Genomic DNA, 135,000 nt, shown 5'->3' on the forward strand with positions numbered 1-135,000 from the left:
TGTATGTTTTCACTAGCAATGCCAGGTATTAGCATCTCATATATATACACTTTTTTTTTTTTTTTTTTTTTCTGGGAAAACTTCAGGTGACTCTTACAAAGATCAAGCAGGTTTTCTTTTTATTCTTTCCACTGTGTAAAACATCCAGCACTGCATTGTAGGTGTTGGCCTGGTGATAGGAGGGGGGTTTCTAAATCCACTTGTATTAAAGGCAACCTTTTCAGCATCTTGTAGGATAGTGTTCGTCCGCACTCGTGATGAAATCAATCTGAACAGCTTTGCTGCTGTAGAGGCCTCCGGTCCACTGATGAAAGGCCGTGCAGCCGTCTGCAGCAGCCCCACTGTTCTCTATGTGCCTTACTTCTTGTAAAGACTTGAATTGCTTTAAGGGAATAAAAAAAAAGCCCAACATGTATTAGTTCAGAGTCATTGCGAGCAGCTTTGATACTGAAGTTGATGTTCTGTATTGACTGGAAAACATTGATGTCATTCTCTATAAATAGAATGGAAAAAAAGGAGTCTTCAGTATTACTGCCATGTATGTTCTAGATTAAGATAGCATCGTATGGCCAGACGCAGCCCCTCCTGCCCCCAGCACTGCTTTATTTTGCTCAAAAAAAAAGGTTCAGTCTACATGTTTGTGGAGTAGTTGGTATGCTTGGGAGAGTGTGTGGGTATTTTGAGAGATGTGAGTTGTGTTTTCTGAGGAAACTGTAAATATGGGTACAATTTTAATAAAGCATGTACAATAAACCAAATGTCGGCTTCTTGATGGTTCACGGTGGAAAGTAAATGTTTGGGAGTAGGGACAAAATGTGGTAATATTCATGGATCTCAATGTCTCCTATTACAGTTAAGAGCCATATTTCCTACTATGTCCCAACTTTCTAATTCTGCATCAATCTTCCTCCAAGGACTGAACTCCAGAACGTCTGAAGGTGTGCTGTGATATCTAGTATCATGACTTTAGCAGCAAAATAGTTCTGTTCCACAAACCATTACTGGATGGCAGGTTGCATTATCCTAATAAGAGACCACTGACTTGGGGAACATCATTCCCATGAAGGGCATACATGGTCTGCATCATTAATTAGGTGTTATATGTAAAAGTAACCTAAAATGAATAGCAGGACCCACTGCTAAGTAATTTATTCCCCTGGTACTGACATATGCACCAAGCTGTCCATATGAGGATACACCCAGGTGTTGTGGATAGGTAAGCATGAGCACTCACTGTCCTGCAATGCACAGGGTTATTACACCTTTCTAGCACAGCATTATATAGCAGCTGTTTTGTGAAGTCTGATTAAACCATTTAATCTATGCTTCCCATTTGCATTGGATGCCCATTTTCACCAGTTGTCTTTTACATTTTTTCTGGCCAGCAAATTTTTTTCCCCCCTTTTCCAATTGTTATATCAATGCCCCTTTCGTTGAGCAGACTATTACCAAACAAATGCTTGTTCTTGAATATTTATATTAGCACTCTTTGTCACTTATTACTTGCTAACCTGTGTAAATAACTGGTGAATGTGCATTGAACTAGTCGATCGGGGTTCGATAGTGGCCTGCCCAATTATAAGTGGGCCATTATACTTGACTCTCTTTTCTAACAACCTTAATGTTCATCCATATATTCTACTCCTCGTCCAGTGAATTTATAACATTATTCATTCTCTACTTCACCTTTGAGAAGTTTGTGTTATGGCTAATTGTTTTATTTCCCCCATAAGTGACAAATTGTGGTGGTCACACAATGGAAACTCTCCTTTATGCATCCATGTGCTGCACCCGATACCTCTGACAAATCCATGCTCTGCTGTTGCAAATCGTTCCATAAGAGGTCCTGCAATAAACAGTCCATGACATAAGTTGGAAGAACCAGATAAGCACAAATAGTTTTGGCTATGAAAAATTAAAGTTTCCACCAATATGTTTAATAATTGCAATAGATGCCACTGTCACTTGTCGTACACACAAACTCAGTCCTGTGGACGAGTCTCATCTGTAAAATGAAAAAGCTACTGCAGGCAACTTCTTTCCTCCAAGACACTAGCAAGATGTTGAAAAGGAAAAAAAAAAAAAGTGCTCATCTGAACTAGGAACTTATAGATTCCTTTACATGCTTTCCAAAAATAACTGAATTAAGTCTAAGCAGCGTTCTATTCAGCAGATTAAAAAATTGTTCATTTTGCTTCCTGAATTTCTATACTGAGAATCGTTTAATCTGTCTTTTTTGCAACAAGTGTGAAAAATTGATATGTATTTAATTTGCCATCCAAAATTAAACATTTCTTTGTCGCTCCATTGGGAGACCCAGACAATTGACAATTGGGTGTATAGCTTCTGCCTCCGGAGGCCACACAAAGTATTACACTTTAAAAAGTGTAACCCCTCCCCTCTGCCTATACACCCTCCCGTGGACCACGGGCTCCTCAGTTTTTATGCTTTGTGTGGAAGGAGGCACACATCCACTCATGCATTCTCAGACTTAGTTATGTCGGTTGGAAGAAAAGAGGACCCCCACGGGGCCCCCGTAATGTTCCCTTCTCACCCCACTGTCGGCGGTGTTGTTAAGGTTGAGGTACCCATTGCGGGTACGGAGGCTGGAGCCACATGCCGTCTCCTTCACCCTCCCTTATGTGGCTCTGGGAGAAGTGGGATCCTGAGCGGTCATCCATTTGCTGGGACCGTGCTCCATCCGCAGCCCCTGGTGGAACCTGCCGGACCGGAGCCTCTTCAACCCCAGGGACCGGGCCCTGCTACTTAAAGGTACTCTGTGTCCCCATCGGGGATCGTACAGAGAGCGCACCTTCTTCCCGGAAGCCGCGGTAGTTGTAAAACTGAGGAGGCCGGTGGACTTCCGCGCCGACCGTGCCTGCTTGTCGGGCGCGGCCTCAAATTTAGTCCCCGGCTTCACCGCGGCCTAGTCGCGAAAATCCCGCCCCCGGGCCTGCCTGTCAGGGGTAAGGGCGGGATTACCGACATGACGTCGGATGTGAGGGCTGGAGCATCCTGCATGTCTTCCTCCCCCCTCACTGACCACTGTAGGGACCCCAGATTCCCGCTCTTTGCTGGCGCCGCCCTCGGCCCCACTCCTCCCCTGAGAGCTCCGGCGGCCATTTTCTGGCATTCTGCCGGTGGATGCTTCTCAGTGAACGCAGCTCAGCAGCTCCGGGGGATCCAAGACAGGGAATCTGGAGGACACACTCCGCTCGTTAGCGGTCGGTAAGCCACACCGGTCACCCGGTGCTGGCCCCCCTAGGGTGCCGGAATAGATACATATATATATATATATATATATATATATATATATATATATATATATATATATATATATATATATATATGTAATAGATATATATATCTGTTCGGTCAGTCCGTATACCCTTTCCCCATATACTCTCAGTGGTCACTCTCCTAGGAGACAACAGCATGTCGTCCACAAGGAGCAAAGCTACTAAGGCACAGGTTTTTTTCGCTGCCTGTACCTCTTGTGGGGCTATGTTGCCTGCGGGATCCACGTACCCCCACTGTGAGCAATGCTCTACTCCTGCCACGCTTGCTCAGCCGGAGCCTCGGGCACTGGTGGGCCCTTCGGCTCAGGTAGACCCCCCTGAGCAGGCTGCAGGGACAGAGTCACCGGTGTTGGCCTCTTTCGCTGAGAAACTCCCTGTCTCTTTCTCAATCCATTGCACAGTCTATGGACAAATGGTCTTCTAAGCTCCTTGAGGCATTGCAGTCCAGACCGGACCTTTCACAGGCCCCGGCCCCTGTTAGCTTGTCTCCTCCAGGCCCCTCTCGGTCCGCGCCGCAGCGCGCTCCCAGGTTGGACCCTAGGTCTCAGGCGGAGGACTCCTGCCTGGACCGCAGCCCCTGACCGGCTAAGCGGTCTCGCTGGGACTCTTCCCCGACTTCCTCACACTGCTCGGGATCCCAGCTTGAGGACTCTAAGGGTATGTGCGCACGTTGCTTTTTACCTGCTTTTTTGCTGCTTTTTCTTCTGCGCTGTTTAATGCCAAAATGGATGTGTTCTTCTATTCAAGCAAAGTCTATGGGAATTTGGGTTTCTTGTTCACACTATGTTGTTCAAAATGCTGCCTTTTTGAGGCAGAACTTTGGTCAAAAACTCAGCTTTTCAAAGAAGCAACATGTCAATTGTTTTTGCCATTTGGGTTTTGCACTGCAAAGCTGAGTTTTTGACCAAAGTTCGGCCACAAAAAGGCAGCATTTTGAACAACATAGTGTGAACAAGAAACCCAAATTCCCATAGACTTTGCTTGAATAGAAGAACACATCCATTTTGGCATTAAACAGCGCAGAAGAAAAAGCAGCAAAAAAGCAGGTAAAAAGCAACGTGCGCACATACCCTCAGGAAGACGAGGCGGACGTGGGAGCTCAGGGCTCTGACCCTGACTTCGCCCTTAACCTTGATACACCTGAGGGGGACGCCTTAGTAAATGATCTTATCTCGTCAACTTCAGGGATGCTGTCCAGAAGCCCAGAGCGGTCCCGGACAAGCGCTTTGCTAAACGGTATACTGACACGCGTTATCCCTTTCCATCTGAAGTCGTTAAGGGTTGGGCTCACTCTCCCAAGGTGGATCCTCCAGTCTCCAGATTGGCTGCTAGGTCCGTTGTGTCTGTTGCAGATGGCTCATCCCTGAAGGATGCCACTGACAGACAGATAGAGCTCTTGGTGAAGTCCATCTATGAGGCCACGGGCGCGTCTTTCGCCCCGGCCTTTGCAGCCGTGTGGGCTCTCCAAGCAATCTCTGCTTGTCTGGCTGAGATTAATGCTGTCACACGGAATTCTGCTCCGCATGTTTCGTCTTTGACCTCTCAGGCATCAGCTTTTTCGTCCTACGCCATGAACGCCGTCCTGGACTCCACTAGCCGTACGGCTGTAGCATCTGCTAACTCCGTGGCAGTCCGCAGGGCCATGTGGCTGCGCGAATGGAAAGCTGACTCGGCTTCCAAAAGGTTCTTAACTGGTTTGCCTTTTTCTGGCGACCGTTTATTTGGCGAACGATTGGATGAGATTATTAAGGAATCCAAGGGAAAGCAATCCTCTTTACCCCAGTCCAAACCTAAGAAACCTCAGCAACGAAAAATACAATCGAGGTTTCGGTCCTTTCGTCCCTCCGCCAAGCCCCAATCCTGTTCGTCCAACAGGCCGGAGAAAGGCCAGAGGAGCTCCTATGCGTGGCGGTCCAAGTCACGCCCCCAAAAGGCCGCAGGAGGCACTGCCTCCAAGACGGCCTCCTCATGACTCTCGGCCTCCTCTCCCCTAGCCGCATCCTCGGTCGGTGGCAGGCTCTCCCGCTTTGGCGACGCCTGGTGGCCACATGTTCAAGACCGATGGGTGAGAGACATTCTGTCTCATGGTTACAGGATAGAGTTCAGCTCTCGTCCTGCGGCTCGTTTCTTCAGAACCTCCCCACCCCCCGCACAGGCCGACGCACTTTTTCAGGCAGTGGACGCTCTAAAGACAGAAGGAGTTGTGATCCCCGTTCCCCTTCAGGAACGTGGTCGCGGCTTTTACTCCAACTTGTTCGTGGTGCCAAAAAAGGACGGATCATTCCGTCCCGTTCTGGACCTCAAGCTACTCAACAGACATGTGAGAACCAAACGGTTTCGGATGGAATCTCTCCGCTCGGTCATCGCCTCGATGTCACAAGGAGACTTTCTAGCATCGATCGACATCAAGGATGCTTATCTCCATGTGCCGATCGCACCCGAACATCAACGTTTCTTGCGTATCGCCATCGGGGACGAACACCTTCAGTTCGTGGCATTGCCTTTCGGCCTGGCGACAGCCCCACGGGTTTTCACCAAAGTCATGGCATCCGTCGTGGCAGTCCTGCACTCTCAGGGCCACTCGGTGATCCCCTACTTAGACGATCTCCTAGTCAGGGCCCCTTCTCGGGTGGCGTGTCAACAAAGCCTTACCGTCGCTCTGGCGACTCTCCAGCAGTTCGGGTGGATCATCAACTTCCCGAAATCCAAGTTGACACCGACCCAATCACTGACTTACCTCGGGATGGAGTTTCATACACAGCCAGCGGTAGTCAAGCTACCGCGGGACAAACAGCTTTCTCTGCAGGCAGGGGTGCAATCACTTCTTCGGAGTCAGTCACACCCCTTAAGGCGCCTCATGCACTTCCTGGGGAAGATGGTGGCAGCTATGGAGGCAGTGCCGTTTGCGCAATTTCATCTACGGCCACTCCAATGGGACATTCTCCGCAAATGGGACAAGAGTGCGGCTTCCCTCGACAAGAACGTCTCTCTTTCTCTTGCAACCAAAACATCACTTCAGTGGTGGCTCCTACCCACATCTCTGTCGCGGGGAAAATCCTTCCTACCCCCAACCTGGGCTGTGGTCACCACGGACGCGAGCCTGTCTGGTTGGGGAGCGTTTTTTCTCCACCACAGGGCTCAAGGAACCTGGACTCCGATAGAATCGTCCCTTCAGATCAATATCCTGGAGATAAGGGCAGTATATCTAGCCCTATTGGCTTTCCATCGGTGGCTGGAGGGCAGGTAGATCCGTATCCAGTCGGACAACGCCACTGCCGTCGCCTACATCAACCACCAAGGCGGCACTCGCAGTCGTCAAGCCTTCCAGGAAGTCCGGCGGATTCTGCAGTGGGTGGAAGACACAGGCTCCACCATCTCCGCAGTTCACATCCCGGGCGTAGAAAACTGGGAAGCAGATTTTCTCAGTCGTCAGGGCATGGACGCAGGGGAATGGTCTCTGCACCCAGACATGTTTCGAGAGATCTGTCGCCGCTGGGGAACGCCGGACGTCGATCTCATGGCGTCACGGCACAACAACAAGGTCCCGGCCTTCATGGCACGGTCTCAGGATCACAGAGCTCTGGCGGCGGACGCGTTAGTCCAGGATTGGTCGCAGTTTCGACTGCCTTATGTGTTTCCCCCTCTGGCGATGCTGCCCAGAGTACTACGCAAGATCAGGTCCGACTGCCGTCGCGCCATTCTCGTCGCTCCATACTGGCCGAGGCGGTCGTGGTATCCGGATCTGTGGCATCTCACGGTGGGTCAACCGTGGGCACTTCCAGACCGCCCAGACTTGCTGTCACAAGGCCCGTTTTTCCATCTGAATTCTGTGGCCCTCAACCTGACTGTGTGGCCATTGAGTCCTGGATCCTAGCGTCTTCAGGGTTATCTCAGGATGTCATTGCCACCATGAGACAAGCCAGGAAGCCAACGTCCGCCAAGATCTATTACAGGTCTTGGCAAATCTTCCTATCCTGGTGCACTGATAACGGTTTTCCTCCATGGCCGTTTGCCTTACCCACATTTCTTTCATTCCTACAATCTGGAATGGACAAGGGTTTGTCCCTCAGCTCTCTCAAGGGCCAATTATCGGCGCTCTCCGTGTTTTTTCAAAAGCGTCTAGCCAGGCTTCCGCAGGTCCGCACGTTCCTGCAGGGGGTTTGCCACATGGTTCCACCTTACAAACGTCCGTTGGAACCCTGTGATCTTAACAGAGTTCTGACGGCTCTTCAAAAGCCGCCTTTTGAGCCGCTGCGGGATGTCTCTCTCTCCCGTCTTTCTCAGAAGGTGGCCTTCCTGGTGGCAGTCACGTCACTTCGGAGAGTGTCTGAGCTTGCAGCGCTGTCATGCAAAGCTCCCTTCCTGGTTTTCCACCAGGATAAGGTGGTTCTGCGTCCTGTCCCGGAATTTCTCCCTAAGGTGGTATCCCCTTTTCATCTAAATCAGGATATCTCCTTGCCTTCCTTTTGCCCTAATTCAGTTCACCAGTGTGGAAAGGATTTGCACTCTTTGGATCTAGTGAGAGCACTCCGGTTCTACATGTCTCGCACGGCGCCCCTGCGCCGTTCAGATGCGCTCTTTGTCCTTGTCGCTGGCCAGCGTAAGGGCTCTCAGGCCTCCAAGTCAACCTTGGCTTGGTGGATCAAGGAACCGATTCTCGAGGCCTACCGTTCTTCGGGGCTTCCGCTCCCTTCAGGGCTGAAAGCCCACTCTACCAGAGCCGTAGGTGCGTCCTGGGCATTGCGGCACCGGGCTACGGCTCAGCAGGTGTGTCAGGCAGCTACGTGGTCTAGTCTGCACACTTTCACGAAACACTATCAAGTGCATACCTATGCTTCAGCAGACGCCAGTCTAGGTAGGCGAGTCCTTCAGGCGGCAGTTGCCCACCTGTAAGAGGGGGCCGTTTTCGGCTCTTTTTATTGAGGTATTCTTTTACCCATCCAGGGACTGCTCTTGGACGTCCCAATTGTCTGGGTCTCCCAATGGAGCGACAAAGAAGAAGGGAATTTTGTTTACTTACCGTAAATTCCTTTTCTTCTAGCTCCTATTGGGAGACCCAGCACCCGCCCCTGTGCCCTTTGGGCTAGTTGTTCTTTTGTGTACACATGTTGTTCATGTTGAATTGTTCTTTTGGTTCATGGTCTTCAGTTCTCCGACCATCCTTCGTATTGAATTTACCCTAGACCAATTTATAAGTTTTCTCCTTCCTGCTTTTGCACCAAAACTGAGGAGCCCGTTGTCCACGGGAGGGTGTATAGGCAGAGGGGAGGGGTTACACTTTTTAAAGTGTAATACTTTGTGTGGCCTCCGGAGGCAGAAGCTATACACCCAATTGTCTGGGTCTCCCAATAGGAGCTAGAAGAAAAGGAATTTACGGTAAGTAAACAAAATTCCCTTCTTCCCTACACTTGCTTGCATAACATGACTTGCAATAGTCCCTATGTTCTCCAATGCAGCAGCATTCACATGTGTAAAGCCAGAATTCCCTGTATAATGTTATTTACTAAAAATCAATGTTTATTAAAAAAAAGTTACTGTTAAAGTTACTGCCACACTCGCAAATGTGAACGGTGGTGCGCGTGTGTGATGCTGCTTTTAATCCCCTTCCATAGGAAATCATTGGGACAAATGGTGCGAGAAACTCGCAAAATAAGCAGCATGCTGCGATTTTTTTTCTCGGTCCGATTTGGACTGAGAAAAAAATCGCAGATGAGAGCTGATCATTGACTAACATGTGTCCGATTTCAATGCGAGTTTTTCTCGCATTGCTCTACTGCGAGAAACTCGCAAGTGAGAAGCAGCCCTTAGGCTATGTGTACACAGTGCATTTTTGTTCATAAAACTGCATGACTTTGCTTCCCCAGCAAAGTATGAGTTTTCATTTTTGCTGTCTGCACACAGCGGGGTTTTTTTTTAAGCTGCATTTTTGTGGTGCCCACAAAACGCAGCATGTCAATTTTTGCGTTTTCCACCCATTGAGTTCAATGAAATGTTGAAAAACGCAAATTGCAAATATAGCTGCGTTTTAGTGCGTTTCTATGACTAAAAATGCAGCTATAAACGCAAGGGGTGGGTAGTAAAGTGACAAGTACAGGAAGAGGATTCCTTCTGTTTGTAAACACAGAAGCGTAAATCCTCCTGGTACCGCCACTTCCACCTCCTGTGCGGTGCCATGTCCGGACGGGAGGTGGAAGCAGCTGCAAAACCAAAAGTAAAAGTAGAAAAAAAAAAAAAAAAAAAAATTACTCACCTGTCTGCAGACTCCTGGTGCCATGTCCGCTCCCAGCTCCTCTTCCCGATACTACTACCCCCGCACAGGCGGTGATTACCTGATGCAGCACCTGATGCATCAGCTGATCGTAAGTCTCGCGGTGACGCAGGCTTTTTACTGCCCGGCTGGCTAAACTATCAGCTGATGCCATCAGGTTCTTTCAATAAAGATGGAATCACTCTTTTGTGTTGTGTTTTATTTCTGCCGGTAATCAGTGAAGCGGTCTCCTGATGGCATCAGCTGATAGTTTAGCAGGCCGGGCGGTAAAAAGCCGGCGTCACCGCGAGACCTACGATCAGGTGCCGCATCAGATGATCACCGCCAGGTCCTGCAGCTATCGGACGTGTTCCGGGATTCTGCACACAGCCGGAACGGGGGTAGTGGTATTGGGAAGAGAAGCTGGGAGCGGACATGGCATCGGGAGTCTGCAGACAGGTGAGTATGAGATTTTTTTTTTTTTTTTTTTCTACTGTTCACTTTTGATTTCGCAGCTGCTTCCACCTCCCGTCCGGACATGGCGCCACATGGGAGGTGGAAGCAGCGGTGGCGGTACTGGGAGGATTCACGCTTCTGTGTTTACAAACAGAAGGAATCCTCTTCCTGTACATGTCACTTTACTACCCACCCCTTGCGTTTTATATTTGCAATTTGCATTTTTCATTGTGTTTTTTAACATCTTATTGAACTCAATGGGTGGAAAACGCAGTGAAAAACACAAAAATAGTTGACATGCTGCGTTTTTGTGGGCACCACAAAAACGCAGCTAAAAAAAACCCCACTGTGTGCAGACAGCAAAAATGAAAACTCAGACTTTGCTGGGGAAGCAAAGTCATGCAGTTTTCTGAACAAAAACGCACCCAAAAAACACACTGTGCGCACATAGCCTAAGGCTATGTGCGCACTAGAAAAGTGATTTTTCTCAAGAAAATTTCTTGAGAAACTTCTGGGAGTTGAAAATTACCGCACCTGCGGTAAAAAAAACGCACCAAAACCGTGGGAAAAACGCATGCATTTTTGCTGCGGTTTTTCCGCAGGTTGGTCCCTGCGTTTTTTTTATGCTGAACTGCAATAAATAATATAGATAATAGATAGACAGACAGATAATGGATAGAGGGAAAGATGAATAGATAGATAGATGAGAAAGACCTATATAATATCCCACCTCCCTGCATATTCTAAGCTGGCACTCTTTAGTAACTTTCATGTGGCACTAAAGGGTGCCTAGCCTTGTATTTAGCCAAAAAATAAATAATTAAAAAAAAAAAAAGACGAGGTCCCATCTTTTGTAGCCAGCTAGGGTAAAGCAGATGGCTGCAGCCTGCAGACCACAGCTGGCAGCTTCACCTTGGCTTGTAATCCAAAACAGAGGGCACCCCACGCTGTTATTTTACATTAAATCATTTAAAACAAAAAACGTGGGGTCTCCCCATATTGGATCACCAGCCAAGGTAAAGCGGACAGCTGGGGTCTGATATTCTCAGACTAGGGAGGTCCACTGTTAGTGGACACTCCCCAGCCTAAAAATACAAGCCGCAGCCGCCCCAGAAGTGGTGCATCCATTAGACGTGCCAATCCTGGCGCGTCGCCCCAACTCATCCCGTTGCCCTGGTGCGGTGGCAAACGGGGTAATATATGGGGTTGATGCCAGATGTGTAATGTCACCTGGCATCAAGCCCTGGGGTTAGTGATGTCACGCGTCTATCAGATACCGAACATCACCAACCCAGTCAGTAAGAAATAAAAAATAGACAACAAAAAAAGTTTTATTTGAAAAAACACTCCCCACATTCCTTCTTTCACCAATTTATTGACAAGAACAATCAAATCCGGGTCCGGCGTAATCCAATAAGGGGGGGTCCCACGACGATCCATACCATAGTCACTGTCCCAGTAAGTGAAGAACAGAAGGTTCCCCATTGGCTGGGAGAGTAATGCAGTGACCTGAGCTAACATCAATAGGTCAGCCCACGTCACTGCAGGGGCTGACGAGCGCTGCTGTCAGGAGGATAGATGAGATCATTACCTGCTGTGATGATCTCCTGCAGTCCTGCCATCAGCGCTGTCACTGCCTTCTATGCCGCGTTGTCAGCAGTATCGCGAGAGCCCGTGACGTCACCGCTAGTGACAGTCTCGGGCCGCGGGCATAGACGGCAGTGACAGCGGTGACGTCAGGAGATCGTCACAGCAGGTAATGATCTCATCTTGACAGCAGCGCTCGGCATCCCCGCGGTTGCTTCGCACTGCTGTGTGTCAGTGTCTGCCAGCGATGCAGGGTGACACTGACACTGCAGGGCAGGCAGCGGCGGGGCCGGAGCGGGACACAGACTGCATGGGCACCCGAAGGAGGTCACACTGAAGTGCTTCTGTGCGGCGTCCAGGGAGTGTGACGTGTGTGTACTCTGCTCCGCCTCCTCTTCTGGCATAATGACATCACTCCCTGCAAAACCGCAGGCAGCGATGAGCATTACCGCAGGTAAATCGCGGCTATACCGGGGGTATACCGCACATCATTTGCTACCTGAGGTATACCCCCGGAATTTCGCGATTACATTACAGTGAATGGAGTGAAATACCGCAGGTACCTGCGGAAAAGAAGTGACATGCACATTTTCTCAAGAAATTTTCTCAAGAAAATCTTCACAAAGAATTTTCTTGAGAAAAAAACGCAGTGTGCGCACAGCTATTTTTTTTTCCCATAGGTTTTGCTGGGAAATGTCTGCAGGAAGATCACAAGCATTTCTCAAGAAATTTCTGCAGTAAATCCGAGGGTAAAACGGCCTAGTGCGCACATAGCCTAAGTCATACAGATGTGAATGCTGCTGAGTTGGAGGGCCCCCCCTCAAAAGGTTTACAGCAGAATTCTAACATGGGGAAGGAAAAGGGGGGGGGGTCAGAGCTTTGGTGTGTGGGACAGCGACAATAGTGGCAGTGGGAATGGACTGGAGTACAATTTCTGGCAGGCTATGCAGGAATAAGATCCAGGAAATTAAAGCTAGTGGTTTTGTATGCGAGTCTATAATGACCTGGGCTTTCATTTCCACGTATACATACATTATGGCTCAGTTGTACAAGACATGAACGCAGAGGCTGTCACTACTCACAGCACATAATTGGCAGCGTGTACACTACACTGGTGGAGGCACTGCGGACACTTCTGCTTGGCTTCAAACCACAGGCCTTTTTTGCAGAAATGTGCTTGAAAACTCAAGTTTTAGTTACAAGGGAAGAGGTCACTGTCCAAAGCTTGCTGACGATATTTAAAGCTGCTGCAATCTTTTTTTTCTCTACGAAAGTAATCATGTCACATGTAAATCTTTCTGCAGAATGAGTGGCAAATAGGCAGGTGCAGCTGTCACTGGAAAACCACAGCCAATCTAGGTCACCAGTGTCAAGCTCATTAAACACCACTCCCAAGAATTATGCAGATGAAGGGTTCAGCAGGCCAGGGCATCACCAATTTTGAATGTCAACGTCTGGCCTGCCCCATGTTTTTTAATGGACTGACAACGTTCCTGATTGTCTGAATTTTGTTCCTGCACGAGTAGTGTTGGGAACATATACATTAGACCCTGAAAATGTGGCTATAACGCTGGTTTCACATTAGCGGTATTCTGCCGGACACTGCATAAGTGCAGTACAGTTCAATACAGTTCACTGGCAAGCTCCTGTCACACGCGGTCATGTGACCGGAGCTTGGCACGATGCCTGTGAACTGTATTGAACTGTACTGCACTCGTGCCGGATGCGGCAGAATACCGCTAATGTGAAACCAGCGTAAGAAGGGTCTTCATACTGTCATGCTAGAATACTGCAGCTTCTCCTGAGCATGTCCAAGGTGTAAGAGGGCAATGAAAAGAACTTGTCAGACTAGGTGCAGAGGCCAGAAAATGTTCATAACCTTGCTGCAGTCCTTCCCCAGCAAAACCGATGGTTAAAAAAAAAATTGCTGTGCGCACACTGCGTTTTTTTTCACCAACAGGTTTTGCTGTGGAATTTCCGCTGCGGAAAAGAAGTAGCATGTCACTTCTTTTCCGCAGGTCCCTGCGTTTTGGAGGGCTGGCAGACCTAGAGTCAGCGGGTGATTGGTCAGCGGATGATTGATCCTCGGTATCTGGCCAGATGCTGCTCCCCTTATAAAGTTTATGGATAACACAATCTGGCGCAACGGGGTAGGAGCAAGCGCCCCATACTCACCGATCACCAGTCGGCTGTCACCCTGCTCCCGCAGAAGCTATTTCATCTTCCAGAGCCAGCTGTTCATTAGTCTCATAATATTCACGCCTCCCCTGCTCACTGTTGGCTGTGATTGTTGCAGTCAGACAGCTGTCATTCAGTGTGGGTGTGTGTCTGACTGCAACCAAATCACAGATGCCAGTGAGCAGGTCTATAGCATACAGTAAAATAATTTAAATAAAAAAAAAAAAAACAACAACAGGTGTGCGGTCCCCTAATTTTGATAACCAGCCAGGATAAAGCCTCACAGCTGGGGGCTGGATTTAACAGGATGGGGATCCCCACAATATGGGGAGCCCCCTCTCCCCCCCTAGACTAAAAATATCAGCCAGCAGCCGTCCGCATCCATTAGATGTGACAGTCCTGGGACTTTCCCCAGCTCATCTCGAATTACCCTGGTGCGGTGGCAATCGGGATAATAAGGACTTAGTGGCAGCTATGAGCTGCTGCCTTTAAGTCCTTGTTTAGTGATGCAAGGTGTCTATGAAACACCCCCTCATCACTAAACTAAGTAAAAGTAAATAAACACCCCAAAAACCCTTTATGTGAAATAAAAGACAAGCCCCCTCTTTCACCACTTTAACCCCACCAATAACAGCCCTCCAGGTCTGGGGTAATCCACACGAGGTCCCACGACGCTTCCAGCTCTGCTTCACCTGACACTCACAGCGAGCACCATAGACCATGACTGCTCACTGTGAGGGCCAGGCCGCAAGTGAAGTGAGACGCACGGGATCAGTGGTGACTTCACTCATATGCTTTGTGGTGACAGGTGGAGGACTCAGCACATTGATTTGTAGTCTTTAGTTTGTGAACCCAGCCCCACCCACACCTACTGCCAGTCCACATTATACGCATATATAGCCTGGGTCTCAGCTTCCCATACACAGTAAGTTTTTTTTAACTGCATGAGAGGAGACACACAAGCTAGGGACCCCAACGTAGAGAAATACTTTGGCGTAGTGTTGGGGCTCTGTTGCATTGATCAATTCAATGCTAAATTTCTCTTTATTCATGGCAGTAATGCAGATTCCATTTTCATTCTTACATATAGATATTGGATTTTTCATGTCAGTATTCACACAGCAGTTTCTGCTTTTCATATATTCCCCTTACATAGTCACTGGTGTGCATACCTTCTCTCCATATAGTGTAGAATTTTTTTTAGGTTTTGCACCCAGTTTAGACTCAGAATGGTGTTCCAGACATTATTTCTTAATTGATTTGCACATCAGCTGACTGAAGTCACCGCTGATCTTATACTCCCGTTCTCCAGCGAGGCTGCCTCCGGACGCTGGGCTCTTGCTTCCAGGCCAGCTCATGCATATGCAGTTATGCACTGCACAGCCGACAGCCGCACGGGACACAGCATTGTAGGAGAATTCAGCACCACGGATAGGAGCGGGGACAGGGAAGTATCTCCCTGTGCCATCTTCTTCCTGCAGAAAATTCACGGTAAAACTGCGGCAACCCGCATGCTTACCGCAGGTGCAGTAATCTTTCAGAGGGTGTGGAATTTTAAGAAATTTCCATTTTCTAGTGCGCACCAGGGCTGTGGAGTCGGTAAACCAAACCTTCGACTCAGACTCCTCAATTTCTCTTGCACTGACTCCTACTATATTGCTTATAGTTAGGTGAAAAACTTATTGTAATACAGGAACATGTGTATGTGAACATCAGACATTTAATTTTTTATTTTATTTCAAGATATGGATAGAACATAAAATATATTTATTGGAATACAACTGTAATAAATTGTAAATATGTAATACACTATGTAATATACAGTAGATTACATATATCGTGTATAGTAAATATTGTATTACATATTTACAATTTTAGTTGTGTTTTAAAGTTGTATTCCAATAAATATATTTTATGTTCTAAATATCTTGATTATTGTATCATAAAAATGATTAAATGTCTAATGTTCACATTGTACTACAATACATTTTTCACTTAAATATAAGCATTATACTAAATATTTAGTAAAATATTCAGCGCATTCTGCATTGCACTACTGTCCCCAAATTATATATTGTCGGAGTCGGTGCATTTTATACCGACTCCACCAAAATGAGCTCCGACTCCACAGCCCTGGTGCGCACAGCCTTAAAATGAGAAAAATCTGCCATACAGTTTTTGAATTAGGCCTTTGAATATTCTCTCCTAGAATCATTTACAGCTTTTGAATTGTACAGTATTGCCAGATTCTGTACTATTGCCAAAACATACCCTAGGGTAAATGTTCTAGATGACATTTTGGGGGTCTAAAGTGGAAGCTATTCTTCCAGAGACTGACACCATTCCAGCATGCCAGTGGTGAGGAGTCTTAAAGCCGCAGTGTTCCTCTGAGAAATATGCAAATGGTCTCTACTGTGAGGAAGAGAAGTCTCCTCACTGGCATGCTGGAATGGTGTCAGTTTCCGTAAGGAGAATAGCCTCTCCTTTAGACCCTGTCTTAGCTTCTCATACAGCCAGATCTCACACTTTGCACTGACCAGGAGTAATCACCCTAGAACACTGTCAGCAAATTGGGATTCTGATCTGGCATAAATCCTAAGTCATATGACAAGGCTCATTAAAAGGGTCACTTATGACTTTTAGGATTGCTACTCCAATAGATGGCACTAGAGGTAATCTACTTCCTCACTAAAGGGTCAATATTTTATTTTTTTTTTTTGGTGGGGGGGGGATGCATCCCAGATTGTCAAGTACGCAAGTGACAATTTGAGATTACTGCACCCCAATTTTTTTGGTGCACATTTTTGCCACAAACTATCAACTAATGGGGGTGTAAGCTTGGTCACATTCTAAATACAGTCTAAATTTACACTCACATTTCGTTCTAGATCAAAAAACGTTCTCGTGTTAGTAACCTTACTGCTGCGTGCTGAATACAATTTGTCCTATAGTGTTCGTAATATTAACCGTATTCATGGTTTAGAAACTGATCTTGGTTTGACATTTATCCACATGTCGAGATAAGTAAAAAAACATGAAGAAATGAAAGCTGAAACAGTGCAGGGGAAAAAAAAAAAACAAAAAAAAAAAAAAAAACACACAAAATAAAAAAAATGGGGAAGTTGACACTGCATCACATGTTCTTTGATTTTAGTCTTGTGCTAGCTGCTGTAGATACAGGGTATGGGTCAGACGTCTTATGTTAGGTCATCTAATCTCAACTGCAGTTGTAGGACACCACGTGCTGCAGAATACATTGTCATACATGCGGGCAGGTGGTGATATTGCATAATTAGGGAGCAACTATGGAGTTTTAGCCACTTTAATGGAAAAAAAAAAAAAATATAGCAAGCCAATAGCAGAAAAATATATTTTTATTTATCAAAAAAAAAAAGCCACAATGTCACACATTTAATTGCATATCAAACCCATCTATGCTTTAGTTGTCTCCACACAGTTGGAGCAGAAATGCATTTCTGCCTTATAAAGCAAAAGTATAAAATGTGATTAAAAAAAAACAAAAAAAAAAACTCTGCACTAACTAGATTTATTGAATGAAAATGAATATGTAAAAGCTCCAGAAAGCATAAGAAATGGTTGACTTTGCTATAGCCTAGAGTTTTCAGGCTGCAAGCATCTGAGCAACGTAAAGGTCCACATTTGACCACAAGTCATTACTAGAGCCAACATGGTGTTGTCATTTCTTATTTGTTGGGGGCCGGCGCTCTGAGACATTCTCCAGTGCACAACTCCTATTCCCGACGCGGACTAAGGCCCTGTGCCCACGGGACAACGTACCCGTGCATTTTGCCGTGGAAAACCCGCAGATTTACCTGGATTTTCCAGATAAATCCACAGGTTGGCACAAGTACAGACACTCCCCATGTTATCCTATGGGATTTGGAGAGTGCTGTATCAATGTTGCGGTATGTGCGGCTGCGGAATATGCTGCAGCCGCACGTAGCTGCATGTCAATTCATGGGGAAATATCTGCAGATGTCTCGTCTTTCCAGTATGGAGCTAGAGGGCAGGACGTCCGCACAAAAAAAAAAACAAAAAAAACCCACACAACTTGAAGCTGTGTAGTGGCTCTAACCACTACCAAAAAAAATAAAAAAAAAATTTGTAAAATGTGATTTGGTTTTGCAGGGCAGACATTAACTTTCTAAAAAATAAACTAAAAGTTGTAAAATCATTTTTTTTTATTTAGTTAAAAAAGCAAGAAGGAATCTCCCAGTCAAGAAGCACATGTGCAGTCTGCATGTAAAATATGCCCTAGGATTAGACCATTTTTTATTACTGAAAAGAATATCAAGCAATATATACTGCACATGAAATAAGTCACTTAGAAAACATTGTCATGGTACACGATTGTCATTATATGAACACAATTTACATTAATCTATGCTGACGGCGGCTTCAGCCTCCCAATGTATTGCTAGAATCTTTGAGTCTATATAAAAGTTTGGTTTATTCAGCATTTTATTCCCATACCCATAGCACCTGGATTTCTACGTGTAATGGGAGTTCGTTACAGATCATTGAGGTCACCCTATAAAGCATAAAATGACTATTCCTTCTCGTTCTGTACAGTAGGATATCTCCAAATGGTGAGAGCACTAATATGGCTTCTTTAAAAGAGGTTTCCAAGCGCTTGTTAGAAACAGAAGGCATCCTGTGACTTGCATGTGCACCAAGAATGCAAATTACAGAAACCATTTGTGCCTTCTCACGTATAAAACTTCTCACCTTACAAATCAATTAACACCACACTTAAAACATAGCCTGCCCAAAGCATGCCAATCAAGCCTCCACAAGTCTGAAGCACCCCTAGCTAAAATACTGCTGGATTTTTTTTTTTTTCACTTGGACGTAGTCTGTAAAGTCCATTTCTCCAGATTTATGGTCTGTCGCTGACCTTACACCAGCTGTTACATGTTTTCTTTGTAGTGGAAACCAGTAGGACCCCGAGAATGCTTAGCAGCTGAGTGCTTTGTGGCAGCACCTGTTCTTGAAGACCCTGAACGGTGCCTGCGACGGCTTGTCTCTTCAATTCCAGAATTTGATGGACGTCTGCGTCCAGATTCTTCAGCGATTGGTGGCTGTAAAACGTAGAACCAAAATTAAAACATAAGCGGAGTTTGACTTCTGCTGCTCAGACAACTATTTCTAGGTTCTTCTAGATCTTGACACTCCCCTGAAACTTAACATTTACATTATCAAGTCTATGATCTGAACATCTGATGGATACACCCACAATAAGAATCTGTCACTTACATCAATTCTGAAGTCTTCCAGTCTCTTGAACTTGCTCAGATGGTCCTGCAATGTAGGGTTCACAGACATATTCTTGATTTGAGCATATTTAAGGAAAGCCCAAAATTTCTCCAATCCGTACAGCTGACCTGTTTAAAAGGTGGACAACATTGTTATTTACTAAAGTAAAAAGGTACCGTATATGCCGGCGTATAAGACGACTGGGCGTATAAGACGACCCCCAACTTCTGCCCTAAAAATATAGAATTTGGGATATACTCACTGTATAAGACTACCCCCGTTCAGTATGCTTCAGTATGCTAAGAGCAGGGGGCCGCACTGTGTGAGGAGGTGTTTTTTTTACTGTCCAGTATAACCAATAGGATTAGTGCAGGGGCCAGCATGTAAGCTCTTCATTAATGTCCCTGCATGGATGCGAGGGGAATCTGGCGTTACTGCACTAATCCTATTGGTTATACTGGACAGTGAAAAAAAAACAAAACACCTCCTCACACAGTGCGGCCCCCTGCTATATATACGCTATATATCCGCTGTATATATACCAGTATATATGCTGTATGATATACCAGTACGGGGCCGGGCTGTGTATCGCGTTTCCATAACGACGAGGCAGGAACTTCCCTGCTAGAGCGCTGACGTCAAGGCAGAGCTGCTTGCCTCTGATTGGCCAGCGCTCTGCCATTCAGCAGCGGTGACAGGAAGTTCCTCCCTCGTCGCTATGGAGGCAGAATCCAAGCGTGGAACGGAGTGGAGCGGCGCACTACAGCACCCAGGTATATATCCGGCGTATAAGACGACCCCCCACTGTAGCCATTATTTTAAGGGGGTAAAAAGTCGTCTTATACGCCAGTATATACGGTACTTAACAAGTGTCAGAATAAAAAGGATGCTTAGCCATGAGCCATGAGCCATGAGCCCAGAATACAGTTCATCAATTAAGATATCTGAAGATAGATCAATATGTCAAGAGATCTACCTACAATAGGTCTGTGAAAACATTTTTAGATTACCAGTTTTATAGTCTTTCAGTGTCTCATCTTGAAAATCTTGGAATATATCCGGCCTAAATTTCTTTTCCAGGCCGTAGCTGTAAAATCTGAACAGGCATTCTAGTCCGTACCTGTATGGAGGAGAACATTTAGGATATTCATATTAAGAGCATAAAACCTTTTTATAAAAGGTTTAGCATTTTCCTGCAGCTTTTCAGCTTTAGGTCAGCAGGGAAATAAGGAGATCAGTCATTTGTTGAGACCTTTGCATACACAAACCCAGAAACCACTGGTCACAGCCCTGTATGTGCAATGAAGAAGCAGAATTCCTGAATACCCTAAAACAGCATACCAACTACATAAAAGGGTCTGCATTTTACAGTTTAATTTCCCACTGAAGTGAATAGGGGCTCAGATGCAACACCCAAGAAAGCCCATGGGAAGGGGCATATGGAGGCAATTTGAAGGGATTGTCCAGTGAACGGAAAAAAAAACCCCAAAAAAACCCCAATTAATTCAGGCCTAGGTGTAATGGTTTCATTATGGAAATACCACCATTTACAAACCAGCACAGAATCACAGTGCCAAGGTTTTAAGTAGTGGTCGTGTAAAGGGTCCAGCATGGCACTGCTCACCTGTAGTTTTCTCTGGCTTCATCCACAGCAAGCTGTCTAAATTCATCATACATTTTTTTGTTGAAATGATCTCTTAGAAAGAAAGACCAAAAGCGGAATAGTGTGTTCATCTCCGGGGACTGACCAACGCCCAGTCTTTTTCTTTCTGATAAACAAAAGTGGATATGTTTTCATACCTGGTTAAGGATGTGACAATTTGGGTAGGAATGCTACAAAATAAGGCCTTTCGCCCGCAGGGCGAGGCTCAATAAAAACTATTCCCAGCAAAGTCTTATGAGAATTGTGACTTGCTGTGCCCATATTGCATATTTCTTCTTTTTCCTTGCTTTTTTGTTGCTGAAAAAAAGCAACATGTCAATTGTTTCTGTCCCACTCCCATCTCAATAGAAAAGCAAGCAAAAACAAAAGCACTGGGCACAAAGCCCAAGTCTCAGCCTGAGTGATCTCTAGAAAATTTGCAGTCTTTACAAAGGTCTAACCTTTCAATTTTCAACATTGGGCAACTAAAGCTTATTTTTTTATGTTTACATTGAAACAATATCGCTACATTTAAAGATTGTGCATCTCAAATATTGGTTTGCTACTCTTATGTATGTAGCACCGCTTCTATACCAATACCTCACTATTTTCATTTTCTATAAGGCTATGTTCACACGCGGCATCTCTTGTCAGTGCATCTTTAGTGCATCTAAAATGCGCCAAAAACGCAATGTTTTTGACGTGTTTTTCCCAATGTGTTTAAGTCAACTCTATTGACTGGAGGGCTCAAATACGCGGTAAAACCGCAAATAGAATGGACATGCTGCATCTTGGGGGGGGGGGGGGAACACAGCCAAGATGCAGCCAACAAAAGGAGCCCAGTGTGGACAGCAAAAATCAAAATCTCAGGCTTTGCAGGGAGAAGGAAATGCATGCAGTTTGGTGCATCTTTGGGACTTCAAAAATGCACCAAAAGATGCACTGTGTGAACTTAGCCTAAGGCTACATGGGCATGCTGCGTTTTTGGCTGCAGTGGTCAGAACTTTGATATTTGACTTCCCAGCAAAGGCTATGAGAAGTCAGATTTGCTGTGAGCACAATGCAGTTTGTCAGCGTTGTCAAAAGTTGACAAAAACGCAGCAAAAACGCATGTTGTGAAAATTGCACTGAAAACGCACCAAAAACGCATCTACAATTACAAGCATTTTTTGTGACATTTCCAGGCTTTCTCTGACGAGGTGCAGTTTTGGCTACAGATGGGAACACAAAGATGCAGCATGCGCATGTAGCAAGCAGTTTTGGAGGCCAACAGCTTATCAGTCAGTGCAGAGCATAAAATGCACCAAACCATACAGGGAGTATATACCTTCTATTGTCCATTAGAGGGAGACAGTGCCGTAATGATAAAACTGCTGCCGGGAATAGTGATTATACTAAGAATGTGGCTTTCACATAAGGATAATTGATTTAAAAAAAAAAATAATTAAATTTATTCACATAGGTAGGCAAGAACAAAAAAGTTCGCCAGTTATTGACCTGGTGTGTCCTTAGCGAATATGTAACAGGACACTTACTGCACTTTTCACTACAGTCAGCAATTGGCGGGGTGGCTGGCAGAAAGAAAAATCACAATGGTGTAATAAAGTGATTTCACTTGTGAGCCTTCTGTTCAGAGCCTTCTGTATACATTGGGGAATACTCCTATTTATGTGAGCAGAGCCTGTCACACAATTGGAACACAGGCTGCTATACTACATTTATCAAGACAAAAGGTAAACATTTACAGATTACACAATAACCCTTAATATAAATAACAAAGTACATACCCTTCAATACTTAGTATGACATGGTTTTAACCATTAGTAGTAATTTTTGAAACTTTTTTTTTTTTTACAAAATAAAATAAAACATCATTGCTTTGAATGTTATGGAGTAGCTCAGTTGATTCACATAGGATCCTCACAGCCACTTATTTAGCCAACGACCATTCTGCTCACCATTCAAGCATCTTCGCCGATATTTATGGTATACTTGCTGCGTAAACCCATTTTCTTTTAGGAGTTCATGGGAAGGGTGCTGGAACTTTGGTAGAGTGTGGGGAGCAGACCCATAGCTGCCTACGAGCACTGCCCCATCCAAGGGTGAAGCACTAGAACTGCTACAAAGAATTAGAAAATCAAGATTTAACAGCAGGAACGAAATAAGAGCAAAAACCATAATATAACCTGTCCTCAGGTTGTGGTTACACATCAGCAGTGCAGCCAAGGTTGGGTCTGTTTTAGACCTGGAACTTTTCAGTTTCAGAATATTTATATATATATATATATATATATATATATATATATATATATATATATATATATATATATATATATATATATATATATATATATATATATATATATATATATATATATATATATATATATATATATATATATATATATATATATATATATATATATATATATATATATATATATATATATATATATATATATATATATATATATATATATATATATATATATATATATATATATATATATATATATATATATATATATATATATATATATATATATATATATATATATATATATATATATATATATATATATATATATATATATATATATATATATATATATATATATATATATATATATATATATATATATATATATACACCACCATAGAGACAGCATGTAGCAATCAGATTCCGAAATGGACGGTGGAAGCAGTGAATATTTGAGGGAAATGAGCGGCCCCAGTAGTCTTAGTCACACGGTAAACTAAGAATAACGCTCCTATTTAAGTCAACCTAGTTCTTTCTACCACCATAAAAGAATATTCAGGTCTCCATAGACACATGGGGGAATCAGCAGATATTCAGGATTAATTATGATTCCGAACAGTTTTTTAAATCCAGTTGGACCCGCTGATCCTGAATATCTGCAGATTCGCCCTTCTCTACTGTTTAATATAAAATCTGCAATAGTCGTTCTTTATAGTGTGGACATTATAAGAAACATCTAAGGTGTACAGCTGGCTAAAATAGTGTATAAGGAGTGTAAGTGGCATAAATGAAAGCCATTTCACAAGACTCCAGGCACAGTTGATTCCACAATAAATGGACTTGCGCTCTTTATGAGCTTTGGTACAAAACAACCCAAGTACACTACTTTGGGATCTTGTTAGGTCACTATTGGGGACCATATGTAATGGTTTATTTTTGGTACAACCCTCCTAATATACTTTTAACACTTTAGATTAACCATCTCTTCTACCCTGGAGCACATTCAAAGCCAACAACATCTTTATATCACCAGGGTAGTTTTAAGATTAAATTTTTCTTCTATTTTCTGCTGGGTGCGTCTTATAGTCTGAAAAACACAGCACTTACATAGTGTCCACCACTTGACTATGAATATTCTGAAAGGTGTAATGTGGCAACAATCGTTTAAGCATGACCATCTCAAATGGACATTTTGCTCAAAAAGCTAAAATACCAAAAGATTACATATAAGGTTTCATTTATGGATCAATACTTTACCTGACAGTAGAGGCTGTTGGTTTGTGTTCCCTGGAATCCATTACCCAACCAACATGAGATTCAAGAGGTGGATTTGTACTGTGACGGGTCTTCCTCTTTCTTGGAGTCTACAATAATAAAGGAGAAATCAAATTATGTGACAGGTCTAGTTTAAAGAAAATAAACAATAAAAACACAAACGAGTGGATGAAGAAGGGAATTTTGTTTACTTACCGTAAATTCCTTTTCTTCTAGCTCCAATTGGGAGACCCAGACAATTGGGTGTATAGCTATTGCCTCTGGAGGCCACACAAAGTATTACACTTAAAAGTGTAAGGCCCCTCCCCTTCTGGCTATACACCCCCAGTGGGATCACTGGCTCACCAGTTTTAGTGCCAAAGCAAGAAGGAGGAAAGCCAATAACTGGTTTAAAGACCAATTCAATCCGAGGAAACATCGGAGAACTGAACCATACCACATGAACAACATGTGTACCCGAAAAAACAGAAAAACCCCGAGAAAAACAGGGCGGGTGCTGGGTCTCCCAATTGGAGCTAGAAGAAAAGGAATTTACGGTAAGTAAACAAAATTCCCTTCTTCTTTGTCGCTCCATTGGGAGACCCAGACAATTGGGATGTCCAAAAGCAATCCCTGGGTGGGTAAAAGAATACCTCATGATAGGGCCGTCAAACGGCCCTCTCCTACAGGTGGCCAACCGCCGCCTGAATGACTTATCTACCTAGGCTGGCGTCTGCCGAAGCGTAGGTATGCATCTGATAATGCTTGGTAAAAGTAAGTAGACTCGACCAGGTGGGTGCCTGACACACCTGCTGAGCCGTAGCCTGGTGCCGTAATGCCCAGGATGCACCCACGGCTCTGGTAGAATGGGCCTTCGGCCTTGAGAGAACCAGAAGCCCAGTAGAACTGTAGGTTTCAAGAATTGGTTCCTCGAGCCCCCGAGCAAGGGTGGATCTGGAAGCTTGCGACTGTTTACGCCGACCAGCGACAAGGACAAAGAGTGCATCCGGGTGGCGCAGGAGCGCCATGCGGGAAGTAGAACCTGAGTGCTCTCACCAGAACCAACAGATTGCAAATCTTTCTGAAATTGATGGACTGGACGAGGACACAAAGAAGGTGAGGTGATATCCTGATTGATATGAAAATGGGATACCACCTTAGGGAGAAATTCCGGAACCGGACGCAGAACTACCCTGTCCTGGTGAAGGACCAGGAAGGGAGTTTGTATGAGAGCGTTGCTAGCTCGGAAACTCTCCTAAGAGACGAGACCGTTACTAGAAGGCCACTTCCCGTGAAAAACGGGAAGGGAGACATCCTTCAAAGGCTCGAAAGGCGGCATCTGGAGAGCAATTAGAACCTTGTTCAGATCTCAGGGCTCTAACGGCCGCTTGTACGGAGTGCTGAGAAGACAAACTCCCCGTAGGAACGTGCGTACCTGAGGAAGTCGTCGTTTCTGAAAAAATACAGATAGCGCTGAGACTTGTCCCTAAAGGGAACTGAGCGACAACCCATTTTCCTACCTAGATTGCAGGAAGGAAGGAAACATAGACGATGCAACCGGCCAGGGAGAAACACCCTGCGCCGAGCACCGAGATAAGAACATCTTCCACGTCCTGTGGGCAATCTTGGCGGACGTTGGTATGCTAGCCTGTCTCATGGTGGCAACCACGTCCTGAGGTAATCCTGACGACACTAGGTTCCAGGACTCAATGCCACACCATCCGGTTGAGGGCCGTAGAATTCAAATGGAAGAATGGCCCTTGAGACAGCCAGTCTGATTGGTCTGGTAGTGCCCCCGGTTAGCCTACCGTGAGGCACCACAGAACCGAGTACCACAACATCCTCGGCCAATTTGTAGCGACGAGGATGGCGCGGCCGCAGTCGGTCTTGATCTAGCGCAGTACTCTGGGCAACAATGCCAGAGGTGGCACCTAAGGTAGCTGGAACTGCGACCAATGCTGAACTAAGGCGTTTGCCGCCAGAGCTCGATGATTGTGAAACCGTGCCATGAAGCTGGCACATTGTTGTTGTGCCGTGACGCCATTAGATCGACGTCCGGCCTCTGTCAGCGGCGCCAGATCTCCTGAAACCCGTCCGGGTGAGGAGACCATACTCTTTCGGCCACACCTCAGCGACTTAGGAAGTCAGCTTCCTAGTTTCCACACTTGGGATGTGAATTGTGGATATGGTGGATGCCGTGTCTTCCACCCACATCAGAACCTGCCGGACTTCCTGGAAGGCTTGCCGGTTGCGCGTTCTTCCTTGGTGGTTGATGTATGCCACCGCTGTGGAGCTGTCCGACTGAAGTCGGATATGCTTGCTTTCCAGCCGCTGTTGGAAGGATTGTAGGGCAAGATACACTGCTCTGTGTTCAAGAACATTGATCTGAAGAGTGGACTCTTGCTGAGTCCACGTACCCTGAGCGCTGTAGTGGAGAAAAACTGCTCCCCACCCTGATAGACTCGCGTCTGTCGTAACTATCGCCCAGGACGGGGATAGGAAGGACCTTCTTTTTGACCAAGAGGTGAGAAGAAGCCACCACCGTAGAGATTCCTTGGCCGCCTGAGAAAGAACGACGACTCTGTTGAGGGACGTCGACTCCTCGTCCCATTGGCGGAGAATGTCCCATTGTAGTGGACGCAGTAAAACTGCGCGAAAGGAACTGCCTCCATTGCTACCATCTTACGTAGGAAGTGCATGAGGCGTCTCAATGTGTGCGACTGGTTCTTAAAGAAGAGCTTGCAGCCCGTAGTGAATGCTGTTTGTCTAGCGGCAGCTTCACTATCGCTGAGAGAGTAAGAAACTCTATGCCTAGATATGTTATCGATAGGGTCGGGGTCGGATCTGACTTTAAAAAGTTGATGATCCACCCAAAACTCTAGAGAGTCTCCAGCGCAACGTTCGGGCAGTGTTGGCATGTTTCCTAAGAGAGTGCCTTGACAAGTAGATCGTCTAAATACGGGACCACAGAGTGACCCTGAGAGTGCAGGACTGTGACTACTGCTGCCCTGACCTTGGCGAAGACCAGTTGGACTGTCGCTAGCCGGAAGGTAGAGCTACGAACAGAGGGTGTTCGTCTCCTATAACGAAGCGTAGAAACGCTAGTGCTCTGGATCAATCGGCACGTGTGGATAAGCATCCTTGATGCCTAATGATGCTAGGAAATATCCTTGGGACCTTGAGGCGATGACATGGCGGAGGGATTCCATCCGGAACCGCCTGGTGTCCACGAGCTTGCTGAGCATTTTTAGATCCAGAACGGGACGGAACGGCCCGTTGTTATAGGTACCGCAAAGAATTTGGGGTAAAAACCGTGACCTTGTTCCTGAAGAGGAACGGGAGTCATCACTCTTTCTGCCTATAGAGTGCACCCTGTTTGCAGAAGAGCAGCGGCCCGGCCGGGAGGTGGAGAAATTCTGAAGAATCGAGTTGGAGGACGAGAAGTGAGCTCTATCCTGTACCCGTGAGACAGAATGTCTCACACTCAATGGTCATTGACCTATGGCAGCTAAATATCGCCAAGGCGGGAGAGCCTGCTACCGACCGAGGCCGCAAGTCATGAGGAAGCCGCCTTGGAAGCGGGTTTTCAGACTGTCGCTTTTTTGGGCGAGACTGAGCCCGCTAAGAATCTTAGCTCCTCTGATCCTTTTGAGTCCACATTGGACGAGGAAAAATGGGACCTGCCCGAGCCTCGAAAAGGCCGAAAACCCCGACTGCCTCTTGCTCTGTTGGGGTTTGTTGTGTCCGGGCTGAGGAAAGGATGAATCCTTACCCCTGGACTGTTTGATGGTTACATCCAACGCTCACCAAACAGTCGGTCAGCAGAAAAAGGCAACTGGTTAGGCAACCTTTTTTGGAAGCAGAATCTGCCTTCCATTCACTTAACGAGCAGACCAGGCTCTGCTTAAAAACACGGAGTAGCGGAGGCTACCGCCGCACGGTTCGCAGAGTGCAGGACAACCTGAATCGCGTAAGAAACAAATGCAGACATTTGAGAGGTTAAGGATGCCACCTGCGGCACAGATGTACGTGTAACCGTGTCAATCTGTGTAAGACAAGCTGAAATAGCTTGGAGTGCCCCAAGGGAGAGAATGCCGGAGCCAACGGTGCGCCGACAGCCTCATAGATGGCTTTCGACCAGAGATCCATCTGTCTGTCAGTGGCATCTTTGAGTTTGCAGTTCCATCTCCCACTGCAACTATGGATCTAGCTACAAGCCTGGAGATTGGAGGATGCCGCTCGGGACATTGGGTCCAGTCCTTGACCAAGTCAGGGGCAGGGATAACGTGTATCCTAAGCCGTTTGGAGAAGCGCATATCTGGATAAGCGTGGTGTTCCTGGACTGCCTCTCTGAAGGCAGAGTGGTCCAGAAAAATACGTGAAGCTGACTCCTCCACTGGAGGAGCTGTGAGAAATAACCCACATTCTATAGATGGACGCTATAAGATTATTTACTATGGCGTCACAATCAGGTGTATCCAGATTGAGAGCGGTCTCAGGATCAGAATCCTGAGCCGCTACTTCCGCCTCATTACACAGCGAGTCCTGTTAGGACCCTGATGAAACCGAGGCCGCTCATAGCGAGCCCACTTAGGCTGTCTGGGACTGACGTCCGTGCAGAGCCGTGACTCTGGGATGCGTGTGACATTCCCGGAGCTGTTAGTTATTCACACTGAGGGGGGCCATGGATCAATGATTCAACAGTGCCCATATTGTGAGAGACATGTCCGGACTGCTAGGCTTCTAGTATCATAGCCATAGTCTCAGAAAAACTGTCAGTAAATACTGCAGACACCGTCCTCATCCCCTGGCCATTAGTGCATACAATGGGAGTCTATGTACCTGCCGGCCGTATAGCCGTACATGCTGTACCAGCTGTATAGAAAAACATGTGGTTCTGCACCTTTGTTTTACACAGAGAATATGCTGATAACTCCTCCGCATAATCCAGGAGGGTATATACAACGTGCGACCAAACAGTGCAATGTATATAGTACAAGCATATCTATAAGTGCACTTCTGCACTAGTGGGGTTAGCACCACCGGTGCTGCTTAACGCCTGTTACAGCGATTGTGTGACTATCAGAATGCCAGGGTCTTCCACACTTGTCTCTGTATCGTACAGAAACTGACACTAATGGCTGCCGGTGTCCTTGTAGAGAAGGAAGCCGTGGGCGTGCCTGAGAAAGTGCGGGAATCCGGATTCACAGTGCACACAGTGAGAGGGGTGGAGTATGCAAAACATACTCCAGCTCTCAGCTCTGCTCTATGCAGCGTCACGCCCCTACCCTGACTGTCAGGGCTGTGGGCGGTAACGAAGGGAGACTAGGCCCAGAAGCCGGGGACTCGAGTTAACAGCGCGGCCGCCGTAAAAGCGCGGGCCGCGCTGAAGTCCCCGGCGCACCACAAGTGCCAGCCGCGCCGCAGTTCCAGCGGCCGGCGCGACTGATTCATAGAAGTGGCCAGCGTCCCGCCCCTCTCCTGACTGGCAGGTCTGGGGGCGGGAACGAACGGAAGCAGGCCGCAAAAGCCGGGGACTCTAGTTATCAGCGCGGCCGCCGTAAAAGCGCGGGCCGCGCTGAAGTCCCCGGCGCACCACAAGTGCCAGCCGCGCCGCTGCCAGCGGCCGGCGCGACCGATTCCTGGAAGTGGCCAGCGTCCCGCCCCTCTCCTGACTGGCAGGTCTGGGGGCGGGAACGAACGGAAGCAGGCCGCAAAAGCCGGGGACTCTAGTTATCAGCGCGGCCGCCGTAAAAGCGCAGGCCGCGCTGAAGTCCCCGGCGCACTACAAGTGCCAGCCGCGCCGCAGTCCCAGCGGCCGGCGCGACCAATTCCCATAAGTGAGCCTGCTTCAGCAAAGCTGAATGAGGCCATGGCACAGGCGCCGCAGCGCTGATGTCCCCCGGCGCACTACAACACCCAGCATGCTGCGGTGTGAGCGCCAAATGCACGGGGACACAGAGTACCTTGAGGAAGCAGGGCCATGTCCCTGATGTACTCCGCTCCATCCAGCATCTTCTCCAGGGGCTGTAGATGGAGCACGGTCTCAGTGCCTGGAGACCGGTAAATCCCACTTCACCCAGAGCCCTGTAAAAAGGGATGGGGAAGGAATCAGCATGTGGGCTCCTGCCGCCGTACCCGCAATGGGTACCTCAACCTTACAAACACCTCCGACATACAGTGGGGTGAGAAGGGAGCATGCTGGGGACACTATATGTGTCCTCTTTTCTTCCATCCGACATAGTCAGCAGCTGCTGCTGACTAAAAAGTGGAGCTATGCGTGGATGTGTTCCTCCTTCGCACAAAGCACAAAAACTGGTGAGCCAGTGATCCCACTGGGGGTGTATAGCCAGAAGGGGAGGGGCCTTACACTTTTAAGTGTAATACTTTGTGTGGCCTCCAGAGGCAATAGCTATACACCCAATTGTCTGGGTCTCCCAATGGAGCGACAAAGAAATAAGAGTACATCGCAGAATATTACTGAAGAGTTCCTATACAAAACAAGAAGTCCGACTGCTTCAATAGAGGCCACACGAGCTTTCCAAGTAAAAGTCTAACATTTTCATGCATTTTACCTGGGCATCAATAGATTTGGCATCTTTCACAACAGGGTAAAACCTTGGGGTTTTAGTGGGATCTTGAAGACGTGGTGTACGTGGGATCTTTGGTGTTGTAGCACGGTGGGACAGCGGAGATCCTGGAACAGCTGTAGTCAGAAAAATACGGTACCATTTGATCAAATTACACATGCCAGATGTTCAAGTCTTTAAAAGATTACAACTGAAGAATGTAAAAACTGGTGACTGGTCAAATAAGAGTTCGTGTTAAGCCGAAATTAAGTTCAAATAGTTTTGGTGCTTAATCCAGAACTTTACATAAGGTGATGAAAAGCTCCATTTGCTGAAACCTTATGTATTGATTTTCATTTTATCAAGATTGGTTTGCAACCTGTGAATGGGAACATTTTTTTCTTAAATTAGTATTTAGGTATTGCTTAGCCTTCTGATGAGACTAGGTTTTAACAAGATAAACATTAGGCAATTTTAATAAATTGCCATGTGACCACCATAGGACCAATGCTGTTTAAATTTGAAGAGAAAAAGGTTAATAGACCGCGCTGCCGTAGATAAGAGGATCCAAGTAGAAGGAATGATTTTGTCTACAAATTTCAAAAAGCTTATGGCCTCTTCCTCAAGAAGACCCTATTTGTGCTGTCTCTTCCAGCTAACCACCATAGGACCAAGGCAGACTGTTACTTTTCTTGAAAGTCTTAAAAATCCAAATAATTGAAACGTTCTATAAAAGTGTAAAATACTTTTTTGCTCGGCTATTTGACAACGTAATCTGTCAAACAATATTCAAGCATTAAAGTGGTGAAGATCATAAGATCATACAACTGTAGGGCACATTTTCCTTATCTACTGAAGGAACTTTGCTAATACCACAGAATAAGTGAAAACGTCATTTAGCTGAAGAATGCTTTAAGTATCCATTTTAGTAAAATAAAATAATCACAAGGATTGTATTACAGTGATGTGAGGAAAACATTAAAAAGCAATGCAGCCAATACTATATATTACCTTCTGGAAAAATTGGAATATCCGGTGGCGTTTGAATACCCTCTGGATCAGTTGGCGTTTCCGGTGCAAGACTGTCAAATTCTTCTTTACTGATGAAATTAAGCTTCCTAAAATGCTCCAATTCCTGTTTAATTTTGAAACACATGAACATTAGATCTATGCTGTACAAGTTGCTGCAGTTTTTGTAGGATAGCGTAAATAACTATAAATTTATTTCTTTAAGTCTGCATTACAGCCATAGACTACCTGCAGCTGTGTACTACTGTTATGGATATTGCCGGCCAATTTCTACATTTTCTTGTAGTATGCATTGGCGGATGTGGCCACCTTTAAGGCTGAGCCCTTGATCTACCAAAGTATAGCTGGATCCCATTATTCCTTAGCTCCCATGAAGCCTGGGCAGAGACCAGTGAGGTTCTCAGAATAGGGGCCCATGAGTTATTGGCAGCTGACCCTACAAATTGTGATCAAATTGTATTCTAAATAATTCATGTTTTTTGCACATTTGGTACCATTTCATTGTGTTAAGGCCCCCCTAAAACCACACAGACTGTCAGGTTCAAATCTGTATGGGGACCCCAACAAATGATCATTAGGTGTGAGATCATGATTAGGCATGCCTGATTTTGGACTTAGAGCTATTGCCATAAATGTCTAGTGGTGGCTTATCTCACTCAGAACACAGGCAAAGAAGGCAGCCAGCCAAAGCTTGGTTCAGGTGACAGCCATCTAATGTGTATATGGACAACTTTCCCATTTATACATACACTTTAATGGCCACATATTCAACTACTGACAACAATGTCCTATAAAAATGCAGAGTCCCTATAATCTGTGTGCTCTAGAGCTACATAGTGTGTGGTTCTGCTTTCACATGGTTTATTAGTCACTCAAACTCCTGTTCAATACCTTTTTTATTAAATTATCACTTTGTCCATCATCTTCCATCGTCCATAAATCCTGTTCGTAGTAATATAGACCATCATTTATAGCCTTGGCTAGTTCAGAGGTGATCTTGGCACGAGATTCATGAAATCCAGTGCGATCGCCTCCAGGGTGTTTTTTGAGATTAGGAGGGGTCTGTGTTACAATGAGGATTTTATTAACATCTTGATCATCAATTTCATAGTCTGAATCATCATCAGACCAATCTGTGAAGTTGTTTTTACGACCCTGTAGAGGCTCCATCTCCTCGTCAAACATGAAGTCAAGTTCCTCTTGCTCTACTTCAGTTGCTTTGGTCAGCACTACAGAACATTGCACCTGCACACAACAGTAGAAAAGTCACGATCAAAAATCTGTCTACTCAATGAACATGGCTTCACAGAAAGTCTAATACTGTAGTAAGGCAAAAAAAAGTCAAGTGTAAGAGCCACAGTACACAATTATTTAACAAGTGTTAACGAAAAAGTGATGGCACAGTAAAAGGGGGTTTGCTGCGACCAAACACACTGAGGAGATGACTTGCAGTTCTTGTGAGCGGCACTATATTTATGGAGTCACACTGTTGCGTCTGTATATTGTTTACTTACGGCCACTGCTGGCACTGGTAACGATTGAAGGAGTGCTTGTGTTTGATAGCCAATCTGATAGTGTCACTGCGTTGAGGAACACATGATGGTGTCTCCGTGGTGTTGGATGTTGATCTCCCCGAGGTCAACCATCCTTACCTATGTAGTCTTCTACTAGGCATTGCTCCCACTAGCCAGTTTCCTACTCCACTCTGATGAGGGGCAAATACCCCAAAACAGCTGTCTGTGGATGGATACCAGGTTTTGGTATAAACGATTTCCTTGACTGGCGACTGCCCTTCCAGTAGTTGTTCCTTCCCGGTGAAAGACCTAGCTAGTTTCCTGCCAGCGCTGAGAAACATGTGATTGTGTCTCCGCGGCATTCTTCTTTTGCAAATGATCTAAGATAATCTGCCTTCAGAGATAAGGGAAAAATGGGCATTACCAGTGTGAGACATTGACAGAACAGTAAAACCTAGTCTCAATCACGTTAGCAGCTGCAGCTCTCACAGCTCTGCTGTACTGCAACACTGTTACAACTCTTCAAGCCTGTGAGATGGGACTGGAATCCCTGAGATGAACCTGCAAATATGTCAATTATATCAAGAGAGCGACTGTTAGGCTATGTGCGCACGTTGCGTAATTGCATGCAGTTACGCTGCGATCTGCACCGCAGCGTAACTACATGCGTCCTGCATAATCTATAGAGATTGTGCAGGATCCGTGCACACGTGGCGTATTAGAGCGCAGCGCTTCGGCTGCTGCCCGAAGCACGTGTTAGAAGTGACATGTCACTTCTTTCCTGCACTCTGCATGCAGCTCCTGCTCTGTCTATGGGAGGGGCTACATGCAGAGCGCATGAAATCAGCTTTTGTTTCTACAGCGATTTGAAGCGCACGTGTGCTTTTCAAATTGCTGCAGAAATTTCTGCAGGGCCAGTACGCAACGTGCGCACATAGCCTTACACAACACTGGTAACTTCCCCTTTATTTAAAATAAAGAAAACTGTATTCCTCCCCCCAGCAGCAGTTGAGTTTCACACATGGGGAGGCACCAGCATGGGTTCAGTCACCACTATTGAGTGTAGCAGCTTTACACGCACACTTAACTGCAGGTTCCAATGAACAAGCAGTCAGTGCAGGGGTCGTGGTCACAGTTGCTGCTCTCACTAAACTGAGAAGTGAATGAGCCCATATGCTGCTGCCTCTAATGAAAATCCTGCGGGGAGGTGGAGGAAGGGCCAAAAAAAAAAAAAAAAAAAAAAAAAAAAAAAAAAATAAAAATAGAGAATTTTGTTACTTACCGTAAATTCTTTTTCTTATAGTTCCGTCATGGAAGACCCAGACCATGGGTGTATAGCTACTGCCCCCGGAGGACACACAAAGTTACTACACTCAAAACGTGTAGCTCCTCCCTCCTAGCATATACACCCCCTGCTAGCCAGTCCTAGCCAGTTTAGTGCAAAAGCTGAAGGAGGACATCCACCCACAAGAAGAGAGAGTAAAATCCGGAAGAACCGGAACCTCTCTACAACAATAACAGCCGGTGAAGACACACGGAACAAGAAACCTGCCAACAGGCAATAGGGAGGGTGCTGGGTCTCCCATGACGGAACTATAAGAAAAAGAATTTACGGTAAGTAACAAAATTCTCTTTTTCTTTATCGTTCCTATGGGAGACCCAGGCCATGGGACGTTCAAAAGCAGTCCATGGGTGGGAATAAACAGACAACTGAGAAGCAGGCAAAACCTAACTTCACAAAATGGGCGACAGACGCCGGAAAGATGCGTCTGCCCAAGCCCGCGTCTGCCAAAGCATGAGCATGCCTTGGGTAGTGCTTCGAAAAAGTATGCAGACTAATTCGAGCTGCAGTCTGACAGACCTACTGAGCCGTAGCCTGGTGCCTGAAAGCCCAAAAAGGCGCCGACAGGTCTGATCAAATGTGCTCTGATCCCCGGCGGGGAAGGCACTTGAGTACACTTGTAGGTCTCGGAAATGGCCGACCTAAGCCAACGAACCAGGGTCGGCTTAGATGCCGAGAGACCGCTACGCTGACTAGCAGTCAGCACCAGAGAGAGGTGCACCGCCTAATAACGGCGGTGCGAGACACGTAGATCCGGAGCGCCCGCACCAGATCCAGGATATGCAACGCTTCCTCAAGCGATGAACAGGAGCCGGACAAAAGGAAGGCAGGAAAATTGCCCCGGATAAGGTGGAAGCAGTAACCACCTTAGGGAAAAAAGTCCGGAGTCGGACGGAGACCACCTTGTCTTGATGCAAAAGACCAAAAAAGGGGGTGACTCCGAGAGAGTGCAGCCAGAACTCTCTGGCGGGAAATTATAGCCACTAGAAAGACTACTTTCTGTGAAAGATGAAACAAAGAAACCTCCCCAAGAGGCGCAAAGGGGGTTTCCGGGAACCGGGAGGACCGGATTAAGGTCCCAGGGCTCCATAAGCCGCCGGAAAGGCGGAATGATGTGAGATGCGCCCTTAAAGGAGCGCACCGGAGCCAGCCGGACGATACGCCGCTGGCACATACTGACAGAGCCGAGACCTGTCCCTTAATGAGGGATAGTCCTAGCTGTAGACCGGACTGTGGAAGGGAAAGGGTCGGCAAGGCCAAAAAGGTCAAAGGACACTTTGGAGCTCGAGTCATAGCGGAGATGACTTCAGGAAGGATACCAGAAGTCGCCAAGACCCAGGACTCAAGAGCTACGCCGTCAATCTGAGAATCCAGAATTCTGACGGAAAAAACGGACCTTTTGAGAAAAGGTCTGGACGGTCCGGAAGATGCCATGGCAACCCAACGGACAGAAGGAGCAGGTCAGAGTACCAAGCCTGCCTGGGTCAGTCTGGAGTATGAGAATGACCCGACGGCCCCCTTTACTGATCTTGCGCAGGACTCTGGACAAGAGGTAGAGGGTGAAATACGTAAAGAGACGAAGCTGGGATCAAACATGAACCAGTGTGTCTACCGCAAAACCTGAGGATTGTGGACCACGGTTGGACAGCTGAAATAGTCTGCCTCGCAGTTTTCACATCTAGGATGTGGGCTGCGGATACGGTGGACTAGGAGTCCCTTGTCCACTGAAGAATGTTGAGCCGCCAAGATTGCCAGGCGGCTGAGTGTCCCGCCCTGGAAGCTCATGTAGGAAAACGCTGTCACGTTGTCCGACTGGACTCGAATGTGCCTAGCCGCCAACAGGTGAAGGCTTAGAGAGCTAGAAATACAGCTCTGATTTCCAGCACATTGATCCAGAGGGCTGATTCGGACAGAGTCCAAGCGCCCTGCGCTCCACGGTGGAGATATACTGCTCCCAAGGCGGATAGACTAGCATCCTGGTGAGGATCACCCGGGACGGGGCCAGGAAGGAGCGCCCCTGAGACAGAGTGGCCGAAGCCACCACTGAAACGAGCCCCTGGTCAGTGGCGAAGCCACCACCCCGTGGGAGGAGGGAGTTCGCTTGTACAGCGGAAAACATCCAGTCTCAGAGGACGCAGGAGAAATTGGGCAAGGAATCGCTTCCATTGACGCCACCGTCTGACCAGCACCTGTATATGGTGTCTGATAGAACGACGTCGACCGCCAGCGGAGGGACTACTGATCGACTAAGAGCAGCTTCACAAGTGCCGACAGTCTCGAATTGCGTCCCGGAGAACCTCTGGTTCGAAGTCAGAGTGGACTTGGACAGAAAGACAAGCCACCCGAATAGGTTAGAGTGGCGAGAGTGAGCGAAGCACTCTGCTAAGAGTCAGCACTGGATGAAGCCCCGACAAGAAGGCCGTCCAGGGCAAAAGATCACTGCCAATCCCTAGGGGTGCAGGACCCTAATCACAGCTGCCCCAATGAGAATACTCGAGGGGCCGTGGCTAACCCCAAGGGAAGAGCCACGAATTGGACCATTCCGATTGTCAAAACGTAGTCGACGCTGGTGTGAAACTGCGATTGACCCCTGCAGATAGGCATCTCTGATGCCGATGGCTGCTAGGGAATCTCCTTGGGTTCTTGATTGATCCGGTGAAAAACACACGGAACAAGACCGAGACTCCATGTGAAAACGCCACACCTGACTATGCTTGAAAAGCTAAAGATCCAGGTCGGAAGGCACCGCCCTCTTCGGGGACTAGGAATAGATTCAAGCAAAAATCTCAGAACCGTTCCCAGTCGGGAACCGGTACAATTACTCCATTGGCCTGCAAGAAATGCCACGGCCTGTGAGAAGGCGGCGGCCTTGGAGCCGGGAGGAGTTGACAGAAAAAAATCTGTTTGGCGGGTGGACAGAATTCCATCCTGTAGCCATGGGAGATATAATCCCGCCCCCAATGAACGGAGACGTGTTAGAACCATACGTCGCCAAGTGGAGAGAGCCTGCCACCGACCAAGGAGGTTGTTGGCGTGGCTAGATAGCTCGGAGGAAGCTGACTCAGTGGCAGCATCTCCTGCGGTCTTCTGAAGACGCAGCTTCGAGCCATTTGGTTCTATGAACCTAGGCCGAGCTAGAGGACGATCAGATGGAGGAACGGAAACCACCGAAACCTCAACTGATTTGTGGCAAGGAAACTACACTCCCCGCCAAGAGCTTCCTTAATTTCATCCAGTTGGCTCCGAAGAAACTGGTCCCACCAAAGGGGAGCCCAGCAAGGAACCTCTATAGAGGAATCTGCCTTCCATTTCCGAAGCCACAGGAGCCTGCGGATAGCGAGGAAAGTAGCCAAGACCACCGCCGTGCGGTGTCCAGCATGGCAGACCTGGCATAGGATGAAAAGACTGAAGTCTGGAAGTTCAGGCAACCGTTTTGGGCATAGAGTCCCTGTGAGGGAATGCATCTCCTCCAGAGAAGCAGAGAAGGTACAAAAAAACCGCACTGCTGTAAAGCTGAGGAGAACGAAGCTCCTGCCGCCCCCATACCGACTTGGCCAAAAGGACAACCGGGCAGACCGCAAAACCTTAAGTGAGGAGCCATCAGCCACTGACATAACGGTCCGGGCTGAGCCACCTGAGGTGAATGAGCCCACTTCATGACCACCATTGGTGGACAGGGGAAACACAGTCCTCAGAATCACGCTTCATGGGAAGCGACTGTCAGAGCGGATCCTGGGCTTGGTCACAGGGGCCTGAAAACTGGAGAGGTTAAGGAACACACGTTGTGTTCGCCTAGGTAAGGTAACTCCGGCGGATTGAGGTCCAGTACAAAATTAATGTCCCGTGGGATCCTTATAGAGGTGCAGTCAGCCACTGATACAACTATCCGGGCTGAAATTCTAAACACCGGAGTGGCCACCCTTGGCGAATGAGTACACTCCTTGACCACCTCTGATGGGAGGGGGAAACAGGCAGCAGAACCCCGCTGTGGGGTCTGCAGGACAGGCTGTGGGCTTGGACGCAGCGGGCTGAAAACTGGAGTGGTTAAGGAACACACTCCTCGTCCTGTTAAAGGTATACTGATGCCTTTCTGCCAGCGGGGAATACTCCCCTGATACAGGCGGATGGAGGTCCAGTACAAGTATAATGGACGTAATCCAATCATTCGCATCTGCGTCACCTACGGACGGATCAATGTACATAAAGTAGCGTCCGAGCCCCTGGTAGAGACATCCTCCTCGTCCAGTGAGTCAGCTCGTAATCGGAGCTGCGGGACGGGGAGGACAGGGGACCCTGCGTCTCCCTGTCAGGAGGACGGGGTCTGAGCCCAGAAGGAGAGTCCCTTGTGAGCTTTGCTGAGCGAGCTGAAGCAGAAAACGCCCTAAGAAGGGGGCTGCATGCTCAGCAGATGCCGGGACAGCCGACCCCCGGAAATAGGATTCCCCCAGGGGTCAGCCACCGAAACCGGAGCAGCTGGAGGGACCATTAATGAGCCTCCAAGCTGAGGGGCCACAGTGGTTATGAGCTCGGTACAGCAGTACGAGACTACCTGCAGTGGATAATAAAACCAGCCTGCAGCCTCGCTCTGTGAGACATGCTGCAGAGGTGGGGGCTCTGTCTAGAATGGCCCCCAGCATAAATAAACGGATAAAATAAGCAGCTGCACAAACCGGAGGTCGTGGCTGCAGATCGTTTAAACAGACATGTCTGTGCCCTCTATCCCTCAGAAACCAAACCGAATATAGATACCAAGGTAGAGTATACTAACAAAAACCGAATAATTCTATTACCTTAAAATCAAAATATTTATTAGACATATATGCCACAGAGTACATACAAACGTAAAATTATATTAAATAAACATCAGAAAGGAAGGTGAGAAGTTTTTCCCTTCCTCCACCCTTCCTAGCATACGGAGGTCGGCGTTCTAATGGGTCAAAACGCCCCCGTTCCTCGTCGACTGATGTCCTATACTGACCCTCCACTCACTTTCAAGAGGACATAGAGTGTGTCTAAATAGCAGTGGCTAAAGTGTGACACCAAAAAGAAGGCCCACAGAGTTATAAGCACAAATAAATTGTGCAAGGAAAGACACTACGTCCGTCACTAATCGTCTGTCATAGACTAGCAGGGATGGGCCAAACTATGTCATCAAGTCGACATGTAATAAAAGATTTGACATAAGCTGTTATTTGATATATTTAAGATATTTAAATTAAGCTGTTATTTGTCCAGAATTCACCCAACGCGTTTCGCCCCCTAGTCAGCAAAAAAGGGGCTCATCAGGGGTATAACAGCATGGATCCTTGAAACACACAGCTTCAAACCTAAAATAGAACAAAGAGTTTGTTTCATCTCAGACCAAAGAAAAAACTGTTGTGATCACCATAACATAGCAAAGAAGATAAGGATAATCAGCACTGACCATTATAAAGCCGTACCAAGACCATTAGATAATATGGTACATCCTCCAGAGAGCAGTAGTACAACACCACTTCAAGCACCTGACAATCAGAAACAGAAGAGGCATTTCTTTCTTATAGGAAATGAATAGGCTCTGTGGAATATATCTTTAACTGAAAAAATAATAATAATACAGTCCGATACCTGATAGAATCGCTGCTAACCGTAAAGTCTGGATAAGGTTCAGGCTAGATTGCCACCACAGACAGTATCCATATGTCCAGAAAATTTTTATATGTCCACAGAATTTTTATATGTCCAGAGAACTTTTGGGGTCACATATAGTACACAACCTTAACAATAAAAACAAATAAACCAATCAGAGCCATCCTCAATTGGGCACCAATAGATCGTGCCCCCCACCAGTATAATAGTGAAAAGAAGTGCTTAGTTCCCATGACACCTCAATACTTATGATGTGTACATCACACCAGATAAAATATATACATACCCAGGATTTCAAGAAGGCAACGATTTAAACAGAGTCCTATGATAGCATTTGCGCCCTCTGTAATGCCAATCATATAGAAAACAGTGTTGGCAGAAATCCTAATGTTTGCACAAAAGCCCATACATCTAACAACATACAACATAGAGAATCCAAATACCTGAATATCATGAAGGAAAACAGTCCCCAGGTAACGATATGTACTCCATCTGGGCGTCCACTCACTGACTGACACTCCATATCCCATTTAAATAGTCAAAAGTCGCGCCAAAACACAGGAGAGGAAGTTTCCTGTCTGGGCCGTGCAACCACCAATTTCTGCCATCTCGATCCCCCGCCGGTGGTTCCGACGTAGAAACGTTCCTATAGACTGCGCAAGCGCGTTAACCATCTCGCGCCTGCGCACTGTGAATAACGACAGTCACATTGACCGCGTCTATCAGTGCAACCGACAAATAATCCCCACGGTTCATTCGCCCGTACCAATAGTTCTGACACGAACAGTTCCCATATACTGCGCGTGCGCATAATGAGACATGCTCACGCCAGAATAACATGCGCAGACACGTTGGGATAGGGGGAAAGCGCCGTTAGGACATATCCCTCTATGGTTCTGACATAAATAGGGCGATAAACTAACCAGGGAGTATACATAATATGAATAATATATACAGTATACCCAGGCAGAGGAATGTGCGCAGAAATAAATCCGGGTAAGTACACATAAAATGTGTTCTGATTGGTTTATTTGTTTTTATTGTTAAGGTTGTGTACTATATGTGACCCCAAAAGTTCTCTGGACATATAAAAATTCTGTGGACATATAAAAATTTTCTGGACATATGGATACTGTCTGTGGTGGCAATCTAGCCTGAACCTTATCCAGACTTTACGGTTAGCAGCGATTCTATCAGGTATCGGACTGTATTATTATTATTTTTTCAGTTAAAGATATATTCCACAGAGCCTATTCATTTCCTATAAGAAAGAAATGCCTCTTCTGTTTCTGATTGTCAGGTGCTTGAAGTGGTGTTGTACTACTGCTCTCTGGAGGATGTACCATATTATCTAATGGTCTTGGTACGGCTTTATAATGGTCAGTGCTGATTATCCTTATCTTCTTTGCTATGTTATGGTGATCACAACAGTTTTTTCTTTGGTCTGAGATGAAACAAACTCTTTGTTCTATTTTAGGTTTGAAGCTGTGTGTTTCAAGGATCCATGCTGTTATACCCCTGATGAGCCCCTTTTTTGCTGACTAGGGGGCGAAACGCGTTGGGTGAATTCTGGACAAATAACAGCTGAATTTAAATATCTTAAATATATCAAATAACAGCTTATGTCAAATCTTTTATTACATGTCGACTTGATGACATAGTTTGGCCCATCCCTGCTAGTCTATGACAGACGATTAGTGACGGACGTAGTGTCTTTCCTTGCACAATTTATTTGTGCTTATAACTCTGTGGGCCTTCTTTTTGGTGTCACACTTTAGCCACTGCTATTTAGACACACTCTATGTCCTCTTGAAAGTGAGTGGAGGGTCAGTATAGGACATCAGTCGACGAGGAACGGGGGCGTTTTGACCCATTAGAACGCCGACCTCCGTATGCTAGGAAGGGTGGAGGAAGGGAAAAACTTCTCACCTTCCTTTCTGATGTTTATTTAATATAATTTTACGTTTCCATGTCCCTCTATCCCTCAGCCCAGGCCCCCACCTGTCACAGCGTGGAATCTCTGTGCCTATGCAGGCACAGAGAACGCTGAGAAAATGGCGACCGGAGCGAGGAGAGGGGGCGGGGCCTACTCTGAGAGCGGCAAATGAGGTAGCCAGGGGAGGGAATCCTTCCTCAGTGAGGAGTGTCCCTTCCCTGTGCTGCGCAGCCGCTGGGCGGAGCCACACTGTCCCTCTGCTGACTGACATGCAGAGACAGTGGAAACCGAAACTAGGCCTCAGGCGAAGCCGGGGCCTAGAGTAAAACATGCGGCCGGCGTGCAGGCACCATCGGCGCGGTTCTCCAGTGAAAACTGGAGAACCGGCCGGAAATGTTAACACCAAACATAAAACACACTCCCCCAATAATAAACATAAAGGACCCCTGGAAAGACCACTTTCTGTGGTAATAACGTCTCATATACTTAGCTTGTGAGACGCAGGTTGCCAGGTTCCTGGGGGATGATAGCTCCGTCCAGCAGGATCCTGCAAAAGGGCTGCGGATGGAGACCGGTCTCCTGCAAAGCAGTGAGAACCGTGTTGGCTCCCACTTCAAGTCAGAGCCCCAGCATGGGATGGTGAAGGAGCGCGGCATGAGAAGGCTCCAGCCTTGGAAAATCAACCTTAACAGCACCGCCGACACAGTGGGGTGAGAAGGGACATGCCGGGAGTCCAGCTGGACCCGCTTTTCTTCCAAATCTTTGATCCAGAAGGAAAAATCAAAAATCAAAATCAGAGATGCATGTGTGTGTGTGATCCTCCTGAAACACAAAGCATTGAACTGGCTAGGACTGGCTAGCAGGGGGTGTATATGCTAGGAGGGAGGAGCTACACGTTTTGAGTGTAGTAACTTTGTGTGTCCTCCGGGGGCAGTAGCTATACACCCATGGTCTGGGTCTCCCATAGGAACGATAAAGAAAAATAAAATTCGCACTGCACTCGCATTACACCAGTGTACCGCGAGTGCAGAGTGAGACTGGCAATAGTCGGCAACGGAGGAGAGAGGGAGATTAATCTCTCCCTCTCCTCCGCAGCTGTGGTCCCATCACGATTGGACCTCAGTCGCAGTGACACTCGGCTCCCGCTGTGCTGCCAGCGTGAGCAGAGTGTCATGCGAGGATCACAGTAGATCCCAGTGTGGCCCCGGCCTTATACAAACTATAGCTCATTAATGAATTACAACCGTAAGCTTTTTTTAATAGGTCATTTTAAAAATCTGCAAGCTGGCAACTATTTGCTGTGAAAACCAATCTTTTGATAAACAGGTTCACAAGTTAACATTGAGATGTTTTACTGGATTGCACTTTTTACTACTAATAAGGCACATAAGGTAGAATAAAGATCAGCACATTGAGCACTGGAGCAAGTAAATTACTGTGGAAACCATGCTGACTTCTCTGGTTACATATATGTAGTTTTCATGATTAAAAGGGGTGTCCAAATTTCCATACAATCAAAACATATATTTAGCTGTAGAGTAGAATATATGCATTCCCAGATTATACCTCAACAATGTCGCCCAAACATTGGTTCTTTTCCAGCATACCTTTGGTTTTACTGGAGATGTTCGGTGTCTTCTCTTCACCTCAATCCATGGCTCAGAATCTAACTCTGGTAGACTTGCAGACAAGCCTTTTGGCATGGTTTGTAAATTGCTTGGCTCGGTCTTCTGAAATAAGGGACATCCTTTCGTTGGAGTACTAGGAGCAGATCCTAAGAGGAATTAAAGAAAGGGTTTCGATCAACAAGCCTACAGTATATTTACTTATACAAGACATTGTGTGTAATAATATACACACTGCCAATTTCTAAAAATAAGGGATTGCCAGGGACTTTAAAAAAAAAAACAAAAAAAAAAAAAAACCTACAACTTATATCCTTTGGCTAGGCCATTAATATCAGATTGGTGGGATCCAACACCTGCCACCCAAGACCACCACTACACAATGTAGAGCACTGTGCTGCTCAGACTATCTGGCAGCCATAGGTGATAAATGCTGAAAACCGTGGCACCTGGTAAGACCTCAAACCAGTAGATACTAACCATGCTAAAGTCCTGGGCAACCTACATAAAATAATGTTTAATACATTTACCATACTATTTCTGCTCCCATGCTCTTTGTCCTTAATTGCAGAAGTATATCTTACAAACTCAATATTGTATTTTAAATAAATATCAGGAAAACTGCCATCAGTTCTAAGTGCTTCTTTTTAAAGACTCTGTTAAAACCTGCTTTAGGGGAGGGAGAAGAGTGTAAAGATACCAAGGGGTTAATGAAGTGACCTGTCAATTCTTCATATATTGGAAGGGGAGGGAGAAGGGGGGAGGGAGAAGGAGGGAAGTGGTGTCAAATCGGATGCTGCAAAGAGGCAAGCTGGATCCAAGTAGGTTGAAATGCTTTATGAACATTATGTCCCCTTCATCAGGTACATACAGAAAAATCTACTACATTAATGTGTATACTCAATACTTGCGTTAAGGACCTCCGGAGTAAGTGTAGCCCATTTAAAAATCCAAAAGTATTACCTATTAACCCCTTCAGCCCCAAGCCTATTTTGACCCTAAAGACCAGGCCATTTTTTGCAATTCTGACCAGTGTCACTTTATGAGGTTATAACTCTGGAACGCCTCAGCGGATCCCGGTGATTCTGAGATTGTTTTTTCGTGACATATTGGGCTTCATGTTAGTGGTAAATTTAGGCCGATATTTTTTGCATTTCTTTGTGAAAAAAACGGAAATTTCGCGAAAATTTTAAAATTTTTAAACTTTGAATTTTTATGCTCTAAAACCAACGAGACATATGACACAAAATAATCAATAAATAACATTTCCCACATGTCTACTTTACATCAGAACAATTTTGGGAAAAAAAAAAAAATTTAAGGAAGTTATAGGGGTTAAAAGTTTGAGCAAACAAAATTTACAAAGCCACTTTTTTTTAGGGACCACATCACATTTGAAGCGATTTTGAAAGGTCTACATGACACAAAACACCCAAAAGTGACACCATTCCAAAAACGGCACCCCTCAGGCTACTCAAAACCACATTCAAGAAGGTTATTAACCCTTCAGGTGCTTCACAGTAACTAAAGCAATGTGGAAGGAAAAAAAAAAAAATGAACATTTTACTTTTTGCAACAAAAATGTTAATTTAGCCTCAAATATTGCATATTCACAAGGGTAGCAGGATTAAATGAACCCCCAAAATTTGTTGGGCAATTTCTACTGAACACGCAGATACCTCATATGTGGCGAAAAACCACTGTTTGGGCGCACGGCAGGACTCGGAAGGGAAGGAGCGCCATTTGACTTTTTTGAACAGAAAATTAGCTGGAATCGTTAGCCGCACCATGTTGCGTTTGGAGAGCCCCTGAGGTGCCGAAACAGTGGAGCTCCCCCACATGTGACCCCATTTTGGAAACTAGACCCCTCATGGAATTTATCTAGATATTTATTGAGCACTTTGAGCCTCTGGGGGCTTCCCAAAAGTTAAGAGTTAAGCCGTGAAAATAAAAAAAAAAAAAAGTTTTTAACCACAAAATTGTTACTTCAACCAGGTAGCTTTTTTTTTCACAAGGGTATCAGGAAAAATTGCACCATAAAATGTATTGTGCAATTTCTTCTGAGTACACAGACACCTCATATGTGGTGGAAATCAAATGTTTGGGCGCACAGCAGGGCTCGGAAGGCAAGGAGCGTCATTTGACGTTTCAAACGCAAAATTGTCTGGGATAATTAGCGTATTCCATGCTGTTTGGAGACCCCCTGAGGTGCCGAAACAGTGGAGCTCCCCCACATGTGACCCCATTTTGGAAACTAGACCCCCATGGCATAAAAAAAAAAACAAAAAAACAAAAAAACAAAAAAAAAACAGTAGCAGATGGGGGGGGGGGGGGGGCGGCGGCATATAAAGGGAGCATCTGTGATTGTGAGACGGCGGCTGGGATAGGGTGGGGGCGGATGGGAGAGGGCGCAGTGGATGCAGGAGCGGCAGAGGATGGGGGGGGGGATGGGTGGGAAGTGGAGTGGGAGGTGAGATTGGGGATAGTTACCCTACAGGATGGATCTAGGCAGCTGGATCACAGGAGATGAAGGAGGCAGCAGATCGGGGAGGGTGAGAGGTGGGGGAGGGAGCGCAGCGCAGATCACGGAGGAGACAGGGGAGGGAGCGCACAGATCACGGCGGTGACAGGGGAGGGAGCGCACAGATCACGGCGGTGACAGGGGAGGGAGCGCACAGATCACGGCGGTGACAGGGGAGGGAGCGCACAGATCACGGCGGTGACAGGGGAGGGAGCGCACAGATCACGGCGGTGACAGGGGAGGGAGCGCACAGATCACGGCGGTGACAGGGGAGGGAGCGCACAGATCACGGCGGTGACAGGGGAGGGAGCGCACAGATCACGGCGGTGACAGGGGAGGGAGCGCACAGATCACGGCGGTGACAGGGGAGGGAGCGCACAGATCACGGCGGTGACAGGGGAGGGAGCGCACAGATCACGGCGGTGACAGGGGAGGGAGCGCACATCACGGCGGTGACAGGGGAGGGAGCGCACATCACGGCGGTGACAGGGGACGAGCAGCCGATCACGAGGGAAAGGGGCCGGGCAGCAGATCGGGGGGAAACCGGTGGCACTGTGGCAGATGGAGGGCGGCGGATCGGGAGGTGTGGGAGTGAGTGTGCGGGCAGCAGATACGAGGGGTGGGGGTGCGGGTGGCAGATCGCGGCGGAGGGCAGCGGATCGGGAGGTGTGCGGGTGAGGGTGCGGGTGGCAGATCGCGGCGGAGGGCAGCAGCGGCGAATCGGGAGGTGTGGGGGTGAGGGTGCGGGTGGCAGATCGCGGCGGAGGGCAGCAGCGGCGGATCGGGAGGTGTGGGGGTGAGGGTGCGGGTGGCAGATCGGGAGGTGTGGGGGTGAGGGTGCGGGTGGCAGATCGCGGCGGCGGATCGGGAGGCCGGTTTCATACAGTGCAATGGCAGCGCGGCAACTTCCGGGTCCCATGCTCCGGTCTCATAACAGCATGGGACCGGAGCTTGTCGCCCTGCCATTGCACTGTGTACACTCACTGTGCTGGCGTGCTGCAGGGACGATGACGGGGGCGGTCACCGGCAACAGGTCCACTGTGATTGGAGACAGCGGTCACAAGGCCGATCTCTCCAATCAGAGTTACTGGAGCTGGGGGAGGGTGATCCAGTGAGGTCACCCAGCTCCAGCCAATGGCCAGTGCTATAGCTGCACTGGCCAGGGCTGGATTTCAATGTTTCAGTCACTTTAAGTGGCTGGAACATTACAATGGCTGTGATTGACTGAGTGGCGTTAGTCAGCCAATCACAGCCTCCGTAGGTCCGGGGAGGAGGCACCACCCCTCCTGAGGTCAGGTACAGGTCCCCTCCTCCCCGAATCTGCGGTTTATCCTAACTTTTTGCAGTCACCGGAGGCTCCGGTGCCGCGATTACGCCATGACGGAAAGATCCGTCCTTTGTTGTTAAGGCCCAGGGCACAAGGACGGATCTTTCCGTCCATGGTCGTGAAGGGGTTAACCTGTGAAATGGACAGGAAATTTAATCAGGTATATGTTCCATTATGGTTAGACGTAGAAAATTAATTTTTTGGATGATTAATAAAGAGCATAGATTAGCTATGTTCAAGCACTGCACGCCTAATATGCCTATGTTTATTCATTCTATTATGGGTGGTTTTAATCGTACGGCCAATATACTGGAGATTACAATTTTCCAGTGAGATACAACAAATTGTGTATATATATATATATATATATATATATATATATATATATATATATATATATATATATATATATATATATATATATATATATATATATATATATATATATATATATATATATATATATATATATATATATATATATATATATATATATATATATATATATATATATATATATATATATATATATATATATATATATATATATACACACACATATACAGACTTTTAATCTATACATTTTTCAGCACCACTTTTATAAAAAGAAAAGTGAAAACTGTCTGTATGTACCTAATGAAAGGGAACGACCATCCCAAAGACATAGTTCATTAGAGCATTTCCACCTCTTCAGACCCAGCTTGCTTCCTCCTTGCAGCACCTGGTTGACAACGCTTTATTTTTCTTCCCATTGTACAACTCTATACAACACAATTCAACTCTGTTGAGCCCAAGGTCAGTGCAGCAGTAAATTAGGGGAGTATTCCTGCTTATTTCATTGTTGTACATTGTTACCACCAGAGGCAGGACAAGGGTAGGCAGCTGCCTCTGAGGTGGGCACACTTCTCTTCACTTTTAACATTAATAAATAAAATTATCTACTTTTAAAAGGTTTTTTTTCTTATGCATATACACAGTTAACTGACCATTATGTTTATAGACAAACTTTTTTGATTACCTACTGAAGCATGCAGTGTATTGTACTGTTCAGTGTATTATTTAGTAAATTGGGAGCGCAGTATAAGAAAGAAGGGAATTTTGTTACTTACCGTAAATTCCTTTTCTTCTAGCTCTTATTGGGAGACCCAGACGATTGGGGTATAGCTACTGCCCTCTGGAGGCCACACAAAGCACTACATCAAAAGTGCAAGGCCCCTCCCCCTCTGGCTATACCCCCCCGTGGTATCACGGGTTCTCCAGTTTTAGTGCCAAAGCAAGAAGGAGGAAGCCAATAACTGGTTTAAACAAATTAACTCCGAATAACATCGGAGAACTGAAAAACCGTTCAACATGAACAACATGTGTACCCGCAAACAACAAAAAAACATCCCGAAGGACAACAGGGCGGGTGCTGGGTCTCCCAATAAGAGCTAGAAGAAAAGGAATTTACGGTAAGTAACAAAATTCCCTTCTTCTTCAGCGCTCTATTGGGAGACCCAGACGATTGGGACGTCCAAAAGCTGTCCCTGGGTGGGTAAATAAATACCTCATGTTAGAGCTGCAAAACAGCCCTCCCCTATGGGGGTGTCACTGCCGCCTGCAGGACTCTTCTACCTAAGCTGGCATCCGCCGAAGCATAGGTATGCACCTGATAATGCTTGGTGAAAGTGTGCAGACTGGACCAGGTAGCTGCCTGGCACACCTGTTGAGCCGAAGCCTGGTGACGTAATGCCCAGGACGCACCCACGGCTCTGGTGGAGTGGGCTTTTAGCCCTGAAGGAACCGGAAGCCCCGCAGAACGGTAGGCCTCTAGAATTGGTTCTTTGATCCATCGAGCCAGGGTGGCTTTAGAAGCCTGCAACCCCTTGCGCGGACCAGCGACAAGGACGAAAAGTGCATCGGCACGGCGTATGGGCGCCGTGCGGGAAATGTAGATTCTGAGTGCTCTCACCAGATCTAGCAAACGTAAGGCCTTTTCATACCGGTGAACCGGATGAGGGCAAAAAGAAGGCAAGGAAATATCCTGATTAAGATGAAAAGAGGATACGACCTTAGGGAGAAACTCCGGAATGGGGCGCAGCACAACCTTGTCCTGGTGGAACACCAGGAAGGGAGCCTTAGATGACAGAGCTGCCAGCTCAGACACTCGCCGCAGCGATGTGATTGCAACAAGAAACGCCACTTTCTGCGACAGCCGAGAAAAGGCAACTTCCTTCAGAGGCTCGAAGGGCGGCTTCTGGAGAGCAACTAGTACCCTGTTCAGATCCCATGGATCTAACGGTCGCTTGTACGGGGGCACAATATGACAGACCCGCTGCAGGAACGTGCGCACCTTAGGAAGACGTGCTAGACGCTTCTGAAAAAACACGGATAGTGCCGAAACTTGCCCTTTAAGGGAGCTGAGCGACAAGCCCTTTTCTAACCCCGATTGCAGGAAGGAAAGAAACTTGGGCAATGCAAATGGCCAGGGAGACACTCCCTGAGCAGAGCACCAGGACAAGAAAATCTTCCACGTTCTGTGGTAGATCTTAGCCGAATTCGACTTTCTAGCTTGTCTCATTGTGGCAATGACTCCCTGAGATAATCCAGCAGATGCTAGGATCCAGGACTCAATGGCCACACAGTCAGGTTCAGGGCCGCAGAATTCTGATGGAAAAACGGCCCTTGGGACAGTAAGTCTGGTCGGTCTGGCAGTGACCACGGTCGACCGATCGTGAGATGCCACAGATCCGGATACCACGACCTCCTCGGCCAGTCTGGAGCGACGAGTATGACGCGGCTGCACTCGGATCTGATCTTGCGTAGCACTCTGGGCAAGAGCGCCAGAGGCGGAAACACGTATGGGAGCTGAAACTGCGACCAATCTTGAACCAAGGTGTCTGCCGCCAGAGCTCTTTGATCGCGCGACCTCGCCATGAATGCCGGGACCTTGTTGAAACTCCATGCCAAGATACGTTAGTGACTGAGTCGGTGATAGGATCGACTTTGGAAAGTTGATGATCCATCCGAAAGACTGTAGAGTCTCCAGCGTAGCATTCAGGCTGAGTTGGCATGCCTCCCGAGAGGGAGCTTTGACCAATAAGTCGTCTAGGTAAGGAATCACCGAGTGTCCCTGAGAGTGCAAGACTGCTACCACCGCCGCCATGACCTTGGTGAAGACCCGTGGGGCTGTCGCCAGACCAAATGGAAGAGCTACGAACTGAAAATGGTCGTCTCCTATCACAAAACGTAGAAAACGTTGATGTTCTGTAGCAATTGGCACGTGGAGATAAGCATCTTTGATGTCTATTGAGGCAAGGAAGTCTCCTCTGGACATTGAGGCAATGACAGAGCGGAGGGTTTCCATCCGGAACCTCCTGGCGTGCACATGTTTGTTGAGCCGTTTTAGGTCCAGAACAGGACGGAACGAGCCGTCCTTTTTTGGAACCACAAAGAGATTGGAGTAAAACCCTTGCCCTTGTTCCTGAGGAGGGACTGGGATAACCACTCCTTCCGCTTTTAGTGAATCCACCGCCTGCAGCAGAGCATCTGCTCGGTCTGGACGTGGGGAGGTTCTGAAGAACCGAGCTGGAGGACGAGAATTGAACTCGATTCTGTACCCGCGAGACAAAATGTCCGTCACCCACCGGTCTTTGACCTGTGACATCCAAATGCCGGAAAAGCGGGAGAGCCTGCCCCCGACCGGCGATGCGGAGGGGGGGGGGCTGGAAGTCATGAGGTAGCCGCTTTGGAAGCGGTACCTCCATTTGCTTTCTTGGGGCGTGTGTGAGTCCGCCACGAATCTGAGTTTCTTTGCGTCCTCTGAGTCCCTTTGGACGAGGTAAATGGTGTCTTGCCCGAACCTCGAAAGGACTGAAACCTCTGCTGCCACTTTTTCTGCTGAGGTTTGGGTGTTCTGGGTTGTGGTAAAGAGGAGTCTTTACCCTTGGACTGCTTAATGATGTCAGCCAATGGCTCGCCAAACAGTCTCTCTCTAGACAAAGGCAAACTGGTTAAACATTTTTTGGAACCAGCATCTGCTTTCCAGTCCTTTAACCACAAGGCTCTGCGCAAAACTACCGAATTGGCGGACGCCATTGAGGTGCGACTGGTAGATTCTAGGACCGCATTGATAGCGTAAGACGCAAACGCCGACATCTGCGTGGTAAGGTGCGCCACTTGCGGCACTGCTGGATGCATAATAGCATCCACTTTTGCTAAGCCAGCTGAAATAGCCTGGAGTGCCCATACGGCTGCGAATGCCGGAGCAAACGACGCGCCTATAGCTTCATAGACAGATTTTAACCAAAGGTCCATCTGTCTGTCATTGGCATCTTTAAGTGAAGCGCCATCCTCCACTGCAACTATGGATCTAGCTGCAAGTTTGGAAATCGGGGGGTCTACCTTTGGACACTGTGTCCAGCGCTTGACCACCTCAGGGGGGAAAGGGAAACGCGTATCTTTAGATCGTTTAGAGAAACGCCTTTCTGGGTGAGCGTCGTGCTTCTGGATTGATTCTCTGAAGTCAGAGTGATCTAACAAAGCACTCAATTTACGCTTGGGATAAAGGAAACGAAACTTTTCCTGCTCCGCAGCCGCCTCTTCTGCTGAAGGGGCTGGGGGAGAAATATCCAACAGCCTATTGATGGCTGAGATAAGGTCGTCTACCATGGCATCCCCATCCGGGGTATCCAGGTTGAGAGGGGTTCCAGGAGTGGATTCCTGATCACTCTCATCAGACACATCACAGGGAGACTGATTGCGCTGAGACCCTGAGCAGTGTGAAGACGTCGAGGGTCTTTCCCAGCGAGCTCGCTTAGGGTGGCTGGGGCCATCATCTGAGTCATAATCCTCGGCCTGTGAAGCCGGGGACCCCCCTGTGGGCTGGATACATTCCAAGTAAGGGGGACCTGAGGACAGAGGCCTCGCCGTGCCCAGAGACTGAGCCCCATGCATAGATTGCAAGGTCTCAAGGATTTTTGCCATAGATACAGACATATTATCTGCAAAAACTGCAAAGTCCGTCCCTGTCACCGGGGCAGAACTTACAAGCGTCTCAGCCTGGGTCGCTACCTCTCCTGACTCCGGCTGGCGAAGCAGCACCGGGTCGGAGCATTGCACACAATGGGGGTCATCAGAGCCTGCTGGTAGATTAGCCCCACATGCAGCACACGCAGTATACACAGCCCTTTTTGCCTTGGCCGCCTTGCGTTTTGAGGATGACATGTTGCTGCTTCCACAGAGCGATCTGGGATATGCAGCCAGAAGCGCACCTCACAGTGCAAGAAATACAATATCTATATAACTGTATCCAGTACACTGATACACAGTGAGGCACTAGAGGGACCAGCACAGAAAATCGCTTACCGCCCGCTTAAAAAGCGGGTGTGTGGTCGCCAGATAGCCCCTAGTCCAGGTCTCCCAGAGCCTTGCGTCCTTCCTCCAGCCAGGCATGCATGTAATGGCTGCCGGCGTCTCGAGAGAGGAAGGGGGGCGGGCCCTGGGCGTTCCTGGCCAGGAGCGGGAAGCCTGCTTCCCTCTGTGCCAAGTGAGAGGGCTGGAGCATGTAAATCAGGCTCCAGCCCTCGTCGCTGCTTGCGAACAGCGTCTCTCCCCTACCCTGAATGACAGGGTGGGGGCGGGAACGAAACGGAGCTGCCGGCGTCCTAGGCCCAAAAAGCCTGGGACTAAAGTTATAACCGCCGCCGCCGTAAAAGCGCGGACGGCGGATCCCCGGCGCACCACAAGTCACAGCAGCGCCGCCCGGTCCAGAGGGGGTCGGCGCTGCGTTCCCAAACACAAACAGTCCCCCAGTAATCTGTAGGGACACCAACTCCACGTTGCGGTCCCCGGCGCACTATAACACCCAGCCAGCCCGGAGTGTGTCTGTGCCTGCCGGGGACACAGAGTACCTGTAAGATGCAGGGCCCTGTCCCTGATCGTACTCCTGCTCCGAATCCATCAGGTTCCAATGGGTCTGTGGATGGAGCCCGGCATCAGAGCTGAGAGGCCGGCAGGATCCCACTTCCACAGAGCCCTACAAGGGGATGTGGAAGGAAAACAGCATGTGGGGCTCCAGCCCCTGTACCAGCAATAGGTACCTCAACCTTGCAAGCACCATCCAGGGGTGAGAAGGGAGCATGCTGGGGACACTATATGTGTCCTCTTTTCTTCCATCCGACATAGTCAGCAGCTACTGCTGACTAAAATCTGTGGAGCTATGCATGGAATGTCTGACCTCCTTCGCACACAAAGCTAAAACTGGAGAACCCGTGATACCACGGGGGGGTATAGCCAGAGGGGGAGGGGCCTTGCACTTTTGATGTAGTGCTTTGTGTGGCCTCCAGAGGGCAGTAGCTATACCCCAATCGTCTGGGTCTCCCAATAGAGCGCTGAAGAAAATCACTGTTCTTCGTACAGACCTCCCCCATCTCCAAGAGCAGTGTTGAAGACATCTTAATTCATGTTTTATGGCTTTCAATAACCTAAATATAAATGCCAAAATGCATACCAGAGTGATGCGCCTGCACCTTTCCAGGTATAAATTCAGGACAGTCAAGGAGTCTAGAAAAGTCTGTTTGCTTATGTTCATGAGAGTGAGTCGTAGGAATTGGCCACTTTTCTGGATCCACCTTTGCCCTTATTTTCTGGTCTATCATCTCCACTTCTGTACTGTCCTTTAATGCCTGAAACAAATTAAGATTAGGGAAGCCTCCTCAGAAATCTGCCAGTACTAAATAAATTGTAGTCTGCAGATGTATGTCTGCATTCCCAGGAAATAAGCCATGGCATGTTTCCTCAATTGTTTTCATATGTAAAATCCAAGCTTTAGGTAGTGTCTCAATGATGACCATTTGAGTATTGAGCATACTCACAGTGCACACTAAGAAGAAAAAAAAAAAAAAAAAGTGGGGGGTTTACTTAATTTTTAAAGCAGTTTTTTTGGGGCTATTGCTTAAAGAGTGACAACTTTAATTTTATAAATCAGTAGTGTATGTATATATGAAAGAAAAATAAAATATCAGAAATCTGCCTTATTCTCCTGCACTGATAATCTTAATTCATGGGTAATATTTGCCACATTGCAGTGAAGCAAGCAGACCATGGGACCCTCCCTCTGTTCCCTCTTTTTTTCCAAGGAGATATTAGAATGTGCCCATTATATATCTTTCTCCGATTTCCAAAGCAAGAAGTGGAGTACCATATTAGCAAATACTGATAAAAAGCTGATCAAAACATGCAAGGTGGTATTTAAATAAATTAACAAAAAAAAAAAAAAAAAAAAAAAAAAAAAACCACACAACACAGCACCAATGTTACTCAATGGGGCTATTCAGATTAGCTTCCAGCCCCCCACTGAGGGGTGGGGGGGGGGGGGGTTCAAGTCCTATGGAGCCACAGTATAGCATGTTTGACTTTTTTCATATTGCCATTCTTTAACATCGGGAGCTATAAAATGGTCTAGTAAATTAAACTGCGGTAAAAGAATAAAAATGAGCCAATATTTGTGGAATACACTCCGGCATCTTTTTTTATAGGATTGTGTGAAATTCACTTCATGGAAACATGCTATTCTGCTGCTCTAAACTGTACTAAATGGAGAAAAAAAAAAAATTGGGAGACCCAGACAATGGGTGTTTCGCTTCTGCCTCCGGAGGACACAAAGTACTACACTCAAAAGTGTAGCTCCTCCCTCTGAGCTTATACACCCCCTGGAGAACCAGATCTAGCCAGTTTAGTGCAAAAGCTGAAGGAGAATAGCCACCCACAAGTAAAACAGAGCAAGAACCGGAACAACCGGAGACTCTGTCCACGACAACAGCCGGTGATAACACGCGGAACAAGAAAATTGCCAACAGGCAACAGGGAGGGAGCTGGGTCTCCCAAGACGGAACTATAAGAAAAAGAATTTACGGTAAGTAAACAAAATTCTCTTTTTCTTTTTCGTTCCTATGGGAGACCCAGACAATGGGACGTCTCAAAGCAGTCCATGGGTGGGAAACAGAAAAACTAAGTAGGCGGAGCCTAACTTCACAAATGGGCGACAGCCGCCTGAAGGATGCGTCTGCCCAAGCTCGCATCTGCCGAAGCATGAGCATGCACTTGGTAGTGCTTTGAAAATGTATGCAGGCTAGTCCAAGTGGCAGCCTGACAGACTTGTTGAGCCGTAGCCTGGTGCCTGAAAGCCCAAGAGGCACCGACAGCTCTGGTCGAGTGTGCCTTGATCCCCGGCGGGGGAGGCACCTGAGAACACTGGTAGGCATCCGAAATGGTCGACCTAATCCAACGGGCTAAAGTCGGCTTAGAAGCAGAGAGGCCCTTGCGCCGACCTGTGGTTAGCACAAAAAGAGAGGTGCACCGCCTAAGAGCAGCGGTGCGAGACACATAGATCCGGAGAGCATGCACCAGATCCAGAGTATGCAACGCTTTTTCAAAGCGATGAACAGGAGCCGGACAAAAGGAAGGTAGGGTAATGTCCTGGTTAAGGTGGAAAGGAGAGACCACATTAGGAAGAAAGTCCGGAGTCGGACGGAGAACCACCTTATCTTGATGAATAAACAAAAAAGGTACGAGGGAAGTTATGGCCACTAGAAAGACCACTTTCTGTGAAAGACGAAACAAAGCAACCTCCTCAAGAGGCTCAAAGGGGGGTTTCTGCAAAACCGTGAGAACCAAATTGAGGTCCCAGGGGTCCAAAGGCCGCCGGTAAGGTGGAATGATGTGAGACGCGCCCTGCATGAAGGTAAGGACCTGAGCCAGCCGGGCGATACGCCGCTGGAACAGCACTGAGAGCAGAGACTTGTCCCTTGAGAGAGTTGAGGGACAGTCCCAGCTGCAGACCGGACTGTAGAAAGGACAGAAGGGTCGGCAAGGAAAAAGGCCAAAGGAGAATGGCCGGAAGAGCGACACCAGGACAGGAACATTTTCCAAGTCCTGTGATAGATCTTGGCGGAGGAAGACTTACGGGCCCGAGTCATAGTGGAGATGACTTCATGAGGGATACCAGAAGCCGTCAAGATCCAGGACTCAAGAGCCACGCCGTCAATCTGAGAGCCGCAGAATTCTGGCGGAAAAACGGACCTTGTGAGAGAAGGTCTGGACGGTCCGGAAGATGCCACGGCACCTCTACGGACAGATTGAGCAGGTCTGGGTACCAAGCTCGCCTGGGCCAGTCCGGAGCAATGAGGATGATTCGACGGCCCTCCATCCTGATCTTGCGCAGGACTCTGGGCAAGAGAGCTAGAGTGGGAAACACGTAGGGCAGATGAAACTGGGACCAGTCTTGAACCAGAGCGTCCGCGGCGAATGCCTGAGGATCGTGGGAGCGAGCCACGTAAACGGGAACTTTGTTGTTGTGACGGGATGCCATTAGGTCCACGTCCGGAGTGCCCCATTTACGGCAGATTGACTGAAAAACTGCCGGGTGCAGGGACCACTCGCCACTGTCCACGGTTTGACGGCTGAGATAATCTGCCTCCCAGTTTTCCACGCCTGGAATGTGGACTGCGGATATGGTGGACTTGGAGTCCTCCGCCCATAGAAGGATGCGTTGTACCTCCAACATTACCAGGCGGCTGCGTGTCCCGCCTTGGTGATTGATGTAGGCAACCGCTGTCGCGTTGTCTGACTGGACTCGGATGTGCCTGCCCGCCAACAGGTGGTGAAAAGCTAGGAGAGCTAGAAGAACGGCTCTGGTTTCCAGCACATTGATTGAAAGGGCTGACTCGGACGGAGTCCAAGCGCCCTGCGCTCGGTGGTGGAGACATACCGCTCCCCAGCCGGATAGACTGGTATCCGTGCTGAGGATCACCCAGGACGGGGCCAGAAAGGAGCGCCCCTGTGATAGAGAGAGTGGCCGAAGCCACCACTGAAGAGAGCTCCTGGTCTGTGGCGACAGAGCCACTAACCTGTGCAAGGAGGAAGGCCGCTTGTCCCAACAGCAGAGAATGTCCAGCTGCAGGGGACGCAGATGGAACTCGGCAAAGGGAACAGCCTCCATTAACGCCACCATCTGACCCAGCACCTGCATCAGGCGCCTGAGGGAATAACGGCGGGGCCTCAGCAGAGAGCGCACCGCCAGTTGGAGGGACTGCTATTTGACTAAGGGCAACTTCACAAGTGCCGGCAGAGTCTCGAACTGCATCCCTAGGTACGTGAGACTCTGGGTCGGAGTCAGAGTGGATTTGGGAAGATTGACAAGCCACCCGAATTGGGCTAGAGTGGCAAGAGTGAGCGAGACACTCCGCTGACAGTCTGCGCTGGATGAAGCCTTGACAAGAAGGTCGTCCTGGTAAGGAATCACTGCCAACCCCTGGAGGTGCAGAACCGCAATCACTGCTGCCATGACCTTGGTGAATACCCGAGGGGCCGTGGCTAACCCGAAGGGGAGAGCCACGAATTGAAAATGTTCCTCTCCGATTGCAAAACGTAGCCAACGCTGGTGTGAAGCTGCAATTGGCACATGCAGATAGGCATCTCTGATGTCGATGGATGCCAGGAAATCTCCTTGGGTCATTGAGGCAATGACTGATCGCAGAGACTCCATGCGAAAATGCCGCACCTGAACATGCTTGTTGAGAAGCTTGAGATCCAGGATGGGCCGGAAAGTACCGTCCTTTTTGGGGACTAGGAAGAGATTTGAGTAGAAACCTCTGAACCGTTCCCGGGCGGGAACTGGTACAATTACTCCGTTGGCCTGCAAGGATGCCACGGCCTGAGAGAAGGCGGCGGCCTTGGAGAAGGGGGGAGTTGACAAAAAATCTGTCTGGCGGGCTGGAAGAGAATTCTATCCTGTAGCCGTGGGAGATTATATCCCGCACCCACTGATCGGAGACGTGTTGAAACCACGCGTCGCCAAAGTGGGAGAGCCTGCCACCGACTAAGGATGTTGCTGGAGCGGGCAGATAGTCACGAGGACGCTACCTTGGCGGCAGCACCTCCTGCGGTCTTTTGTGGACGCGCTTTTGGGCGCCAGTTGGATTTCTGGTCCTTGGCTGAGTTAGTGGACGAGGCCGAGGGCTTAGAGGACGACCAGTTGGAGGAACGAAAGGAACGAAACCTCGACTGATTCCTGCCCTGGACAGGTTTCCTGGTTTTGGTTTGTGGCATGGAAGTACTCTTCCCGCCAGTAGCTTCCTTAATAATTTCATCCAGCTGTTCACCGAACAGCCGGCACCCAGCAAAAAGGGAGTCCAGCAAGGTACTTCTTTGAAGAGGCATCTGCCTTCCACTCTCGAAGCCACAAGATCCTGCGGATAGCGAGGGAATTAGCCGAAGCCACCGCAGTGTGGTGAGAAGCCTCCAGCATGGCAGACATGGCATAGGATGAAAAAGCTGAAGCTTGGGAAGTTAAGGAAAACATTTCGGGCATAGATTCCCTGGCGATGGAATGCATCCCCTCTAGAGAAGCAGAGATGGCTTTGAGAGCCCACACTGCTGCAAAAGTCGGGGAGAACAAGGCCCCTGCTGCTCCATATACAGATTTGGCCAGAAGGTCAATCTGGCGGTCAGTGGAATCCTTAAGAGAGGTGCCATCAGCCACCGATACAACGGTCCGGGCTGAGAGTCTAGACACCGGGGGGGGTCTACCTTTGGGGAATGAGCCCACTCCTTGACCACCTCAGGTGGGAAGGGAAAACTCATCAGAACCACGCTTTGGGAAGAGTTTGTCAGGACAAGCCATGGGCTTGGTCACAGCGGCCTGAAGACTGGAGTGGTTAAAGAACACACTCTTTGCCCTTTTAGGTGAGGTAAACTGATGCCTTTCTGCCAGAGAGGGTTGTTCCTCTGATACTGGCTGATTGCTTCCATTAATTCTGTACTGGATCTCAATCAAATCACTAACATCTGAGTCACTTTCGGACAGATCAATGGGGTACATGGAGTTAACCTCCGAGCCCCCCGTAAAGGCATCCTCCTCGTCCTGCGAGTCAGCTCCTGAATCAGAGCCGCGGGACGAGGAAGGAGAGGGAACCCTGTGTCTCTTAGAAGGACGGGGTCTGGGACCAGATGATGAATCCTCTGTGAGCTCCGGTCCTGAGAGACCCCTAGCAGCAGAGGCACCCTGTGAAGGGGGCTGATGCATATTCAGCAAAGTCCTGGACAGAAGTCCCATGGAGTCCTGGAGGCAAAAGACTGGGAGATAGACCTGAAAAAGGATTCTACCCAAGCCGGGGGTTCAGCCACAGGAGCAGGAGCAGCCTGAGAGACCACTGGGAGTGAGACTCCATGCTGAGGCACCGTCAGGTTAGAGCAGGCATCACAATGTGGATAGGTGCTCGGTTCAGGCAGTAGGAGCTTACATGCAGCGCATACTGAATACAGCTTTGGTGCCTTGCTCCTCGTGTGAGACATGCTGCTGGAGTGGGGGCTCTGCCAGAGAATGACCCCCAGAGAGTATATACAGAGGTCCACAACCAGAGGTTGTGGCTTACCAGACCGCTGGAGCGGTGTTGTGTGCCCTCCAGATCCCGAAGCCTGGACCCCCAAGCACAGTACCTCAGCAGGGATGCTGCAGACCAGCGCTGCAATGACTGATCGCAGGGGGAACGCTGAGAAAATGGCCGCCGGAGCGAAGAGAGGGGGCGGGACTTGCTTGAGAGCGGGATCTGGAGGGCCATAAAGACCTACAGGGGAGGGGACATACACTGCAATGAGGAGTGACCCTCCCTTGTGCAGAACGGCCGCCGGGCGGAGCCGAGCCTGTCCCTCTGCATGAGTGACATGCGAGGGCAGAGAAACCGAAACTAGGCCTCCGGCGAAGCCGGGGCCTAAATTTGAGCGGTGCGGCCGGCGCGCAGGCACCATCGGCGCGGTTCTCAGGCGACAGCAAGAGAACCCGCCGGAAATGTCATAAAACACAATCAGCACACTCTCCCACAACAATAAAGTACAGGGACCCCCAATATATAAACGCCTCAGGTACTTAGCTTGCTGAGACGCAGGGTTCCAAGTCCCTGGGGATGAGTGCTTCGGTCCAGCAGGATCCTGAAGGGCTGCGGATGGAGACCGGTCTCCTGCCAAGCATGGAGAACCGTGCTGGCTCCCACTTCAAGCCAGAGCCCAGGAGGGATGGTGAAGGAGCGCGGCATGTAAGGCTCCAGCCTTGGAATCAACCTTAACAACACCGCCGACACAGTGGGGTGAGAAGGGACATGCCGGGGGTCCAGACTTGGACCCGCTTTTCTTCAAACTCTTTCCAAAAATCAAAAATCAGATGAGAATGCATGCCTCCTGAACACAAAGCGATAAACTGGCTAGATCTGGTTCTCCAGGGGGTGTATAAGCTCAGAGGGAGGAGCTACACTTTTAAGTGTAGTACTTTGTGTGTCCTCCGGATGCAGAAGCTAAACACCCATTGTCTGGGTCTCCCATAGGAACGATAAAGAAATTAAACCATGGTTCGTTGGAAAGCGATCAAAATCAAGTAAAAATATAATATTATACATACAATATTTTTACAGCCATGTACCATGCACTGAATAGTACCAATGGATGAGTGTTTACTAATGACAAAGACAATACCTCACAAATAAGAGTGATATCTGTAGTCAAACATTGCACTCGATGGAAACCTGCAATCAGAGAAAGCGGCAAAAATCCCTGTGAATCCATCTTCCTCCTGAGAAAGAAATCCCTTTCCAGATTCTGCAAACTGAAGTAGTATTCGCTGAAAAGTATAGAGAATAAATCAATATTCCCATTCTTATCCAACCAAGGCTTACTCCAAAGTGTTACTTACATTTGACGTTTAAGATACTCCTTCAGCAACTTTTCATCCACCCGATACATTTTCACCCCCAATCCATCATCATAATAGTACACCATGTTGGTACGATTTTCAGAAAGCGCGACTTTGAAGGGCACAGAAACTGTGCTGACGTTAGACATGCCAGTGTGACCTTGATAAGAAAAATTTAAAGAAAACGGGGAAGAAAATGTTTTTGCTCCAGATGGTTGTGTGCGCAATGTATGCAACCATTGATGTACTAAACCTAGGGTAAAAGAACTGAGCATTACCCCTTCCCCGTCCTCTTCCTCTGCCTCTCGATCGGCCTCTAAAGCCACCTCTTGCACCACTGGATTCACTTTTGGTGCTCAGAACATCATCCTGGTCCCTTTTTCTCTCTCGCTGCAAACCTGTATAAAACAGCACATGTATAGAGTGCAACAAAAGATTATGTATAACAGTACTGTGCACATTAGAGGAGTTTTCCCCCATACAGTAATACAGAAAAGAAGTGCTCACCGTCATATTGTTACTCAAATACAAACAATATAATAAGTCAGTATATTTACCAATATTCACAGACAAAGCTTCACGCCAGCTCTAGTGGACTCTGCATATGTGAAAATTGCCTGCTGTCTGCACCAAAATACAAAATCTGCACTAATTTTATAGCTTCAGGTCCCCTCCCCCCATTTTGTTTGGCAGACATGAAAATTTATTTTTTTAAATTAAATCAAGTTTTAGGAGCTCTAAAAGGATCACATTTCAGATATCACACATGAACAAGTTTTGACATTTAATATATAATTTTCAGCATTTAATGTAAAACATTTATAGTAACAAGATTAAAGACTCTAGAACAAATTCAGAGTGCTCGGATACAAGATCTGATGTACGTCTTAGTGGATTTTAAGTAGAAAAATCACACAAAGTCAATAGTTACTGCGGCCCGTTTTTTCATCCAGTGAGATGGAGTGACAGAAGTGTCTGAGGCAACACAGGGGGAGAGCTTATATTAGTTCATACCCAAGTAGAAGATTGTTCAGTACCACAATTGCACCACTAGATGGCAGAAGAGTCCTTTATACTTTAGCTAGAGAGACAGCACTAAGAATGCTATGCAAAAGGAACGAAAATCCCCACCACAGCCCTAGACAGAGGGAAACCCATTTTTCAGCTGATTTTGGGAGTGGTAGTGCTGGCCTCCAGTTATGGTGTCATTGTCCTGCAGAGGAACCCATCTGTATTCTGAGTCTTGTCCCCACCCTCCAGTCACCAGTAATGGGGCTGTGGGTGGGGGTTAATACCCGATGATTGGCAGGTCACTGGAGTTGTATTCTGGGCCTCGATCTGCCCTAGCACCCAATGGCAAAGTAGACATCTAAAAAGGTGTTAGATTGTGCCATCCAATGTCCATGGACCAGACTGCACCCTGAAAGCTCAAATTAGTTAAGAACCAAAAGCAGATGCCAAACAAGAATAGGAGTGAGATTAAGTGGGGGAACCAATGGGCATTACCTTCCAGCAGGCACAACCTTAGGCTGTGACTCCAGACCCTCAGGAAGGCCGAGACTCAACGGCAGCAGGTTCATATTCAAACGAACCCAGAATGTTGAATAGTTTCCAGATATTATTAAAAGTGTACGGCTACAGCAGATTGTGTTGGTGCCCCAAGCTCCAGGAGACCTTATTCACCAATTTTTTTTTTTTTTTTTTTTTTTTTTTAAATTAAATTAAATTAAAAAAAAAAAGTTCAACCGACATTAATGTCTACGGCCAGCTTTAGAATTGCAAATCACTTCAATGGAGGGCATTATAAATCTTACCAAGTTTATATTATCTATTCCCTTTTCATTTTGGTCACAAGAGCATACAAGTGCAGCTCGTCAGAAGCAGAGATTCCAGCCTGTCTCAAATGGGCTCTGCAGCTTGGACACTGAGCATTCAGGGAGGAGTACTCTGCTCACCGTGGGTGTAATGTCCTCGCTTTGGTTTTTTGCTCGATTCAGGTTGAGTCTGTGACACCAAATGATTGGTCCGATTTTCTGCATTGTCAGCTTTCTTGTCCAAGCACAGTGGAACCCATTTTTGTTTGAGCACTGTAGATAAAGTAGAAAGAGGGTTAAACAAATCCCATGATTCTCCATCCGACAGGCAGTTATTTACCAGAATGTTGATCACTAAAGATTAGTGATCGGCAGAACCCAGACTGTAGAAGTCCTGATCCGCGCAGTTTCAAAAGTATCCAGGTGCCTGGGGCTCTCAGCTAATGATCTGGCAACTTGGGGAAAAATAAAAAAAAAATTAAAAAGCAAGCGCGCTATACTTAAGTCTCCAGCATGGCTTTAACTGCTTCCATGCCGCTTACTCTTCTGGGGCCGCTCCTTAGCCTCATACATGCTGTATTCACTGCTTCCCCTGCCCACCAGCCGTCCAGGTGTCTGGTTGGTTGCAGTCAGACACCCCCAGCCTGTGTGACATCTGACTGCAACCTTTCATTTATTTAATTAAGCCGCATGTGCCTCCTCTTATGATACACAGCCAAGATAAGTGTACGGCTCGGGGCAGCAGACGGTAGCAGTTTGCTTTATGTGTGCTGGGTATTCTAATATGGGGGACGCCAAGCTTTTTTTTTTTTTTTTAAAAATATATACTTTTATACCAATCTACAGTGATCCTATTAGAAACTATGTTACTATGTTGCTATGTCCCGCAGACAGGGGTCTGATTGCAAGCAGTCAGACACACTGTCACAAAGGCTGGAGGCGCTGTCTGAGTACAACCAATCACAAACACCAGGACTGCCAGTGGGCAGGGGAAGCAGTGAATATGTATGAGGCTAATGAGCAGCCCTGCAAGTAGTTGGAGTGGTCCGGCAGTTACAGCAGCGCCAGACACTTAGCAAGTATAGCACGCTTGCTCCAATTCCTCCTTTCCCTTCTACCACCATTTTTTAAGTGACAGATTCTGGTCCCCATATACCTATATGGGGACCAGCGTCCAGCTAGATATCCAGGATCAATTCTTGGCCGGGACAGACAGAACAGACAGGCATGAGAGCTATCTATATCTCTATCTAAATCTAATATATCTATATCTCTAATATATCTATCTCTATATAGCCCCCATATAAGTCTATGGGTGTAAGATTAAAAATGGCGGTAGAAGGGATAGCGGGAATGGGAGCATTACCAAGGCTCCAGCATGACTGTACGCTGCTACCAGACCTAGCATTCATTTCCGGCTGGAAACTGACAGCATTTTGAACATGCCCCTATCAGGTGATAGGGGGGGCATGTTGAAATGACGTCTTCATGGAAGGAGCCCATACACTAACATGTACAGTCAGCATCATGGTATAAAATACCACAGGGTCGCCTCTGGTATTCTGATACCCAGTACAGAAAGCCTATGATTACAGCCCCAGCCCAGCACTTATCTTGGCTGTGTATCAGAAGAGGAACCGCACTTTTTTTTTTTTTTTTTTTTTTTTTTTTTACACACGGGGCTACAGCCTGTAGCCATGGGCTTTATCTGTGCTGAGTAACAGAATACCGGGGGACCCTGCACAAATTGTTTTAATTTATTTTTATAACTCAGTACTGACCCACATACAGCGCCTGTCAGTCACTGCAGGCAGACACTGTTACACAGGCTGGGGGTGCATCTGACTGCAACGAATCAGACAGGACGACCGGGAAAAGCTGTGTGTATTAACGACCTGGAATCAGTGTGCTACAATTACACAGAGCCTTTTTAAGTATGAAGCACTTGCTTCATTTTTTTTTTTTTTTTTTAATTTGAAGGCCAAATTCAGAACACCCACCTGGAATCCCAGGCCCGGACATTTTTTAAACCGCCCAGATCCGGACTTTTACAGTCCAGGTCTGCCCAGCTTTACTCACAATAAGCATCTTTATTCACTGTCATGACAGTCAATACTTCACACTATCTATTGCAACTTCCACCATGGACAAATAAAAAAAAAAAAAAAACAATCAATACAGATTTTGTAACTAAAAGGGAATCCGTCACCAGGTTTTTGCTACCCCATCTGAGAGCAGCATAATGTAGAGAGAGACCCTGATTCCAGTGATTAGTCACTTACTGAGCTGTTTGCTGTCATTTTGATATCAATGTCTTCTCTGGTTCAGATCTAGCAGTTCTACAGAGCTCATGAATATGCTTGACTACGCCAAGTAGTCTCTTAATGATAATCTACTGCTGATTAAACAAGCAGTCCAGTAACTGGACATCGCTGAAATCAGGATCTCTGCCTCCAAGTTATGTTGCTCTCAAATTAGGTGACAAAAATTCTGGCAACATTCCCTTTAAGGCAGGGGTCTTAAACATGTGGGCCACATGTGGTCCCTGATGCTGCTTCTTATGACACACTGCCCTCTTGATTGTAACTGATGCAGGGGGCCACCACAGTCAGCGGTTTTTCAGATGAATGTGCATAGCTAGTCCAATGGCAGCTGCCAGCCAGTCATAGGCCCGCAGCTGATGTCATGCGCACTCAGATGTTATGAGTGGAATACTTATTTCCCCCCCACGGACTCAGACTTGCATTGCCAATTTTGATCAGACTCTTGGATCAAAGCCAAAAGTGTCTGAACAGTAAATAGCTCCCTAGTCTATCACAGTTACAAGGGTTATCTGTGAAAATCACTGATAATATTTTTACAAGAATATTTGATGCCTGAATAAGCCCTAGGCTATGTGCCCATGTTGCATTCTGTCCCTGCAGAAATTTCTACAGTGATTTAAACAGCACACGTGCGCTTCAAATCGCTGCAGAAACCGTGCGTAATGAAAAGCCGATTTCATGCACTATGGATGCAGCCCCTCCCATAGACCGAGCAGGAGCTAGATCCAAAGTGCAAGAAAGAAGTGACATGTTGCTTTTTAGAACGCAGCGCTTCGGCAGCAGCGTTCTAATACGCCACGTGGGCATGGATTAGGCACAATCTTCATAGATTATGCTGGGGACGCAGGACGTATGCAGTTACGCTGCAGTGCAGAACGCAGCGCAACTGCATGAAAATACACTACGTGGGCACATAGCCTTAAGCTAAGCTATGCATGCCAATGTTAAAGGCTCATGCTGCCTGTGCAACACAGCCATCTACAAAGTATTATGCAGCAGGAAATAGACATTAAACATACTGGTATATCCAATGATGGGAAGGAGTTAATCATACAAACAAAAGGGTAAAATGATGAAATATTTTATTTATATGGAAAACCTTTTTTCTTGGTTGAAGCCGACTGAACATCCACTTCACAGTTCTCCTTGCTTTCCTCACCATCAGCCCCCTCCATGTTCTTATTTCCCTTCACATTATTGGAGGATATGATTTGTGGATTGAAGATTAGACGTTGGCACTAAAACGGTAAAATAATTTAATTTATTAAAAGACAAGTCTGGTCAGGAATTTTTTTTTCTGCCCCATCACTAAGAAGCTTACCGAGGCTTTGAGATATACCGTATTTTTCGCTTTATAAGACGCACTTTTGTTCCCCCAAATTTTGGGGGAAACTAGGGGGTGCGTGTATCTCTATCTCTATCTTTATCTATCCAGGGGAGGTGGGGGTAGCTCTGGAGCGCAGGTGAACGCTGCGGGCTGCAGCCTTTGACCTCCTGCTCTCACTCATAATATGCACAGCCACTGTCCATCTCCGTGGTGCTGAAACCGCACCGCAGTGATGGGCTGGGGGAGCGGTACATATTATATGTCCCTGCGGCCCCCTGTGATGGCACATGCCCGCCCCCCCAATCCCCGCCCCCCCCCCCCCCCCCGTGTTACGGTAGATATGGCCCCCATGATGCTGCTAATTCTAAAATAAAAAAGCTTTACTTACCCCCTCCAGCGTTTCTCCCCGGTGTCCCCGCTTCCACTGTGATCGGGCAGGCACGCAGAGATCTCCTCTGCTGTGCCAATCACATGACCGGCAGCAAGAACCAGGAAGTGGAGGAAGAGAAGCACGGAGGGAGATCAGCGCTGGAGGAGGCAAGGAAAGAGTCTTTTATTTTACTATGGGCAGCAGCATGGGGGCGATATCTAACACAGGGGGGACTTGTGCAATCCATAGGGGGCCATAGGCAGCACAGGGGAACGTGTGCAATCCATAGGGGGCCACAGGCAACACAGGGGGACGTGTGCAATCCATAGGGGGCCACAGGCAACACAGGGGGACGTGTGCAATCCATAGGGGGCCCATAGGCAGCACAGGGGAACATATCCAGATTAAGGGGATTAATTTTAGGATGGGAGGGCTATGAGGGACATATACCCTATATGATTTGTTAGACGGACACTGGCATTATAAGATGGACCCCATTTAACATTAAAAAAAAAACCTCTCTTCCTTCACCAAATTTGGGGGTGCGTCTTATAAAGCGAAAAATACGGTAGATATTTTTAGAATAGAAAAAAAAAGTATTAACACTTACCCCAGGATTAGCAGTCTCACTTGGAGTTGGCCAGTTCGTGAGAACACTGAAATCACTAGCCTTTAGGAGGAAAGAAAAATAAATAAGTCACGCTGTGCTAGAAACTGCACATAAATGCTCATTAGAGAAAAAAAAAAAAAAAAAAATTACCTTTTTAGAAGCCGGTATGCCAGACTGGACAGTTCTTTCTGAACACTGCAAACCTGTAAGCAAATGAAAACTGCTTAGAGGACATTTATAATAGAACATGTGCACTATGTCTGCATTTGTTTGTTTTATTTATTTTTTTTACCCACCCCTGGTTTAGGCTTAAAGATACTCAGGAGAGGAATACACTACGTGTGCATGTGGCCTTGTTCATGCAATCATTGACAAAGGAACCACCACCACAGCATTTAGTTTTATGGAGCATGTCAGATGTCAGTCTTTAATGCAAGTCTATGAGAGCCTCGTTTTGGCTGATAGACTTGTATTAAAATGAACCTGTCAGGTCCCCAGTGCACGCAGAAACACTAGCAGTTCTGGGTGCATATCTATAATCCCTCCCTAACAGTCCAATGTAGAAGCAAACAGATCTTTAGAAAAAGTATTTCTAAAGATACTTTATGAAATGCTAATGAGGGCTGTGACTAGTCACAGGGGCGTTTGTTCTCTTGATAGTCGGCCCACTTAGCATGTTGTCACTCCCCTGTGGGCATGATACCATACTTTACAATGCCCAGCGTTATGGCAACGTGATACAAAGCCGCGCATAGCTTTGTACCAGTCAGCATTGAGCTTCTTTGACGCAGGGTGTATGTGCCCCCAGTTTCAAAGAGGCTCACTGCCCATGATCAGAAGTCGTCTGGACTTCCAGTCATGGGCACTACTCAGAAGCCAGGTGTATGTGTCCCGGCTTCAGAGGTGTAGTACACATGACCAGAAGTGAGGACAACTTCCAATCATGAGCAGTGAGCCTCTTTGAAACTGGGGGCAGATCTACCTCTGGACCGGACATTACCTCTCTACTAAACAAAATTCCACAATGTCTGTCGGCTATGTCATCCTTCTCTGCGCAATTCCTAAAGCTTAACATGGACAAAACAGAATTCATTGTCTTTCCTCCTCCTCATTCAACTCCCCCAACAAGCCTTTCCATCAAACTTGATGGTTGCTCACTCTCCCCAGTTTCACAAGCTCGTTGCCTTGCAGTAACGCTCGACTCTGCTCTATCCATCAAGCTACACATCCAAGCCCTCTTCACCTCATGCAGACTACAACTCAAAAATCTCCCGGATCCATGCTTTCCTTAACCAAGAATCAGCAAAAACATTAGTGCATGCCCTCATCATCTCCTGCAACCTCCTGCTCTCTGGCCTCCCTTCCAACACTCTTGCACCCTCCAATCTATCCTAAACTCTGCGGCCCGCTTAATCCACCTCTCCCCTCACTATTCCCCAGCCTCGCCACTGTCAATCCCTTCACTGGCTTCCCATCACCCAACAACTCCAGTTCAAAACATTAACCATGACATACAAAGCCATCCACAACCTGTCTCCTCCTTACATCTGTGACCTAGTCTCCCGGTACCTACCTGCACAAAACCTCATATCCTCACAAGATGTCCTTCTCTACTCCTCACTTATCTCCTCTTCCCACAATCGCGTACAAGATTTCTCCTGTGCCTCCCCCATACTCTGGAACGCTTTACCTCAGCATATCAGACTCTCCCCTACCGTGGAAAGCTTAAAGAGGAAACTCAAGACCCATCTCTTCCAACAAGGCTACAACCTACAATAACCCTCAGTCCAGTACACCACTGCGCAACCAGCTCTGTCCTCACCTATTGTACCATCACCCATTCCCTGTAGACTGAGCCCTCGCAGGCAGGGTCCTCTCTCCTCCAATACCAGTCTGTTTTGTGTTGTTAACGATTGTTGTACGTATACCCTCTTTCACTTGTAAAGCACCATGGAATAAATGGTGCTATAATAAATAACTGATTTTTAAAGTGCACCCACCTGGCTCTAATCTCTACCCATCAACACATGCATGGGACGTATAAGCCCAACTATACACCCAAATTTAAGATGGCCACAATAAGACAATCGTATTCTTAAGTAGGATTAGCAAGATCATTACATGTGGTAGACACCAATTTCAAATGCACAGCCAGTCAATACGTTGCCGATCTCTTCCAGCCGTCATTACTGGTCACTTTGGGCACCCTGAAGCCAATTCTACGCAGTCTTCTGTGGACTAGACCTGCTGATCTCTGCTATATTTTAGGCGGACACAAGCTGCATCTGAGCCTCCCGTCAGCAGAATAAGGCTGCTTTCACACATCCAGTTTTTGCTGAGCGGCACAATATGGCGCTTTTCAGAGAAACCGCAACCAGGTATTCTTTGCCGCCGGTTGCGTTTTTTTCCGCATAGACTTATTGTACCGTATTGTGCTGCATGGCCTTGCGTTGTGTCCGGTTTTTTGCCGGATGCAGCATATTTAGCCCATGCGGCGGCCGGATGGAGCGTTTCCTAGCGCAGTTTTTTGTGCGGCAAAACAAAAAAAAAAAAAAAACAAAAAAAAACCAAAAAAACACGCATCGTGCAGGATTCGGCGCGATTTACAATGCAAGCCTATGGACGTCGGATGCAGCGTCCTGCGGCAAAAACCGCATCTGGCCACGTTTTTTTGTACTGCGCATGCTCAGTATCAAGCCGCATCCATCAAAAACCGGACGGACCGCATGGAAAAACTTATGCAACGGATCCGTTTTTTTCGCCGCATCCGTTGCATAGGTTTTTGAGCCAGATTGAGCCGCACTGCAAAAACCGGATGTGTGAAAGCAGCCTAAGTTGGTTAGATTTCAGAAGCATGCAACTGTAGATATAGGATTGCAAAGGGTGGGGTGTACTAAACATACTTTATTTCCACTGGCTTGCTCTATAGTTTGTTGACCCTACCAATTTCGTTCTGGTCAGACAATCTGAGGAAGCGCTCTTAAGTTTGTGTAAATGTTGGTCTAATATCGCTTAACATGAACCGGAAGATTCTGCTCAATCCATGGCAGCAGGTATTGTGTGTGGTACGAACAAGAAAAAAAAAAAAAGGCGCGGCAACAAAAACATACATACATACATACATACATACATACATACATACATACATACATACATACATACATACATACCTCAGAAAAACAAACCCTGTTAAAAACTAACTTTTAATGATTAAGTTAAAAGGCCAAAAAACACCAAAAATTTGGTAAAAATTTGAACCACGGTACCACAATAGGGGGGCAGCAACAGTGAAATAATTCTTTGTTAATGATGGATAAGAACATGCTATGTTAGGAGAGACAAAACAAAATTAAAAATCAGAACTCTCAGGTAAAGGGGAATTAATTACCCCTTTCAATCGCTAGGTACTTAGAGGGGAAAAGCCCTGATGAGCCCTAGACATCCCTACCTAGCAATGGAGGGTGTGACACCAAAACTGTTTTGCGCGCCCCCATAGGGAAGCCCTAGACCAACCCTGCAGTGACCCTGTCCAAAATGTAGCACCTATCACCAGAAGTAAAACAAGTCAAAATAACTTCTGAGTCATTTTTCATTCCCATAGCGTCCTGACGCGTTTCTCCCCAGTTTCCAATACACCAGGGTTCATCAGGTGACAAAGACACTCCATATTTAGGAGACCAAGATCCAGAGACTCCAAAGACAAGACAGCTGTGTGCCAAAATCTGGAGATTAGGACGATACCTGATTGTGTGTGGTCCGGCAAGTAAAAATAGAAGAAGTTTCAGCTAAAAAAATTGAGGAATGATCCTTTAATGGCAGAGCAGGTAGTCCAGAGACTGGTAATGGTGAATCACTTGCACCCCAGGAGATTGGCTGGATAGCCGCACATGTACAGCCTTATACACTTAGAGGGAAGAAACTGAAAACCTGTTTTTTGTACCCAACCATTATTTAAAAAGGACTAGTCCCTAGATCCAAAGTAGCCAGTTTTGCTCTTATTTTCTCCCACTGCACCACTGGTGTTTGCCTTTTTTTGCCTCCATTTTTGTTCTTTCACACTCCGAGTCCTGTGAGCCACACCCCATTGCGAAATATTTCTGTAACCGTATGGCAGATTAATAAAATACTCAGGAGAGCAAGGAGAATAAAAGAGCAAAAACTGGACCCCTTTTTTTCCAGTAGCAGGTCCTCTTCAAGGCCCAATGGGCTCTTGAAAACCAGTCGTTCACTCAATTCCTTCAGCAGCTTTCATTGACTTTAAGGTCAAAGTTGGCTCACGTGCAGTCAAGTCCCTGCAGAAATAGAGAACTGGCCATTATTGGGGTGGGGGAGGGGGTACAATAACCTATTTATGGTATATCAGATTACAAAGTCATTCTGAAAAGTTGTGCCATCTGGCTACTGTGTAATGACTGACAACTATCATAATGTCAAAGCATAGAGCTCCACCGCCATCAAATAAAAGCCCTGCCGCATTTACCAGTATATTTTATTACAACCACCAGACAGATTAAATTCTGCCAATTTGCGAGATTGATCAAATAATTGTTGGCTGTTTCAGTCAACGAACAATCGTTATCTCTCAAGTTGGATTTTTCAACCAACGAGAAGCACTGGGGGCAGCACTGTCCCCAAGTGCCCAATACTACCGCTGCCATCTCAGATACACTACCCTTTTCACCCACTGACGACACCATTCATTGGCCCACACTTGTCTTAGGTGTATGGGGACCTTTATAGTCTCAAGATGTGTTACTGTGGAAACAACTCACAACCACCACATTATGGAAATCATTTGTGAGGGGGTTTAAAGGGAATCTGTCAACAGGTTTTTGCTACGCCATCTCAGAGCAGCATGATGTAGGCAAATAGACCCCGAATCCAACGATGTATCAATTAGATTACTGGGTGCAGCAGTTCTGACAGTTATTAGATTTAGCCTTGCAGCAGAGCTGTATGTACAAAGTCTATTGATAGTGAGCTGCTAGTCAAAGAAGGGGGGGATTGTCAGACTACAGTCCTAGTCCACAACAATTATCAACTGAAGTTACAGAACATTGCAGGCAAACAGCACAGACCTTTATGAGAAGCATAGCTCAACTCTGTTTTAACCCCTACATCATGCAGTCTTCATAATACATAGCGAAAACCTGCTAAGATAAGATTCCTTTTAAATTCACAACCATGTCTTACCCGCCTGATCATGCCCACCAAACATAAGAGCGCTGTTTTGAGAGGCCACGTTTGCTTTCTTGGTCCAGGGATTAGTGCTTGGCACCGGGGCCTCGCTGGGTTTGGTCCGGTCTCCTCCACGCCACTCTGGGGACTCCAAGGAAGATTTCTGCAGGTCACTTTTCTTGTTACAGCTCTGTTGCAGTGGTTTTACGGCCAATGATTGGGGAAGGTGGAGATCTTGGCCTTCTTTCTCATGGTGGGCACAGCCAGGCATGGTCTGCTGGGGCACTTGGGATGCCATTCTCAGGGTTCAGTGTATGGGGTAGATACTAGGCTACAGCACTCCCTTTGTGTGTGTAATACATCTAGAGATTGGGAGAAGAGTATTGCAGGGGCCCAGGAAGGAGACCACTTGGGGAGACGTCTACGCACAGTCCTAGCACTTACAACACCCAGTAGGAAAGAAGAGGCTGGGGCCCAAAATGACTGCTGCCCACAGCTGGTGCAAGAGTATCAACAGGAAAACCTACAGCCTCCTCAAACAGCCCCCTTACTCAGTCCACACAGCCCCCCTACTCCAGCCATAAAGCCTCCATGCACCCAGCCCACTACCCCGTTCTGTGCACCCAGATCCCCCTTACTTCATATACCCAGCAGCCTCCATGCACCCAGCCCCAATACACTATACCCAGCAGCCTCTGTGCACCCAGCCCCAATACACTATACCCAGCAGCCTCTGTGCACCCAGCCCCAATACACTATACCCAGCAGCCTCTGTGCACCCAGCCCCAATACACTGTGCACCAAAGCAGTCTCCGTGCATCTAGCCCCAATACACTGTGCACCCAGCCCCCCTACACTGCGCACCCAGCAGCCTCCGTGCACTCAGCCCCCCTACACTGCGCACCCAGCAGCCTCCGTGCACCCAGCCCCAATACACTGTGCACCCAGCCCAAATACACTATACCCAGCAGCCTCTGTGCACCCAGCCCCTATATACTGTGCACCAAAGCAGTCTCCGTGCACCCAGCCCCAATACACTGTGCACCCAGCCCAAATACACTATACCCAGCAGCCTCTGTGCACCCAGCCCCCCTACACTGTTCACCCAGCAGCCTCCTTGCACCCAGCCCCAATACACTGTGCACCCAGCCCAAATACACTATACCCAGCAGCCTCTGTGCACCCAGCCCCCCTACACTGTTCACCCAGCAGCCTCCTTGCACCCAGCCCCCCTACACTGTTCACCCAGCAGCCTCCTTGCACCCAGCCCCCCTACACTGCGCATCCAGCCCCCCTACACTGTTCACCCAGCAGCCTCCGTGCACCCAGCCCCCCTACACTGCGCACCCAGCAGCCTCCGTGCACTCAGCCCGCCTACACTGCGCACCCAGCAGCCTCCGTGCACCCAGCCCCCCTACACTGCGCACCCAGCAGCCTCCGTGCACTCAGCCCCCCTACACTGCGCACCCAGCAGCCTCCGTGCACCCAGCCCCCCTACACTGTTCACCCAGCAGCCTCCGTGCACCCAGCCCCCCTACACTGTTCACCCAGCAGCCTCCGTGCACCCAGCCCCCCTACACTGTTCACCCAGCAGCCTCCGTGCACCCAGCCCCCTTACACTGTGCACACAGCAACCCCCACACTCCAAGCACCCGTGACCCGCCCCCGGGAGAAACCAGAGCAGTGCACTGCACCCGCAAACGGAAGACCTGGACGTCTATATAAGCGCAGGAGCCCGAAGCGCGCTCCCGGCGACGTTTATTTACTTCCACACTAGGCAGTGCACGCTCATGTGCCCGCCTAGCGCTAAGTGCGCATGCGTTGTGAGCCGAGCATGTCAGCTGTCAGCAGTGTGTGCTGCCTGTGCGCGGTCAGCCTCACCACCCCCTGACCTATGGGAGCCATGACGTATCAAAGTGCAAAACAAAACGGCGTTGTTCACGTGCATTTGATGCGTTTACAGGTCAGATAGGGGCTGATCATCCTAGAAATCAGAGATCGGGGCGTGTAACTCCCCCTCCACGCAGCACCCGCTCACCCCGCCTTGTGGCTGCCTGGTATCAGGCTGGGGCCGGGCTCTCACTGTCCTGCTGTTATTAGTTTTGGAATTGATGACACAAATAAAAGCATAAGTTCTGGTGCAGGAGCGGCTCCTCAGCCTGTGAAGTGTATGGTCCACCAGTTACATGCTTTCCATTATTGGTTTCCACTTTTTGTTCAGACAAAAGGACAGAAATCAGATTTATATTTTTTTAGTCTATGGAAATGGACCTGAAATGGATGGTCGGCTGTTGTGTCACCAGTTATTGTATCTGGATTTAGCGCTGCGCCTGCCCACAACAAGGTGATCACAGACCCTTCTAATAAAAACAGAAGCAAATGGAAACCAAGTGTCTGTATATAAACTGAAGGATGGATCCCTTTATAAAAAAATAAATAAAGGAAACTGTATTCCTTTTTGCTTCGCAGCCAATGGATCTGTCTTTTTATTATTATTGGATCCATTACCACACTTTGACAAGTGGACATGTGAACAGAGTCCTACCTGGTGACCTTTGTTGTGTGACCTTAAAGGGAACCTGTCACCAGGTTTTTCCCTTTGTGAGCTGCGGCCACCACCAGTGAGCCCTTATATACAGCATTCCAGAATACTGCATATAAGAACCCAGGCCGCTTTATATTATACTCACCTGCAGTGTGGTCCTCCATCTTGTGCGATTGCTATCCTCCATCCCAGCCCCGTGTGAATGACACGTCATACGTCATCTACACAGAGGCTACCATTGCGCTCCTACATACTTTGATCTGCCCTGCTGAGAGCAGAGCAAAGTACTGTAATGTGTAGGGGCAAGGAAAAGTCAAAGACAACCTGCGCACGTGCACTGCAATACTGTGATCTGCCCTCAGCCAGGCATACCAAAGTGCGCATGGGTTCAGTGGAGGACTCCGTGTGGATGATGTTGGATGGGTCATGCACACCAGGCTGGGAAGAAGGTCAACGTCTGCACAGGATAGAGGAGGCATCAGACCTGAGAGCAGCGACACCCATCAGACCAGACTGCCCCCTAGGTGAGTATAATAAAGGGGTTTTTTTACATTCTGCAGATTGACCTGGGCTCTTATATACAGTACTAGAAGGTGGCCCGATTCTACGCATCGGGTATTCTAGAATTTACGTATTGTGTAGTTCATGTATGATTTTTGTTATATATATAGATGTTGTTGTGTGTAGTTACCAAGTGTTTGTGTAGGGGCTGTACATGTTCTGGGTGTTGTCTGGGTGTGGCGGGGGGTGAGAGCGTTGTTGTTTGTGAGTTGCGTTGTGTTACGTTGTTTGTGGAGTGCTGTGTGTATGTGTTGCGCGGTTTGTGTGGGGTGTGTGTGTTTTGGTGGGAGGTATGTTTTGTGCAATGTGTGTGTTGTGCGGCATGTGCGTATATTTGTGTGTGCCGCGCTGTTTGTGTGTTGGGTGTCTGTGTAGGGCGGTGTTTGTGGTTCCCAGTGTGTGTGTGGTGTGTTGTGCAGTGCATGTGTGGCGGTGTGTGTGTGTGTGTGTTTTGGGGGGAGGTGTGCACCCCCCATCGTGCTCCATCCCCCATGCTGCGCACCCCCCATCGTGCGCCATCCCCCATGCTGCGCACCCCCCATCGTGCTCCATCCCCCATGCTGCGCACCCCCCATCGTGCTCCATCCCCGATGCTGCGCACTCCCCATGCTGCGCACTCCCCATCGTGCTCCATCCCCCATGCTGCGCACTCCCCATCGTGCTCCATCCCCCATGCTGCGCACTCCCCATCGTGCTCCATCCCCCATGCTGCGCACTCCCCATCGTGCTCCATCCCCCATGCTGCGCACTCCCCATCGTGCTCCATCCTCCATGCTGCGCACTCCCCATCGTGCTCCATCCCCCATGCTGCGCACCCCCCATCGTGCTCCATCCCCCATGCTGCACACTCCCCATCGTGCTCCATCCCCCATGCTGCGCACTCCCCATCGTGCTCCATCCCCCATGCTGCGCACCCCCCATCGTGCTCCATCCCCCATACTGCGCACCACCCATCATGCTCCATCCTCCATGCTGCGCACCCCCAATCGTGCTCCATCCCCCATGCTGCGCACTCCACATCGTGCTCCATCCCCTATGCTGCGCACTCCCCATCGTGCTCCATCCCCCATGCTGCGCACTCCCCATCGTGCTCCATCCCCCATGCTGCGCACTCCCCATCGTGCTCCATCCCCCATGCTGCGCACTCCCCATCGTGCTCCATCCCCCATGCTGCGCACTCCCCATCGTGCTCCATCCCCCATGCTGCGCACTCCCCATCGTGCTCCATCCCCCATGCTGCGCACCCCCCATCGTGCTACATCCCCCATTCTGCGCACCCCCCCATCGTGCTACATCCCCCATGCTGCGCACCCCCCATCGTGCTCCATCCCCCATGCTGCGCACTCCCCATCGTGCTCCATCCCCCATGCTGCGCACTCCCCATTGTGCTACATCCCCCATGCTGCGCACCCCATCGTGCTCCATCCCCCATGCTGCGCACTCCCCATCGTGCTACATCCCCCATGCTATAATAGTTCTATTATACTCAGAGAGGAGTATAATAGGAGGACTATAATAGGAGTAGTCCTGGGGGGAGAGGAGTATAATGCCGGCTCCCTACACATGTGTACCGTGAGCCGGTGTACGCTGGTAACTATGATACACATCGGGTAACTAAGGGACCTTAGTTACCCGATGTGTATAATGGTTACCAGCGTTCACCGGCTCCGTCACGATCCCAGCAGCGCAAGGTTATGTCTGGCGATGCGTGCGGAGGGCCGGGGCGAGCGACCAATCCGTGGCGGGGCGGGGCGGGGCCAGGCCGAGCCAGCGGCCAATCAGACGGTTGTCTCCGTAAGGGCACAATTTTGGAGCAAGACAGACAGACAGAATAAGGCAATTATATATATAGATTCTGGAATGCTGTATATAAGGGCTCACTGGTGGTGGCCGCAGATTATAAGGGAAAGACCTGGTGATAGGTTCCCTTTAGGATCACATTGTAGTGAAGTCATCAAAAGAACATGTGACAAAAAAAAACAACCCCAAATCTGAACACCTGCTTTATTTTTATGTAGGTCTTAAATCATATTTATTTAATTCACTTATATAGCACCATTAATTCCACTGCGCTTTACAGACATGATCATCACTGTCCCCATTGGGGCTCACAATCTAAATTCCCTATCAGTATGTCTTTGGAGTGTTGGAGGAAACCGGACGAAAACACACAATCACGGGGAGAACATACAAACTCCTTGCAAATGTCCTGATTAGGAGTGAACTCAGGACCCCAGCGCTGCAAGTCTGCAGTGATATCCACTGAGCCCCTGTATATGTGACGAGCCCAGTGTAGATCAGGGTGCAAGTTGATGGGAGTTGTGCATTTGATTTATGAGAACTAAAAATTGCAACTGTAAAGTACATAAACAAGATCGAGACAAAAAGGAAATCTGTCATTTTTTTTTCATTGTGCAACATGCGGACACTCCAAATATGTGGTGTGATTCTAGTGTACAAGCGCACTGCCGCCCCATAGACTCTTGGGTAATTCAGCCATTCCCCCCCCCCCCTCCTCATATGAGCCCTATTCCAATGTGCAGTTTCCTCCTCCCTCATAGGAGCCCTATTCCAATGTGCCGTTTCCTCCTCCCTCATAGGAGCCCTATTCCAATGTACCGTCTCCTCCTCCCTCATAGGAGCCCTATTCCAATGTGCAGTCTCCCCCTCCCTCATAGGAGCCCTATTCCAATGTGCAGTCTCCCCCTCCCTCATAGGAGCCCTATTCCAATGTGCAGTCTCCCCCTCCCTCATAGGAGCCCTATTCCAATGTGCAGTCTCCCCCTCCCTCATAGGAGCCCTATTCCAATGTGCAGTCTCCCCCTCCCTCATAGGAGCCCTATTCCAATGTGCAGTCTCCCCCTCCCTCATAGGAGCCCTATTCCAATGTGCAGTCTCCCTCTCCCTCATAGGAGCCCTATTCCAATGTGCAGTCTCCTCCTCCCTCATAGGAGCTCTATTCCAATGTGCAGTCTCCCCCTCCCTCATAGGAGCCCTATTCCAATGTGCAGTCTCCTCCTCCCTCATAAGAGCTCTATTCCAATGTGCAGTCTCCCCCTCCCTCATAGGAGCCCTATTCCAATGTGCTGACTCCCCCCTCCCTATGATCCCTATTCCAATGTGCTGACTCCCCCCTCCCTATGAGCCCTATTCCAATGTGCTGTCTCCCCTCCCTCATATGATCCCTATTCCAATGTGCTGACTCCCCCCTCCCTATGAGCCCTATTCCAATGTGCTGTTTCCCCCTCCCTCATGAGCCCTATTCCAATGTGCTGACTCCCCCCTCCCTATGAGCCCTATTCCAATGTGCTGTCTCTCCTCCCTCATATGATCCCTATTCCAATGTGCTGCCTCCCCTCCCTCATATGATCCCTATTCCAATGTGCTGACTCCCCCCTCCCTATGAGCCCTATTCCAATGTGCTGCTCCCCTCCCTCATATGAGCCCTATTCCAATGTGCTGTTTCCCCCTCCCTATGAGCCCTATTCCAATGTGCTGCTCCCCTCCCTCATAGGAGCCCTATTCCAATGTGCTGTCTCCCCCTCCCTCATATGAGCCCTATTCCAATGTGCTGTCTCCCCTCCCTCATATGATCCCTATTCCAATGTGCTGACTCCCCCCTCCCTATGAGCCCTATTCCAATGTGCTGTTTCCCCCTCCCTATGAGCCCTATTCCAATGTGCTGACTCCCCCCTCCCTATGAGCCCTATTCCAATGTGCTGTTTCCCCCTCCCTCATGAGCCCTATTCCAATGTGCTGTTTCCCCCTCCCTATGAGCCCTATTCCAATGTGCTGTCTCCCCTCCCTCATATGATCCCTATTCCAATGTGCTGTTTCCCCCTCCCTCATGAGCCCTATTCCAATGTGCTGTTTCCCCCTCCCTATGAGCCCTATTCCAATGTGCTGTCTCCCCTCCCTCATATGATCCCTATTCCAATGTGCTGTCTCCCCTCCCTCATATGATCCCTATTCCAATGTGCTGACTCCCCCCTCCCTATGAGCCCTATTCCAATGTGCTGTTTCCCCCTCCCTCATGAGCCCTATTCCAATGTGCTGTTTCCCCCTCCCTATGAGCCCTATTCCAATGTGCTGTCTCCCCTCCCTCATATGATCCCTATTCCAATGTGCTGTTTCCCCCTCCCTCATGAGCCCTATTCCAATGTGCTGTTTCCCCCTCCCTATGAGCCCTATTCCAATGTGCTGTCTCCCCTCCCTCATATGATCCCTATTCCAATGTGCTGTCTCCCCTCCCTCATATGATCCCTATTCCAATGTGCTGACTCCCCCCCCCTCCCTATGAGCCCTATTCCAATGTGCTGTTTCCCCCTCCCTCATGAGCCCTATTCCAATGTGCTGACTCCCCCCTCCCTATGAGCCCTATTCCAATGTGCTGCTCCCCTCCCTCATAGGAGCCCTATTCCAATGTGCTGTCTCCCCTCCCTCATAGGAGCCCTATTCCAATGTGCTGCTCCCCTCCCTCATAGGAGCCCTATTCCAATGTGCTGCTCCCCTCCCTCATAGGAGCCCTATTCCAATGTGCTGTCTCCCCCTCCCTCATATGAGCCCTATTCCAATGTGCTGCTCCCCTCCCTCATAGGAGCCCTATTCCAATGTGCTGTCTCCCCCTCCCTCATGAGCCCTATTCCAATGTGCTGTCTCCCCTCCCTCATGAGCCCTATTCCAATGTGCAGTCTCCCCCTCCCTCATGAGCCCTATTCCAATGTGCAGTCTCCCCCTCCCTCATGAGCCCTATTCCAATGTGCAGTCTCCCCTCCCTCATGAGCCCTATTCCAATGCGCTGACTGGTTCGCCCGCTCTCATTTCACATGTCAGACTTAAACAAAAAGCTCGCTTGAGTAAGGTATACCTACTTGATTATTAGGCAACCATCTGGTAATAGATTTGCTAAACCATTCGGCCTGTCTACCCCCCCCCCCCCTCCCCCCCTTTTTGTTTTTTTCTTACAAGCCTCACTGCCTTGTTGGAAAAGTGACAGGCCAATCCATAAGACAAAACATTTTTCTAGAAATCAAACTTGTTAAATTTTGTGCCCTTTTGATGAAAATAAAAAACAAAAAACTCGTGTGGAGAGAAATTATAAATTAGCCCAAATTGGTATTTTTTTGGAGATTATTTTACTCTCTTTTCACTACATGGTTATGGGGAGGCCATTCAGCCAGAGCATCCATTAGCAGCAGTTAGGTACACTCTGACAGTCACACGTCCATAGACAGTCTCTGATGCTTGTGAATGGTGGATCCTGTGTTATCTACAGTGGGTATGGAAAGTATTCAGACCCCTTTACATTTTTCACTCTTTGTTTCATTGCAGCCATTTGGTAAATTCAAAAAAAGTTCATTTTTTCTCATTAATATACACTCTGCACCTCATCTTGACAGAAAAAAAAAAAAAAAAAAAAAGTAGACATTTTTGCAAATGTATTAAACAAAAATGTCGATGGTATGAAGGGGTTACATAAAGCTGCTTTGCTTTTGATACTTTCTGGTATTTGGTAGTGACAAAACTATTGATATATTTAAGTGTGGATTACATCCGTTATTTAATGCATTTTAACCCAGAAATGCACTGAAATCCACGTGCGGTTTTTACCTGTGAATTTTCTGCATCTAATGCAAGTCTATGGGGAGAATCTGACCAGAAAAAAGAGAATTTTGTTTACTTACCGTAAATTCTTTTTCTTATAGTTCCGACATGGGAGACCCAAACCATGGGTGTATAGCTTCTGCCTCCGGAGGACACACAAAGTACTACACTCAAACGTGTAGCTCCTCCCTCCGGGCTATATACACCCCCTGGATGACAATCTACCCAGTTCAGTGCAAAAGCTGAAGGAGGACATCCACCCATAAGTAGAGATAGAGTAAAACTCGGAATAACCGTAACTCTGACTACTAACAACAGCCGGTGAAACACACGGAACAAAAAAACTGCCAACAGGCAACAGGGAGGGTGCTGGGTCTCCCATGTCGGAACTATAAGAAAAAGAATTTACGGTAAGTAAACAAAATTCTCTTTTTCTTTATCGTTCCTTATGGGAGACCCAAACCATGGGACGTTCCAAAGCAGTCCATGGGTGGGAATAAACCAAACTGAGAAGTAGGCAAAACCTAACTTCACAAATGGGCGACAGCCGCCTGAAGTATGCGTCTGCCCAAGCTCGCATCTGCCGAAGCATGAGCATGCACTTGGTAGTGCTTTGAAAAAGTGTGCAGACTGGACCACGTGGCAGCCTGACAAACCTGCTGAGCCGTAGCCTGGTGCCTGAAAGCCCAGGAGGCACCGACAGCTCTGGTCGAGTGCGCCTTAATCCCTGGCGGGAGAGGCACCTGAGAACACTGGTAGGCATCGGTGATAGCCGACCTGATCCAACGAGCTAGGGTCGGTTTAGAAGCAGCGAGACCTTTGCGCTGACCAGTGGTTAGCACAAAAAGTGAGGTGCACCGCCTAAAAACGGTGGTGCGTGACACATAGATTCGGAGCGCCCGCACCAAATCCAAGGTATGCAACGCCTTTTCAAAGCGATGCACAGGGGCCGGACAAAGAGAAGGCAATGAAATGTCCTGGTTAAGGTGGAAAGGAGACACCACCTTAGGGAGAAAGTCCGGGGACGGACGAAGAACCACCTTGTCTTGGTGAAACACCAAAAAGGGGGATTCCGAAGAGAGCACAGCCAAATCAGAAACTCTCCTGAGAGAAGTTATGGCTACTAGAAAAACAACTTTCTGTGAAAGTCGAAACAAGGGAACCTCCCTGAGAGGCTCAAAGGGGGGTTTCTGTAAGGCCGTGAGGACCAGATTAAGGTCCCAGGGATCCAAGGGCCGCCGGTAAGGAGGAATGATGTGAGATGCGCCCTGCATGAAGGTGCGCACCTGAGCCAGTCGGGCGATACGCCGCTGGAACAATACCGACAGAGCCGACACCTGTCCCTTGAGGGAATTGAGGGACAGTCCTAGCTGTAGACCGGACTGTAGAAAAGACAGGACGGTCGGCAAGGAGAACGGCCAAGGAGCATGGTCGGAAGAGCGACACCAGGACAGGAAAATCCTCCAAGTCCTGTGGTAAATCTTGGCCGAGGAAGACTTCCGAGCCTGAGTCATGGTGGAGATGACCTCAGAGGGAATGCCTGAAGCCGTCAGGATCCAGGACTCAAGAGCCACGCCGTCAATCTGAGAGCCGCAGAATTCTGGCGGAAGAACGGACCTTGAGAGAGAAGGTCTGGGCGGTCCGGGAGATGCCACGGCACCTCTACGGACAGACTGAGCAGGTCTGGGTACCAAGCTCGCCTGGGCCAGTCCGGAGCAATGAGTATGACTCGACGGCCCTCCATTCTGATCTTGCGCAGAACCCTGGGCAAGAGCGCTAGAGGGGGAAACACATTGGTCTCAGTTCCGTCTGGCCTATCTTGAACCAGTGCGTCTGCTGCGAAGGCTTGAGGATCGTGGGAGCGAGCCACGTAAACCGGAACCTTGTTGTTGTGCCGGGATGCCATTAGGTCCACTTCCGGAGTGCCCCACTTGCAGCAGATTGATCTGAACACTGACGGATGCAGGGCCCACTCGCCGCTGTCCACGGTTTGACGCCTGAGGTAATCGGCCTCCCAGTTTTCCACGCCTGGGATGTGGACTGCAGACATGGTGGACTTTGAGTCCTCCGTCCACTGGAGGATTCGTTGAACCTCCAACATCGCCAGACGGCTGTGAGTCCCGCCCTGGTGATTGATGTAGGCAACCGCTGTCGCGTTGTCCGACTGAACTCGAATGTGCTTGCCCGCCAACAGGTGGTGAAAGGCTAGGAGAGCTAGAAACACAGCTCTGATCTCCAGCACATTGATCGAGAGGGCTGATTCGGACGGAGTCCAAGTGCCCTGTGCTCGGTGATGGAGAAATACTGCTCCCCAACCGGAGAGGCTGGCATCTGTGGTGAGGATCACCCAGGACGGAGTCAGGAAGGAGCGTCCCTGAGACAGAGAGAGGGGCCGAAGCCACCACTGAAGGGAGCTCCTGGTCTGTGACGACAGAGCCACCTGCCTGTGCAAGGAAGAGATCCGCTTGTCCCAACAGCGGAGAATGTCCAGCTGCAGGGGACGCAGATGGAACTGAGCAAAGGGAACCGCTTCCATGGACGCCACCATCTGACTCAGCACCTGCATGAGGTGTCTGATGGAATGACGGCGGTGCCTCAGCAGAGAGCGCACCGCCAGACGAAGGGACTGCTGTTTGACTAAGGGCAACTTGACAAGTGCCGGCAGAGTCTCGAATTGCATCCCTAGGTACAAAAGCACCTGGGTCGGGATCAGAGTGGACTTGGGCAGATTGACAAGCCACCCGAACTGAACTAGCGTGGCGAGAGTGAGAGAGACACTCCGCTGGCAGTCTGCACTGGATGAGGCCTTGACTAGAAGGTCGTCCAGGTAAGGAATCACTGCCAACCCCTGGAGGTGCAGGACCGCAACCACTGCTGCCATGACCTTGGTGAATACTCGAGGGGCCGTGGCTAAGCCGAAGGGGAGAGCCACGAATTGAAAATGTTCCTCTCCGATCGCAAAGCGTAGCCAACGCTGGTGTGAGACCGCAATAGGCACATGCAGATAGGCATCTCTGATGTCGATGGATGCCAGAAAATCTCCTTGGGTCATTGAGGCAATGACCGATCTCAGAGATTCCATGCGTAAGTGCCGCACCTGAACATGCTTGTTGAGAAGCTTGAGATCCAGGATGGGCCGGAAGGAACCGTCCTTTTTGGGGACTAGAAAGAGGTTTGAGTAGAAACCGCTGAACCGTTCCCAGGCGGGAACCGGAACAATTACACCGTTGGCCTGCAGGGATGCCACGGCCTGAGAGAAGGCGGCGGCTTTGGAGCAGGGGGGGGTGGACAGAAAAAATCTGTTTGGCGGGCTGGAAGAAAATTCTATCCTGTAGCCGTGGGAGATGATATCCCGCACCCAACCCACTGATCGGAGACGTGTTGCAACCACACGTCGCCAAAGTGGAAGAGCCTGCCACCGACCAAGGACGTTGCTGGCGCGGCCAGATAGTCACGAGGAGGCTGCCTTAGTGGCAGCGGCTCCTCCGGTCTTTTGAGGACGCGGCTTTGCGCGCCAGTTGGATTTACGATCTTTGGCTGCGGTAGTGGACGAGGCCGAGGGCTTAGAGGATGACCAGTTGGAGGAACGAAAGCTCGATTGGTTCCTGCCCTGGACAGGTTTCTTGGCTTTAGCTTGTGGCAAGGAAGTACTCTTCCCGCCAGTAGCTTCCTTAATTATGTCATCCAGCTGTTCCCCAAACAGCCGGGACCCAGTAAAAGGGAGACTCGCAAGGTACTTCTTAGAGGAAGCGTCTGCTTTCCACTCTCGAAGCCACAAGATCCTGCGGATCGCGAGGGAGTTAGCGGAGGCCACCGCCGTGCGGTGAGAAGCCTCCAGGATGGCAGACATGGCGTAGGATGCAAAAGCCGAAGCTTGAGAAGTTAAGGCATCCATCTCAGGAATAGAGTCCCTGGAGAGGGAATGAATCTCCGCCAGAGAGGCAGAGACTGCCTTAAGAGCCCACACTGCCGCAAAAGACGGGGAGAACGAGGCTCCTGCCGCCTCATATACAGACTTGGCCAGAAGGTCAACCTGGCGGTCAGTGGGGTCCTTAAGAGAAGTGCCGTCAGCCACAGCTACGACTGTGCGGGCTGAGATTCTGGACACCGGAGGGTCTACCTTTGGGGACTGGGCCCAGTCCTTAACCACCTCCGGTGGAAAAGGGAAACGGTCATCTGAACTACGCTTCGGAAAACGTTTGTCAGGACAGGCCCTGGGCTTGTTAACAGTGGTGTGAAAGCTGGAGTGGTTAAAAAACATACTCCTAGGTTTCTTAGGAGAGGTAAACTGGTGTACCTCTACCAGAGAGGGTTGTTCCTCTGACTCTTGTGGGTTGAGGTTCAGTACGGAGTTAATGGACGCAATCAAGTCACTAACATCCGCATCACCCTCAGACAAGTCAATGGGGTACATAGAGGCAGCGTCTGAGCCCATAGTAAGCGAATCCTCCTCGCCCTGCACCTCGGCTTGTGAATCAGAGCCGTGGGACGAGGAAGGAGAAGGTTCCCTGCGTCTCCGTTTAGGGGGACGGGGTCCTAGGACATGCTCTGAGGGCTCTGCAGAGCTCGGAGCCGCAGAGACACCCTGAGAGGGGGGCTGATGCATGGACAGCAGTGTCCGGGACAGCTGCCCCATGGAGTCGGCAAAAGACTTGGAAATAGCTTGTGAAAAGGATGCTACCCAAGCCGGGGGTTCAGCCATCGGGGCCGGAGCAGCCGGAGGGGCCCCTGCGGAGGCTCCAGGCTGAGACACAACCATGTTAGCACAGGCATCACAATGTGGGTATGTGCTTGGCTCTGGCAGAATGAGCTTACACGCAGTGAATATAGCGTACATGTTTGCAGCCTTGCTCCTAGTGACAGACATGCTGCTGAGGAGGAAGCTCTGCAGCCAGAATACACTCCTGTAGAATGCCTGAGGTTGTGGCTTACCAGCCCGTGCTCTCTGTGTGCCCTCCGGATTCCACCGCTCCCCTGTGAAGCGTCAGCCTTCCTGACAGTATGCAGCTGCAGCATCCAGCGCCTTCCAGTGTAAGAACGCTGAGAAAATGGCGCTGGGAGAAAGAGGGGGGGCGTGTATAAGCCCAAGAGCGGGAAAAACGGAGGGTAGAGAGATACAGGGAGATATACAGGGGAGGGAACATCTCCCCAGAGAGGAGTGCCCTCCCCTCTGCTGGTCGGGCGGTGGGCGGCGCTGTATGCAAAACATGCAGAGAAGCCAAAACCGAAACTAGGCCCAAACTGAAGCCGGGGCCTAGATTTTAAAATGCGGCCGACGAGCAGGCACCTTCGGCGCGGTTCTCAGGGGAAATCCCCAGAACCGGCCGGAATTTACAGTAACGCTAAAACACATACTGTCCCCCTAATAAAAGTACCCGGGACCCCTGAAAAACGTCTCAATACTTAGCTTTTGAGACGCAGGGCCATATCCCTGGAGAGGGGGGTAAATGCTCCTTCCAGCAGGAACCAGACAGGGCTGCGGATGGAGACCGGTCTTCTGCAAGCAGAGACGACCGTGGAGGCTCCCACTTCAACCCAGAGCCTCATAGAGGATGTGAAGGAGCGCGGCATGTGAAGGCTCCAGCCTTATAAGTCAACCTTAACAGCACCGCCGACAGAGTGGGGTGTGAAGGGACATGCCGGGAGTCCAGACTGGACCCGCTTTTCTTCCAAATCTTTAAAATTAAAATAAAAATGAAAAAAAATATCAGAAAATGCAAGTGTGTGTGATCCTCCTGGAACACAAAGCATTGAACTGGGTAGATTGTCATCCAGGGGGTGTATATAGCCCGGAGGGAGGAGCTACACGTTTGAGTGTAGTACTTTGTGTGTCCTCCGGAGGCAGAAGCTATACACCCATGGTTTGGGTCTCCCATAAGGAACGATAAAGAAAATCAGCGTATCCGCAAGAGAAATTGACATGATGCAGATTTGAAACACGCACAGCAGGTCAGCAGTGCAAATAGGCAGCGTCAAAAACTCACCAAAAGCTCATTGTGGAAACACAGCGTGTGCATATATCCTAAGGCTGAGTTTTTGGAGCATTTTTTACCTCAGTATTTGTAAGACAAACCAGAAGAGGCAAATAAATACAGAAGTGGTGACGTGTTTCTATTAAATGTTTGCTATGATTGGGGAGTTTTTACCTCCGTATTAGTAGCCAAAACCAGGAGTGGAACAATCAGAGGAAAAGTATAATAGAAACACTGGCACCGCTTCTGGATTTATCTTCCACTCCTGGTTTTGGCTTAGAAAACTAGAGGTAAAAAACTCTCCAAGTACTCTATGTGTGTACGTGGGCTTAGTGTAAACAGATGTTGCTGCGCTTCCTTGAAATTGTTGTTAAATATGCTGCTGAGGTGCGCAGTGCACCCTTGGCATGTCCCAGCAGTGCACCTTCCTACATACTTGTCTTCCTCTTCCTTGATTAACAGCTCCTTTATAGGAGCCACAAAACAGGGGGTGGAAAACACATAGGAGGGAAGGTGCACTGAACGGCTGGCCACGCCAAGGGCACAGTGGGTACCCCATTATCAGTGGTGAATAAAGAATCATTTCTGAAACCACAGCAATGGATTTGGACACTAAAGGTACCGTTACACTAAGCGATGCTCCAGCACTCCCACCAGCAACCTGACCTGGCAGGGATCGCTGGAGCGTTGCACACGGGTTGCTGGTGAGCTGTCACACAGGCAGATCTCACCAGCAACCAGACCCCAGCACCGCATGGAAGCGATGCTGCGCTTGGTAACTAAGGTAAATATCGGGTAACCAACCAGATATTTACCTTGGTTACCAGCGCACACCGCTTAGAGCTGGCTCCTTGCACCCCTAGCCACAGTACACATCGGGTTAATTACCCGATGTGTAGTCTGGCTATGTGTGCAGGGAGCCGGAACGGACAGCGTGAGAGCGGCGGACACTGGTAACGAAAGTAAATATTGGGTAACCAAGGAAAGGGCTTCTTGATTACCCGATAGTTACTTTGGTTACCAGCGTCCACAGAAGCCGGCTCCTGCTCACTGCACATTCAGTTGTTGCTCTGGCGCTGTCACACACAGCGATGTGTGCTTCACAGCGGGAGAGCAACAACTAAAAAATGGTCCAGGACATTCAGCAACAACCGGCGACCTCACAGCCGGGGCCAGGTTGTTGCTGGATGTCACACACAGCAACATCGCTAGCAACATCGCTTACGTCACAAAAGTCGTGCCTCAGCAGCGATGTTGCTTAGTGAGACGTGGCCTTAAGGCTATGTGCGCACTTTGCGTCGAGGTAACTGCAGTTCTAAACTCATCCTCTGGCAGAAATTGTCTGTCAAATTTGGTTTTGACCACAAAGACGCTAGAAGGCTATGTGCGCACGTTGCGTACAGTTCACTGCAGAAATTTCTGCAGCGATCTGAAGAGCACATGTGCGCTTTAAATCGCTGCAGAAATGTCCGTAGTGAAGCCGATTCCATGCGCTCTGCCTGCAGCTCCTCCCATAGACAGAGCAGGAGCTGCCGGCAAAGCGCAGTAAAGAAGTGACATGTCACTTCTTTTTACGCAGCGCTTCGGCAGTAGCCGAAGCGCTGCGCTCTAAAACGCCACGTGCGCACGGCCCCTGCACAAGCTCCATAGACTGTGCAGGGGACGCAGGACGCATGCAGTTACGCTGCGCTACAAAGCGCAGCGTAACTGCATGTATTTACGCAACGTGCGCACATAGCCTAAATATGCTTGCGTTTTTACCGCGTTTTGACCATGTTTTAGGCTACATGCGCACGCTGCTTCTTTTTCGTGTTCACAAACTGCAGCCAAAACTGCACCTTGTCAGAGAGAGCCTGGAAATGTCACAAAAAATGTAGGTGCTTTTTTTGTGCGTTTTTGGCTGCAGTTTTGTCAACGATTGTTTCATGTATTTTTCAGTTCAAACAAGCCCATAAAGCTTGAATTGAAAAAAAAAAAATTAGAAATAATTAAAAAAAACTGGCGTGCGGTCCCCCCTAATTTTAGTGCCAGCCAGATAAAGCCATACGGCTGAAGGCTGGTATTCTCAGGATGGGGAGCTCCACGTTATTGGGAGCCCCCCAGCCTAACAATATCAGTCAGCAGCCGCCCAGAATGGCCGCATCCATTAGATGCGACAGTTCTGGGACTGTACCCGGCTCTTCCCGATTTGCCCTGGTGCGTTGGCAAATCGGGGTAATAAGGAGTTATTGGCAGCCCATAGCTGCCAATAAGTCCTAGATTAATCATGTCCGGCATCTCCCCAAGAAACCTTCCATGATTAATCTGTAAATTACAGTAAATAAACACACACAGACCCGAAAAATCCTTTATTAGAAATAAAAAACACAAACACATTCCCTCATTACCAATTTATTAACCCCGACAAAGCCCTCAATGTCCGCCGTAATCCAGGATGGTCCAGCGTCGCTTCCAGCTCTGCTGCATGGAGGTGACTGGAGAAGCAGCAGACACCGCAGCTCCGGTCAGCTCCACGCAGCTAATGAAGACAGCCGCGCGATCAGCTGAGCTGTCACTGAGGTTACCCGCGGCCACCGCTGAATCCAGCGGTGGCCGCGAGTAACCTCAGTGACAGCTCAGCTGATCGCGCTACTGCGTGAAGCTGACAGGAGCGTGGGGGATGGGACTTTCAGCGGTGGCAGTGAGAGGGGTCCATCATCATTTCTCCTGTGCGCGCATGTTGGGGACAGCGGTACTTCGGGGAACACGTGGAGGACGGGACTATCAGCGGCGGCGGCAGCGAGAGGGGGATGGACATTGGCAGCTGAAAACATTGATTTTTCCCTCTCGCTGCCGCCGCTGCTGATAGTCCCTGTCCTCCACATAATCTCCCCTGGGGACAGCGGTACTTCGGGGAACACGTGGAGGACGGGACGGGACCACTTGTCTGTTACCTCACTTCCTGACAAATCACCTGCGTTTTTGGTACCAAAAACGCAGGTAAAAAGGCAGGTAAAATGCACCACTTTTGATTAGCATGCATTTTTCCTGCGTTTTTGATGCCCTCATTGATTTCAATGGGTGACAAATGTTGACAAAAATGCAGGAAGAATGAACAGGCTGCATTTTTTTTGTCACAAACTTTTGACAAAAAAAACGCTGACAAATAAACTGCAATGTGCGCATGACAAATCTGACTTCTCATAGACTTTGCTGGGATGTCAGAAAGTTCAGCTGACAAAACTGCAGCCAAAAAAGTAGCAAAAAAGCAGGAAAAAAAGCAGCGTGCGCATGTAGCCTTACATGCTTTTTCATTGCTTAAAGTCAGATGCGTTTTGAATACAAATACACTACTAAATAAAGTTTAAACATTCAAACACTTTGAAAAAAAAACGGAAAAAAATGATAAATATCATGATTAAAATCATACACAAAATAACTAATTTTAATAAAATTAACTATATTTTAATATTTATGCATAAAATAACGTTAAATTATGGATTTTCAATAATTTAATTGTCGGACTCTGTGTGTGTGTGTGTAAAGGGACATTTTATTCCCATATTATAAAGTCAAAAACACATGCATTTATTTTGTCAAAAAAAGCATGTTTTCTGCATCAAAAAAGCATGAAAAACGCTGGGATTTTGATTTAGGATGTGTTTTGAAAGTTCACATTGACTCTGTTAGCAAAACACTGCCAAAATGGCAAAAACAATTGACATGCTGCTTCTTTAAACGCAGAGTTTTTGCCAAATTTTCTGCAACTGAAACGCTCTTTTTAACAGCATTGTGCGAACAAGAAATCACAATTTCCCGTAGACTTTGCTTGAAAATCAAAACGCAAGCATTTTGGCATTAAAACGCTGCAGTTCAAAACGCTGCGGAAACGCATGAAAAAACGCAAAGTGCGCACACAGCCTAAAGGTATCAGTTCTATTAGATTCCACGTTTGGTTTGACCAATCTTTTTGTGTCAACAGACCCCTTAACAGCTTTATGCACATATGATGGAGGCCGGAAATGGCACCAGTGAATAATTACTGCACAAATCAGAGCAGCACACTGCGCCATTTCTTCTGGTAAAATGATGAAGGTTGTAGAGTACATCATCTAACAGACCCCAATGTAAATCCATCAGCCTTTGGACCCCTCGTGTGACCGATTCTGCCCTCCGTTTAGCAGTTCTGCTTCTATGATGGAGCTGCAGCAGAATGGATTGAATATGGCAGATGTGAACAGAACATAGACGTAAATATTGCCCTATTTGATTTTATAAAAGACAAAAATATATACCATGTATCATTTGATTATGTTGTTAATAAAACGAAGTTCAAAAAAATCATTATGTATTTTATTTTTAATTTTATTCAAGATTATTCACTTCCTGATCAGTGAAGATATGGTGTGCCATCATACTGCAAGGAAATTCTTCACAGCAAATAATTTATAATTTACATTCACAAAAAGGTACATTTCATTCATTTATTTTACTTCTTTTCTGAATAGTGATTATATAATATCTTCTTAAAAAAGGGGGTATAAAATGTTAAAAATGATTAAAGTACAAATGTCAATGTTCTCACACTTTAAATTTGAGCAATAATTAATCAAATGGTTTAGCATCCAAAACGTTTTTTGTTATAACCCTGAAATAAAAAGGAGGACTCCAAGTACAGACAAAAAATTTTCAGAACTATTAAGGGTGAATTAAGGGCTGGGTGATTAATCCGATGAATTTGTCACTGGAGGTTGGCACAATTCAGATTTTTTACAGAAATGAAAATTTGATTTCGCCCCCTGTGCCCCTGATTTCTATCATAGGTGGAGGAGGAAGAGGAGAGCAACTGAGCGCAGAGACTGGGCAAAGCAGCTCAAATCCAAGTGGGAGTGGAGGAAGAGGGCAACCAAGACAAGCGGTTTACTGGGAAGCTCCAGGAGACTCGAGGGAACTAGTAGGTGGTGAGCTGTGCTGGACCAGTGCTTCTCTATAGGTCGCACAGACCATCAATCCCCTAGATTGCACTGCCCTTTAGTAACCCCCTAATGGCTAGAGCACAGCTTGGAAGGTTATTTAAGTGCATGTATAGCAGACACATCTCCATAAAACCTCTGCTCTCGTCTCAAGTGTGGTATCGGTAATACACCTACTCACCATAATATATGTATGTATATGTATATATGTATATATATATATATATATATATATATATATATATATATATATATATATATATATATATATATATATATATATGTATGTATGTATATATATATATATATATATATATATATATATATATATATATATATATATATATATATATATATATATATATATATATATATATATATATATATATATATATATATATATATATATAGTGTGTGTATTAGGGTTAACCCCCCTCACAAGTGCCCCCTTCTCCATTTGATCTCTTATAGCTTCTCACTTCTGCTCCATGCCCACAAACTGCAGGACAAATAATTTCTTACCCCTTTCCGGTCAACTCCCACTACCCACATCTCCATAAAGTCTCTGCTCTCTTGTCTCAAGTGTGGTATCGGTAATACACCTGCTCACCATAATATGTATGTATGTGCACGTGTGTGTTTATTGGGGTTAACCCCCCTCACAAGTGCCCCCTTCTCCATTTGATCTCTTATAGCTTCTCACTTCTGCTCCATGCCCACAATAAACTAGTACAAGTAATTTCTTACCCCTTTCCGGTCAACTCCCCCTACCCAGTCTAACCAGCCCCATTAATTTTAAAAAAGAAAAAGGCAGTATGATGTCGGCAGGATAAGAGTCCTATTTCAACCATAAATTATAGTAGATTTCTGCTATAATTTACGCCGCTTTGTGGCACAGATTTTAATCAAGTAAATGGGCCGCAGATGACCATGAGCTCCTACTAAGCTCCACAACCCCCAAATATAGAACTTTATTTTTTTTATTTTTTTCCGGAAATATCACCCAGGCTTAGTTGAACTAAAAAGGCAGCTGTAGTGGTTCCAAATCCTGGGGAAAACAAATGTCCTCTTGTCTTGTCTGGAGACACAGCACGTCACTGAAGAATATGGATCTTCGCTCAATCAGAACCGTGTTTCACTAATGGTATCAGCAGTCTGTAGTCAGAGGATGGAATGGATGTAGATGCACAAATTCACATAGGATATTTCTGAAGAAATCGATTGAAGGCATCATAGATCGCTTGCCTGTGGTGGAGGGGGTCGAAATAAAATGTAAAAAAACAAAACAACAAAAAACAATTATAAGATTTGGGCATTTAACACAATGGAGCAGCCCTCCACTGACAACACATAAAAAGAATACAGAGCGGTGAGGCTGGGATTATTGAAGTAACAGATGTTCTTAAATTGGGGAGAAAAACAAAAACAAAAAAATGCTGCTATTTAAAATGTACCATGTCTTCAAGAGCACACCTAGCCTCTCCTGAGGTCCTAACCTTTACAAAACAACTTTGGAACCTCTTTTGATATAACTTTTAGTTGTGTTGTTCCTCTGTTAGGGTATGTGCCCACGATCAGGACTCGCTGCATTCAGAACGCACCGAGTCCTGACCAGGAGGGCCGCATGTCTCCTCCGCAGGAGACCGCAGATGACTGTGCCCACTATCAGGGTTCGGTGTGCTGCAGTCTCCTGCTTGTGTTCTCCCTACGGAGGGTGCATGCAATTCCGCAGCAAACAAATGACATGCTGCGGTCTGGAAGACGCTCCGCAGGTCAGCGTTTGCTGCGGAAATAAGAAGCACAAAGGGCATGGAATTTCTAGAAATGCTTCCAATATGTTTGTACTGTACAATGCAGCGTTTTGGATGCAGCTGAAGCCTGCTGCGTCCAAAACGCTGCAAATACTGATCGTGGCCACACAGCCTTATTCCATCTAGAAACGTATAAATAAAATTTACAACTGGGGGTCATCTGCAGTCTGAATCTGCTTTATCAGTGCGGACTGTTACCAGACCCTCAGGGATATGGTCCTTTGACAAGAGGAATAGTAATGGTCAGAGAGGAATATAAGAGGAACAACAAAAAGCAAGAAATGCTCCAGAATTGTTACTTTATGGTGATTACAAGAACAGAAGCGCCAGGAAAAACAATGTCCCTACCAGAAAAATGCCCCAGAAAGCACAAACACACGGACATTCTTCATGGTGGGCTATGGCACATATCGGTGCGTTCTCTAGCCCTTGATCCGCATGCATTTGCCTTGCTATGTCTATGTGTGTAATGTTTAGTTTTGTTTTTTCCTTTCTTCCAAGAATCATATCTATTGTTATGTTTTGACAGATGAAGCGTGTGAGAATTAGTTTTTCTTTTATGGGAAGATCTGTAGTTGTGAATTTCCCCATTCACTTTATCATATAGTTTAAAGCGGGAAGAAATAGTCAGGAGAGAGAAAATAAAGAAGCAATTTGGTGACAGTTTTATGGCATTTCATTTTTACGCTCTTCAATATAACAAGGCAGAAGGATTCTACAGATCAATATTATTCCAGCAATAAATGTGGATGCAATTTTACACCATTCAGAACTTTTAGAAAATGAGGGGTCCCAGAAAGGGGCAAATTGTAGTTTTTATTGACACAGTTTTTATTTTCAGTATTTTTCTTTACGGTGTTTGCTTTATGGATTAGTTATGAATCTTATTAGAGCAGATATTTACAGATGTGTTCATACTAAATTTTCTTCTCTCTAGTTTTCAGAACTATAAAAATAAAAGGGGGAAAAATTATATCTATGGGATTTTTTGTTAGTGGGTTAAGTTGAGTTAGGGACTCATTAGGTCACTTTCCCAATATAATGCAATTGAATAGAATTGCAGTATTTGGTGAAATTATGATCTATTAACACCATCTTCCAGGAGCGGAAAGACTGTGAAGACCAGGGCGTTCAGGAGACCATTGACTGCCATGGTAACCCATCATCATCTCACAGTTGTGTTGCTGGTTTGGGTGGGTGGACATGGGCACCTACCCAGGTAGGAACCACTTCGATGCAACTCAGTCTCAGACAGCAGCTTATAATAGTTAAACAGCAGCGATCTCAGTTATAATCCGCCCGACTGTATATGGAGCAAGCTCAGCTACTAAACCAGCTTCATATACCCGCAACTGATGTGACACGGGGTTAATATTTAAAAGAAACAGCACATACAACTTATTATAACCTACGAGACTAAACCAAGACTCACTTTTCAAGACATATCTTAATAAACCAATACATCTACCGTGTTTTTCCAAAAATAAGACCTCCCCCAAAAATAAGCCCTAGCAGGGATTTTCAGCATTTTCGGAGAAAGGCTTAAATATAAGCCCTCCCCCGAAAATAAGCCCTAGTCCCGGATCAATAATGAAGTGTCCGTGCAGCTAAAAAAAGTTACAGATACTGCAGGACACTTCATTATAGACAGCGGCACCCGGCAATCACACTCACCAGACGCCGAGCAGCAGGACCTGCAGTGATCACACACCCGCACACATCAGCTCTCACACACACACAATCAGCTCTCACACACACACAATCAGCTCTCACACACACACAATCAGCTCTCACACACACACAATCAGCTCTCACACACACACAATCAGCTCTCACACACACACAATCAGCTCTCACACACACACAATCAGCTCTCACACACACACAATCAGCTCTCACACACACACAATCAGCTCTCACACACACACAATCAGCTCTCACACACACACACACCAGATCTCACACACACACACACCAGATCTCACACACACACACACCAGATCTCACACACAGTTAGATCGCACACACAGTTAGATCGCACACACAGTTAGATCGCACACACAGTTAGATCGCACACACAGTTAGATCGCACACACAGTTAGATCGCACACACAGTTAGATCGCACACACAGTTAGATCGCACACACAGTTAGATCGCACACACAGTTAGATCGCACACACAGTTAGATCGCACACACAGTTAGATCGCACACATAATCAGATCGCACACAGAAACATCGGCTTACACGCAAACAACAAATTATGCACACACATCGGATCGCACACACATCGGATCGCACACACACTCACCTCATCCAGCGACACCGATCTCTTCTCGCTGGGAGAATCCTGAGAGGCAGTGCGGTGCAGCGCGACTAACAGGACCTGCGGCCGGACACGTGACTTGCTCTCATTCTCTGCTGCCGTAAGTGCTGGATGTGATGTGATGTGTGTGTGTGTGCCTGCGATCGGCTGTGTGTGCCTGCGATCGGCTGTGTGTGCCTGCGATCGGCTGTGTGTGCCTGCGATCGGCTGTGTGTGCCTGCGATCGGCTGTGTGTGCCTGCGATCGGCTGTGTGTGCCTGCGATCGGCTGTGTGTGCCTGCGATCGGCTGTGTGTGTCAGCGTGTCAGCTAGCAGCAGGGTAGGACGGCGTGCAGCACCGACCAGAGATCACAGGAGGACCTGGGAACCACGCAGACGTCCTGGTCTGGTGAGTATGAGTCTCCTGGGAAGTGGGGTAAACTTACCCCCAACCGTGTTTCTCCAAGAATAAGACCTCCTCCAAAAATAAGCCCTAGTGCTTTTTTGGGGGGCAAAAAAAAATATAAGACAGTGTCTTATTTTTGGAAAAACACGGTACCATGAAATAATACAGAGGCATCTTCTCTATCACCTCCTAGAAATGTCTGAATAATCTGACAGCTGACTGTTACTATGTCCCTACCCAGTCTGGCACTCGGAACACCAATTGGAAGGGATATGCACCCACATTTTTATCACTCCACTGTCAGTATATTCATCAATTTAAAGAAGAGGAACAATATGATGCAAAGTTCCGCGAAAACACCGAAAATTTAATGTGGAATATAAATACTTATATATGTAACGACAGCATCAGTACCTGAAAAGCCCTTGTTTAAAGAGGTAGGCACTGATATGGCCTCCTTCTAAATATCGAACCTCGCACCCAGGCCACACCTCTTGGAGGCTGCGAACGCCAACCCTTGGGACATAGGCATCCTCTTTCGCTTGAACAACTATGATTAGGGTCGGGTCTACTGGAACTGTAAGAAATATATGATTACAGATTATTAAAGTAAAATAACTTATCCATATGGCGGCGTTAAACTGTGTAAAATAGCATTAGGAACTTTGCTTAAAGGGGTTGTCCAGATCCCAGCTCCTCTCTCCCTATAATGCTAAGGCTAGGTTCACATTTCCGTTGTTTTGCATCAGTCACATGCGTTGCTTGACGCATGTGACTGATGCGTTGTACAACGGATGACAAAGAACATAATTCATTGTCAGACTCCGTTGTGTGTGTGAGGGGCGGAGTGCGAGGTGGGTGGAGCCAAGCGGGACCGTGGAGCTGAGGACGTCAGTGCCGCGGTCTGCATGGCTGGGGTCAGGTCAGGTGAGGGTGAGTGTGTGTGTGTGTGTGTGTGTGTGTGTGTGTGTGTGTGTGTATGTGTGTATGTATGCGGAGTGCGGTAGAGGGGGCAGAGCCAAGCGGGGAAGTGTCGGGCTCCCTGCACATGTAGCCAGGGTAAAGACTAAGCAAAGCACTTTGCTTGCTTACCTGATATTTACCTTGGTTACCAGCGTACACCACTTAGCGCTGGCTCCTTGCACACGTAAGCAGGGTAAATATCTGGTAACTAGGCAAAGCGCATTGCTTGGTAACCCAATGTGTATCCTGGTTACGTGTGCAGGGAGCCAGAGAGCATGCGCAGTGAAATCCTACGGATTGCGGTGCTCAAAAAACGTTACAAGCTGCGTTCCTTCCGCCCCGCGGTCAGTCGTTCCACGACTGATCAGTCGGGCGGAGGATGCAACGCAGCATCATCAGTCACAATCCGCTCATACAAGTCTATGGGAACCACGGAATCAGTTTGGCGTTTACCAGAGCAGCAGATTGTGACTGATACAATTTAACGGAAGTGTGAACCTAGCCTAACTCTGCCAACCACCAGTCATCTTACTATTGGATCCAGTAGAGCATTGATTCAGTAGCTGCAGTGATCACATGTGCGTACAAATAGAAGGGGATGTGCAGAGACCGGCGGGGAACCTGGGCAGCACTGGATGGGGCAGCAGCAGAAAGAGGGACAACCTCTTCAAGTACTTGCATGCTATCAAAATATCTTTGTTTTATGATTTTTAGCTACAGTTGTAGGAAAGAGTAAGAACAATCAAACTATCACTCTATACATCCGGAGTAGAGTAATTAATATATATAACTTTGTACCTGGAAAAATTAAATTAAATACCATTAATACAGAAATTTTCATCAACGTCTGTTAATTTTTATTTATATTTTTGCTGTATGAATTTTGACCCAATTTCTTTCCCCTTTTTGAATGTAGGGGTATTTAATTCCCATAGGCTTCAGAAAATGTTAGTTTGATATCTCCCTCCTAAAGCACTTTATGAATTGGCATACCTGAAAAGTTGGCCACGTGTGTACATTCATCCATGACTCCCTTCATAAATAACAGCGACTCTCTCTGCAGAGCTTCACTTCTTTTCGCCTGTTCCCTTTTTAGCTGACTGTTCAGGCCCCCAGTCATTGCTCGCCTGATATATGCCCCTTTCAGGTCATTTTGAAACATCAGTTCGTTGTTATTGTTACTTGATGCTTGCAAGGACTCCGCAGATAATGGTTTCCGGGCGCTGTTAAAGTGGAAGATATTAGCTGCTAGTTTTAAGTGAGTCAGGCTATCAACGCTTTTTGGAGAATTTTTCACGAAGTCTTGTCCCATCTTGAAAGAATCTGTCTGATGATAGGGGAACAGATACAAAATATAAGACACGCGCCATTATAATGTACCAGTTGTATCATATGATTAGGACACACTATTGTACTATACAAGTATACAACAATACAAGTGATTTCTTTATACACTGTGTAGTAAAATCCTGCACATGTCCTGTCCCTGACCATGGCAGCACAGGACTATCTGGGCATGGCCCCTTGACACGGCATATGCCAGCTTTAGATCTGCTTTGCGGTGTTGGAAATATTCCACTGAACAGTCCTGTGACAAAGTCGTCCTCTATTTGTATATTAGTGTAAACACATGCAATTTTCGCAGTATCAATTGAAAATCTTGTGTGTAATATAGGATCAATTATCCCTGGCTGTGGCAATTAGGGGCCAGAGAGGTTTTAATAACCTATCCTATCAATAGCGCTGCTGTAGAGCGAAGCAATGTAACATTTACCAAGCATCTACCGTAACTAATTCTAGCCGTACCAAAAGGAATACACACGTCGCTAAATATGTTTGAAGTACTGGAGAAGACGGCTGTGGGCCAACTGAACACAAGGTTTATTAAAAGAGAATCTGTCAGCAGGTTTTTACTATGTAATCTAAAAGCTGCATAAGGTAGAGGCAAAGACTCAGATTCCGGCTATGTATCACTTACCGCTTTGTGTAGTTGTAAATAGAATTTCTATATTATTTGTTGTAGATATAACAGTAAACTAAATGTTGAGCTTTGTTTAACAATGCCCCCAACTGTGATTGGCAGCTTCTGTGTACATTGTCAGGAGAGCTGCCAATCAGTGGTGGGGGTGTTGTCTAGCATGCAGTCAGGCAGTGATAATCTCTAGTGGATAAAACACTTATTGTATTGAAACTACAGCCCCTGGCCTAATAAGTGACTCATCAGTGTAATCAAGCCGTCTTGCTCCATAAGATGCTGCTTTCCAATTAAATCGTAAAGACCTGTTGACAGATTCCCTTTACTAAATATATTATCCAAAGAAACCTAAAAAAGGACATCAGCTTGGTGTACATAAAGAAAATTTCCTGTGACATTTTTGGTTTGCAACTGAGAAGAAGGGAATTTTGTTTACTTACCGTAAATTCCTTTTCTTCTAGCTCCTATTGGGAGACCCAGACAATTGGGTGTATAGCTACTGCCTCCGGAGGCCACACAAAGTATTACACTTTAAAAAGTGTAACCCCTCCCCTCTGCCTATACACCCTCCCGTGCATCACGGGCCCATCAGTTTTGGTGCCAAAGCAGGAAGGAGGAAACTTATAAATTGGTCTAAGGTAAATTCAATCCGAAGGATGTTCGGAGAACTGAAACCATGAACCAAAAGAACAATTCAACATGAACAACATGTGTACACAAAAGAACAAACAGCCCGAAGGGAACAGGGGCGGGTGCTGGGTCTCCCAATAGGAGCTAGAAGAAAAGGAATTTACGGTAAGTAAACAAAATTCCCTTCTTCTTTGTCGCTCCATTGGGAGACCCAGACAATTGGGACGTCCAAAAGCAGTCCCTGGGTGGGTAAAAGAATACCTCGATAAAAAGAGCCGAAACAACGGCCCCCTCTTACAGGTGGGCAACCGCCGCCTGAAGGACTCGCCTACCTAGGCTGGCATCTGCCGAAGCATAGGCATGCACCTGATAGTGTTTCGTGAAAGTGTGCAGACTCGACCAGGTAGCCGCCTGACACACCTGCTGAGCCGTAGCCTGGTGCCGCAATGCCCAGGACGCACCCACGGCTCCGGTAGAATGGGCTTTCAGCCCTGAAGGAATCGGAAGCCCAGAAGAACGGCAGGCTTCAAAAATCGGTTCCTTGATCCACCGAGCCAAGGTTGACTTGGAAGCCTGCGACCCCTTACGCTGGCCAGCGACAAGGACAAAGAGCGCATCATATTGGCGCCGTGCGAGACACGTAGATCCGGAGTGCTCTCACTAGATCTAACAAATGCAAATCCTTTTCATATTGGTGAATTGGATGAGAGCAAAATGAAGGTAAGGAGATATCCTGATTGAGATGAAAAGTGGACACCACCTTAGGGAGAAAGTCCGGGACCGGACGCAGAACCACCTTATCCTGGTGAAATACCAGGAAAAGGCCTTTACATGACAGCGCTGCAAGCTCTGACACTCTACGGAGTGAAGTAACCGCCACTAGAATGCCACCTTCTGCGAAAGACGCGTAGAACCATGTTGAGATCCCAGGGTTCCAGCGGACGCTTGTAAGGTGGGACTATGTGGCAAACTCCCTGCAGGAACGTGCGGACCTGCGGAAGCCTGGCTAGACGCTTTTGAAAAAGCACGGAAAGCGCCGAGACTTGACCTTAGAGAGAGAGCCGAGAGACAACCCTTGTCCAATCCCGATTGAAGGAAGGAAAGAAAACTGGGTAAGGCAAACGGCCAGGGGGTAAACCCCCTCTCAGAGCACCAGGCTAAGAAGATCCTCCAAGTTCTGTGACAGATCTTGGTTGACGTTGGTTTCCTGGCCTGTCTCATAGTGGCCACACAGTCAGGTTGAGGGCCGCAGAATTCAGATGGAAAAATGGCCCTTGAGATAGCAAGTCTGGTCGGTCTGGGAGCGCCCACGGTTGCCCCACCGTGAGATGCCACAGATCGGGGTACCACGACCGCCTCGGCCAATCTGGAGCGACGAGAATGGCGCGGCGGCAGTCGGACCTGATCTTGCGCAACACTCTGGGCAGCATTGCCAGAGGAGGGAATACATAAGGCAGTTGAAACTGCGACCAATCCTGAACTAAGGCGTCCGCCGCCAGAGCTCTGTGGTCCTGAGACCGTGCCATGAATGCCGGGACCTTGTTGTTGTGCCGAGACGCCATGAGATCGACGTCCGGCGTTCCCCAGCGGCAACAGATCTCTTGAAACACGTCCGGGTGGAGAGACCATTCCCCCGCGTCCATGCCCTGGCGACTGAGGAAGTCTGCTTCCCAGTTTTCTACGCCCGGAATGTGAACCGCGGAGATGGTGGAGGCTGTGGCCTCCGCCCACAGCAGAATCCGCCGGACTTCTTGGAAGGCTTGACGACTGCGAGTGCCGCCCTGGTGGTTGATGTACGCAACCGCCGTGGCGTTGTCCGACTGTATGCGGATCTGCCTGCCCTCGAGCCACCGATGGAACGCCTTTAGGGCTAGATACACTGCCCTTATCTCCAGAACATTGATCTGAAGGGAGGACTCTGTCAGAGTCCAGGTTCCCTGAGCCTTGTGGTGGAGAAAAACCGTTCCCCATCCTGACAGGCTCCGTCGTGACCACAGCCCAGTATGGGGGCAGAAAGGATTTTCCTTTCGACAGAGAAGTGGGGAGAAGCCACCACTGAAGTGAGGTCTCGGCTTCCAGAGACAGAGAGACGTTCCTGTCTAAGGACGTCGGCCTCTTGTCTCATTTGCTGAGAATGTCCCAATGGAGAGGATGCGCAAATGGAACTGCCTCCATTGCTGCCACCATCTTCCCCAGGAAGTGCATGAGGCGCCTCAAGGGGTGCGACTGGGCCCGAAGAAGGGATTGCACCCCTGTCTGCAGCGACCGCTGTTTGTCCAGCGGTAGCTTGACCATCGCTGAGAGAGTATGAACCTCCATCCCGAGGTACGTCAGTGACTGGGTCGGAGACAATTTTGACTTTGGAAAATTGATGATCCACCCGAAACCTCTGGAGAGTCTCCAGAGCAACGGTCAGACTGTGTTAACAAGCCACCCAAGAGGGTGCCTTGACTAGGAGATCGTCTGGGTAAGGGATCACCGAGTGGCCCTGAGAGTGTAGGATCGCTACGACGGATGCCATGACCTTGGTGAAGACCCGTGGGTCTGTCGCCAGGCCGAAAGGCAGTGCCACAAACTGAAGGTGTTCGTCCCCGATGGCGAAACGCAGGAAACGTTGATGCTCTTGAGCGATCTGCCATGGAGATAGGCATCTGTGATGTCGGTTGATGCTAGGAAGTCTCCTTGGGACATCGAAGCGATGACAGATCGGAGGGATTCCATGCGAAACCGCCTGGTTGTCACATGTTTGTTGAGCAATTTGAGGTCCAAAACGGAACGGAATGAGCCGTCCTTTTTTGGCACCACGAACAGATTGGAGTAAAAACCGCGACCGCGTTCCTGAGGGGAACGGGGATCACCACTCCTTCTGTTGTCAGAGTGTCCACCGCCTGAAAAGCGCAATGGAGGACGTGACTTAGACCGCCGTGGAGAAGAGTTCCTCTGGCTCTTCTGTGGCCTGTTGGACGAGGAGGGCTGGGACGCTTGAGAAGCCAAGGACACAACCTGCGGGGCAGAGATACGTGCGACCGCATTAATCTCAGCCAGAGAAGCTGAGATAGCTTGGAGAGCCCTCACAGCTGCGAAGGCCGGAGCAAAAGATGCGCCTATGGCTTCAAAGATGGATTTCATCATAACCTTTATTTGCCTGTCAGTGGCATCCATGAGAGATGAACCATCTGCCACTAATACTACGGATCTAGCCGCCAGTCTGGAGACTGGAGGATCCACCCTGTGACACTGAGCCCAACCCTTAACTACGTCAGGGGGGAAAAGGGTTCATTAAGGCGCTTAGTAAAGCGCTTGTCCGGAAAGTTCTGTGCTTCTGGACAGCCTCTCTGAAGTTAGAGTGATCGAAAAAAACGCACTCCGTGTACATTTGGGGAACCTAAACTGGTGTTTCTCCCGCTGTGAAGCCGACTCCTCCATAGGAGAAGATGGGGAAGAGAGGTCTAGCACCTGGTTGACGGACGCTATAAAAGGTCATTTACTATGGCGTCCCCTTCAGGTGTATCCAGATTGAGCGCAACGTTAGGTTCAGAGCCCTGAGCTGCGACCTCCGCTTCATCCTTAACTACGACAGTGAAGTCGTGGAAGGTTCTCAGCGAGCCCGGTTAGCCTGTGTGAGGCCGCGGTCCGTGTCGGAGTTCTCACCGTGGGATCTGGGTGTTACCCCAGGAGCCCCTTTGTTGTACCGACCCAGAGGGGCCTGGGGGCGATGAACTCACAGCTCCCTGGCCCTGTGTTACCGGTCTGGACTGCAAAGCTTCTAGCTTAGCAGCCCCTCTGTTCATAGACTGGGCCATGGAATGACTCAGAGTTGCTCAGTCAAACGTGCAAACTCTGTCCCTGCCGTGGAAACCGGTGGTACCACCTGAGCCGAGGGTCCCACCCGTGCCAGAGGCTCCGGCTGAGTGAGTGCCCCAGGGGCCAAGCATTTGCAATGATAGGTGGAACCTGCCGGCAATATAGCCGCACAAGAGGTACAGGTTGCAAAGAAAGCCTGTGCCTTGGCACCCTTACTGTTTGCGGACGACCTGCTGATGTCACCTCTTAGTAATCAGCGAGGGTATATAGCCAAAAGCAAATAGTGCTGCCGAACAGTGAAATCATATAATAAATATATAATAAATATATAATAAATATATAATAAATATATAATAAATATATATATATATATATATTATATATATATATATATTATATATATATATATATATATATATATATATATATATATATATATATATATATATATATATATATATATATATATATATATATATATATATATATATATATATATATATATATATATATATATATATATATATATATATATATATATATATATATATATATATATATATATATATATATACACATACACACACACACTTCGGCACCCAAGGGGGGCCAGCACCCGATTGGGAAACTGGTGCCCCACAGTGCACAGTGAGGGGGGAGGAGGATACCAAGTATGCGCCAGCCCTCACTGCCGACGTCCCGTCGGCCGTCCCGTCGTTACCCCTGACTGGCAGGCCCGGGAACGGGAGTATATGGTACTAGGCCGCAAGAGCCGGGGACTAAAGTTAAAACCGCTGCCGGCAAACAGGCGCGGTCGGCGCGGTAGTCCCGGTCTCACAAACCACACAGCAACCGCTGCGGCGTTTGTAACCCAGGTGCTGTATGCAGCGTCCCCCAAAGGGGACACAGAGTACCTTATGGATGCAGGGCTCTGTCCCTGATGATGTCCTGTCTCCTGTCCGTCAGAATCCCCCAGGGGCTGCGGATGGAGCCCGGTCCCAGTGCATGGCGACCGGTTAGGAACCCCCTCTCCCAGAGCTGCAGTGCTGCCGAACAGTGAGCACAATCTGAGATCTCCACCGGCAGAATCATCCCATATAACAATGGCTGCCGGCGTTCCGAGGGGAGGAGGGAGCCGAGGGCGGAACCACAAAAGTGCGGGAATCTGCGCCCCATAGTGAACAGTGAGGGGGGAGGAGGACAGCGAAGTGTGCTCCAGCCCTCACCGTCTGCGTCATACCGACCGTCCCGCCCTTCCCACTGACTGGCAGGCCCAGGGGCGGGAGTTTAACACACTAGGCCGCAAAAGCCGGGGACTAAAGTAAAAACCGCGGCCGGCAAACAGGCACAGTCGGCGCGGTAGTCCCGGTCAAAAAAAAAAAAAAAATCACACCGCAGTCGCTGCAGCGTCTGAGGCCAAGGTGCTTCATGCACCGTCCCAAAGGGGACACAGAGTACCTGTAGATGCAGGGCCATGTCCTTGACGATACTCAATCTCCTGTCCGGCAGATACCACCAGGGGCTGCGGAGGGAGCCCGGTCCCAGTGGCTGGATGACCGGTTAGGATCCCACTTCACCCAGAGCCCCTAAGGGATGGGGAAGGAAAACGGCATGTGGCTCCAGCCTGTGTACCCGCAATGGGTACCTCAACCTTAACAGCACCGCCGACTCAGTGGGGTGAGAAGGGAGCATGCCGGGGGCCCTGTTAGGGGCCCTCTTTTCTTCCATCCGATATAATCAGCAGCTGCTGCTGACTAAAATGTGGAGCATTGTGTGAGTGTGTGCCTCCTTCAACACAAAGCATAAAAACTGATGGGCCCGTGATGCACGGGAGGGTGTATAGGCAGAGGGGAGGGGTTACACTTTTTAAAGTGTAATACTTTGTGTGGCCTCCGGAGGCAGTAGCTATACACCCAATTGTCTGGGTCTCCCAATGGAGCGACAAAGAAACATCAACTTAAGCTTTAAGCTTAACCTTTAAAGGGAGCCTGTCACCCACAAACCTCCAATTAAAATCAACTACTGGTACAACCATATAAACAGATTTTATATAAAAATTATATATATATATATATATATTCATATTCTCCATATAAAATCATTCTTGTGCTATAGAGTTTACTGTTTTTGCAGTCCTGAAAAATGATCTCTTTAATATGTAAAGTTAGGACTACTCGGTGCAGCCTCATTTAGCATGGGATGTACTGCCCTCCAAAGTAAGCATGGTCTTAACTGAATTGTATGTGTGCAGTGACACTTCCTTGAGTCCAATGGAGCTCACATGATGTTCGTGTGTGTATAATCTCCTTCCTCAATCTTGACTGTAGTGGCCACTCACCACACTGATAACACCAGTGAGTGTAGCAAGCGGCTCCTACAGTCAGGAGCGAGGAAGGACTCCAGGAATGGAAGCGCACACGCACAATGCTGTTCAATCAAAGCTCACTCTGGGCAAGAGAGTGCTGTCAATCAAGATAAGGGAAGTGCACCCCATGCTAACCCACACCAAAAAGGTACATCAAGGAGCCCCAATTAGTTAAAACATTTATTTCTGGACAGCAAAAGCAGTTAAATCTATAGTACTCGCATGATTTTTATAGGGGTTGAGATCCTTATAAGACAGTATCACCCTCAAAACGCCAGACAAAAAGGGGTATACCCATTGCATAGATACTATTCCAATATGTAGGAGTAATAATAATAATAATAATAATAATAATAATAATAATAATAATAGCAAATCCAATTAGAAATGTAGTATCGTTTTCCTGCTATAGCTATGTCTTTTGCCTCATGTGCAGGGCACTACAGGTTAGGTATCCATAATATTAAATAAAATATTAGTATTTATTAATAATAATTAAAAAAATGATAATATCATACCTCGTATAAATTGGGACGGCATTTTAAATTGGTATTCCCATCTCTGAGTTAGTAGTACTCACTTTGAGGAATCAGTGATACTAAGTTTTTAATTTCTTTATATTTGAACTGGAAAATGGGAGGGGTGGGGAGGTTGCAGGGGTGGAACGGGTTGACGCAAACTAACTTTTTTTTTTAAATTAAAAGATATTTTTTGATCCTGCGATTGTTTGTTCTATATACAGATGCAGTATGAGTAGGAAATGACAATCTGGGAGTGTAGAGAAGTCTCCACTTAAATGTTGCTGGTAATCGCCGACCACTGCATTTAAAATACAATTCAACAAGACAGGCGTTGTTCATGCCAGTCTTGAGTGAGCGTGTTGGCATCAGATGGTTCCTGATTCATAAAGAGGATTATATCGCTTCATGAATCTGGAGGTTCTAATGAGTGGCAACACCAGAACCCTCACTCCAATGTGGGACTGGAGTGAGATTTCTGGTGTAGGGAACACTCCATCTGGTCATAACTTAGACGAGATGTGGTGTCCTGCCCCAGCTCCGCTCATTTTGTGAGAGTTGGGATTACCTGCCATGAAAACGGCAAAAAATGCAAAACTTTGGTGAAACTCTGAAATGCGCACTTACATTTTGCGATTTTTCAAAGCATGCAAGCCAGAATTTGGGGTTGAAAGTTTTGCTGAATTTTGGGCTAAATGTTTAAACAGCAACATCGGCTCCAATCACTGCTTTTAAAAAGGCAGATGCTGGCTAAATAACACAGCTGGCGCCCACAGTGTATGGCGAGAGCCAACTTATGAGCCCACTTCTATACCATGTCAGAAGTCAGGAAGGTGTTAAAAGGGAACCAACCACCAGGATTTTACTATATAAAGTAAAGGCAGTGCCATACTGACATTAAGATGCCGAATCCAAGCATACATTTTGTTGAAAGATCGGATGCTTGGTTGCTGAAATATCTTTAATCAAAGTTGCAAAAATGCACTGCACTATGATTTACGTGTGCATCAGGGGCAGGCCTTTGTGGGTCGGGTCCTCTGTGTATTCCTCCTCTTTTGTCTTGTATTGCATGCCCCCTTTTGTTTATTTAAATAATGCGCCACTGCGCTATTGCTGTGGGTTACAAGACACAGGAGAAGGACTATACACTAGGGACCTGACCCACAAAGGCTTGCACTGCTGCAAACGTCAATGTGCAGTGCATTTTTCAACTTTAGATATTTCAGCAACCAAGCATCTGATCTTTCAACAAAATGTATGCTTGGATTCCGCATCCAGGTACCAGTATGGCACTGCCTTTACTTCATATAGCAAAATCCTGGTGGTTGGTTCCCTTTAAAAAAGGTTATCCGGTTCCCTAAAATAGTTTAACCAGCCTTAGGATAGGACATCCGTATTACATCTGGGGGTCCAACTCTCAGCATCCCTTACGATCTGCCCAGACAACATTAGTAAAAGACTAAATAGCCATTCAGCAGACAAAAAAACTTTATTATGAAAACATATGTACAGAGATAGAAAAAACGAATACCTGAAGGGCAAGACGACGAAGCCATACCAAAAGATCAAGGAGATACGACAAAAGTTGCAAGCAAGAGTGGGAATGTTGAAAAACGCCAACGGGAACAAACTGACCAAGAAAAGATCAAGGAAAGCTAGAAAAAATACGTGGAGCACCTCAAGAATGACTCGGTGATACAGGAAGAATCAGGCTGGAAAATATAGCACACCGAAACATCTTAAAAGATGGATGTGACAATAGTCCAATAGAGTCAATAAAGTCTTCTGAAGCGGCAGTTTGTGGCATCACACATCTGTGGCAACAACTGGTAAATGGCCCAAAGACGGGACAAGATCAGCGTTTATTCCTATTCCGAAGAAGGGAGATGCTACTGACTGTGGAAACTATCAAACTACTGTGCTCATACCACATGCCAGCAAAATACTACTGAAAATCCTACCGAGACGGCTACATTCTTACTTTGACAAAGAGCTGCAAGAGGAACAAGCAGGATTCAGAAGAGGACAAGAGATGTAATGCTAACATTAGCTGAATAATGGAAAAGGCCAAAGAATATAACAAGGAGCGCTCTATTTTTGTTTCATCAACTACAGCAAAGCCTTCGACTGTGTTGATCACAAGAATCTTTTGAATACCATAAAGGACAGAGATGTGCCAAACCACCTATCAGCCTTATTAGGAACCTTTACACTGACAGAAAAGCAACAGTCCGAACGGAACACTGTGACAAGGCATGGTGTATAGTAGAGCGAAGTGTCAGATATGGCTGCATTCCGGTCACCATTTCCCTTCAACTTATATGCAGAAGCTATTTTCAGGAAGGCTGGACTTGCCAAAAAAGAAAAAAGGAATCAAAATTGCAACAAGCATAGATGGAATGAAGGACTTCTTACGGAGTGTTAAGATGGAAAGCTCAAACATGGAACTCCTACTCAATACAAAAAAAAGAGGAAGATATGACTACTGCCAGGCACAACCAACAGACATTTGAGATGGACAACGATGAACTTGAAGTTGTAAAGACTTCAACCTACTCGGATGAATGATCACTCAAGATGCAGCGACGACACCAGAAGTCAATAGGAGAAAAGCTATGGGCAAGTCAATAATAAGCTCACTGGACAAGGTTTTGATCACCAGAAAAATGTTCCTTGATTTGATTTGAAGACACGGCTCGTACATAGTCTGGACTTTTGTATGTTAACACATGGATGCAAAACCTGGATAATAAAGGAACAAGATAAAAGACAAATCAACACCTTCAAAATGTGTGGTGCTGTAGAATATTTTATCAATATAATGGATGCAAGAAGACAAATCAATTTTGGAACAAATATAGCTAGACATGTCACTCGAAGCAAAGATCACCAAGCTATGACTTGCCTACTTTGGACACCTCATACGAAAAGAGCAATTACTGGAGAAGGACATCGTGGTCGTAGAATAGAAAGAACAAGGCGAAGAGGAAGAACAGCAATCCGATGGCTTGATACTATCAAGATAAAAGCGGAGAAGACCCTGGTGGACCTATCTAGGCTTGCACAAGATCGATCTTCTTACATTATGTTCATTCATCAAGTCGGCATGGATCAAGATTATGGTGACGACCGTTTAATAACTAGTAGTGCTCAATGTAGCTACAGCTTCATCACAGCCAAATAAATGATTATAACTACCGTAGGTACAGCAACTACTTAATGTGGGAAGCGGTGCCTGGTAAACAAAAGCGCCAGAGCGTCTTTAACCCCTTAATGACTTAGGACTTTGTCAGTCATAAGTCATCTTGCAAATTGACCTTTTCCCTGCTTTCCTTTACCCTATATGACAAAATGAATGATGTCATTTAAAAGCACAATTCCTCACGCAAGAAACAAGCCCTCACACGGCTATACTGACAGAAAAATAAAGTTAAAGCTCTTGGAATAAGGGGAGGAAAAACAAAAAGGAGAAATTGCATCCTTAAGGGAAGAAACAGCTCATCAGCAGGGCTGCCAAAATCCAGAACCCCATCAATCTAATATTGATAAACCCATCCTAGAAAAAATGTGTTACAGAACCAAATAATCTAGTGAGGCAAAAAAAAAAAAACAAGATGTAAAAAAATACTTATTGATACTAAAAACACCAATATTTCAAAACAACAGATTAACCCAAACCTAAAGGGACTATGCTATTCTTCTGTGACAACTCTGGCTTACCAAGAGTCAAATGGTGGACGTAAGTGAAAAAACAAGTATGCAGGAAGGTGCAATGAAGTATTTGGCCTCATTAAAATATTTGAATAATTTTTTTTTTATTAGAGATATGTCCCCTACAATGTGCTGTGCTTGAATAGTCACTTTGGACTGACAAGACTCCTTTTAACCTGAAATTATTAAAATTTACCATTATGTCCTGCAACGATTGGCCTTTCATAGTAAGAATAACACAATCCAGTGGCTATTTAGTAGACTATTAGGGACATACAAATTATATTAATGTCCGGCATTTTGTTTTCTGTATAAAATCTGTTAACTTTAAATTTTTAGAAAAACAATTCGAATCTGACGGCAATTGACTAAACTTTCCCAACTAATACTATATATTGTACACTATAAAAACAAAGTTTGCCTACCCCACAGTACTCCAGTAGATGCATTATCTCCTCTTCGTAGACTGACTGCGTGCAGTATTGTTTTTCAAGTTCTCTCCAATTAACAGCTTTACTTAGAACCCCCTATGTTAAATGCAAGAAAACAAATGGAGAAAAGGAAAAAAAAAAAAGTGAAGTACAAATTAACCCAGACTACTATTAGCTTTAACCCTCCACACACTGACTGCTGTAAGATGAGATCTGGAAGTGTTTGTAATGACACGCAACTAAGCTCAACAGCTGCAGAAATCATTAAGGGCGGCGTGTTTTTTTCCTCCCCTGCTACATAGGCAAAAAGAACACACCCCCAGACAACTATGATATATTCATAGTTCAGACAGATCTTGCGTTCCTGTGGGTTGCCAGCTACAAAAACTTTTGCAATTTTACCCATACACTCCCTGACAGACGTTTTGTCGCTTATCCATGTTATGTAAATAAAAGCTTATAACCTGACTTTAAATTCATCCATTGCTTTTATAAATTACTCTTTTGAAAGCTGAAACCCTCCCAAATTTGGCTTAGGTTATGAAAATAAAGTTGCTGCAAAGCTGAAATATTGATCATTTAATGAACACAGAAAGGTCAGATTTTGGCAAGACAAAAGTTTTATTGCCTTGTCATATAATGCACTCAATCCTAGTTTACATCCTCACCTGTGCTCACTAAATGATCGGTTAATTAGTGGGTGGGTATAAAAAGCAACTCAGCACCCCAGACCTACACTTGAACTGCAACTTGACCTCTGACAACATGCCAAAAATTCACCCTGCGACCAAAGCCTTGATCATCAAGAGGCTGAAGACCAGATCCACTGCAGAGGTGGCTGGCACCTTCAATGTGTCTCAGCGTCAAGTACAAAGAATTAAAAAAAAGATTTGAAGAGACTGGAGAGGTTTTTGACAAGCCCAGGTCCGGCAGACCCCGCAAGACAACTGCTCAGGAGGAACGTTTGTTGGTTAGAAAATCCAAAGCCAGACCCTCTTCCACTGCAGCAGAGCTCCAACAGGCCTGGTTACCTCAAGTCCCTGTGTCAACTAGAACAGTTTGCAGGATTATGTCTTGAAATTGCCTCCATGATCGAATCAGTGCCCAGAAGCCAGCACTAAACAAAAAGCAATTAAAAAACGTGTGGTATTTGCCAAGTCCCACAGTCTGCTAAACAGATGAACGCTGGAAAAGTGGCAGAAGGAGGATTTCTCTGATGAATCTTCAGTTAAATTACACCGCAGCCGCCGCAAATACTGCAGGAGACCTACTGGAGCTTGTATGGATCCAAAATACACCCAGAAAACAGTTAAGTTTGGTGGTGGAAAGATCATGGTCTGGGGTTACATTCAGTATGGGGGTGTACGAAACATTTGCAAGGTGGAAGGCAATATGAATAGCCTAAAATATCAAGAGGTATTAGCTACCTCTTACATTCCCAATCATAAAAGGGGTCAAATTCTGCAGCAGGATGGTGCTTTATCTCATACATCCATCTCTACAAAAAAAGTTCCTCCTGGCAAAGAAGATCAAGGTGCTCAAGGACTGGCCAGCCCAGTCCCCAGACATGAACATCATTGAGCATGTTTGGGGTGGGATGAAAGAGGAAGCTTGGAAGACAAAACCAAAGAATCTAGATGAACTCTGGGAGGCATTAAGACTGCATACTTTGCTATTCCTGATGACTTCATCAATAAATTGTATGAATCATTGTTGAACCGCATGGATGCAGTCCTTCAAGCTCATGGAAGTGACACAAAATATTAAATATGGCTCTAATAGCCCCGCAACTTCATTCACCAATGTTATACAACATATCTTTGTATTAGAAGTTAATTATTTTTTTGAATTTCCCCTTAAGTTTTGTCGCCCACAGAAAGTTAGTCTTGCCAAAATCTGACCTTTCTGTGTTCATTAAATGAGCAATATCTCAGCTTTGCAGCAACTTTATTTTCATAACCTAAACCAAATTTGGGAGGGTTTCAGCTTTCAAAAGAGTAATTTATAAAACCAATGGATGACTTTAAAGTCAGGTTATAAGATTTTATTTACATAACATGGATAAGCGACAGAACTTCTGTCAGGGAGTGTAGATGCAAATTTGTTCCCTGATCGTGGATGTCAAATTCTGATTTTATAGATATGGCATGAAAAATATTGTACTTCTATTACCATGTGAGGCCTCTGATACGGAGACTGTCTGCCTTCAGGCAGTATTCTTCACCTTGCATGGATTAGCACCTCTTTCATGATGAGGATGTACACAGTCAAAGTGTGCCATTTTCAACAATGGTCAGCTACTTGTCAATTACTCTGTATACACACTCCATGCTCTCTTATAGATCTGATTCAATTACCTGTTTACACAAGGGTGTGCAGGCTGTGATCCAATGCCCCCGGCCTTTGATCTGTATAACTAATTCCATTTATGACATTCAATTTGCCCAAATGTTCATTATGACTTGTTTCATCAACTTTAGTTGAATGCCTATAAGTTACTTTACCCTTGCAACAACGTAAGCCATGAGAAAAATTGTACAACAGTAGCGTCTGTCGGTTTGAATGACCATCAATCTGGTACTATTTTGAGTCCCTAATTTGTCTCTTTTCTTTATAGTGAAATGAAGAGGAACAGTAGTCAGCTAGCCTGTATACAAAGCTTTTCTTTCCCTGAATGTTATGTACATGGGGACCAACTGTAATGTTGAACACAATCACAAAAACATAGGGAGGACAAAAATTACCGTGGTAAAGACCGCAGAGGCTGTTGACCAAGACAGACATGGAACTAATGGTATTGGTTTAGGCCAGTTGGTTACTGCCAAAGAAGCCATCTGAAACGTAAAGGGAAAATAAAATAAAAAAAATAACTAAATAAATCACAAGTAAACATGTCCCATATCCTATCTACAGTAAGGGTTATTTGGAACAACATTGATAAAGGATGACTAGTAAACACTTGAGACCACTGGCATGGCGGGGGCATTTACAGGAGCAGAACCAAAGTTGTTATTATTTCATCAAGTCTTGTTTTATAGATTTTTTTTCAATCCTGTTCTATTTTCAAAGTAGTAATAATAAAATAAACTAATATCTAGATTTGAGATTACTAGTAAGTTCGTTATTAAGTTGATGAAAGGGGGGGGGGGGAGGAAGAATGATCTTAGCTGGGGCTACAGAGATTTAAGCGGTGACACAACTTAAGCTTGTTAGGGGTTGCTGCTACATCTCAGTACAATACAAATTGGGTCACATTGCAACCCCTGATGGTACTGCGAGAAGCAAGTCGCAAAAATTCCAACAAGGTTATATTTCTTGTGACTACCTTGTTGAAACGCGATCCCTTTCACTTGTTTTGCACCGCAATGCAGTTGCGGCACCTAGTGAGCTTAGTTGCAATAATATGATGAATAATTTGTAATATATTACCGCCACTAAAACTTTAAAGCACCACTCCAGTGGCTTTTTTTTCTTTTCAGCGCTGGAGTGGAGCTTTAAATCTAAGCCCTTTGCCTGTACCCACCTGCCGGCGGCTTCATCTTTTACCGAAGTCGCTCCAGTCTCACGGCGCCATCTTCTGACAATAACTTTCAACTGGCCAGAAGTCAGAGGTTACGTTACAAGCTTCCAACGCATCTGTATAAGAGCCAGAACGAGACTCTCAAAGGTGCATTGATTTGATATCTCTGGCGTGCTCCATGAAACACTGGAGTAGCTGGCAGGTCACAAACTGCCACAAGCTGACAGATCGGCGCCGAAAGAGGGTGAATCCGCCGGAAGGGGAGTATGAGATAGGGATCAGTGGACTTACATGTAAATCACCATTGCAGGGGTGCAATAAATAAAACGAAAAGCAAAAAAAAAACAAAAAAAAAAAAACAAAACGCTGGAGTGGTGCTTTAAGAGTGAACTCATTCATGGCGCTTTTTACTAGTCTTTTTGGATAACACAGTGATTGACTTGAGGTATCTTCCCTTTAGAGAGCATTTGTCAGCAAGATCCTTTTGTATTTGTAATCCAATGTCTTATTCCAGAGAAATCCGCATTTTATCATTAATATGTATAAGAGCTGTTCAGGACTATGTGCCAGACATGAATCTCCTTGAGAATCCTCTCACAGAGTTTTATTTCAAACAAAATAAGAATTATTCTTACCGATAATTCGGTTTCTAGGACCTTCCACGACAGCATAGGAGGTTGTCTCTCCACGCCCTAATTGGGACAGGAAGTTCAAGAGGTTTAAAAGGACCCTCCCACCTCCCACAGCCAGTGTCTTACAAAGAATCCATAGCATATGAGAAGTACCACACATTCAGGAATATATGAATACAAAGGGGAGGGAATTACCTGCTGTCGTGGAAGGTCCTAGAAACCGAATTATCGGTAAGAATAATTCTTATTTCTCTAGTCCCTTCCACGACAGCATAGGAGGAATACCAAAGAATTGATACCTAGGGGGGGACCACAGCCTGCAGGACCTTCCTGCCAAAGGCCAAATCCCTGTTGGAATCCAGATCCAGACGATAATGCTTCGTGAAAGCATGGAGGGAAGACCACGTAGCCGCCTGGCAGATCTGCTCAGGGGAAGCCCCTGCCCGTTCAGCCCAGGAGACAGAGGTAGCCCTGGTGGAGTGCGCCGTGAATCCGGAAGGAGGAGAGAGATGCCGAGCGAGATAGGCATCCCTAATCGCCCGCACAATCCAGTAGGCGACGGTACTCTTAGCCACCTTCCTGCCCTTAGTGCGGCCAAGGGCTGGATGAACAGGTTAGAACAAGGCGCCAAGAAGCAGTAACCTCCAGGTAGTGCAACACTGTCCGACGGACATCCAAAGAATGAAACACTTCCTCACCCGGAGTCCAAGGATACTGACAGAAGGAAGGCAGGACGATGGACTGAGAACGGTGAAAATCCGAAACCACCTTGGGAAGGAAGGAAGGGTCCAGCTGAAAACAATGCTGTCAACACTGACGGTCAGGTAAGGTTCCCGAATAGACAAAGCCTGAAGTTCTCCAACTCTGCGAGCAGACGTAATAGCCACAAGAAAGCAGTCGTGTGAGAAAGAGAACGAACGGTACAAGAGCACAGTGGCTCAATGGTGACAGACAGTCCGGAAGGACCACATTGAGATCCCAGCGAGGTGTCAGGAACCTCTGACGTGGACAGAGTCTACTAGCAGACACAAAGAACCGACGGATCCAACGATGATCTGCCAGAGCCGTGTCAAAGACTGCACTGAGGGCTGACACCTGGACTGTCAGGGCGCTAGGCCTAAGGCCTAAGTCCAATCCCCACTGGAGGAAGTCCAGAATCTGTGAAATATTAGGCCGAAGTGGGTCAGGAGGTCGAGAACCACACCAGGAGGAAAATCCCTTCCAGATGTTGTTGTAAATACTATCAGTCACTGGTTTACGGTTCTACTGTAGGGTAGCCACAACTTTGTCAGAAAGCCCTTGGGCCTTCAGTGCCCGGGACTCAGAAGCCAGGCAGCCAAGTTGAGTTTCTGGGGAGCCGGATGGAAAATCGGACCTTGGGACAGTAAGCTGGGGACCGAACCCAAGAGGACTGGGCCGTCTATTCCTAGAGTCATGACCAGGCTGTACCAACTCCTCCGAGGCCACAGCGGGCAACCAGTATAGTTGGGACCCCCTCGTCTCTGACCTTCCTCAGGGCCCTTGCGAGAAGAGGAAGAGGGGGGACGCGTAAGCAAGGCAAAGGACCAAGTGTGGCCGAAAGCGTCTACCCCTAACGCCTAGTCCCGCGGGTTCAGGGAGACAAATGTTGCGACCCGAATTTCCTGCTGAAGCAAAGAGGTCTACCTCTGGAGTACCCCACCTTGCCACTAGAGAGCAGAACACCGCTGGGGCCAGACTCCACTCCCCTGGGTGAACATCCTGATGACTCAGGAAGTCTGCTTGAAGGCGTAGGGATCCTTGTAGATGGACTGCAGAAAGGGATAGCAGGGACTGTCCTGCCCAGTGGAAGATCCGGGAGGACACAGACTTCAGGGCGCCGACCTAGTACTGCCCTGATGGCGGAGATGTGCCACTGTGGAGCCATTGTCCCAGTAGACTTGGACGTGAGTGTCCCAGATGGGATCCTGGGCAGCGAGGAGGCTTCTCCGACCACCCTGAGTTCCCGGTAGTTGGAGGACTGGGTGCCGACCTAGGGGCTCCAGCCCCCCTGAACTGAGAGTTTTCCACCCTAGCCCCCCAGCCCTTCTGGCTGGCATCGGCTGCCACTGAAACCATGGGTGACCGGGTCCAGGCAACCCCAACCAACAGGTTGTAGGGACACACCAGAGGAGGGACAAGGAGACGGGTGCCGACAGGCGAACCGGTGCTCAGGGAGGAAGGGAGCCCGACCCAATGAACCAGGACACGATCCCATAGACAACGAGAGTGGGCCGGAGCCCACAAGACTGAGGGAAAGCAGGACGTCATAAAACCCAGGGCCGATATAGCGCCTCGAAGGGTCGGGCGCGCCAGTCCCCGAACATCGAGAGGCTGCCCAGCAGCGTCAATCTGTGATCCTCTGGGGGAAGGATGCCTGTCAGGTTGAGGCCAACTCCGCAACGGAGGAAGGTGACCACCTCAGCCCTGATCCTTGAAAAGAGTCTTGGAGCCGAGAAGAAGCTGAAGGGAAGTACCTGTAAGTGGAAATGAAGCATGGCCCCTCCGTGCAGAACCGCAATTTTGAGGTACTGCCTGAGACAAGGATGGAAGGGCACCTGGAACTAGGCGCCCCTCAGGCAATCGAGGCCAACAGGTGGCGGAGACCGAGCAGGGGAACAACAGAGTTCACAGACTCCATTCTGGAAACGTCGGTATCAGACCCGCTGATTTGAGACGCTTCAGAAAGATGAAAAGCCGGACGTCTCCAGATGGTGTTTTGACAAGGCAGAAACGGAGTAGCGACCTACCCCTACTTCCTGACTCGGGACAGAGAAACGACCCCCGAATGGATTAACACCCGAATCATCGAGCACAGGAGATCCTGAGAACCCTGGGACGACAGGGCCGTGACGCGGAGGCCGGGGGGGCTGGGGGAAGTCTACCAACAGACCCTCTGAGATGAGCTTGTAGGACCCCTGGCAAGGTGGAGAAGGCCCGCCACTGGGGAAGAAAAGCAGAGAGCCGTCCCCCCACCCGAGCCGACTCACTGTTCGTCATGCTGAGGACTTTGTGGATGGGAAGGGATGAGAAAGTACTCCCCTCACCCTAAGGGTAGCTCCCACGGTCAGTCTCCCCTCTCCCCGTGGACTGGGAGGCCCGAGGTATCGAGTGATGAAAGGACCGTTGCCCGGAGGGTGTATCTGGTAGGCCTGACGATCAGTCGCCCTGTCCAGAATATCATCCAGGGTAGGCCCAACCCTTAAGCACCCCTTAACGGACGGGAGCAAGCCGCAATGTGGAAGTAGAGTCCCCACTCCAAGCCTTAGCCTAGAGCTCGTCTGTCCGAGTTAGACAAGACTGAGGTCCTGGCAGCCTGGCGGACCGACTACACAGAGGTACCTGCCAAACTAGTAGCCTTCCTAAGTAAGGGAAGGGATTCCAGTAACTCATCCCTAGGCCCCAGGAAATTGAGCCTCCACTGGTTGAGCCTCCAAAGGAGGGACAGGGGGACCTAAGAGGAGGTAGTATAGGCCCGATGGGAGATGACGAAGCCTCCCAGGACTTCTTCATGAGACTTCTGACTACCCAACTATCAGATTCCTAAGCTGGTAATCGGCCGCAAGGGGGAGCGCTGTTAGTATAGCGACCCTGGCCACCTGCATGGGAATCTCCCAAAGCAACCCAGAACTCTCCAGGGGAACTGTGTCAGAGGACACTCCAGAAGCTCCTCAAGGAAATCCCATTCTAGAGAGAAGATCCAGGACAGTAGCATGGACAAGAAACCCCCCTGCCCAGTGGTTTTCAGGCCCGCGAACATCTCGCCCTTAACGGAGGGGAGGACTCATCCTCCAACCCTACAGTGCACCCAACTGCTCCATTAAGATCCCCCAATCATCTCCGGGAAAAGAAAGACCGGTCAGGCCCGGAGAAAAACCTATATCGGGACCCACCGAGGCGGAATCAGCCTCAGGATCAGACGACTGGAGGTAGCTTTTTTGTGGCAGAAGGGTCAGCAGCAGGGAGGGAGGCCAGCGAGGCCTGAAGCTCCTGTATCAACATGGACCGCAGCTTGGCACAAGGGACGGGCTATACACACGATGCCTGCCCTCTCCACTCCATGGAACAGAGAAGCGTCATCAGACCAGGCAGCCAGCCCATGTCCTGATACAGCAATATCCAGGAGTGTCCCCTGGGATTCAACTCCCAAGCTCACACACCCAAGGCCAAAGGCCACTAGTAGCCCATGGAATGGCCAGACGTATACTGCTGGCAAGGTTTCCTTAGCCTTGCACACTTGTCTCACCATGTCAGCCTGAAACCAGGCATAAGGGACCGTCCCTCAGCCTCTTCTGAAGCAGGGGGAAACGCTGGGCTCTGCAGAAGCAGAGGAAGACCTGGCAGTGCACACAGAAGAATCCTTACCGTGGGTCTGATGCCTTCAGGGCAGCCTTCCTGTGGAAAGGCCTGCCCCCCCCAGCGACTGGTGATGTTCCCCGCCTCCTGCAGCAGGTCCCGGACAGGCCGTGTCAGCGTGTCCTCCACGCTGCCTCCGCAAACCGGAAGCGCTCAACCGGAAGTCCGCAAGACCGGAAGTACCGCCCCCGGGAGCACTTCCAGATCGCTCCGGCAGCGTGCATGCAGGAAGCGGCAAGGCGGCTCAGGGAGGACGCCGGCCGGGGAGCTCAACAGCCTGCATCACCCCATAGGAGGCTCCGGAAGGCTGGAGCAGCGGTCCCCCACAGCGTGAGGGAACAGCAAGGGAGGAGTGGTGAAGGCCCAACCGATGCTGTCCGGCTTAAGGTAACAGGGGAAAGAGAAAAAAAAAAAAAATATTATACTGTAGTTCGCCGGCCACCACAGCATAGGAGAAAATAAAAAAACCTCTCCATACCCCATGGGGACAGGAAAGACACTGGCTGTGGGAGGTGGGAGGGTCCTTTTAAACCTCTTGAACTTCCTGTCCCAATTAGGGCGTGGAGAGACAACCTCCTATGCTGTCGTGGAAGGGACTAGAGAAAGCAGCATTACCAGTGTGAGACATGTAATGGCTGACAGTCTGCTCTCCTGATGTCACTGTAAATGACAATACAGCATTCAGGTCATAGTACAGCATTCAGGTCATAGAAAGCCATGTGTGATAATCTTCATTTTTCTTAATATGGGGAAATTCTCAAGGAGATCAGCATTTGGCTCACAGATCTTAATTGCTCACTTACATATTAAGAAAATGTAGATTTCTCTGGAATAAGATCTCAGATATCAAAATGTTTATGCAGCTTCCTATGACCAACATGCCCATATAGACGGCTTATGATGATCAACTGACAAATTCCCTTTAGAACCAAAATATTATAATAAGTACAGGAAGCTGCCGAGACACCTTAATGGTTCTTGTTTTTGTAACTTTTTTCCATATGGCATTTTTATTAATATGAACATTTAGACTCAGACCAATGTTGGAAAAAGATTTTGAAAAGGTGAAGCAATCAAGTATAATGTAGCATATATACCAATAATATGGGCTGAGTGGTATATGCCCCCAAGCAAAGCTCACAAGTTGGAAAAGTTAGCTGCACTTTTTCATAGGTTAATTCTGGAGTTTTGTATCACATACAGATCAGAATATATGAAGAAAGTAATGTAACAGAAGAGCCTTCAAACTTACATGTCCTCCCATAGAAATGCCAGTCATTCCCAGAGGGCCGTATCCTTCTCTGTCCAGCCAGTGTAGAAGGGCAGCCGACTCCAGCACCAGAGCACCACCCATTACAAACAAGTCAGAAACGTTTTTTAGGCTCGATCTCCTTTTATTGCAGGGTAAGAGAACATAGTCAGATTACAGTAGGATTGGCCTCTTCCTCATTTCTGCAGGTATTTTATGATTTATTACATTACGATCTGTGATACTAGGTTCGCAGATTTAAATGGGGTTTCAACAAAGTTCATTTTAATCAATAGATGTTGGAATAAATGACAAGTTCTACAATTGGATGCGTTTAAAAATATGTTCCTGTGCTGAGATAATCTTATATACGTGTCCCTACTATATACTGTGTAATTGATGTGTCTGCCCATACAGGGACATGGGCTGATCATACCACAGCTCCTGAGCCGGGGAGGAAGTAAAAAAGTATACAGACGTTACAGCACAGGATCGCAAATGATTCTTTCATTAAGGTAAAAAAAAATTTTTTTTAAAAAAAAAAAAACAGACCGGGAAATGTTTAACCTTAAGAATCAGCGGTGACCCCATGCTGTCTTGTCTGTATATTCTCTTTTGCATCTGTGATGCCCCTGGACTTTTCAGGTCGTTACAGGGTACTGCACGAACTATTCAACCCCTCATGGTTCTGGGTCTCTATCCTGCAGTGTTGCCTCCATCAGCATTCACAAATCCTAGATACATTTTGCACCACACCTGTCAGGCACACCAGTGGGCTGCTTAAGCAAGAATAGGGCCGCGCCACCTAAGGGTCAGACAGGGAGGTGGGAGATGTTATGGTGAAGCAGTTGAGTAGTGACCCTCGAGCTGTGAGGAGCTCTGAGGATCTGGGAGTTGGAGCTCCCAGGGGAGAGGAAAACTAGGTCGCAGATGGTGGTCTGGACCGAGAGTAGTCGGACCCCCAGTCGCAGGGGATTGAGGCTAGGTGTCTGGGACCTGTCAAGGAGGACGGTCAGCAGCCTGGTCCTATCACCGGTCCAGGACCGAAGGCACGACTGGGTACACAGACTCTAGGTCGGGGAGAAGCTTCAGGCAACCCAGCAATTAACCTGAGGAGAATGGGGCCTTTTATGGACTGTCCCACTAGTTCCAGAATCGGGGCACTAGCGCAATGAGGGGGATAGGGCTTTCCTAACAAGCAGCCCACTGAAATCCCAAGCGTGAGCCCTGAGAGCAGGCTCCTTCACTTAGCTACAATAGGGAGCGGAGCCCGGATAGCTCCAAGCTATCAGACCACAATGGACACTCTAAAATTTAGTGCCAGGAGGCAGGTTACAGACCACCAACAGCACTGCAGGGGAAGGGACCCGGACGAGCTCCCCTTGAGAGGTAGCGGCATTCAGAGACTTGGTTTACCCTGTTGTCAGCGTCCGCTTCATTGCTGAGTAAGTACCCAACTGACCCCTGCACTGTGTCCCCGCATCACGATCCAGAGTCCTGGGGCCTACCCCTACCCGTGGAGGGCAATGTCACCCACTCCATCACCAGCGGCGGTACTCCCAATTACCGCACACCACGGGTGGCGTCACAAACTATACCATAGCCCCTGTAAATACCCCCTTTACATATGAGTGTGGCCCCTAAGCACCTGAGTCCGGAGACCCTCGAGCCACGAACGGACACTACCCTGAGACCCGAGCGGTTCGATCTGCTGCTGGGGTGGCACACATCCTCCCCTGCCCTGGAGATGTGGTATGATCAGACCATGTCCCAGTACGGTCAGACATGGCCACTACACAGTACATAGTAGGGACATATATACAATTAAACACATGCAAAAATAGAAAAATTATTATTACAAGATCTATTGATGAAAATCAACTTTATACTTAACTTTGTTTTTGGGAAACCCCTTTAAAGTTACTGGCTGATTAGCGACAGCCTCCCTTTTGTGTTTCTAAAATTCTCAGCACTGATCCTTCAGGTATATAGCCTAAAGGCCATAGACACTTCTTGGGGGAACATTTTTTTTTTTTTTTTACTCAACTACATGTATTTTTGTATATAAAGCATTTTAGCTATAGGGGTTTTGATCGTTTTATCTTATACAGCCTTCATCACTGAACATAGACTGCAGAATGAGTTAAAGGGGTTTTCCACCTAAAAGTATTTTATTGTTGGCTAGTATATGTACATTGAGATGGTCGTGATCGTCAGACTGTCTGCTGTATTCCCACCAGTTACCTGCACGTCGTGATCTCAGCACTCCCTGGCTCACTTAAAGTCTGCTGGAAGGGGCGCATAATATTATTCACATTGTATCACTCCTATAACCGCTCCTACCAACTCTGTATGGACCTATGGCCTGTCCTGGTGTGTGCTCTGTGGTTTTACAGTGGGAACAAAGCAGTAAGAACACAGTGCCTATGCAGCACACTCCCGCTATGTAAAACCTCCTCAAAAAAGACAAGAGGATACGCCCTCCATTTAGAGACAACAAAAAAGGTTCAATCTCCAGACAACACAAGGCTTCCTGAACGGCCGGTCAGAGCAGGAACTATCGTAGCATGAAAAAATAAAATAAAAAAAAATGGCATACATGCTTTTTTAGAAGAGAATACATTTTTATGAGAATGTATAAAATGCTTGTTGTTATCGTTGATCCAGTGGATCGACACTCTGCAAAAGGAGAGAACAGGTCTTTTTTTCAACCATACTATGTATGTATAGATAGGTATGGGTTAACAGGTCAACAAGGTCGGTCTTAAGCAAGCATTGTTGACCTTAGGGAGATCAACATATCCACTGCGGAGACACCATCACGTGTTTCAACGCAGTGATTCTAGAGCAACGCCCCCTGGGAAGTATGCAAATAGGAAAGCCGTGGAGACACCATCACGTGTTTCTCAACGCTGCCAGTAAACTAGCCAGGTCTTTCACCGGGAAGGAACAACCACGGGAAGGGCAGTCTCCAGTCAAGGAGACCACCTATACCAAACATGGTATCCATCCACAGACAGCCGTTTCGGGGTATTTGCGGGGACACGTGATGGTGTCTCCGCAGTGGATATGTTGATCTCCCTAAGGTCAACAATGCTTGCTTAAGTAGTCTTTTACTAGGCATTGCCCCCACTAGCCAGATTCCTACTCCACACTGATGAGGGGCAAATACCCCGAAACGGCTGTCTGTGGATGGATACCATGTTTGGTATAGGTGGTCTCCTTGACTGGAGACTGCCCTTCCCGTGGTTGTTCCTTCCCGGTGAAAGACCTGGCTAGTTTACTGGCAGCGTTGAGAAACACGTGATGGTGTCTCCGCGGCTTTCCTATTAACAAGGTCGGTCTAACCAGGAAGGGCTTTGCCTCATGCTGATCTTCCCTTACATATGATGTACCGATGTCTAGAAGCCTGGGTACAATGTCGAGAAGAATTTGTGGTCTAGGCACCATTGTTCCCCAATTCCAGTCCTCGAGGCCCACCAACAGACATTTCCAAGATTTACTTAGCATGAAAATTAGTTTTCAGGATATTCCTGATCATACCAGCACCTATAACAATACTTAGAAAATCTTGGAAGCATGATCTGTTGGTGGCCTTGTAGCCTGGAGTTGGGGGGGGGAGGGAATAGTAGTCTAGACCAGTAAAGGTAGAAGTTATATTAGTGCTTACCAGGTCAAGTGACACATGAGAAACTGGTAGCATGCAGAAAAACAGAAGACAGTTTGACAGTGGTGACCACCTCTGTGTAAGTACCCTGCCAGTACTTGCCAACAAGATTATTAGTGTACAACCCCTTTAACAAAAAAAAAAAAAAAAAAAAAAAAAAAATCAGTGAACTCCTCCAACAACAGCTTCCATAACTCTTATCTCTTCTCTTGAACCATCTTCGAAGGAGATTTATGACCATGAGCTTTTGCCATAAATCAGCTAAGCAGATCATTTAGTATAGGAAAGGGTACAGACAGCCATCAGACAAGCTCACTGATGGATTGGACTGGAATATTGATCAACCTTTTACTTGAGTGAAACTAGCTTATTACATACATAAACGTCACGCAGACTTACAATTGGTCCTTTGGTTTTCTGTAGCCATTTAAGAAACCACGTCAAGGAAAAGTATAAAGATAGTTTGTGAATAGGGAAACAATATTTTTTTTAGGGTCACTGCAATATTGTATAAAAATGCAAATAAGATGCAAATCAGATTTCCTGTTGTAAACCTCAATCATAAAGTAGCATAAATCATATAGGTTTTTAACAAACATATACCGCACAGTATGCGACTGGCTGTTTAGCAAAAGGCCCATTAAGTTTCCTTTTGTATGCCTATCATTTTAACAGAAAACTTAGTTTTCCTCTGGTAAAAATGTAATATTTCATGACAATATCTCTTAACGGAGTTTCTTACATAAGCAGGAGCCTTACCTAAAATGTTAATAAGATTCTAGGCTGTGAACAGCTTTAAACATTAAAAAACAAAGGATATAATAAGGATTTTCTAACATCAGGGAAGCTATGCCAGCTTCTTTCAGCATAGGACGGGCCATTAATGTTCGCCTTCTCCAGAAATACTACAAGGGAAAAAAAAAAAAAAAGAAAAATTATCAGCGGAGATCTATTTCTGTAATAAATAGGTGCACTTTAAGTTAGTTTTTAAAACTTTCTTTTTTTTGTTTTTAATATGCTCTGCCCTATTACAAGTCCTGCAAATTGGTGAAGGTTCAGGTTCCAAAACCCTCAAGGATCAGTCAAAAACTACTACTGTGTCTGAACCCTTGCAGGATCAGAGTGCTTCTGTTTGCTGGGTGGCTAAGGGTGGTGTCACACACAGCGACGACGACGACAACGACGTCGCTGCTACGTCACCATTTTCTGTGACGTTGCAGCGACGTCCCGTCGCTGTCGCTGTGTGTGACATCCAGCAATGACCTGGCCCCTGCTGTGAGGTCGCCAGTCGTTGCTGAATGTCCAGCTTCATTTTTTGGTCGTCAATCTCCCGCTGTGACGCACACATCACTGTGTGTGACAGCGAGAGAGCGACGAAATGAAGCGAGCAGGGAGCAGGAACCGGCATCTGGCAGCTGCAGTAAGCTGTAACCAGGGTAAACATCGGGTAACCAAGGGAAGACCTTTCCCTGGTTACCCGATATTTACCTTCGTTACCAGCGTCCGCCGCTCTCGCTGCCAGTGCCGGCTCCCTGCTCTCTGCACATGTAGCTGCAGTACACATCGGGTAATTAACCCAATGTCTACTGTAGCTAGGAGTGCAGGGAGCCAGCGCTAAGCAGTGTGCGCAGCTCCCTGCTCTCGGCACATGTAGCACAGCGACGCGTGTCGTTATGATCGCTGCTGCTTCTGCTGCGTTTGACAGCTAAGCAGCGATCATAACAGCGACTTACAAGGTCGCTGTTGCGTCACAGAAAATGGTGACGTAACAGCTACGTCGTTGTCGCCATGTGTGAACCCAGCTTTACTCCAGAGTTGGATTTTGAGTGACCACAGGGGGTGTGGGGACTGCTGATCAAGACCTTTGCTAAGCTGTCAAACAAAGAATGGCTTTAGAATATAATTGTAAAAAAAAGGCAAAAAAATAAGTACGCTTTAAGGATATGTTCCTTCTACATTTAATCATGGGAAATTTCAAGACAGCATTTACATCGGTATATTTGAAGGTAAATATCATATTTGGCAGGCTTGCTGGAAGCATGGAGAAGATGAAGTTATGTCTCTGCAGCTATTCTCTTCCAGTCACTGAGGCAGTGCAGGGAGCAGTCACTGTCACCTCTCACTACACAGAGTGGGCTACAATCACTGCCGGCACATTGACAGGCTGCTCCGCACACACGTCAGTCAATGTGCAGAGATAAAAAAAAAAAAAAATTATAATAGTTTTACCTATTTGAAAAGACAAAAAAGAAAAAACAAGCATACTACGTGAAAGCGAAATATCATAAATCCATTAAAAAAATAATTAATATTGAGAGACACATCTTAACTAAGTTATTCATGCTAAAGAATGTTAATGCAAAAAAAAAAAAAAAAAAAAAAAAGGAAGAAGAAGAAAGTAGAGGGAAAATGGGGAAGTGGGAATGGTGAAAACCTAAGGCCATGTATGTGATACCAGAACTGAGCCAGCAGTAACGAGCAGGAAGGTGACCACTGTAAAATAATCCAAAGAGCACGTGCTCATGTGATGGCAGGGTGTTTGTTATAGAGCACAGAATTTGTCATGTGTAGTTCGTGGCGGTTTGCTAGACCAGGTGCTAATGCACCAAGCTGGCAAACAGCTATGGAGAGAACATTTCCAGATGGTGTCTAATGAGCAGTCCTGCACAGGAGAGAAGATAGGCATATACAGGAGAGAAGACAAGCATATACAGGAGAAAAGATATTATTTATTATTATAGCGCCATCAATTCCATGGCGCTTTACATGTGAAAAGGGTATGCATAATAGGGACAAGTACAATAATCAAACAATACAAGGCACAGATTGGTACAGGAGGATAGAGGTCCCTGCTCACGAGGGCTCACAGTCTACAAGGGATAGGTGAGGATACAGTAGGTGAGGGTAGAGCCGATTGTGCGGCGCTGTATGAGACTGAGGGTTATTGTAGGTTGTAGGCTTGTCGGAAGAGGTGGGTCTTCAGGTTCCCTTTGAAGCTTGTCAAGGTAGGTGAGAGTCTGATGTGTTGTGGCAGAGCATTCCAGAGTATGGGGGAGGCACGGGAGAAATCTTGGATGCGATGGTGGGAAGAGGAGATGAGAGGGGAGCAGAGAAGGAGATCTTGTGAGGATCGAAGGTTACGTGCAGGTAAGTACCGGGAGACTAGGTCACAGATGTAGGGAGGAGACAGGTTGTGGATGGCTTTGTAGGTCATGGTTAGGGTTTTGAACTGCAGTCGTTGGGCAATGGGAAGCCAGTGAAGGGATTGGCAGAGAGGAGAGGTCGGGGAGTAGCGGGGGGATAGGCATATACAGGAGAGAAGATAAGCATATACAGGAGAGATAATTAGATAGTTTACTAAGCTGGAGATAGAGGGAAGCTTGAAGATGGATGTGATAGTGTGGAGAGTGTGCTTGATACGAGAATTTTCAATGAGGGTAAAGTATGAACCCTATTATGTAATTATATAGTATTGCTTAAAAGGGAACCTGTCAGGTCCACCATGCACCCAGGACCAAAAGCAGTTCTGGGTGTATATTGCTAATCCCTTCCTAACGGTCCCTGTATCTGGCAGCAAAGATAATGGGATCTTTAGAAAAAGTATTTCTAAAGATCTGTTATCGTATGCTAATTAGCGTGGAGACTAGTCCCAAGGGCGTTATTTCCCTTGGCTAGTCGGCCCCATTAGCATGTTAGTACACCCCTGTGGGCGTGGTAACATGCTAATGAGGCACAACATCACAGGATGATCTCACTCACCTCTCCGCTGCCATCGACTCTGGATTTCTGCCCAGTGCACATGACCCCGAAGTTTCAGTCATACATACTATGAAGCCGGGTGTACGCGTCACAGTATCAAACTCATGTAGTGCGCATAACTGGAAGTCCGGGATCATGCGCACTGAGCCAAAATCCAGCGTCGGGCAGCGGAGAGGTGAGCGAGATCATCGTCTGAAACTGCCCATTCATTAGCATGTTAGCATACCCACAGGGGCGTAGTAACATGCTAATGGGCCGACTGGCAAAGGAAGCTAACGCCCAGTGGACTTGTCCCCGCACTCAATAGCATACGATATTAGGTCTTTAAAAATACTTTTCTAAAGATCTTTATCTATGCTAGTGTATACAGGGACGATTAGGCAGGAATTAGTAATATGCACATAGAACTGCTCATGGATCTGGGTGCATATTGCACCTGACAGGTTCCCTTTAACACTAGAAGTCCCAGAAATTTCGAGCTCCCCCCTGAAGTCCCGAAAGAGGGTCAAATGACAAACAAACTGAATAGAACTAACTAGAAACTAAATGGCTAAACTCAATGGAAAAAAACAACCTCCTGTGGTGCGACAGTTAATGGCCTTAATTACAGAACAAAAGACGGTGATTATAGGATCTTAGCTAAAATCCTTCAGGTCTTTCGACCAGTCTCTGGGTTCCAAAGGTAGAAATGTTAAATGACCCCTCTCTGGGACTTCTAGTGTTAAATGGGAATGGGGTTCTTTCTATGAATAAGCTTTGATTATTAATCATACCAGTAATAGTGGGCTCAGAATATCTAACAGGGGAGGGGCACTGGATGTGGCTCATAACCTTCCTTCAGAGTGGAATGTGGCTCTCAAGGGAAGAAAGGTCTGGCACCATAGTCATTGAGCAACATGGTGAGAGCTTCCATCCTTGGAAGGTATTATTCCAGCGAAAGGATGCACGTATGGGGATGTGAAAAAAAATAACTTTTATTCCAATTCCATTTAAAAATCCATAATAAAAACTGGCAATATGTCTTAGTGCAGTCCTATGAAGATGGCTTATTAGCCAAAATGCGTTATGTTCATAGGACTGCACTAAGACGTATTGCCAGTTTTTATTATGGATTTTTATATGGAATTGGAATAAAAGTTATTTTTATACACATCCCCATGCGTGGATCCTTTCGCTGGAATAAAACCTTCCATGTTTTCCTATATTTGCGGCGGTTGCCTCTATCCTTCCGAGCGTGGAACACAGGGGAATACGATTGATAATACTACTGCAGGACTGGTGAGCAGACTACAATTTTGTTTTTTTTTTCCAGACTTCTGCGATGCATCTTGTGAATCCAGTGAGTGAGACATTGGGGAGGAGGTGACTTTACAGAAGGCTATGATCTGGCAGGAATCAATAAGATATTTTAGAACTGATTTTAAAGAGTAACCGTAGATTAATTCTTTATTTCGTAAATCAAGAGAACATATGAAAATAAACTTTGTAATATAGATATTAGAAAAGTCCACTTCTTTCTCCTCCTAGACTGATTATTCTCAAATCATAGGTAAAATCTATCTTCCTTGAATACAGATTTCCCCATTCCCTCTCCATAGAATTTCAAAAATACCAACAGTCATCTCCTATCTCAGCAACGGGACAACCAGTCATCACTGAATTCAGGTTTAATTCATGAATTGACAAGGAAAGAATCAGAATTCTCCTACAAGATATATAGCAAAGCTATAATTACAAAGTTTCTTATTTTCATTTGCACTATTATTTTATTGAAATTACTAGGACAACCTCGTCTCCACCATTATACTCCTCCAAGTAAGATAGTAATCACTACACTCCCCTCCGATGCAGGTGCCGTTTCAGCGATATCTTCAGTGACATTCTTATATCCCGCAGGCCCCTAGTCTAAAGGCCGCTTTACACGCTGCAATAAAGTTACCGATATCGCTAGCGTGCGCACCCCCACCCCCATCGTTTGTGCGACATGGGCAAATCGCTGCCCGTGGCGCACAAAATCGCTCGGACCCGTCACACTACTTACCTGCCTAGTGACCTCGCTGTGACCGGCGAACCGCCTCCTTTCTAAGGGGGCGGGTCGTGCAGCGTCACAGCGACGTCACTAAGCGACCGCCCAATAGAAGCGGAGGGGCGGAGATGAGCAGGACGTAACATCCCGCCCACCTCCTTCCTTCTGCATTGCCGGTGGAGGCAGGTAAGGAGATGTTCGTCGCTCCTGCGGTGTCACACGGAGCGATGATGTGCTGCCACAGGAACGACGAACAACATCGTACAAGCAGCAGCAACGATAATTGGGAATAGGGGGGCATGTCACAGATGAGCGATTTTGCACATTTTTACGACGATTTAAAATCGCTCATAGGTGTCACACGCAACGACATCGTTAAAGCGGCCGGATGTGCGTCAAAAATTCCGTGACCCCAACGGGATCGCTTGAGCGATGTCGTAGCGTGTAAAGCGGCCTTAAGTCAGAGGCTGTTTCACTCCCACTTCCTTCAGACAAGACTGACATCCGAGGTGAGAGTAGTAGCAGCAGATCTCACTTCTTCTGGGGGTCAGTTTACTGAAGGAAGCGAGAGTGAAGCGGCCGCCGATTGGACTCTGGGGTCGGGGGACACAATTTCATGGGACACCAGGCGCCGATAACGCTGGAACAGAGTCCACACCAGAGAGGAGTATACGCTGTTATTTTACATGGGGAAAATAGTGATTAAATAAGGGTAGTCCAAGTAGGGAACAACCCATTAAAGTACTTTCGGGCACAATTAGGGGCTCATGTTCACACAACCATTGGGACAAGTATTGCCCGTAGCACAGTTTCACAGCCACATCAGAGCAGCTTCAAAATACAGCATGTAAATATATTTCAATCTATTGCCCCATATTTGTACAGACAATTGGCAAATTAAAGTGCAGGAAAAGCCCCATGAGCCATGAACAAAAATAATCTGCAACTATATGAAGAAAAAAACATGAATTTGTGTAAGACTTACATGATCACCGGTGCCCGCTAGATGGATGCACACAGGCCGATACTTGCTCTTCCATTCTTTAGGCACTATAAACTGAAATCTTAAAAAATAAAAGAAAAATGCTGTTCACAGGAAGCAGAAATATAATTGAAATTGTACTATTTGTTTCACTGACTTAACACAACCGATGTAGTCACAGATTCACAAGTGCAGTTATAATTGGCGGCAGTAGGGTAAAATACACAGTGATCGCACAGTTAATACCGACAAAAGCATTTATCATATTTGATGATGATCTTACCAATGCGTACAAAGGTTTCCCAGCCGTTGAGGCTGGGGAAAAGATGGACTGGGGGTACGATAGATTTCAAAATGCTAGGATCTTTGGCTCTATTCAGATGATACTTCACTGTGAGAAGTGACAGCTATTTTCAATGTCTTTTTAGCCTAAATAGTAATGACATTTTCCTTCCCCCACAAATCAATAGTGTAAGATGAGAGATGAAACATTGTAATTTGAGATGTGCAAATATATTTGCAGTACCCAGTCCCAAGGTCTGTGCTGGGCCCATGTTGAGACGGACTTCACTTCTGTGGCCGGCATCTTCTGCCTGGCATCACCTGGGCATCTGACACTTCGTAGGTCCCACAACATCATGGCAAGACGATCATCGTTACATTTTGTGATGCAGAGACTAGGTCTCACATGACATCATGGGGAAGAAGAAGTGTGGCTGCAACAGAGGACCGACCAGAGGTCAGAACGAAGTATCTTTCTTTGTTTTTAATTGCTCATTGCTATTTGTAATATATGTCAGAGAGATAAGTTTCTTTCTCCACTTATCAGTCAGTTTTTTCAGATGACTGACCTGACAAAAATCAAATTTGCCAAATTACGTGGATTTTCCTGGGAAATTCAATTTGCAGCAAAGTTATTCTCTGGAGAATAGAACGTCCTTTAGAGACTAAAAGAACATAATATGTATATAAAAAAAATGCTTATACTCACACCTAAACTCTCATCTGTCCGGCCACTATGCTCTTCACTGTCCGTCATCCAGTCCTCGATGCACCTTCTTACCACAGCCGCAAGTGCTGAAATCTGAGGTCTCCTCGGTAGACCAGGACGTCCTGCTCTGGAGAGTCTTGGATGGTCCTGTGCTTGGGTCTTATGTGCGGATGCACAGAACCATCTCGGGCTGCATCAGAACAGAAAGTACCAGCCTAGCGCAAGAGGCCAGGGGGTTTCAGAGCTCAGGGTGGGCATGAGAAGATAAAAAAAAACAATCAAAGCCGCAGCTAATATGAACAAGGGAACCAATTTCCAGAAAACCATAAGAAAATTAACCTTTAATTCAAAATTTAAACAGGTATAGAATTTACAAACACAAAACGCTCTCTTAAATAGTGAATGGGCAAAAATTAGGTACATTACCAATTTTGAGGAGGGAAGAGGGGGGGGGGGCTTGGCCCAAATGTATCCCTACTGTAAACCGACCTAACAATGGAGGGTATGATGCCCTACGGTTGTGGCGCCCCCATTCACCGATGGGAGACCCTCCTCATAGCACCATGACCTAGGTTGCTTCCTGGACCCAACATCGTGGGTCCTGGATGTTATTTCAAGCTGTCCCCTGATGAACCCTGTGGATTAAACAGGGGGAACATGCGTTCGGACGAGGTCTGATTATGAGGAGCTTGACTGCTCGACCTCTTTGCCAGATAAGTGACTACTATAACATGAATATAAATCTTCGTCATCAGTAGTCCTGTTTTTAACATTTTGGTTACAGTTGGTGCACATATTTGTGTAGTGTAGGGCACATTAGGGAGTTTTTAGGGTCTCCCGTCGGTGAATGGGGGCGCCACAACCCTAGGGCTGTTAGGTAGGAATATAGTAGAGAACAATTAGGGCCAGCCCCCTATACCTTTTAAATTTTGAATTAAAGGTTACATTTTTATGGGAATTTTCTTATGGTTTTCTGGGGATGAGAAGATGCAACTATGACTGGATGGGGGGAGGGCGACGAGAGGTGGTGGCACTGGAGAAGTGAGTGTTAAGGAGCGTATAAGTTTTTAATTTGATGACCCTGTATGGTTCAGAAAAATAGTGCACAGGAGCGAATTGCAAAAATCTGCATTTTGGTGAATGCAACGTATTGTAACATTTAGTAAAATTCACTTCCACTTGATTCAATTCTTTTACCTCTAATTTTTTCGTCTTCTGCAGTGATCATTTACTCTCAAAATCTACTTCATTCATACTGCACAAACAATGGGCAGCATGAATCAGTGTGTGGATGCACTCTACAATTGATTGTCAGACTGTATACATAGTGAGAGTCCTAGTCATAGCTAGAGCAGGAATGAATGGAGCAGACATCGAGCTTGCCCACTGTTGCTCCATTCTAAAGTGCCCCCATCAAGGATAAAAGCCCCCTGTTCTGAAGATCAGTGTGATTCCCAGCATTTGGACCCCCACTGATCTAGAAGTGATCGCCTTTCCTGTGCTTATTTGCACTTGACAACCCCTTTAAAAAAGGGAATCTGTCACTAGGTTTTTGCTACTTCACTACAGAGCAGCATGATGTAGAGGCAAAGACCTCGATTCCATCAGTGTACACTTGATATGCAGCAGAGAAAACGGATTCCATCTACCAGTTCTCTGAATGCTGAGCTCTAAAACCATGCCCACACCACTAATTGACAGCTTTTAGTGCACCTTCCTTACACAGAAAACTGCCAATCAGTGGAGAGGGCAGATGTTATACCTAGCTCATGAATATGGAGGACTACATTGCATCAGGTTTACTAACTCTAGAGTAATAAAATCACTGATTTATCAGCAAATTATCAAAACCACAGCAAGCAACCCAGCAAGTGAAACATTCCTGGAATCAGGGTCTCTGTCTCTAAATTATACAGCTATTAGATTAGGTGGCGAAAACCTGGTGAGATTCTGTTTAACACTAGAACTACTGGACTCGCGACACCTATATAAAAATACATGGTGCAAAGTAGTCAAAATGACTACCTCAGTAGTTCTAGTGTTAAAGGGGTATCTCAGCTCCAAGATCCTATAGCAATATGTAGTAGGCTTAACTATAATAATATTAGCAAATACATCCAAGTAGAAATGTAGTATAGTTCTCCTAATAAGCCATGTCACGACCTCATATGCAGAGCACTACAGAAGCTTAGGTATCCATGGTTACAACCACAA

At 47.2% G+C, this 135,000-nt stretch overlaps 3 protein-coding genes across 8 annotated transcripts in view; 1 reads left to right on the plus strand and 2 right to left on the minus strand.

The window, feature by feature from the left end:
- Positions 1–758, plus strand: part of PGRMC2 (progesterone receptor membrane component 2) — an 18,172-nt gene extending 17,414 nt beyond the window's left edge. Inside the window, exon 3 of the mRNA XM_075336060.1 lies at positions 1–758. This exon is cut by the window's left edge and continues 615 nt beyond it. The gene's annotated coding sequence lies outside the window, so the exon portion shown is untranslated.
- Positions 759–17,123: 16,365 nt separating this feature from the next.
- Positions 17,124–74,274, minus strand: LARP1B (La ribonucleoprotein 1B). 2 transcript variants are annotated; one of them, XM_075348718.1, is made up of 20 exons: positions 73,957–74,274; positions 73,050–73,854; positions 68,007–68,059; positions 67,857–67,916; positions 66,649–66,787; positions 63,367–63,498; positions 61,690–61,809; positions 61,412–61,571; positions 61,195–61,339; positions 54,182–54,356; positions 43,826–43,992; positions 32,690–33,043; positions 31,781–31,904; positions 30,776–30,906; positions 24,204–24,310; positions 22,645–22,805; positions 20,669–20,813; positions 20,055–20,164; positions 19,045–19,172; positions 17,124–18,869 (listed from the first exon to the last, which is right to left on the minus strand). In XM_075348718.1, the coding sequence occupies exons 2-20, from the start codon at positions 73,330–73,332 to the stop codon at positions 18,699–18,701; spliced, it is 2,865 nt and encodes a 954-aa protein (XP_075204833.1). In that variant the 5' UTR covers positions 73,333–73,854; positions 73,957–74,274; the 3' UTR covers positions 17,124–18,698. The 2 variants fall into 2 exon arrangements, with proteins under 2 accessions (XP_075204833.1, XP_075204824.1); XM_075348709.1 differs by having other exon boundaries at positions 73,050–74,274.
- Positions 74,275–93,061: 18,787 nt separating this feature from the next.
- The window catches only part of ABHD18 (abhydrolase domain containing 18), an 83,692-nt gene continuing 41,753 nt past the window's right edge, over positions 93,062–135,000 (minus strand). For 4 of the 5 annotated variants that reach the window (XM_075336081.1, XM_075336072.1, XM_075336104.1 and 1 more), the window contains 9 exons: positions 131,799–131,877; positions 125,847–125,933; positions 125,428–125,453; positions 121,365–121,503; positions 114,331–114,420; positions 111,581–111,682; positions 99,146–99,479; positions 97,604–97,766; positions 93,062–93,913 (listed from right to left, as the gene is read on the minus strand). In XM_075336081.1, coding sequence (XP_075192196.1) covers positions 93,862–93,913; positions 97,604–97,766; positions 99,146–99,479; positions 111,581–111,682; positions 114,331–114,420; positions 121,365–121,503; positions 125,428–125,453; positions 125,847–125,933; positions 131,799–131,877 — 1,072 coding nt within the window. In that variant the 3' untranslated portion in view covers positions 93,062–93,861. Of the gene's footprint in view, positions 93,914–97,603; positions 97,767–99,145; positions 99,480–111,580; positions 111,683–114,330; positions 114,421–121,364; positions 121,504–125,427; positions 125,454–125,787; positions 125,807–125,846; positions 125,934–131,798; positions 131,878–135,000 lie in introns of those variants that run through there. The other variant, XM_075336090.1, reaches the window with a different exon arrangement.

Source organism: Anomaloglossus baeobatrachus, chromosome 1 (assembly GCF_048569485.1).
Source record: "Anomaloglossus baeobatrachus isolate aAnoBae1 chromosome 1, aAnoBae1.hap1, whole genome shotgun sequence".
Classification (NCBI taxonomy): domain Eukaryota; kingdom Metazoa; phylum Chordata; class Amphibia; order Anura; family Aromobatidae; genus Anomaloglossus; species Anomaloglossus baeobatrachus.

Coding starts and splice junctions, on each gene's coding strand:
- LARP1B (XM_075348718.1), bottom strand. CDS start 73,332: ATGGCATCCCAAGTGCCCCAGCAGACCATGCCTGGCTGTGCCCACCAT. Junction 66,788..67,856: donor GTGAGACTGCTAATCCTGGG/GTAAGTGTTAAT, acceptor TTACCGTTTTAG/TGCCAACGTCTAATCTTCAA. Junction 61,340..61,411: donor GAGTATCTTAAACGTCAAAT/GTAAGTAACACT, acceptor TATACTTTTCAG/CGAATACTACTTCAGTTTGC.